The sequence below is a fragment of the Dermacentor albipictus genome, chromosome 3 (assembly GCF_038994185.2).
Source record: "Dermacentor albipictus isolate Rhodes 1998 colony chromosome 3, USDA_Dalb.pri_finalv2, whole genome shotgun sequence".
NCBI lineage: Eukaryota > Metazoa > Arthropoda > Arachnida > Ixodida > Ixodidae > Dermacentor > Dermacentor albipictus.
Window position 1 is genome coordinate 71,282,499 of NC_091823.1, and position 134,068 is coordinate 71,416,566.

General features: G+C 44.8%; 2 protein-coding genes across 3 annotated transcripts; one reads left to right on the top strand and one right to left on the bottom strand.

The window, feature by feature from the left end:
• Nucleotides 1-12,716: 12,716 nt before the first annotated feature.
• crm (cramped chromatin regulator) lies at nt 12,717-78,539 on the bottom strand. Of its 2 annotated transcripts, none has more exons than XM_065447102.2 (20): nt 78,046-78,539; nt 77,346-77,653; nt 73,045-73,142; nt 71,073-71,235; nt 68,176-68,247; nt 67,671-67,719; nt 64,597-64,679; nt 62,402-62,595; nt 59,142-59,496; nt 55,476-56,029; nt 51,511-51,663; nt 42,243-42,644; nt 36,404-36,620; nt 32,919-33,193; nt 29,048-29,171; nt 25,388-25,465; nt 22,496-22,585; nt 19,250-19,398; nt 15,782-15,931; nt 12,717-15,050 (listed from the first exon to the last, which is right to left on the bottom strand). In XM_065447102.2, exons 1-20 carry the CDS (start codon nt 78,105-78,107, stop codon nt 14,937-14,939), a joined length of 3,690 nt encoding a protein of 1,229 aa, XP_065303174.2. In that variant the 5' UTR covers nt 78,108-78,539; the 3' UTR covers nt 12,717-14,936. The 2 variants fall into 2 exon arrangements, with proteins under 2 accessions (XP_065303174.2, XP_070391679.1); XM_070535578.1 differs by lacking the exon at nt 78,046-78,539 and adding an exon at nt 77,791-77,934.
• Nucleotides 78,540-79,566: 1,027 nt separating this feature from the next.
• On the top strand, nt 79,567-111,949 carry LOC135914310 (nuclear pore complex protein Nup54-like). Its single transcript, XM_065447099.2, has 10 exons — nt 79,567-79,853; nt 80,184-80,681; nt 81,969-82,297; nt 84,660-84,847; nt 86,109-86,305; nt 87,973-88,121; nt 90,462-90,569; nt 98,654-98,773; nt 107,389-107,502; nt 111,550-111,949. The coding sequence occupies exons 1-10, from the start codon at nt 79,745-79,747 to the stop codon at nt 111,664-111,666; spliced, it is 1,929 nt and encodes a 642-aa protein (XP_065303171.1). The 5' UTR covers nt 79,567-79,744; the 3' UTR covers nt 111,667-111,949.
• Nucleotides 111,950-134,068: the final 22,119 nt, after the last annotated feature.

A 134,068-nucleotide genomic window follows, 5' to 3' on the forward strand; every position in this document is an offset into this window, starting at 1 on the left:
TTTCCCACATAGCATGGGCATCACTAAGGCTAGTAGTGGCACCAACAAACCTTCATAGTAATATTTTTGTGTGATCTGACTTACGAAAGTTTGAAACTAGAAACCAGGTACATATTTTATATATTTCAGATTTCTTTTACTCTCGGTACTTATAAAAAATGGCTGTGGCTTAGGTAAGGTTAAGCCCAGGATGCGAAGCACACTAGCCTTTATTTTAGTTGTTGAACCACTGTTTAGCCTTTGTGAACTGCTGTTGCTTGTCTATATTTGGTTCGGCTAGACGAAGAAACAACTCATGCGTTACTCTGCTTCGCCTTCAAGAGTGGAACGCGACAACGTTCCCGTCGACCCGTCAAGGGGTGTAAGACAATGGGCTACGGCGCAGCGACTACGCGCCCCGCATTGGACACGGTGAGCGTCGAGCAACGCAGCGTTCGGCGCGGCAACGAAATGTGCGCCTGAGCAAGCGACGCACGCCTGAGGCTTAGAAACAGCTCGTTTCTAAGGCAACACCGCATTCACTAGAGGCGCTTTTGTACCGCTTTGAAGCATCGTACTCGTGGCTCAGTGGTAGAGTCTCCGTCTCACACTCCGGAGACCCTGGTTCGATTCCCACCCAGCCCATCTTGCAAGAGTTGAGCCAAAGCCACCTAGAAAATCAGCCTCTGTAGCATGCCGCAACCTTCGCTTGTCTTTCCAACGAGCAGCTCTGTCTCCAGGAGGCATCTCACCTCATGAGTGTCAAGCAGAGGCAAGCGAAGCTGCTTATATACCGCCGCGACGCCGCGAGCGACGGCGCGAGTTGGAGCCCCGTTTCTCATCTGTCGTGACGTCACGGTGTCACGTGGTATTGAAGGCGACACCGCCGCGCCTGAGGAGCTGGGTTGAGCTCTCGTAATATGCTTCGCATAATAAAAATAGCAAATTATTTCAGCATTGCCATTTGTCAGGCGTGTCAGTAAACTGAAAGCATATTTAGCGTCAGCAAACAAGGACGGAAGGGAGACGACACCACAATGCGCTAACTTCAACAACTTGATTTTCAGGAAATACACCTATATAATTCACGCACAGTGGCGCCACCTCATCCAAATCTTAACCATCCAAAATAGCCGGCTCCTTATCTAACAATTCGACCAGATAGCCCGAGCCTCCATAAACTCTCGCACGTCTTTATCTTTATCTCGGGTTCTTGCAAAGCACAAAGATAAAGACGTGCGAGAGATTATGGAGGCTCAGGCTACCTGGCGGAATAGTAAACAGTAACAAGTCGACATTTCGGTCGACTTGTTAGATAAGGAGACGACTTTTTTGGATGGTTAAGATTTGGATGAGGTGGCACCACTGTGCATCGGTTATATAGGTGTATTTCCTGAAAATAAAGTTGTTGAAGTTAGCGCTATTGTTAGCGCCCTAATTCCACCCTATTGTCAGCGCATAAACAACAGCGTGGAGGAAGGAAAGAAATGGTAAAATTGAAGCCAGAAAGAGTCTGCCCAACACGTGGTTATGTCATGGCAAGTTTTAGAGTCTTGCATCGTGGCACTCAGCGCATGCTCTTCTAGGCAATGGCTGCAACAGCAACATGGGGCTGCCCCAGTGACAAAGTTGCACGAAGACGATAAATGTATATGTTGCAATAAATGACCAACAGTGAACAAGCATATTGTTACAATATGTACAGAGAGTGGTTGGCACGGCACCTTCGAACAAGTGCACATCGTCTAAAACCTACCGGAAGCCATGCACACACGGCTGGGTCCAAGTGCAGAGTCGCAGGTAGAGGCGAAATTTTGAGAGAAAAGGCGAAGAGGATGGCTTCATGGAGAGTTGACTCGCAAAGGCTGGCTCATGAAGCAAAGCTCCCTCTTAATTTATTGCTTTCTTTCATGAACCACAAGAACTTACACAGACCTTCTTGTGTCTTCTTCCCATGCAGTATTCAGCCCACAAACGGTGAAGGAGCACCAATATTGCCAACAAGTACATGCACATTAATAAATGTCGCCGACAACAAACGCGCTTCTCTTTTCAGTCACTGTTGCGTCAAATGTTACTCTTACCCACGAGCTAAAAGGTCATCTCGCCATGGCGAAATGAAACTGTAGTTAAAGCCTACAGCAAATTTAACTACTTTTGTACAGGCAGTTACCATAATTGAGTTGTTTAGCTACGCATAACCATGGCTCAGCTTAACTGCAGTCAACATAGCCATTTAACCAGGATATTCAAGATTCTCCCACTACTTCACCACTTTTACAAATCTTTGTATGAAGCATCTTGGCACAGAAAGTGACTGGCTCACTCTTTTTAATTATTGTTCAAAGAAACTAGAAAAACAGTGTTCCTTGCCAATTTCCTTCCTCCTCACACTTAATTTGGTGAAACCATCCAGATTCACTTGTGGCAGGGTGCATGAAGTGAGCCTAGCTGTTATTACAGTGAATTGAGTCATTCATCTACCAGATATTCAGCAGCAAATAAATGCAACAAACATTGATTTTAGTCTGTCATACATATAGTACCAACATACCAGTTTTTTTTTTTAACTATACGTACAGAAAATCGCCTGTGGCAGCAGATAGCATAATTCTAGTCCTTGGGCTGGATCACGTAGAGAGGTGGACATCACTTTCACAAAAATTCGAGATGCACCATGGGCCAATTAACAAATGTATGATAATTAATATTTTCATTCCTTCATGGCACATAGTGCAACTTAATAATTGTAGGTGGCTTGTAGATGTAGATGAAATGTAGATGGATAATTGTAGATGGCTAGATGGAAGAACAGTGACTTTTTAACGCAAGTTTAATGGCTCACATCTTGAAACCCACACCATCCTTGGAGTTCGGTCCAAGTGGATAGGCCTTGCGATCTCACCCGCTACAATTATTAAATTGCAATATGTGCTGTAATTAGTTTAAAATTTAATTAGCAATTTCTTTTTAGTTAGTCAATTATGCATGTTGATTTCTCTACAAATATAGTTTGCCTCTGAGTAATCCAGCTCAAAGACAAGAATTATGCTATCTGCCATAAGCAATGATTAAAGGAGTATTGACAAATTTTTTTGTGTTTATTACTTTATCAGATATCCCTCGACCCAGTAATTACAGAATCAAATTTCAATTCTCCAAGAGCACAGCAAATAATTACATTTTTTGATACAATCATTTCAATATGTGAAAAAGGTTACCTATATCATCATCGAAACCTGTTGTGGCGGTCTCGTGGTGCCACATGCCACTGGCGTACACACACACCGTGGCTGTGGTGCCTTAAGTACAGTCTATTCAGTATTCAACAGGACAATAAGGGAGAGCGTCCCCCTATGTTTCCAAGAGAAGCAAACAATCGGAGGGGCCAGTTTGTCAGCTTTTGGCGACACAGTCATTGTGTGGTCTACCACCACAACCTGCCACCTTCGATTTCGGTGACGTGACAAGTAACCTTTCCCAAGTCTAAAGCTGTGTTGTGCTTGACTGGCGATTTGGGTAGGCTGCACAAAAGGTGGTTTAATTATTAAGTTGTGGTGCTCTCGAGGAATTGAAATAGAGGCTTCGTATTGCAACTATCACAACAGCTTCCTAAAAAGAAGCAAGAAAAAGGGGACACAAGATTTTCGTGTCAGTACTCCTTTAAAAACTCTGTATAATCTAAAAACGCACCTCGTGCAGTGACAGCTATCAGAAACTATCTTACACAAGACTTTGTTTCAAAAAGCTTTTTATTGCCCTTTTGCACAAGGCAGAGCACACTTGTAACATTAACAAACTTTTTCAAGAAACTGTGATGGCTTGTTTAGCCAAACGTCTAATGAAACTTCTCATGAAAAACACTGCTAAAATATTTTGAAATTAATGTTTTTGTGACGTGAGATTAAAAATCACTTGTTGTGATAAGACTATTAAAATGGTCATCCATTTGCTACAAACAGTGCACTGTGTGATGTAGCTTTTAAGCCGTGCTGCACAGGAGGTTGTAATCATTTGGAACCTATAAAAATGTTATGTACAGCCCACATTTTAGCAACGACAATGGCATGGCTAAAAAGAGCAAGTCCACTTTGCCACTTGACCAGTATTTCCATTGCTAATTTGTATGGCACAGCTACTGTAGTGCCTAAACATTGCACGCATACGATGCTGCTCGTCCTGTTGTATGCCGTCTCACAAGGAACTAACAGTTGAAACTACTGCTTAAAAGTATGTTACAGTGCCAGATGACACACAGATGGTATACTGGCCAATGCTACTAAATTACTGCCAGCTGTCAAAATCAGCCTAAGAGCCCCAGGAAAAGAAAACTATTTTCTGCCACTTGTTATGCCAAACAGAATGGCAGTCTCAGATAATCACTTTTGGGGATACTTTCACTGCCAAACGATTTGGTTCCTATGAGCAACAGCGTTCCTTACACAACACCAAGCATGCCGTCTTGTCACAGTGCCAGCAACATCTCCACCTGTAGATGCCAATGTGTTCAGTGTCCAGAACTAGTCACGCAAAATATTGAGAAAGTGAGCGTGTCCCAGAAAGTGATCGCCCGAGAATACCACTCCTGGGCTGATTCAGTCGCGTGTGCTGCCCCACAGGAGAAAGCAAAGGGTGGTCACACAAATCATGCTTTCCAAACATAGCACCCTCTTGTTAAACTTTTGTCACACTTGTCGCCACAGAGCAGATAATGAAGGATAGTCGTGCCTTGTCTCACAGACTTGGAGCCTGTACAGCATCTCGGAGGCCATGTCGCGCTTGACCCCTCTATGTTGTTTGCTGCGCGACAGTGGGTGCAGAAGGCAATGGAAAAGCATGGCACATGACGCGGCAGTTAATGCTGGGTTCACATGATGGGACAGATTGCAAATTCAGTCTGAGGAAAAGTATGATGTAGCTCAGTGTTGTTGAACCACACTGTAGACAAGCTGCAAGCAGTACCATTTGTTGCAGCTCAGCCACATTACGCTTGCCTGAAAACTGATTCAGCGATCGGTCTCATCATATGAACCCAGTTTATATAGCAACTGACACTAACATGGAAGCATTGATTCTAGCTGTTTCATGACCAGTGATTTCCTCAGATGACTGCACTTAAAATGACAAGTGCTCTACCTGTGCGTGGATGCTTGCTAAACATTCCTACATATCCTTTTCCAACATGCATATGTACATGGCATACAGTGATTTTCGTGACAATAAATATGCAAACAATGTACAACAGAGGAGACAAAGAAAGAAGAAGGCACAAATGCTGCATAACAGAACTTGATGAACCTGCTCACTGGAAGACTTGGCATGAAATATCGAAGCACTGTTTACGCGTAGAGGCCAAATGAAACAGAACAATGAAAGCAATTTTCGCTGGCAACACCGCTAAACTATGTTACCTTTTTCTGTGTTTTCAACAATGTAGCAACAGCCACAGAAAAGCAAATAAAAAAAATATAGCACACCAGAAAACTTATTTTGAGTAAAGTAGATCAGCAATTGGTGACATACGAGTACAGAAGTGACCTGTTTATCTGTTAATGTATTGAAATCACATGCTCAGTTCATTAGGCACAGTGAAAAATTGCTCGCAATGTTCTGTAGGAAAACAAGGAGCACCTTGTGTGGTTTTTATGAAAAACACATTTACACTAAAACAGTCTTCACAATTTAAAGGGGTACTGACATGGACATAGTCAACTTGCCTTTTTTTTTGTGCATTAAATGAAGATCTGAGCCTTTTAAAACCCAGAAAAAATATTGCCATTCATCGGAGATCCCTAATTTATTATAATGCTTGTTTCCACAAACCATTTTTGTCTTTAATACTTCAGAAGTGAATGCGTCGCAACATCAGCAACCCTTGGTAGGGTCGTTGCACCTGCCACAAGCAAGTGCAGCCAGAAAAAACGCATACAGCGCGCTTGTTTATTTTAAAGCAAATGGATTTCTTTGCCCCTTTCGCCCATTTTTGTGGTCTGTGATTGGTGGTCAGACCTTCACTGGCAATAAAAAGATATGGACGCAAAGAGTGCACACGTGTGTAACCAAGTTGAGGGGGCGCGTTCATTGTCGAATGACATTGTCATGACATTGTCGAATGACAGCACACCATTGCTCTAATAAAGCAAATAGCCTTCTTGAAGCATTTGGCTATTCACTTACACTCACAATCATTGTTGATGGTTTCTGCAGAAACTTTTTTTAAGAGCAATGTCGTCATACCTAGCCCTATTGTTACAGGTCGTAAGAAAATCTTGCTCCGTCATGACATCACGATAATGTCAATGATGCCGGGTCCTGTGTCATGAAAACAACTTTATATCGAACTAAAATAACTTGCAAGTGTTTCCCAACCTTCATAATTGCTAAATATCATCATTTTATGTGCGAGGAGCATGTGGTAGAGGTTCTACAGCTTCAAAAATGTGTCAGTATTCTAAATAAAACCCCATGGCGTCTAGCATACTGAAATACATTGAACTGTCAGTGAAATTTTAGGTGCCTTTAAATACTTCGCAGTAGTCATGAAAATACTAAAAGAAAATTGACATCAGCGCAAACAAACAAGAGACACAAATAATTTAAAATATTCTGTGTCCACTTCTCATCAAAGCTATATTTCAGCCAGACAAACACTCTCAACAGACTGCATTTCTAGTATAAACAACAAGTGCAAATCTGGAAAGCACAGGTATAAAACCACTGGTCTTCACTGCATAGCCTTATTCTTCCTCTCCTTGAGTACCAATACATAAATTTAATGGCGTCACAGCATAAGGGGGTGCCTTTTGGAGTTTGCTGTTCTTTCACCCATGAACACTTAGCTTATGGTTTGTGGAAATCTGCAGAACCTGAAGAATTAGGAAAGAGTAGTTTGCTAGACATCCCAAAACTGAAAGATTGCTAATATAATACAAGGTTGCAGAAGCTTGCAGGCATCAATAATGACAGTGCTGCCACTAACATTGCCACACCATTGCCACCATCTCCAGCACATTGCTTTGGTGATGTGCTTTCAAAAGGTAGTTGATGTATAAACGTTCAAAATTTTGTGCTTTTCATTAATTTCATAAGCCATGGGGGGAGGGGGAGTTAGAGGAAGTGGGGCAGAGTTGAGGACAACAATTATGCATGCTACCTAAGTAGTTTCAAAACTGCTGCCTTTATAGAGTGAACTCTCGTTAAGATGAACTCTGTTAAGCTGAATTCTCGCACACAACAAAAAACATGGGAACGTTTGTTTGTTTTTCTATAGACTCAATGAAAAAAAAAAGTCCACTTAAGACGAACTGCCTTAGACGTGTTCTTCGGTTAAGATAAGATTCACAGTGACCACCACCGGTACCGATCCTGGAGGCTAAGGTGCCTTGACGTGCCGCGCCCGGGGGCGTGCGCATCAAGGCACCCTACTCTGCAGGCCTGCGGTGCACACTGCTGGTGGACAGAGGAAAAAACAAGAGAAGGAAACAAAAAGAGACAGTGACATTTCACTTCGTGAACGCGGATGATGTGCAAGCGTACAGGTGCTATAGCGCATACGAAGCTATTGGCTCTCGGTGCACCTAGACTGTCCGCATTGCAGATCGTATTCAAGAGAGGGCTTGCATGGCCATGCCATATGCAGCAGACGCCGAAGTAGAACACCCCCTTGTAAACTTTCACTTACTAATTAACAAGCATGGTGTCAGCCCGCACGGGCAAACATGAACACATCGCACTCGATGACTGCAGACGCTCGGGTCAAAACGCTGGCGTGAGGAGCTGCAGCAGCAGCAGCAGCAGCAAGCAAAGTGACCTTCGTGCTGTCTATCGCATGAACGCAAACTGAGCGGTGAGAACATAGCGGATGCAAAGTGACGAGCCATTAGCCCACCTAGACTGTGTGCCCACAAAGCACATCGCGTTCGAGATAAAGCCCACGCGTGGCTGAAGTACAACACCCCCTTCCCTCCCCTCCCCGGTGCCATGCGCACTACGGAAGACGGTGCACTCCCCCCCAACTTCCTCCTTTGCTCACACGAGATTGAGCCACCATCGTCGGCTCACCGTCACATGCTTTCACTTGCACGCACAGCGTAAGGCGTGCGAGGAGGACAATGTTATCCCGAGATGAACCCAGTGCATCTGTATTGCAAACGAAACCTGTAGCGACTGCCAGAGGTCAACCCAGCATGCCTCCGCCTACCTTCCTTCTCTGCGACGCTTTGCCTTGTTTCTCTTTCCCCACTTTGCTAAATGTCACCCAGACTTTGCTCTAGGTTGCATTGCTTTCACTAGCTCGGAGCCAGCACAGATGAAATGTGAGGTGGCAGATGCCTGCTTGAACTCTCTAGTGAACTTTTGCCAGCAGCATGAAGGCACAGAAGGATATTTGGGGTCATTAGGTGAGATGACATCGTTTGTGGCTGCTTGCCGATTTGCACAGAAGCTTCAAACATCCATCAAGGACTGGATGAAACCAAGCAAGAGTACCACTTGAAAACAGTTTTCTAAATAAATGTTTTTCATGTCATCTTCCCCTTGCTATAAGTTTACTTCATTTACCGTTTTGAAGCAAGATATTTGGATGCACCTGGTCACGCTGCCAATTATTCTTCTGATAAGACAAACTTTTGAAAGCAAATATTCATGGTCGTTTCGAGTTCGTGTAAAAGGGAGTCTACCGTATATATTCCCACAGAACCATTTTCACCTCTACATTTTTGTATTGTCTACCTTGCAAACATACAGTTCACACTGAATTTCCAAATTTAGGTCAATGGACAAATCATTAAAATGACAGTAACTTCAAAATCAAGCACTTAAACCGTGCAGTTTATTTATTATGCATTGTATGCTTTTTCGCACATTCTGTTCAATTATGTTTAAGTTAATATTAACTACCCCTTGAGCTAGGCGACTGAACGCATTCTGTGAGTACAGCATGGAGCTGCGAAGATCTTAGGCAAGTTCGTAGGTATAGCTGGTACACAGTGCTAACAAACAGCACATAGAGATAATTTTTCATATTTTCAAAGAGAGGGCTCCTCCCCACTATTCTTGGAACTGCCAGCTACTATGTCTGTTGGCCGAAGTCCATAGACACCGGTCATTGGGCCACTTCCAGATTTGCCAGATAACTAGGAAACAGGGAAGCAATGGCTGTTAGTGCGCTACACTTGTCCCATTGCTCAAAAATTTGTCAGAAGCCAACCACATAAAAATAAAAAAATTATGCATGGCTCTGCTATCGCAAACACCAGAGACCAGTGGAGCTGTGGGGAGGCCAGTAAAGTAGTGCCAAACTGCACACTTAGTCATGTGTAGCTCTGCTATCGCAAACACCAGAGACCAATGGAGCTGGGGAAAGTTAAGGCTTCAGAAAAATCTGTGCAGCTTCCTGTGGGGTGGTTTCGGTTGGGACGGCACGCCATTTGAGGCGCCCGCTGCAACAGAAGTGATTTGTTTAGATGCCATATGCATCGGTGTCATGTGCCAGACGCTGCACCGCTGCGCCTTAGCTCTGATGCATGCTAGCTCCAACGCCGTGTACCTGGTAGCTTCTTGAAATCCGCCGGAGCACGCGCGAGTTTTTATCGGAAAGCAGTGAGGTCACACCACCTGTGTCCCCGCCGCACCGCTCCTTCCCCGCTAAGCTCCACCCACCCTCGCTGTGTCGCTATGCTGCGCGATGCTATCTTTATACTCTGCTTTCACTCTCTCTTAGCTCTCTCTCCACCAGCTCGGCGAATTTTTGTTAGTGCGCACAATGCTATTTTTATACTCTGCGAACGTCAAGAGAAATCCAGCACGGTTCCAACAGCTCCACTGTAAAAAAAAAGAAACCTGAAGCACACAATAGCTGTGCAATATAGTTACTAGCATTGACCCCGCCGAGGAGATTGAGTTGAGGAGAAATCTAGAAAATAATTATTATGCTCTTACTTTCTTCATTTGTATTAGGTCTTTTCCAATAAATTCTTTCAGGAGCATATGGCATATTCCTTAAAAGACACTGCAGTTATTCGAACGTGTTTCTTATGTCTCGGGAAAAGGTGCTTCAGAGCCCCTTTAATGTTGGAAAGTCTATGCATTGCTTAAATGATATTGCGCAACATAAATAACGACACGGACGTGAGAGAAGACGACACACCAAGCGCAAACTTTCAACTAAGTTTATTGTGCCACTGCATCATTTTATACATGGCAGGCAACCTAGATCGCGCATGCGCTTACAAGGAAATGAAGTGCGAATTCATGTAACATGGTTATGTGTCATGTGATGCCGCGTCCAAGTAACTTAATTCTTTTTCTGTGAGAGCCAGAGACGGGAAGCTAACACACGCATCACCCAATTTTGCGATCATCTGCGCTTCAGATATCTCACGGATGAGCTGCGTACTGCCACGGGAAACAATCGTGCATTGATCCTCAAGAGGCTTGCAGCCATGATCGTGACAGTGGATCGCCAAGAAACCACCAGAGCCGTTTTTTACATTGCTGCTGTGTTCGCGGAGCTGATCAGCCGAACACAGCAACAATGTAAAAAACGGCTCTGGTGGTTTCTTGGCGATCCACTGTTGCGATCATGGCTGCAAGCCTCTTGAGGATCAATGCACGATTGTTTCCCGTGGCAGTACGCAGCTCATCCGTGAGATATCTGAAACGCAGATGATCGCAAAATTGGGTGATGCGTGTGTTAGCTTCCCGTCTCTGGCTCACACAGAAAAAGAATTAAGTTACTTGGATGCGGCATCACATGACACGTAACCATGTTACATGAATTCGCACTTCATTTCCTTGTAAGTGCATGTACGATCTACGTTGCCTGCCATGTATAAAATGACGCAGTGGCACAATAAACTCAGTTGAAAGTTTGCGCTTGGTGTGTCGTCTTCTCTCACGTCCGTCTCGTTATTTATGTCGCGCAATATCATTTAAGCAATGGATTACCAACTTGCCCGGAATGCTGCTCTCATTAAGTCTATGCACACATCATATGTCTTGCACTAAACTTACTATCGGAAAATCTGACGTTGCAATTGGTAAACCACAGTGAATCTCCCCCCAATGCAACAGTGCCTTAATGAGAATGTGGATTGCTGCTGCTTTTAATGTTCTTTGTGGCTCCTTTATTCCGAGCTACTGCTATGAATTTACACCAGCAATCATTATCATACATTATCCTTATCAATGATGATATATTTGTCATTCAATCTCATATTTCCCACTTTTAATAACTGGATGCAGTGATCATTAAACTCTCGTGCATTTCACATCTGGTGCAGCAAGACTTTGTAGTGATAATCCCATTAATAAAACACAATGAACAAGAACTATTTAAGCATGCCATTTGCTTACACTATAAAATGTAGCAAAATAAACATAAATGGGTCTTTTTTTGCTATCAGTGTTGTTCAAAAGCTTTACATAGACACAAGTTCTTGCAGTCTGCATGAGATAACTGTTGCAAACTTTGGTTCAACATTATTTGGAAGCTTCTTGCAATGCTTATGCAGCTCAAGACAATCCAGTTGTTCTAGTCACTAAATTCAATATGGCTGTCTACGAATTAGATAAAAAAGTGGAATATTATAAAAATACAGGGCTCTTCGGATTTCCACAACCTGTAGTCATATGCCAATGAGACATTATTTTGATATGAAATTGTTAGAAAGTATCCTATGTTACTAATGCTATTCTTTATATTTACTTTGATAAAATTTGATAGAAACAAGTGCGCATACTGGACTGCTTTTTGAACTCGTCATAACTGCCACGTAATATTCATGACAGCAACAACCTAGCAACAAGCCACAGCACAACTGAGCAAATTCGTTTTTCCAGTTATGTCACTAAGTCCACGGCATGAGAGGCTAACAGTTCACAAATACACTTTTTCTTGTAAAAAAACACATTAGTTACTATATGTCTGCTAGGTTTCCGCTGTCAATGCTATTAAAGAACACAGAAAATGTAATGAACATTTTTGTCATTCGCTGTGTTGAAAGTCATTGTTTGAATTATCGTTATGCTCCTCTATTTTAAACAGGCAGGACAAATGGTATGTTTCTGCATAGCATAATGAAATGTGGAGTAGTTCTGCCAACTGTCAGAAAACTATTACAACACTTTTGTTATCTGTAGCACTTTACTGTGTTGTAGCATAAGCAGCCTCGGAGCACACATAATTAGAAATATGCTGGCAGGGCGAAACACAGATAAGGTGTCATCGCACCATCTACTGTTCCTTAGAGCTCTTAAGGCTCAGATATAATACCAATGTGTTTGAAGCACTCAGCACCAGCAGTCGACATTGTGCGTGCTGCACTAAGCCAACACTACTTATATTTAATGCCTATTTTCATTCATGAAAGCCTCGCAAATAAACGCACACGACATTCAATTTTGTTAAAGTGGCCGCACAGAATGTGGCTTTACAGCAGTGCATTCTGCAGTGCTGGAAACTATTTATGAAGGCGGAATCTATGCATCTTAGATTTCTTATCTTGGGTTTCTTATAAGTTTTGGTGTGGCTTGTACATACAAAAATACAGCAACTTCTGGGTCTAGATGTCAGGCAATTTGGCTTCATCGGCCAACATGCCTGCCAGCAAGACATGCTTTACAAGAAATGAAAGTGGCAGTCATCAATCACATCCTGCATCGAATGTGCCGCACTTTCCAGATGGCATTAGGTCATCCATACAGGCTGGAAGTTATTGAGGTGCAAGACGGTGGTGTCGAATCAAATACGCAATCTCTCACTCACCAGCATTTTACCTCTCCTGCATCAGCTTTAAGGTATCAACTAGGCAATGCTGGCATGCAATGCATTATGCATGGCACCCCCTGCAGAGAGTTCTGAGATAGTGAAGATTTGCAACAGGTGTTCTGAATGCTACTGCACACATAAGTCATATCATATTGCTGTAGCGCAGAGTGCTGACTCACCGTCTACATAATGGCACGCCACATGCCAGCAAAAATTCCGATGCTACAGGTACAGTTGGCATAGCTTGTGGTACCACTGCTTAGTGACCTAAGCAGACGGGGGCGTTAAATGAGTTTTTACTTTCCAAACTGTTTGTGTGCCTGAGAGACCCACAGGATACTGATGTCACAAAATGAGCAAGCTTTCACATCCAGATTACAGAGCCCAAAGTTGAGAGGTGCATTGTAGCATCTCCCAATCACATGCTACCTTTGTGCCAACTCACGAGATAATGTTTCCAGTAAATGCAACAGAGTGAATCGAAATACACAACATAAAAGGCAGAACCCTCTTGAATGCAGTCTGTACACTTTGCCTATCAAAAGAGCTGGAGCAAAGATTTTGTACTTCACTTTACCTCTTCAACTAAATCAATGACTTCAGTTAAAACAGCAGTTAACCACCTCCATATTGCAATACTTTAGTCACAAGTGTAATCTCAAGGGTCATAGAATGCTGGCTTTGAATATGTCGAGGTCCATTTGCACTGGTGAGAAATGAACAGTGCTTAAACTCATACGCCCTGAAACCAGCTACATGAGAATTAGAACAGCAACGCCATAAGTTGAAGAAAAACAGAATTTCGAACAAAATGGGGTTGTCTAAAAATTCTGAAACATTTCAGCTTCCACATGGAAGCCTTGCTCACTAGCTGAGAGGCATAAAACATTCAGCTTAACTCCGGCTTCCGTTAATTCAAATTCACTTAATTAGATTTTTTGTTATTTCAATTCTAACGCTTGACGATGGCAATAGATGTTACCTAGGTCTAAATAAATTTCTAATCTGCAAAGGCAAACTTTGCTGGTTTCAGGCTTTTGTCATTTGCAGAACTAGAGGCATGCTACATTTTAGTTGCTAAGCTATTGGGTGTGCATTACATTTCTACTTTGTTTAGGAGCTTTAACATAGAGCTTTAACATAGTATTTATGTTATTTTCCTGCTTTGAACACATAAAAGTGGGTTCTCCTTCATATATCATTGCTCCTTCGTGTTAGAATTTGGAATATATAGCCAAATGAATCAGCAGTGTGTATCTGTGTTTTTTGTGGCTCTTGTTCAAATCAACCTGCTGGATAATTCGATCAATTTCGTAGATCCTGTCATTGTCGAATAAACGGGAGTCAACTGCAGCAGATGTAACCAATGATATTTAATGAAGTAAATCTTAAATATCTCCAATAACTGCATGTAACGAATATATATGACCTTATAATAGATGTCAGATATAATGAAAATATTTTGTTGTCGGATGCAAATGATTACAGCAACGTTTGACTATATCATCTAAGCCACGAGCTGCTGGAGAGAAAGTAACAAAGGAAGTATGTAATTGGCTTGCATTCTGCTTGGTGAGCTCCCAGAACAGCTGCATGTGCATGAAAAAAAAAAAAGCAAGTGCCCACGCAACTCCAAAAGGCAGTGGGTCACGTGGCATGCTATGCTAAAACACTCCAATTATTTTGCGCCTGGAATAGGCTGTGACTTCTGATAAACCCAGATTTGTCTCAATAAGCTTGACAGCATTGTTCAATGACTGCTGAGAATACACACGTGATAGTTTCAACACACGGGAGAGCTGGTGCCTTGCAACGCTGGACTTTTACACGCAATCGCTTCAGCATGCGCCAAACACTGAATAAGGCTGGTGACAGAACATCAACGTCCACTGCACGCTGCTACGATACTCTTTGTCATACTTTGGACACTTGCAACAAGAAAAAAAAAAGAAAAGAAAAGAAGGGGCAGAAAGACAGAGTAGCAAAACTTCCGGGCTTCCTGTAATGTACCCAAAGTGTTCGTGCCACACAGTGGCATTGCATTCCACAGTTAACAGTACAAGTCTTATGGTCCTATTTACACCCGGAGCAAAGTGAACACTACAAAGTGCAATAAATAATGGTTTCCAACAGTTCTATGGTACACAACTATGTACAATGAGTGAGCCAGAAAATGACATCCAAGTCTCTACGTGGATTTGCTCTCTGAATTGGACGAGGCAATCTGCGCAGCGAGGTCGGCAAACTTTGCGACATAGTCTACGCTGTTCTCATTCATGAGGCACTGCAGCTGGGTGTCGACCTAGAGGCAGAGAGGAAAATAATTCCATGAAAAATTTACAGGATGACCTTTTTCAACGTCCAAACTTAAAGGCCAACTGGAACAAAATTTCACTGTGGCTAAATTGGATACAAATGAACAGTACACTATTAGTAAAGCAATCTTGGCAAAGCTGTAGAGCTAGATCACGTCTAACTCTCAGAAATTACCACATGCAACATTCATATCTGTATGAGGGGGTATGTAAGTTATGGAGGTAATCATGCTATTTCACCAAATTTGTTGAAACTTCACAGGCTTGCTCAGTTTCCTATGCTGATTTTAAGTATTCATACTTACATTTTATATATGTCAAGCAATTTCTTAGATAATTAATATTGCCTTCTATTGTTTCCTAATCAACAATAATATACCTGTGTGTGAGAAAACTGTAATAACCACGTAACTAAACACATGTTACATGTTAATAAAACCGTAATACATACGGTTACTAGAATGCATTAGAAGGGCAATACTGCAAGCAAATTTTAAATAGGACTATTATTGGTCATTTTAGAGCACAATACCACATGCAACATACATATCCGCATAGCAGTGAGCTGTGCACTTAGCTGCACAGTCGTTACTTCAATGAAGCAAAAGCAGCATTGGAGCCTGCAATGAGCATGATGCTGACCTCCCAGTATACCCCCCTGCCCTCTCCCTCCCCAAATATTTTTACACCCCAAAGGTCACAGTTTGGGTCCACTCACATCAGGTGCCAGCCTTGAGATAGAGTCTAGGCTCGAGTTCTCCAAGGCTAGAACAGGGGGTTCGGGTGCCACTGACGGTGCTCCTACTTGGGTCACCTTGAGTGGCGAGTCCAGTGTGTTCAGCAGGGAACTCAGCGAAAAATTTGAGCCCTGAGACAGGAGACAATGGGGAACAGGTTAGCCAATGAAATGGTGACACAATACCACAGGCCACTATCTAACAGCCAAAAAACAAAGCCAATGATACAAAAATAAACCTATAAAAAATGGTGACTACCCAAGGTACAGATGGGACACAACTTCCAGGAGCAAAAAGGAGAAAAGGCAGAGTTGGGTGTGCTATACCTTCCCTCAATAGCAAAAACAGAAGATATGTGAAACTGGCCATAGAGGAATGAAACATGTGATTGAGGAAGTCAACTAGGTTCTTAATATTTGCATGCGACCATTCCCTACCTCGCTTTCTTCTTCTCACAGACGAAAGTAAATATCTGCTATTTAGCGATTGGTCATACTTGTCCAGGTGATCAATCAGTCATGCCTGTCCATAGTCCTGTGACTTTGCAGCAAAAGCCAATGTTCAATGGTTTTTTTTTTTTTTCTGTGATGGTGACAACAATGGAAAGTGTTCCAACGAGTGCAATGAAGCCGTCGCTGGTTTCGATGAAGTTTGGAGCGAGTTGTCAGCATTTCCAGAAGCCGCTGATGCGTCTACAGTAAACAAGTGAAGGAAGTAGCCACGCCACAACCATAGGAGAGCTTGAGAATGGGGACTTCATTGCCAACGTTGTGAATGGAGCAGTAAGGGCAACAACTCATATACTGTGCCCACCTGTGATGTGTACACTCACCTTGTACCAGGCGCTTCTGCGCAGATAATTGCACTTAACCTTCTGGTGGAGCATTTACATAGCAGTGATGATTGATGAGGTTCTGCATTTCAAAGCCACAGTTTGCTTATGAGAGATGCCATGGCGGAGCACTTCAGTTTCAATTTTGGCCACACATGCTTCTTCAATGTGTGCTGACATTTCAGTAAAAGAGTGCGTTTGCCTTCAAATGTTGTCAGAATGCGACTGCCATGATACGGAATTGAACCTGAACAACGGCCCCCTCGGTCTTTCACAGCATGCGGGCTTGCACAATTTCCACACCTTGGGTTCTCAGTCTTGGATGGGTCATAAGCTTCTCAGGCGGGTTTCCGGGTCAATTTCATGAATGACGCCTCGGCCCCCTCCATCCAGTGTTGACTTCGTGAAGGTTACTGCCCAGCACAACCTACATGATCTTGCACACAATTCTGGCAACCTCCTGATGTGGGGTACTAACAATGATTATGTTGGAACTGGGTGTCAAGAGCACGAGGAAATGCAAATGTTCTACTTTCCCTTCACAGGCGGCCGAGATGGCTTTGAAGATGTGGTTGTTGGTGAAACTTTTCACCTGCGAGCATTTCTTGGGTCGGATGGTGATTTTGAAGTCACTACGTGGCAGGGGGGGGAGTTGTCACTTCCTTTTAAATGAAGGCTTCTTTGATGCCTCGACGCTTGCAGCTCGTAGGATGCTGAAGACGATAAAGTGGTGGCGGAGGAGGGTGGTGGAAAGATTACCCTGCCTGCCAGGCGTACCTGATCTCCTCTGGCACGCTTCTGCTTGCTTTTTCGCTTGAGGTGTAAAGACCAATTGGAATAAGAACATTCCGATGGCACCCTTTGAGAAAGGTCCTTGTCCATAATGGATGAGTCAGCATGGCTGTCTTCCGAAATACATAGGAAGCCCATGGTTGTGGTTTCTTGCAACGAAAGCTTGGTGGCAGCTTGAACAACAGCACTGGAGGCACGTGCGGCTGTAGTAACAACTCCACCTCCACTCCCTCTGGTAAAAGTAGAAGCGAACAGCTGGGATGCAGTGATATACGCCATAGTGAGTGTCGAGAAATCATAGCAATCGAGCAAGCAGCGCCGCCCCAGAAAACTTCAAAGTTCAAAAGTGCAAAATAATAGGCACTCACCATCTTCAAACTTCTCATGGGGGGACCAAATGACATTACGAAGGTCTTCCAACACAGATTTTGGTCCTCTGATGTGGATTTCTTATGAGAATAATGAAAGTCGACGGAGCCCATGCGAAACATGTCTGCTCCGCTCTGCTCTTCTCCTTCCCCCAAAAACGAACGTTTCCCGCCACCCGTAGCAAATAATTTTTGAATCCTTCAAGCACAAGTGAAGTTAGATGTAGTTATTGGACTGATCTGTAGCTTTCTCTCTCCTTTCATTTTCACTAGTGTGCTGGAAGCTACACAGAGGAGACAGCAAGGGGGCGCAAGGAAGCAATGCCCTGATGGCCGCACCTAAAGGTTGAACACGAGACGGCTCATGGCAGCATACCATGGCAGCCACAATTTATCTACGCTACGCTTTTAATCTTGGATGCCACGCGCAGCAGACACAGTGAAGTGCAACTGTCGTGTTTAGACCGTCATTGCAAAGATGAAATATTTTTTCAGTCTTTTTGAGATCGTAAACATATCTATATTTTTCATTTATTTAACTTAAGTAAGCAATAAATGGTATACTGAGAATGTTCCTGGGATCACGAAATCAGCCATTAGCTGTTGTGGGTCCAGCTGCTTGAGATGATGCTGCATGATGACATTGCGGAAGCGAGACCAAGCAATTTTTCGCTGCTTTTGACAGGAGATTGTAAATTCCCTGCAGCATGCATTGCATTAATATTCTGTTCACATGTTCACAGGAGCCTCGTTAACAGATCAGCAACATTTTCTTAGTGTTTAAAATGCGTTTCAGGGCCTCTTAAGAACACTTCTCATTAGCAGCTTGGCTATAGCATCTTATTACATCTACTGTAGAAACATGCCACACAAATTTAGGACCAATTCACCAAGGCGAACACTAATAAGTTGAATAAAGTGCAGAAAGAAAGCTGCGAAGTTAATTAATGCTTATGTAGGCACTGGTTGATTAGTGACCTCTATAGAAAAAGCGAATTGCCTGTTATTTTAAAAATTTTCTAGTTGATAAATGGTCAATACAAAATTGACATTTCACACATAGTAATATACTCCATGAATTACACTATACACAACAATGACACAGTATAATAAACCTTGAGAAATAGTTGCTTTACATAGTAATATACTCCATGAATTACACTATACACAACAATGACACAGTATAATAAACCTTGAGAAATACTTGCTTTAAATGTTAATTTTTTTTCCAAGAACAACTGTTTAGCAGTATCATTTCTAACAACTAACACTGTAACGCGAGGACTCGTTGTTATTGTTCAGTCTGAACCTAAGTATATTGTTGCTTAATGCAGTAAAACATTCCTTAAGGTTGTTTTTTATTGTTTTATGAAAAGTGTATCCAGCCTCCAATGCTGCATTCATAAATCAGCAAGTTAATCAAAAAGAAGAAAGCATCGCATGAAATGCCCCACTACCTCTCCATTCAGCCAATTGGAATCCGGAGCTGAATGAACAAGCTTGAACGGACTCATGGGTGGTGTTGTCAAGCCGTCTGTCTTGTCAGTGATGGCAGTTTTCTCTACAGGAGTGACAGACGCTTCTTCGCAGGCCAGCTTGAAGGCAGCTGAAAATTGGAACATGGCTGCTTTACTTAAGCTGCGAACACACCAAATATAAAACCATGTCACTAATAGTTACTACAAAAGTAGTCGGTAACGAAAATTGATATGGCACTAGACTAAACCTCCATGAAATTACTCGTTACTGCAAATCTGAAATGTATTTACATGTGGTGCAATGTTTAAGAACTAACATACAGCACATACGCAGAGTGCATTAAAGCCACAGCCCTTGGTAGTCATTGCCATGCTGGTTATGATTATCCAATGAGACCCTCCGTTACGTATCAGACTGCAGCAGTTCGTTTTACTTAGATGTGTTATATTCACAATCGAAACAAACTTTTTTTTCCCTTAGAGCACTTGTCAAATGAATAACCTGACATTTATTCTACAAGTAGGCTTGAACTTCGTTTAACAAATTAGTACTGTAAGAAAAGCCTAGTTATTGTGCTTGATGTTTGTGATAAAGGTCGTCCGCCCGAGTGCAGCAAATACATATCTACAACTAGGCCAAAGCATTAAGTACTGCACAACTTTAATTGCTAAGTTATGAACGTTGCTATTATGAACGTTAATTCCTTCAGGCTAGGGAAGGCCAGGCTAGGTTAGGATTTATTGGAATGCATCATGTAACCACCAAAGGACAATGGACGAGGAAAGAAACACACAGGACAGGCCGCGGATGTCCGCGGCTTGTCCTGTGTGTTTCTTTCCTCGTCCGTTGTCATTTGCGTGGTTACATGATGCATTCCAATAACGACCACCAACTAGCCTACCTCTCCCTGTTAAATAGGTTAGGATTTAGAAAGCCAAGTCACTTTACGGATGCAGAGTATACAATCTTGGACTATAAGCAATTAAAGTGAGCAATACCCCCTTTAAGTATACGAACACTTAAAACATAGTACAGTCAAACCTTGTTATAACAAAGTTGCACCTGACACAAAAATAGCTTCATTTTATCGGATAATTGCTAAAAACAAATATTTCTTACATGGTTATAGCAGGAAGGCGATTTTTTTATTTACTATTCAGAAATGTGCTATACCCATGTTCGTTATATCAAGGTTTGACTGTAGTACATGTTGTTGAGCTAGTCAGTTCATACTGAACAATTTTGGACCATAAGATCTATGGCCACTTAATGCAGAATGGAAAACATAGTTGTGAAGAATCCCCCAACCCAGTCTTCATAGAGCCTAATGTATTGGCTACTGCTTAAGCCATAGTGGCTCGTCGCATGCCTACCAGTTAGTGCGTACCACGATCGCTTTTTGTCACATAGAAGCTAACTGCAGCCCTTGACTCGCTATGAGGCTAGTGCCATGTTGTGCCACAAAGGATCTTCCACCTTTTTTGGAAAGTAGAGAGACCGGTCTACCGATGATTCCAGTGTCAGTGCAGTGGTGCCTATGCAGCATTGGAAATGCACGGAGGCATGGTGGTGGCTTAACCAAAAAAAAAAAAAGCAGCAGCTAAACCTCGATATAACGAACTTCAATATAACGCAATTCTCGTTATAACAAAGTATTTAACTTTTCATGATTTCTTGTCCACAGATCAACAGGTATTTTGAACCTCAATATAACGAAGTGGGTTCATACACCATTTCAATATAATGAGATTTCACTGCCACCGCGAAGGCATACCGTGACAATAAATGGAAACTTCCATGGATGCAGACGGTCAAATGGTTCAATTACATGAGGCTGCTAGTGAGCGCACCTCTCAAATTGTGCAGTGCGACCGCTGAAACGGAGCACAGACAGCCTGTGCGCCATTTAAAGGTAACCTTGTCACATGTGCAAAGACTGATATGGCGGGACATCATGTGCTGTCTTCCCACATGTTTAGTGCAGGTGGTTGAATAATCTCGAGTTCGGAGACATGTCGAAGCACGAGGCAGACGAAGCGTCCAATACCCACTGCCAACGCTTTTCATGACAATGTTGTCCCAGTGCAGACAACACTACGAGCTTCAGGGGCAGAGTGGATGCAAAAGCATGGCTGGCTTTGCTACACATTGAAGATATTGTTGATGTAGCATGAAACTGCATCTTTCGTTGCTGACTCTCAAATTCAACAAAATGATTTTTCTCATTCAAATTTACTTTTGTCTGATTTCCTGATAATACAGAAAATTTTTCAGTGCCTTCTGTGTAAGGAAAATATATCAGCAACTGTACTTATTGTATTTTGAAAATTGGAAAAGTGCTCAAAATTAATGAAGTAATGCATGATCATTTGTACGGCACTTTTTGTGTGCTATTAAGCGTTTTTAGTTTTTTTCAGGGGTGTGAAAAATGTAGAGCAACAGAGAGATGGATCGGGAATTTTTCATGATGGCTTACAATTTTCCAATTGACAATCTTGTTCTCATTATAATAGTTGAGAAGCTAATTAATTAATTGTAACCAGTTATGCAATTAGGCAAAATACAGAAAACAGTGTGACTTGCTCCAAGCAATGGCGAACAACATTACCTTGGTTCTGTCCAGCCACGTGGCACTGGCATATTTTTCAATTTTGAACGCAAGTTACGTGGGACACTTTGTATATATACACACAAACACACTCTTGTAAGCTTTCCCGTTCCCTCTCTACCTCTACCACATGACTGGCTTCCCACAATTCACACACATACATTTTTTTCCACTTTGACACTCCTATTGCTACTAAAAATATGGCCCTCAAACAACTTAATGAGGTTCCACCATAGCAAGCTGCCTTCAGCGTGCTTGCTCTGACTCCAATGTTTTTCAGGCTGTCTTGTATCAAGAGACATGTCAATAAACATAACCTATTTACCCTCGTCATGCAGCTCACTCGATTGTGAATTGGGCTGATCTAGCCTCAGTGCATTTCCAAAGCACAGTTGTGGTCACATGTAACGCTCGATTGATCGTTTGGCTTTAACATAAGAACCAGGTAACACTTGTGCTATCAAAGACGCTGCAGTGGGGCACTTTGGATTAACTTTTACTGCCTCAGATTTTATATGTGGCCGAAATCTAAAGAATCAAACCCACAACCTCTTTCTCAGCAGAACAGTGTCACAGTCACTAAGCCATCGCATTGGGCATACAAGCTAGAACTTACAGGCAAGACTTGAGTCTGAGACAGCAGTAAAGCTTGGCAGAGGATTGCTAGCCTCAATTGCAGGACTGTCTGTGTCGAGGGCTGAGAGACCTGCAACATAATAAGACAAGGGAGATCTGCTTTTGTATGTTATGTTACTATCGGCAATATACAGCATGACAAAGCACCCACGCCCTTTAGTGATTGCAGCAGCATGCTCCAAGTGGTAGCACAGCAGAGGACATGTCTGCTGCCCCAAAGCAGCTGCACCTGCAGAGCACAACTGCCGTGCTAACAACATACTTAAACACTGACAAAAGCACTTAAGCATAGTTTGCTGTCAATAATTCACAAATAATAAATCTACCGAAAAAAATAGGGCTTCAGAGAAGCATTCTTTGCTGCATGCCAGGCAACTTTCGGCAGGTTACTGCCTCTCCATGTTTCGCGCCACTTCAATAAACATAAAGTTATCTGTGTAATGGTGGGGCCAAATTAGGGTCGCCCAGTGCAACAGTCTGATGCTCTACCAATCAGGCCACAGGCGCACACGTGCTTTTCTGGTGCCAACATCAACTAGCTCTTGGAGACTACTGGTGTATGTGCCACTTCACATACTAAAAGTTTGCTCTAGTTTCCATTAGGCCACAAACACAGCAATGGAACGTGCAAATAATATGCAACTTTGCCACCGTTTCTTGCATGCATTGTACTCTCGTGGCAGCTAGCGCTTTGAGGAGCTATGTTACACATCACTGACTTCAGGATTGGCCCACATTCCCCAATCCATTAACTGTTGCAGTCAGTATTATGTAGACACTGTGTGATATTATATCGCCTTTGGGATAGGTTTTAGGTCACAAAGAAACAGGTTGTAACATTTCTACAGAAGTACTAGAAATTCAGCATTACTGTGTCCTTGCTCTAGCATCACACACAATTGCTTACATAATTGCTTACATACTTGTCTTACACCAACATGTTAGTCGGTTTGGTAACACTCTGCAAAACTTCTAACAATGCTGGATAGCAGCTACCTGCAAACATCGCATAACGTCAATTCCCACAGTGCATGAAAATCTGCATAATTTTTTCTTTGTAACAAAAGAATCTTAAGCAGAGTAGTTGCATATGACACTCGGCAGTGGCACTAAGACAATCCCAATTTGCCTGCCCAATGTCAAGGGCACAGCTACAGATCATCATCAGCAGCAGCAGCTGTACAAAGTACAGACATAATTGCGCAACACTTGTCAGTGACAAATGTGACTACTCTGGCTATAAGATTTTTTTTCTTGGTAAAAAGATCCCATGATTTTTTTCTGTGCATTTATGCAAGAACTGCAGTTTGCTGCAGTCTACATTTTTACTTGTGTTATTTTTTAATCATCACGTACATATGCAAAGGGAACCTGCGATACAGTGGGGACCACTTATAACCTAAGACGCCAGAGCCGCAAATATCTTCACTATAAGTGAAACCGCATTATAAATAAAACAACTTTCTTCAAAGGCTACATACGTGTGAAACATACAGACCAAGCGGTCATGCATAGCTGTGTACGTACTGGTAGCAACGAAGAAAGCTCGAATGTAGATCAGAATTGTAGAGTGGACCCCTCCATTCCATTCCCGTTCAATTCCAGAGAGTGAAAATCCCCTTAATTCCACTGCTTTTAACTCCTTGAAGGTTTTCTCCCCTGTTCCTTCTTCGTTTGCTTCGCGTCTCCTCTTCCTCCTCTGCATTGCCTTTGTTGCTCTCTCCTCCCATCAGTCAGCGCACATCACTGTGAAGCATGCTTGCTACTGCACTTGTCTGCCGAATTTTCTCAAAAAATCACGCCATAACCGGTATTTTGTCTTGCACGGCTGCAGTATAAATGGCATGCGTATACATGGAGTTCTACGAGAGGGTAAACTGGAGTCGGAAAAGACTGCACTGCAACCGGTCCTGCACTATAAGCGGTTACATTACAAGTCATCTGAACTGTACTTAGTGAAAATGGTAAATAAGCCTGCATGGCTGCTAAACAATGTTTCCATGAGCCCTTCAGAAAAATATTATTCTCGTGCCCTTGATTTTCACTAAAAAGCCCACCTGCCCTCTTTCCTTCAGCTTTTTCAAATCATCACCTCTTGTGTTCGTTATAAAGGCCTGAGCAACACAATGGCCATTAACCAGATTCCTCCAAGTGTCATCACTAAAGAGTGCCTGCATAAAAGCAAAATTGCCCTAAGCAATGCTATGAGCGATGCTTTGCCAAAAAGAAAGTGTATGGCTATCATCTCAAAAAGCTGGCCACTAAATCTGGATTCAGTAACCACATTCACCATGAAATCATGTGGCAAGCTGTTTTTAATGGCACCCTCACAGTTGGTACGATTAGATTGAACGATAAGGTTTCTGTAACAACGAATTTGTCATTTGTAGCAAGGACAGGGCTTTTGTAAGCAAGAAAATGACAAAAATGAAAAATTGAAGTGGTGCCATCTATTCCAAACATATGATTTCAACAACGGCTGATTTACAGAGAGCGGCAGAGACGGAGGTCACATGGGAATCACGTCAACTCATCCTTTTTGGCGCAGGCATTTCCAATTGAGAAGCAGCAAAGGGACCTCTCATGGCAATTTTCTACACAAGAAAGTCACTTATTGGCACACAAGAAATGGTGATAGACTTCTAGATGAATATTCTATCTATCTAACTTAGCTCAGTACTTTTCCCTTAATGTCTCTTTAAGTTCAGTACAATGTGTGAATCAACCTTTATTTACATTCACTCATGCAACAACATCTCCCATCGAGGATGCAACACAGTCACTACAATAACAATCTGTGCACGTGCTTCATTACAAAGTGAGGCTGCCTTTTATCTCTGGTTCATAAAGAAGTCAGATCTCACTAACTTACCCGAGAGTGTAGCGCCCAAGTTTGGTAGAGTGGCAGCATCATCCAAGATCTGTGCAGCCGTGCCTTCTGATGGAAGACCTGTCGAACCCGGGTAAACAAGATACACATTTAAAAGTGTGTTTTCTCTCTCTTTTTCAAATGCCGTATATTTATATGTTCTATGTACACAAAAGTTGTTTGTCTTTTCCCATACTACAGCATAGACTGTTATGGTTTATTTCACGGGTGTTTTGTAAATTTGTGCAAATATTTGAATATCACCAAATTGAATAATTCAATTTGCGAATCGAATCTCTACTATGCGATTTTTTGGATATTAGATATATATTTGATGTGGAGACCCGCACAGTGCTATATGACACATTTGCCGCAAAGCCCCTCGTGCTCGATGGCGTGCAAGCGAGCTTTTCACTTCGTTTTCGGAGCAAAAGGATTGCCAAGTGTGCTGCGGACAGGCCACCCCGGCTGACACAGTGGCAGATTTTGTCACTGTTAGCACTCCTTGGTGTTGGCCCAATGCGGGGATTGCACACATTGCGTCCGAACGCTGCAGTTCGCAGAACAGCACCGTGTCGGCCGGGGCCACCATTGTTGAAACAAGTTTAGTCCAGGTTGACAGGACTGATCGAAATGATAATGCGGCATGGACAGAGAGAATGGCAATAAAAGCAGCGAGTATTTCATGAAGTTCGAAGATAGGGCTGTTTAGCTGCCAATAGACATGCAGATTGTGTTGGACAGGCAGCAATAACTTCATGACACTTCAACAGCTATCAATCTGACCCACAAGCCTGATCTCAGTACTGATCACTGATGAACCACGTGTACGGACATATTAGCGGTAAACAATCCGCGATGACTTGTGGCCCATTACAGCGGTGAATTTTTGTCACGGCAACGCTGCCAAGGCCATTAGGCCTAAAGCGCTGCTTCATTGAGCGTGGGCAACTAATGTTACTGTTTGGTGCTGAATCGACGCAGATCTATTCGCAGCAGCCGCATGACACTCAGAAAGGCAATGAACCATCTCGCAAATGAAAGTGAGTGCACAAGATGGCAACAAAGTTGTTCACGGCTGCCATCTTTGTGACACATCCTACGGCGGCCTCTCGTTTCCAACAACATTCATTAGACACATTATTTGGCTAGCTTTGTTTGGACTTACATGATGGGTGCGAAAGTGTTATACCAGGTTGCATACATTTGCGTGGAAGATGGATGAACAAGTGGGGGAGGTGCGTTGCGCAATCTTTCTGTGACCCTCCAGACTTTTTATGTTTGACAGGTGGCAAATCACGCCAAACCTGTGAGAGTGAAATGGGCCCGACAGTGCCTGTTCTTTACTGTCGGTGCTGGCTACGCACAGAGCGGTGATCGAGTGATGTGATGTGCAGTCCTTTCACCTGATGCCCAGATTGGCCTTATGATAACCCACCTGCCGTAAAGTTGGGATAGCCTTTCTGTCACCTGGAAAAAAAAACTGGAAAGCAAAGCTTTCTATGCAATAAATAAAAGATTGCCGCAAAGCACTGGTTCACTATTAAACCAAGAACTTCATTGGTATTCAGTACAACAGAATGTCACTAATTCTTTAGTTGCAGAGGAAAAAAAAAACTTGAACCTATTTAATATAAATTTATTCGTAAAAAAGAAATATTTTTACAGCTGTAATCAGTGCTGGCATACTAATTTTCTGTTCCCTTTAATAATAGTAGACTGTACTGTGCTTATACTGTGCATACTTATATGTATCTAAGTTACTGATAGCTTGCTGCATTCTTGCTATGCAATGCTAGGAGAATCCCAGGCGCATGCAGCACCGTAATTTTCTGCTCAAAATTTGTAAGCATTAAATTTTGTTAAACATCTTCTGGTATTCGATTCAACATTCGACATTCTTTTTCTTGATTCGCTTCAATGTTCGATTTGTATTTACTATATATGGCATTTGCACGCCCCTAGCGTTTTGTACATTCATTGTGCTGTGTGACAAGTTTGAGGTCAGGAGAGATGTGCAACATTTAAAAAATTAGTAGTTAGTGTGAATTTCACTGTACATAAAGTAATTCATTGCAACAGCAGTAACATGATCACTCGCCACAAGTCATGACAAGACAGCGTCGCATTCATGGCAAGCACAGGAAAACAACAATTTCCACTGCTGACACAGCAGACACTATAACATCTGCAATAATTTTTTTAAAAGTGTTAAAGTTTGTACTGAATGTGCATTAAACATTATTTCATTTATTTCTTAAGCATTGCTATCAAGGCTACACACCTTGATGCAGTGAAGAAAACTCACTGAATGCTCGCTGGCAAGTACATTCCACAGCAAGTGTCACTCAACCTTCTTGTGTGACACGCTGTGCTTGTCACTAATGGCAAAGTACACTCCCTTGATGTCTAATTTGCTCATGTGACAGTGGTACTACAGTGAAACCTCGTTACTACGAACACCACATTACCAAACTTTTCAGATTAACAAACTTTTCAGAAATCCCCTGCAGTCTTCTTATGGTTTCAATGTAAAAATATTTCAGTACTATGAACTTCATAATATCGAACTTTTCAGAATAACAATCATTATTCAGTTTTCATGTCATGTTAACAATGCCTCAGTACTACCAACTAATATTCTGAAATCTGAGGATTCTTAAATTTCCGTGCATTCTTCAGGGCAGGCGAAAGAGTAGGCTAGCAGACGACAAGGAGCGGAAAGCGGATGCCACCACACAAGGGTTCAGAAAGCCTGAAATGGCGCTCAATAAATTTTTTTTTAAATGCGGGAGATAATTTATCTATCGCGGGGGTGACAACATATCAGGCTTTGAGAGCCCAGGCAAGTTAGCCTAGAAGGGAGATGAGTATCTTTCTTCTTTCGCTCTTCATTCTGCGCATGCCTCTTTCTTGTACACTTCTCTCTGTGGTCATACTAGCTAGGCGCACGGAAACATGTAACCTCCGTACTCGGGAGGATGCCATATGGTCGCACTTTGCACTTTCCAGACAGTGTTGTTTACGTGCATTTGTACTTTGGAACAGTTAAGGTGTCAGCTTCGAGTGAGAAAGTTGTGGTTTCCATGGCAAGGAATGTGAAAACAAACAACAAGAAGCGCTATACTTTGGAGGTGACATAGAGCTTCTCTTTTTCAGTATTTTTGTCAGCATCTGCCTTGCATGGTGACAGCTTATGAACTGATGGGTTGATGGGTGGAATGGTTCATTTTGTGGCTTTCACTATAATGACCTTTCAGAATAATGAACAATTTTCGGTAGTCCCACGTGATTCGTCGTATCAACATTTGACTGTACTGCATAGGGCACGAGTAGAAATCCAATAATGTGCAAGAAATTGCAGGGAGTACATGGGATGCAAAAATAGCCTACAGTTTAATGGGAAGTAAAATATGTACAGAAAGATGTAGCTGATCTTTAAGGCTGCATAATCAAAACCAGTCTTGAATGAAAAGAATGTAAAGAAGCATGAATGTAAAAGAAACTTCAGAGCACGACTTTTACAATTTGTCGCTGCATCCTATGAAAAGAAAAGACACTTCCATTGTTAAAAGAAAAAAAAAGAAGACCTAGAACTTTGGTGTCAGCACTGTTTTAACATTAAATGTGTCAACATGAGTCAATCATACTAGACATACTCACTTTCAGGTAAGGAAATGTCAAGTAGAGATGAAATGTTTGGTGGTGAAAGGGGCTGGACTCTGACAGGTGAAGCAGCTGCAGCAGCAGTAGCAGCTGGAACGTCCAATGTATCTGCAGCAAGGGTCTAAACACAGCGAAACGGAAATTACAGGTTTCCCACGAAACTTGCAACATATGGCAGGTGTTAACCTAAATGACTGAAACATTGGCTTCAGTCAGTGTATGCAGTCAAACACCATTATAAGTTAGCAGTGTAGTGACTTGTCCAGTAACAGTACAAGATAGGAAGAGAATAAACATGTGGTAATACCACTGCGCAATTTACAATGGCTGTTAAAGGCACCATGAAAGGTGCCATCAAGGTGGTGTATCAGGGCCAAGCTGCTAAGCTGTTTTAAAGGGACACCAAAAGCAAATATTAAGTCAAGCGATAGATCAGTGCTCAAGAATGTCTAAGGCATCACTATTATTGAGAAGAGCTTTAGTAATTAAGAAATTAAGGTAAACGCAGGACTTGATAACAGAATCCCCCGGGACATTCATGCACTAGCCTGATGACGAAGGCACTCCTCATTAGAATTCTCTTACTAGTACTCAAACACTCGTAATAAAAAGACCATTGTATTCCATTATGAGAAGAAAGAAAATGCTAGTTGTCCAGTTCTATTTCATCTTTTTAAGAAAGAACTCACTGACGCTACCCTTGATAAGGATGCGTGCAGTCGAAAGGTTTCGTTTTCTCCATTCAGTGCCTTCATCGACTAGTGCCGTGCTGGTTTTTCTCACTCATAAAAACTCATACAAACTGCAAGTAGCAGAGAATTCTACATTGACATGGAAACACTACGTGGAAACACTACGTGCTAGCCGATACGTACGCAATAAGCTGGTATGGTTTATGCGGATACAAAATACATTATGTTCAATGGCTGCAGAGTGGGGGGACACTTTTAAAACGAACTACTACTACTACTAACGAATTACTACTTTTAAAACGAAACTACTGTTTAAGCAGGTACGGTTTTATGAGGTTTTACTGTAGATACAAGCGTGTCTTTACAAACTTTGTTCAATTTTATCCCACAATCTTCATTCTGGCAATTTATATCTTATTTATGACATACATCTCGTTTATAAAGCTGTCATGCATTAATCGTGCATTCATAGTGCTTTTTGTTTATGTATTAAATAAAATATTGAGTGCAGCAGTTCCTACAAAAAAAAAAAAATCTGGCGTAACCTACAAAGAACGCCTATTTTCCCTAAGGTAGAGAAAGAGTTAAGGTAAATTTTTCTGGTTCGGTCTTCTATTAGGGCTACTATAATAAAAGAAGTGAAGCACGTGGAAAAGAGAATTAATGTTCAAGGTTGAACACTACTGACTCTTTGCAGAAGTGCAGAAATGAAAGTGGCTGTTACTTTATAACATTGTCACTGAATGGATTGCTGATGAAGGTGTAGTGATTGCTTCTAAATGTGCACGCAAAAAATGGTCAAAAATGGCAATTTTCAAAAATTGCGTTTTTGAAGTCTTTAATGTCCCAACTATGCCTCTACAAAATATTATGGCTCAATTCCTACTCGAAGTATAAAAAAAACGGCAATTTAGAAACGTCGGTGAGCCGAAATTGAACGCCAAGCGCGAAGATTTGCCTCATTTTCAAGCTGCCGTAGCTCCGCGCGACGCGAACCGATCGGCGCCATCTTGGTCTCGTTTGAAAGCTGGTTTCCCGCTCTCCATTCTGGCGCCCCTCGGCACGCTGTAGACCCTCGTGCAGCGGAGCGATCGGCACCCCAAGCACCCGTTCTCAAGAGCGAAATCGTCGCGAGACAGCCGCTGATTGGGTGAAGCGGGCGCCTCCCCGAGGCGCAGCCCTCTGATTGGCCGTGACGCATGCTTCGCCTGCCGCGGCCCCGCGGCCGCGTTGTTCGACTCCTTCGCGTCGTCTGCTTTCGCCGGCGCGCACGTCATTTTTCGCATTCCTCTTGTATTTTTAGTTCTGCCTTTTTCTTTATCGTTCTTGTAGATATTTTGGCTATTGAGTCGCCTCTTTTAACCACGAATTTCTTGCTTTTGTGTGCCTGGTGTCTTTGTTCCGCGTGTCACGATGGCGCGAGACGCGCGCTTGAAAGCAAGCACGCGAAAAGCAGTCAGCAAAAAGAGGCGCGCATGGAATAAGAGCGCTACATCGTCGAGAACTACAGCTTCGGTGATGCCGCAAGCTGCTGTGGCATAGAGATATGGCTGTGGCCTTGGTGGATGCGGCTGGAGTGAGCTCGCCAACAACAGCTTCGCCGGTGGACGCGGCTGGACAGTCCCGATCGGTGTCAACTTCGGTGTTACCGCAAGTCTCTGCAGTGCTGGTGGATGCGCCTGGACTAAGCCCGTCGAAAATGCTAACTTTTGAAATGCTGCAAGTCGCTTCGGATTCCGTGTCGTCGGAAGCGGCCGAGCCGGCTGACCTAAGCCTAACGTCGACTTCGGCGTTTCCGAACGCCGCTTCGGTGCCGACGGACGCGGCTGAACCGAGCTCGCGTGCTCAACGCTTCGACGCGGTGTTTTGCGCGGAGTGCGCGGGGCGTGAAAAGTACGCAGACAGCATTAAAACTTCATTGGCGAAGAAGTCCGCGACTTCCCGCAAGTTCGAGCTAATGAACGTCGGCGCAGCAAGTAAAGACGACTTTCTGAGCTTTTTTTTTTTTGCCAAGTACCAATGCAATACAGAGGTTTTCACAATCTTTACATGAACAGATTTCTTTGAGTTTGGTGTTATTGTGTCCAGTAATGACTGGGCTGCATGCTAAAGCATTAAATTTTTCCATGTGATAGGTAAACAAAAGTGGCAGAGTAAGCAAAACTTTGAATGCAATTTTCTCAGCTTTGCTTTTTCGATCAAATGCCTTTGCCTTACAGAACTTTTCATAATGTTTGCATCAACTGATTTTATTGAATTAGGTATCATTTTTTTTCAGTAAAACCTCAACTACATCCTAAAGCTTTCCATTTTTCATTAAACCCATTAGACTAGCAATTAGGTCAGATGTAAGCTAATTACTCCCGCATTGTTTTTTTCTTCCTACTTTGTTATTCATTCATGACCTATATGATCACTTTTTAAAAATTTCTTTAGCTTTAGGATGTGCAGTGGGTCCTTGGAAATGACAGCCATTCTTTGAAACTAGTTTTTTTAATTAAGAAATTATCATAATGGCCCGTAAGAAAAGACCTATGTGGGATGAATTATTTTGCAATATCTTCATTTATAGATGAGATATATAAAATCTGAATATATATTTGGGATCAGCATTCAAAGATATATCTGCATGCCAATTTTCAGGAAGATATGTTAAGAAATAAAAAAATGTTTTCAAGACCCTCATCCCCCCTTAAACTGGGGTACACTGTCCCCATCTAAAGGATATAAAAGAGCGTCCCCAAGGGTGACACGCTCTCTGTTTATGACTCAGTGCCTCCTGGCTTGCCTGCATTTCCTGTGGATGAGCTCAGCGACTGACCATGTGTGACGAGAGCTGAGCTGACCCTTTTACTACTATCAATTACAGCGTGGCTGTCTCTCCACGTAAGTATCTAGTCCTTGTGCGCTTAGAAATATACCTTGTTTAGGTATACTCCCCTCTCCACCCCCCTTTACCCCATAAAGTTGAAAAGAGGCAAAGGTGCAGCATTGAGTCCTTGTTTGTCAAGAACAAACCAGGACATGACACAGTATTCTTGTCTGTTTACGACTACATATCCTCGTTTTGAGCACTTCTTTTTTCTTTTTTTTTCTTTTTCTTCTTTCAATTTTCAACAGAAAGCTGACTTTTCATTTCCACACACTTCCTTCACCACTGGCCCCATTCAACTCACCTGCACTGCTTCGGTGCTTTCGGCCAGAGCAAGGACAGGCGTTTCATCCACCACAATGTTTGTTGCCTGTGGTGTGCTTGGGACGACAGCCACTGTGTGAGCTTGTTGTGAGGCCACCAGCACAGTGGATGTGCTGGTGGCCTCCACGACAGCAGGGCTGCTGGTTGTGATGGAATGCCCTGACGACGAGACTGACATGGCCACGCTGCTAGCATCGATCAGTGGCACCTGCACGGGCTGCATGTCGAATGTAGCCCCTGCAATGCTTGTGGCAGCTGAAAGATGGGAAAATTCCATAATGAGTCTCAACTTGTGTGTGGCTGACTGGATCCCAAGTGTGTGAAATGAAGTTAACACTTACAGACCTTTCTGCGTAATGACAACAACCCTGTGCACAGTCTGGGTTCCTGCCACCATCGTGAAGAACAGATAAGCATGCGAGTGCAGGACACGCATAGAAAATTGGTAGCCGCAAGCCCTCTACTACAAGTCTCACTGAGTTTGCTGTGGTGTTCTGACATATACACATATAGAGTGTATTATATGCACAACATGGGCATCTGAATGCAAGCTTGGTTCCCTGCAACAGAATAGGTGGAACATCTTGACATGCTTGTGCATTTTCACCTCGAATGCATCATGGAAAACTACCACATGGACAATTATCAGAGGGAAACAAGCAGCTGCGATACTGCGCCTGCTAACCGTCACTTCTGCATTTTGCAGATACAACATCAAACTTTGATTCTCTGACACTTCATGGTAGACGTTGACTGCGGGCACTGTGGGAGATAGGACTGGGAAATGGTCATCAGCTACATCAACATGTGTTGAACGAGATTCCACGTATGCTTTTGGCAGTGTAAAAGCACCTGAATTATCAGTCTCCATTCATCAGAGCACATCTGGCAGCCACGATTCAGCAGCTGCTAAGTGCCACTTCCACATACTGCAGGTGGATTTCTTCAAATTTATTTTACTGAGACTACCGTCTTACTACTGGCTGTTACTCTGCTCTAAATTTGGGTAAGTGTTGCATTTACTGTTTCAACTTCCGATGTGACCGGGGTGGGGGTGGGGGTGGTTTCGTTCAAACTTTCAGGCAGTGTTCGACGAGTCTTTTTTTCAGGGACCTTGCTGTAGCAGACATTGCTCACTTCAAAAATTTGTCGGAGTAGCTTTGCCCAAAACATGGTCCAGACTGACAGCCCTTCACTAGCAGCAGGTGTTGGAGGGTAGTGTTACTCATCGATGAGCGGGATTCAGTCCTAGTTTTTTGCGCTGTGCTAAAAATACTCTCACACTCTGCGTAGCTATGCGGTATCACGAGTAAATCCAGCATCACCTTAGCAACTTGGTGAAACATTTTCCACCAGCGTTTTTCATTTTTCCAACCATAGAGCACTGCACATCCCACCTTTCTTGATTGAGAATGTCCTCTGGAAGACTACGCGTGTAATGTGGCAAACTCAGCTTCGAGAGCATCTAAAGCGTCTTCATTGGATTGATTGAAACCTGGGGGGGTGCAGCTGTGGAAAACTCTGAATAAAGAAACGAAGACTCGAGAGCGATGCCTGTGCAATAAATTTCAGGTTGGACACCTCTGCATTCTTCAAAGTTGCGTCCACACCCATAACGCTTTGCCTCGTTGCATTTCGGAAACATTTTCTGTAGAAGAGGCCCAACGTGGTCGCTGACACTAAGGGATAGGTTGTGTTCGACGAGGAATCCCGTAAACAGGCACTCCACACGTATGACACTATCGTCGCAGTTGTTGCGGAGAAAGTTCACTATGCTGTCCTGCTCCTCAGCGGTGCGAACATAGCTTTGATGCTTCGCCACGAAAACGTGCAGTTTCAAGTCGCCTTTGCCACCGTAAGAAACACTGATGTCGCATCCACACATTGTACAATATGCAAAATGTTCTCCTTTTGTTGATGTCAAAAAGCACGGAAATTCAGAAGTGTAAGATTGCAAGAACTTCTACAAACACCTTTTCTTGTGCTTTGATAGCGCCATGGCATCAAGCACACGAGGATTCTAACTTTACACAGTGCACTGCAAACATGGCCTAGCCAACACTAATCATACACACACGTAGCAGCAACAATGCACCATGGTGGAAGGCATGCATGAAATGCAAAAGCTACATTGGCTCGTGCTTTGGTCGGCTTACTAGGCACCGTAGTCGGCTGCTTAATCGATGATACTGATGGTGCTAGTGCAGCCGTTGTTCATGATGCTGATGATTACGATGTGGCTGTAGATTCCGCGGTGCCGGTTTCACAAAAACCATTATTGCGTGAACAGAAACCACTTTTCGGGAGATATCAGATAGTGATCGTACAATTGGAAAGTTCAGTAAAAAATCGGAACTCTCCCAGACGAATCGGGAGGGTTGGCAGGTATGATACATGAAGTAAGGTTCATAGTTTATTGGTGTCACGGGCGCTCAGGCAAAGATCACTCAGTGACCAAGAACACTCGTCGCAATGCAAGCGAACGCTTCACACTGTGCCTCGGAAACTTGAGATTACGAGACGAACACTTGACACGCAAGAACAAAACGTGCATGAAGGTACCAATGATCTCAGCTAGGCCTTTGCACTTGGCAAAGGTTGCCTCCAAGATACAGCGCATAGCCCGCATATGAACAGCCATGCACAGCTACAGCAAGGGTAGGGAAGAGGGCAGATAGGTGTGTGTCCCCTGCCCCCCTCCTTTCTCTAGTGCGTGCTTGATCATGTTACTGCGTGCTCACCCATTTCCCACCTCCCTTTCACTGAAGGAATTTTCAGCTCCTGTGTTTCTCTGAGTGCTACAAACTGCTGCGCACCATGGCCTTTGCAAGTTGTTAAGCGACATAGTGCAGTGCTGTATCTCGCATACTGTGTTCCGGCACACACGCTTCGACACTGTTTTTGGAGCTTGATCTTTAAACGTGGAAGGACGAGTTCCAGCTGCATGCTGGAACTCGTCCACAGTGCGGCCCTTGCACTGTGAAAGAAGATGCAAAGGCCCTCATTGCATTAGAATTTTGTTGGGATACTGAAGTAAGCATGCGAGCTGCTGAGCACCTAGAAGAACTGAGAAAAATAGTATCTGTGAGGACTGCTTTGAGAAAGCAGACAAGCATCCTTGATTACTTTGTGGAGGTATGTTGGTGAAAGTCGTGCATTTTGTTTTTGTCCATTCGATGATTCGGACATTAAGTTAATTAGGAAATTTTCTTCGGTCCCTAGAAATCTGAATTAACAAGCTTTAAGTGTATAAAGATTTTATTCTACGAAAGCTTCATTTGTGCAGCCATGATTATATTATAGGCCAAGCCACGTTTCAAGCTGAACTGAACCACCCATATCTTGGTATTGCCACATTGGCGCGCTGCCCATTAAAAAACTTGCACAGTCAGCAAATGCCAGGTTTATCTCCAGGTAACATTACAAGAATCTCTACAACCTTTCAAACAGCCAAAGCACGTTTACCTGCTGGGTGGATGAGCTTCACAATCCCTTTGCCTTGGGGCAGGGGATCTGATGCCAAGGGCTGCACCACAGCAGCCAGTGTGGCTTGGGTCGAGGGCAGCAGCTGGACCAGTGTGACAGGACGCCTGTCGGCACGGGGTAGCAGGGGCCGCTGGACCACCAAGGGCTTGCGCACCGCCCGCAGGCGCATGCCTCGCCTGTGTCCTGGAATCAGTCGCTGTGGGAGTACACCGCACTTTTACCTTAATTCATAGCATGGTCACCTCAGTATGCTGACATATTTCATAGTTAGCGTGAAACCACAAAGTCTCCGTTAAGTCTGTGTGCATCTTAATAGACTGGAGCACTCATGCACCAACCTGGGTGACTGGTTTCAGCTATGTTTTTTGCCTGATACACCATTTAATCACTGCACGTCCAAAGCTGGGCAAGCAGTTGTATTTAACAGAAACCACTCTACACTGCGCAGTATATCGTTTCGAGCAACAAAACATCCCATAACAGCAACCTCTGTAGAAGTGGAAAAGGGAGTTCAAGTCACCAAAGAAAAGAACAGAGCACACTGTATATCACAAATCAGTTCAGCAAAAACCTGCAAGATGGTGGAGGTTTTATGAAAGGAAAAAAAATTTCATCCATCTTGCGAACTTCCACAGAACTGATCTGCCATATTCAGTGTCCCTGTGCTTTGAGTTGTAGGTTAATTCAGCCTCGCTCTATGATCTGCCAACCTTATGGTTAGTTCAGTTGGTATAGCAACTGCTCTGGAAATGCATTGGTCCCAGGTTTCATACCCAGACCAGGACAAATTTTTCTTTAGCTGCAAAGCTCTCTCCCTGAGAAACCCACATGTGTTTCCTTTGTAACTTCGTGCTACTCTCCAGTGGATGATAATTTTTTTTCCGTTTCAGTCAATACTGTACCCAATGTGGAAGGAAGCGTCAAATGCTTCTTTACTGCATCAACTTTCATCAAATTGCTACAGCACTTCGGTTCAGCTTGCCATCATGATTTCTCTCCTTTCTCATTGCAATGGAACAGTTTAGGGCGATCATCAACATGTTTTGTCACCTTCACTGAACTCTTCTCCACTCATCATTGCCAAGATCTGTCTCACAAGGACCAAGTGCCATAATAAAATTGACTACCACCTTGCACATCACCTACTTTGTTTCCATTTCAACATTTGGTCCTCCAACGTACATTTCATTGGCAGTGCTAACAAATACATTATGCAGCAGACAAGCTCATGGCTCAGCCTATGCACAGTAAGTCTTCAAGAGAATGAAGAATTCGCAACTAAGCTTCTGAGTGAATTTCAGGGCTGTTCATTTTTTCAAAGAATACCAGTAATCCTGGATAACGCTCATTTCGCGACTCCCTTTTTAGTTGCAACAGAATATATTTTCTTCCTTGCCATCAAACTGCGCTATTTTTCTAACTTACTGTTCCTAATTTCAGTGGGTGGTACAGTTAAGCATCCATTTAACAAAGTTGTAAAAATCGGCACTCTGCTTCATTAGACTGAAAATTTATTTCACTGAAGTACTGTACTTTCTTCTGTAAGTAGCACTGTTAAACCTGGTTACATCAAAGTCCGTAAAATTGCCAATTCGCTTCGTTACATAGAAATTTGACCTTTTCCTCAAATAAGTACAGTCACCGATGGATTTTTCTTACACAGAAGGGGCTGCAAACATTTTTTTTTTATTATCGAGCAATCACAAAAAGCCAATTTGAATAAGACAACAAAGCTCATTCTGTTGAACTTGAGAGTTGACGACGAAAGATACGGTTTTGTGCGATGTCGACGATATGTTCATATCAGCAGTACAAAGAGAAGCCAGCCATGCTTTTGCATCCACTCCGCCCTCGTGGATGATCTAGAGTCGCCTGCAGTGGAACGATGCTATCGTGAAAAGCACTGGCAGCAGGGAGAGAATGTTTTGTCTGCCTCTCGCTTCAATGCGCCTCCCGAACTCGAGAATACACAACCTCCAGTACTAAACACCTGGGAAGACAGCGCACATGATGCCACCCCATCTTGGCATGCCCACACTTTGCACAAGTGGCACGTTATCTCTAAAACAGGGCACACGGGCTGCATATGCACTCAGCCATGCACAGCAATGGCCATGCTAGAAAAGAATATGGGCACCAACCGGCTGCTTCTAATTCAACTATTTGACCATCTGCATCCGCCAAAGCTTTTATTTGTTGTCTCAGTATTTCTTTGCAGTAGCAGTGAAATTTCATTATAAAATCATGTATAAACACACTTTGTTATATTGCGGTTCTAAGTACATGGTGTTCTATGAACAAGAAATTATAAAAAGTTAAATACTTCGTTATATTGAGAATTCTGTCATACTGAAGATTGTTATATTAAGGTTTAACTGTAGTAGTAGTAATTGGTTTATTTATATATAGATAGATATATAAAGAAAAAAGAAGCGAAGGAAAAGCTTTTACTGACTGCAGTAACTGTCTAGCATAATCTGCTGAAACCTAAACGGCGGTCAGCACTGGCGGAGGAAAAGGGGGAGTAAAAGAACAGTGAAAGAGGACAGAGTAAAGGAAAACCATTTACGTATGTACAATATAGTGACCATGTAAAAAAAGATTTACAGCTTGCTTATGGGGTGACCTCTTGGAGAAAGTTTGTCACTCGGTCCCCCACACCAGCATTAGGTCTCGTAGAGCAGCCGGGTGGCGAGACCCAAATGCTCAATTAGTTGCACCGTGTTTTGCGAGGTGCCTTATGTGCTGGGCCTCAGTGCTGTCGACTAGCAGCCCGTGAGTGCGGCAGCCTCTGTAAGGGCCATGCCTTTCACCTATCTAAATTCAGACCCGTTTCTTTCAGAGAAGAAATGTCAAGCAAATTATCCACGCATTGGGCACGCATCGCCCTCTTTCTACAGTAGTGACAAGATGCATAGAGGTGTAGCAGTGTCCTTCTTGACTGTTTCCAGAATTAATAATTTGTCAGGAAGCTGGCAGGTTACGTTGGCAACATCAAGAAACTCGTTTCCTGGTGCCACGTGGCTTGTACTGTCAAGCTTTACAAAGCAACGCCTGCCACTGCATGGTGTGTAAACCACACACCGATGCTTTTTGCACTCCTAGAGAATGTTTGTGCAGTAATCTCTGGTCCTCACAATGCGGCCTGTAAAGTTTGCCAGTGTTATCAACTGCAACATTCACATTCACATTTCACATAAAAACATTAGTACAGGGTGTCTACCAAGTTGACATTTCCAAATACCCTGAGTTTTCCAGGTTTTCCCTGAGCACCTTTGCAAAATTCCGTGAATGAGCCAGAACTTTGTTTTATGTCAAGGCAGGCTGACACCATGTTTCCCGATGCTGTCATTGTTTAGTAAGCACGTTGAAACAAAAAATGACTTAATCCAGTTTGAATAGTAAGGAGTAATATCTATTTTATTTAAAAAGAAAACAGAAGGAAGGTGTTAGCAAAATGCATAGCGAAAAAAATGGTAAAACCCATTCCAATTTGAGTCGAACATATTCAAATACGAATAAAAAGGAGATGCATACATAAGTAAATATTTTTCAATATGAGCTATTTCTATCGACTCATAGCAAGCTCATCGGTATGAGGCCTGAACTTTGTCACAACTAAGATTCTCTCTCAGCAGCTGGGAACTTAACCTCAACTGTCCTGACATACTCTCAGCCCGTACACAACATCTCAGTGATGGGTGTCACTGCTTTAAAGAGTTCATTCTGATTTGGATGAGGCACCTGCATCTCGACGTCAGCCAACACTTTGTTTTTTGAGCTGAAGCTCCTTCAAAGAGGCGGCGGCACGCTTCCTTTTCCGTTAATTCCTCAGTGTGTCGATCCTTTCTGTTCTCATCCTCCTTCTGCTACGCGTTCATCCCATGGATCATTTGAAGCATTCTTTTGGTCAGTTGTACAGTTAACGTCCGATTCTTCGGACTCCCTAGAGGCCGCAAAAACATCCGAAAAATCGGGCAGTCCGAAAAAAAAATGAATGCATGTCTTTAACTGCCATAAAAGGCTAAAATTGCCACAGGCACGTCCGAAAAAGCTCTTAAGGCCTGCCAGTACATTTATTGGGCGCATCGGTGCTCGTACTGTGACAGGAGACGGGGGGTGCACGAGCGTATAATTAAGGAATACATACTGTGTCTCGTGACAATTGCCCCTCCCCATGCTTGTTATGCTTCACTGCGTAGCACTGCTGTACTGAGGCGAAGCTCACTCTCGAAGACTGGAATTACGCAACGCGATGTGTTCTGCCAGCTTTGAAGCCAATTACAAAGGCGGAGTCGGTGCCATTGCTGACAGCGGCGAATTATTTCAATGAAAAACACGGCACAGCACGGCAAGAAGCTTAATAGCGAACGTAGAAGCAGCTAGGCCTAACGTTGCCGCGGTGGTGGCTACGGCTGCCAGCGGATCTGCGTTCGAGTAGTGCCGGTTCGAGGCAGCAAGATAATCAACATGGCGGTGGTGGTGGCTTTGATTAATGTCCTTTCAGACCTGCAGTCAGGAAAATATACAGTGACTATATGGAGTACGTGGTGGTGCTGCAAAGCTGTGCGAATTACCGTGCATGTTTGAAAAATCGAGCGTCTGGAAAATCGGTCGTTAACTACTCTGGCAATACCTCGTGCCGATAACACGGCGTCAAATACGATTCGTTGCGATTCCTCTGTTACTGGAATCAGCATTAACACGACTTTCATTCCCTTTCAATAAAGTTGCAGCAAAATTTCCCTGATAGAAGCACAAATTCCCTGAGTTTTCCCCGAGTATTTCCAGACTATTCAAATTCGCTGAGAATTCCTGGTGTTACCGGTTGGTAGACAACCTGTAGTAGTTTCTTTTTTCTTTCTTTTGTTTTTTTCGTCGCCCATCCTTACACACGGCACTACACCTGAGTCCACATCCAAGGATGGCTTCACCTTTCAACAGTGCAGTATCGATGCAGTGCAGACACAAATCGCCAGTTACAGAGGTAGACTGGCCATTGCCGAGTGCAGAACGTGCAAGAACAACTATACCTAATTCAACCATTCAGTCTCTCGTACCTGCCACGTGGTTTCAATTTAATGCCGTGGTCTTCCTTTGCGGCAGTGAAAAAAGCTTTTTTTACATTGAAATCACAGATTAAAACTTCATTATATTACGGTTATAAATACATGGTGCGCTACAGACATAACGTCATGAACAGTAAACAATCAGTGAAATCAAGGACGTGTCATATTTAAATTCGTTACATCAAAGTTTGAATATACTAATTCTAAAGTTATGCACCAATGCCTGAAAGAAGGTGGTTTTTTGTTGTTGTTGTTGCTTTCGTTTGCTTGACAAAAGCAATGAACCTCTTATGCACCTGAATGTAGTGGTGGCATAGAAGGGGCTAATAAAAGAAAATAATTAAGAGCAGCATGAGAAGGCAGCACATACAATGCTGCAATCTACGTGAGGAAGCAGATCAATCAGCACCATGTAGTGCTGCCTTTGCCACATGTCCCTGTCCCTGGCACTGGTATCACACTATGGCAAACCAACAAATCCAATGAAATGTATTAGAAGCACAAGAGCTGTTTAGTGGTGTCCTATGCAGAATTCACAGAACCAATCCAGCATGGCCATTTTGTGAGCTGACCCCTCAAATCCACTTAGCTATTACCAAATAATGCAATTTATTATTCCCTGTGTTTTATTAAATCACTCTTCCCAGTATTTCTTTTTTTTCCCAACGCTATTTCATTTTTGCATAGAATCAAAGTTCTGTACATGAAAGAGTTACTCAAGCTTGTAAAAATAGTCGTTGAGAACTCACATCCAGCTGCTCCTGATGCGTGATGCCTGTGGGCATGCCCGGTACCCCCGCCTGCTTGTGAGCTCGCGGGGCCATACCCATGGGGACCACAAAGACGTGCTGGTCAGTGGCAGAGGCTGTAGTGGCTGCCGACCCATCGGCTGCGTTTTCCAGCACCTGCGCCTGCTGCACCTGCTGCAATGTGGGCCGCTGGGCTGTGCGTGTCGACGGGCTACGGCCAAGGGCACGACTTGCCGCACTCTTGCCCGAGGGAGGGGTGCCTCCGGCATTGGCACGTGTTCCGCTGGACCCACCACCCCCGCCACTTTTACCCGAAGGAGGCGTGCCACTAACAGCAGTACCCCGCCCTCCTCCTGTTCCAGCGCTGCTGCCACATCTGCCCGCAGGAGGCGACAGTGGACCCTTGGGGAAAAGGACAATGTACACACCATGACCTTGGTAATCAAGCTAATGTGAATAGACTGCTGCAACACTTGGCACAGCTGTTTGGATGGGCTGTCACGAGAGCGATGGACAAAAAACAGCCTGCCTGACTACCAAGCACTCTTACTGGCAAAACACAGACCCAGCAAAGCTCAGTGTGCTGTTCTGCAATATTGTGGCAGATGCTTGTATGGCTGCAGTAGATGGTTCCCCCACAGTGACGCATGTTTCCATTTTGTCACGGTTGGGGACACACAAGAGATACGCCGTGTTTTCCTGACCCTTATGTGCATGCGTGAGTTGTAAGAGAAAAATCTGGGGACTGTGCCTAGGCACTACGGAAAGCATGCTTTGCTCCGTTCATCCCTAGTGGAGCTGAATTGCATAACCGTGGATAAATACCCTGGAATATGATCTCTTATTTGATCTTGTCATTTGTGGCATAGCAGTCAGAGTACTGCGCTCATGAATGGGAAGTAAGTAGTTCAAATCGCATGTTTGACGTTCCTCTTTCTTATATCTTAATTATTATTTTATTTTCCCCTTTGACTTTCCCTGTAGTTCTTGCTTACTTACGCCTCGTTACTAGGCCTGACATGGAGAGTTCCTCCCAAGGGGAGTGAAGCGCTGAAGTGGGAGTGGCTTAGGTAGATGTCGTTATAGTGGCAGCAGACCTATGAATGACACATTGTTACTGTGAGTTTGTTGTATATTGTGTAGTTGTTGTTTACCTATGCTTTAACACCAGGCCTGACATGGAGGGTTTCCTGCAAAGGGGAGCGAAGTGACCCTGCACGAAGCGCGGGGCTTTAGCTACCGCAGAGCTATGAATAATGACACGTTACTGCAAATTTGTTGTATGCTTCATCATTATGGACTCTGTATCGGATGTTGTGATCCCGTTTGGATGGAAGTTAAACATTCGTTCTCGCATAGTGCGCACTGCCATCGGCTAGGGATAAATAGAGCAAAGTGTGCCCTCCTTCGTAGTACCTAGGCGCAGTCCCCATATTTTTCTCTCGCAACTCACATATGCACACAAACGTCAGGCAAGGCAACACACCTCTCGTATGTCTGTACTCTTGACAAAGTGAAAACACGCACAGTGGCAGCATCCAGCAAAATATATCCATAGATGTGTCATACAGAGATACAAGTAGGAAAAGAAGAATGCACTAGAGCTTCTACGTACAGTTGTCTGCAAAATGCATGTGCCGCGCTCTTTGTATCACAAGTCAGTTTAGATTTGAACAAAGTCTCAATCATCTTACTGCAACATGGAGGCAAGATGTCTTCATTTTAGAATATGCTTTTGCAGGAGTAACATTTATTCTTGGTGCAAATGTAGTTTAAAAAGCACAGAACTTTTCTTCAAGATAAGTACCTGTGAGTTTCAATGGCGAAAAGGTCGAGTATAACCAAACAATGGCAACAACACTATTAACATGCAACATATGAGGATGGCTGTAAACAGGCCTAAAGATCAGGGACAGTGTAGGTGCATTAGGTACATAAGGGGGACAACATATGTTATCCTTTTCTATGCCAATGTTTGTTTTAGAAACCTACCAAAATTTCCTGAATCTTTCAATGGCTGATTCATTGTGCACAGCTTTCATTATTGCAACATCAGCAGTTCGTTTGTTATTTTCTGCTGTCTTCACTGTGAATTATTTTTTCGTATTCACAAATTGCAGACAGAAACAGTCACAGAAACAGTCTGTATGAAGCCGAATGTTTCTTGGAGCAGAAGTCAAGCGTGTTTTTGTTGTCCTCCATGCTATGTTTTATTGCTGGCATGGCGTGGAAAGGAAAGCGAAGAGGCGCCGGTGGCAAAGTGTTTTTTGTTGAGCCAAGTCCACACTGGAGAGGTCGCCAGAAGCTCCAAATCTTCCTATCATTAGTACAAAGTTATGAACACAACTGCCTAAAGCTTTTCAGGTCTAATCGTTTACTTGTGGTGAAGAAACATCCAAGAACACCACAATTCCAGCACTGAAAACATGGTGGTTATCGCTGTCGCTGCCTCCTCCACGCCGCCATATTTAAAACTCCAGAAAACAGGCTTTCGCTTTGCTTGTACCAACTGAGCCCTCAAAAAATTTGTCGTCTCTGAAGCTGGTGCCGTTTAATAGCATAGCATTTACATCAAAGGATGGAACGATGACCACTCGCCTATGGCACTCAGTAATTGAAACAAACTCCCTGGATGAGTGAAACTTGTCACAGGCATATTTTGGAGGAAACACCTGGAAGAGTGCGACTCGTCTTTGGCACAGAAGGGGCTAAAGTAAAGATTCCTTCATTTGTACAGTTGAATTTGGGTATAATAAACACAGATAAAACAAATCATCAATAAGGAAGTAAATCTAAAATTTGGTTGGCCATAATTTATTTCATAGAGTGCATATTCTACTGCTATATTAAAACAGAAATTGCAAGACCCGAAAAAATATTGGTTAGGACTAAGCAGATACAGTTAAACCTCGATATACCAAAGTAGGTAAAATCGGCAATTTGCTTCGTTATATAGAAATTTGGTTGTGTTGAAATTCAACCTTTTATGCAAATAAGTTGTGTAGATGCGCGACTCTCACGCGTCCCCTGACACGTTATTTTCCCGCATAGCTCCCGTCTCCTGTAATCCGGCTTCGCCGCGGGGCCTGGTGCCTGCGACGGTCAGTGTGGTTGAAGCGCAGTACGAGAGATGGTGCGAGTGTTGTGCTGCTAACACTGCCTCATGGTGGGGTTACTTGGCCACGGAAAAGGAAGGCTCTTTCTCTGTGGCTGTGGGTCGGCGAACGCCGCGGACGTCCCGCGCGTGCACCGATCCATGCTTCTGCGAGACCGTCTCGTGAAGCCTCGTGCGAACACGCCACCGTTTGCGTGACCATACGTGCAAACGACCAGGCGTTGGGATCCAGCATGGGGCGAACATATTCACTCGCTATCCGGGCGCGGTGAGTCGGACTTCCTAGATTTGTCGCGTGCCCATCGGCATGTTTTGGGGATAGCAACTCGGCTAGCAGGCATTGATCTATGAAAGGTGCAATAAATGCCCTTGTGATTGTTTGCATTACTGTGTTGTCGTTTCTTTGTCCCAAGAGCACAGATGAGAACCCCACAAAGTACAGTCGCAGCTCAATTTCCCGAATTATCGGGCAATAGAAAAAAGTAAATTTCAATGAGAAACAAGTTATTTTGATGTATTTGGGAGTCGGTGATGAATGATACGATTTCACGCCACATCAACGATATCTCCACATCAGCGGTACGAATTTAAGTGAAGCCAGCCATGCTTTCGTGTGCACTCAGGCCCCGCAGCTGATGGCATTGCCCACACTGGAATGGCACTATCATGAAAAGCACCAGCAGCAGGGAGTGAATGCTTCATCTGCCTCTCATTCCAACAAGTCACCGAAACTCGATTACGCAACCTCTAATACTAAACGTGCGGGAAGACAGCTAACAAGATGCCACACCGTCTCGGCATGCCCACTCTTTCCACACACGGCAGATTACCTCTAAAGCAGGGTGCACAGCTGCATATGCACTCAGCCATGCTTACAGCCATGTGCAGCCACAGCCGAGACGAACGCCAGAAATCACAGCACTCGTGAAGCCACCATCTTTCTTGTCTCTCCCTCCACACTTTCACTCGCACCTGAAGCACAAAGTGCACGGGCCACAATAGGATCTTATCGCACTTGGACTTTATAAAGAACATTTTGCGGCTCCACTTCGGCGGTTGCTCTTGTTGCGCCGTGCACAAATTGAGAGGTGCGTTTGCAAGCAGACGCTTGTAATTCAATCATTTGGCCATTGACGTCCGCGGAAGATTCCATCTAGTGTCTCAGCTTACTTCTGTGGTGGAAGCGAAACGTCAATTATATTGAATTTACGTACAAACACACCTTGTTATATTGAGGTTCTAAATACATGGTGTTCTGTGGACCAAGAGGTTATGAAAAGTTAAATACAGTGGAATCTCGATGATACGATCACGGCCAATACGAATTTCTGGATGATACGAATTTTTCTGTGGTCCCGGTCAAGCCCCATTACTTTCCAACGTGCTAGAGAACGGTTGTTACGAATAAATTTTCGACCCGCATCGGTTGATACGAATATTACCGAAGACACTTTGGAAATCTGAAAGTGTGCTTGGCAAAGGCCAGACGCTGCTGCCGTCTGCGCTCCGCTTCCCTGGCTTTACTGTTTGGTGAAATGGCCGGTTGCTGCTGCCGTCTGCGCTCCAATTCATTCGCTTTGGTGTTCGGCGATATCGCCTGTCACTGCTGCCGCTTGCGTTCTGCTTCCCTGCCTTTAGTACCCGGCGATCTAATCAGTCACTGTTGGTGTTTCCGTTCTGCCTCCCTTGCTTTCGAATCTGGTGACATGTTCATTCGTCGCACGCGCATTCGCTCCTTGTTCTTCTGGCGTTTGATATTGGGGGAATCCGGCGTCCGCTGCCGCTTTTAGAACCGCTTGGTGCGCAATCACTGGGTCGCTTCGGAGCTACGGGTCTCACTCGACTGCAACGAGACGTCTGACGAAGGAGCGGCGGTGCAGCTGCCACCGCCGACACCCGCGCGCTCGTTCTACCGCTACTGTGTGACGTCACAGTTGCCATGCGCAGCTGCGCCCCCGCCCGGCGCGCCGGTTGCTAAGGAGGGGAGGAGGTTGCGCCGCTGCACGGAGAAGAGGCCACAGTTGGCACCATTCCAGCGCACGGACGGACGCAACCGCGAGCCCCACCGACGGCAGTGAAAGAGAACAGCGCACAGTTACGCGATTTCTCCCTCTCTCTTTTGGTGCGGAGGCGCGGACGTGGCGCTGGACAGCGCGGAGGCCGCGACTGGGCGCGAAGAGTTTGAAGCGGTGGCACTTTTGTTGCTTTTCCTCCTTTTCCACGTGCCATCGGACGGAGTGGATGCTGTGCTTCTAGCCGTGTTCTTGTCTTTGACGTGGGCGACGGCGAAGGACCACCACCTGCGGCTGAAACGCTGCATGCGCTCGAAGTTCTGAGGCGTGCTATTTCATCACGCCGCGGATGAAATCAGCGACGACACGTGCACGCGTTTTTATGGATTTGAACAAAGTCTGCCAATTGACCTGACAACGAAAAAGAAGCAGAAGGACATCCGAGACTTTTCCTTCAAGAAATAAATGCTTTTTACGTACGGGTGCCTGAGTGAATTCACCTCTCACTCTTTAATTTAGCTAGATTTAATTGTTTGGATGATACAAATTTCGGCTAATACGAATATTTTTTGCGACCCCGTGAGATTCGTATGATCGAGATTCCACTGTACTTCGTTATATTGAGAATTTCATTATATTGAAGTTTTTTATATCGAGGTTTAACTGTATTTGTTTGCTACCGTATTTACACAATTGTAAGTCGACTCGAATGTAAGTCGACCCCCCTATATCGTGTGACCGAAAAAAAAAAAAAAAAATAAGAGAGCATACCCGAGGGCGCATTCGATAACGAAAGTTTATTAGTAGCTGACATGGTCACTGGACTACTCGTCTTCACTAGTGCTGCCATCGTCATCGTTGCTGCAGTCCCACAGCGCGTCGTGGTGCAGCGAAATTTCAAATTTGGCAAACGACCGCACCAGGACATCTTGCAGAATAGCAGCCCACGCCAAATGCACTCAACCACACGCAGCCGTCAGGGAAGCTCTTTTGACAGGTCCGGTTGGCGTAATTTCGCAGTCTTCTGCCGCCAGCCACTCGTTGTACGTACTCACGGCGGAGCAGAACCTTAAAATTAAAGCGAAGGTCCGGGCTTGTTTCACGACCACGTCGCACTTCACTGGCAGTGACCGATCACGCATTTCAGCGACGTACGCCGCAAGTTTAGCCTACAGCTCCGGAAAGCGTCCAGACTTTGGCACGTGGGAAATTTCTCACTTGTCATACCAGGTGAAAATTTCACTTCGCTGCAGTCGCCACTCTCGCACCACCCGTTTACAAACATCGAAATTGCGCCCCGCTGTGCAGTGATTTATTTCTTCGGCGTAAAGCATGGCAGCCCTTTTGAACGGTGCTGTGAAAGAGTGCCGAACGATTAGTGGGCCTGGAGCACTCATGACGACTGGGGAAGCATAGAAGTAGCACGTAGCCGGCAGTCAAGTAGAACGCGTCAAACCAATACCATGCCAATACTAATGCCTTCAAGCACAGAAAGAGAAACCAGCGAGCAGTGTCTGCTCTTCCATGAACTACCGATACTCCCCACAAGTGCCGCTGTTCTGAGGATGCCGCCGCAAATGGGAACAGCGGCGCTTCCATCAACTATCGACACCCCCCATGAGTGTTGCATGCACTGTAAAACTCTCAAAAATGTTGAAAAACCCTTCCGCAAAGCGAAATAACATGCGGGATAGCGAAAAGATACGGGTAGGGCCATATAGCAAACATAAAATTCTAACTACGTCGTAGCTCCCGTTGGTATCGCTTTTTTTTGGCGGGGCCATGTTTCGGTTTCGATTGTAAGTCGACCCCCCAACTTCAGACTTTCAAATTTAAAAAAAGGGGTCGACTTACAATCGTGTATATACGGGTACGTACATTAAAATATGCATCCTGATTGAAAGAATTGTCAACTACACAGCAAGATCGACTTCAAACAGCACAATCTGGACTCGCACACGCTTCCTCCAACACGTAGCTTTGCTGCCCCAGGGTGACCAAGTTGCCCCCCAACCTGGTGTAATCCCACAGATGCATGTTAACAACAGTCAAATGAGTGCATTTGCAATTTATTATTGTTTGCATGCCATGTATTGGCAATGGGCACAGCAAGTTGCCCAATGGCCATCATAATCGACAAGAGACCCTTTGTTGGCCTGTGGAAGGCATCATGCTTGTGTTGTTTTCACACAGGTCCAATCACAACTTCTTTTCCCTCACTGGTATCAATGCTTATATATGAATATTGGACATTACGAAAGTATTTTTTGTTGAATGCAACTTCATTATAACAAGGTCCGACTGTAATTGCATTCACAGAACTCTGCAGCCTTGTCAGATCCCTTTAGCATAAACTAGAAGGCCTGTCCTATTCTCACGCAACTGTTGCAGCTAGAACCTCAAATGGACAATGGGGAAAATACAGAACAAATCTTTTTTCAGTAATAAAAAGAAATAATTAAAACAGGAGCGATAACAAAAAATACTGGATAAAGTCGAACATACTTATAACAATATTCAAGTGCCATGAAATTCCATTGTTATAACCGAGTTTCATGAAAAAATCAAAATAGGTGGATGACAGAACTGTCGTGAGAAAACTACAATGGCAGGCAGGCCAGTGTACCTCCCCACCACCTTCCTCCATCCGGCTGCAGATTGTGTTCACTCGTGTAACTGCTTGCTGGGTGCTCCGATCGTGTGTAACAAGCCATGGCTGTCGGCATTAAAGAATGGCACTTCTATAACGGCAAAGAAGGGTCATGGGTGCCAAGCGACATGCAAGCACCTCCAAGCCATCACTTTGGTGGCCCCAAAAGGGGCCTTTTAAAAATTGCGAGAAGGCTGCCACGGCAGCCTGTCAGCTTGAGAGATCAAGAAGAAATGCTGAGGCGAGATCGCCACAAGCATCTTGCCATGTACTTCTCACTGGATTGCACGAGAAAACCCTATCCCTGTCAGCATTGCATGCTTTATGCAAAGCTTGCCAACATCCTTCTCCAAGGCATCCAGGTGCTCCACATAGTGCAGCGGAAGGTTCCTCGCAAGAACAAAACCCCCAGAAAGACTGAACCGGGCCTCCTGTGAGGACAACGTTGAGGCAGCCTGCCCTACCATGTGATCACTGCCGTTGTGGCCGCTGCTATCCGATGCAAGCATGTTCACGACAATCGCCTCATCGGTTAGAAGCACTTAGTTTCCAAATCTATAGCGGTGCGCTTTCTTTTTACCGGCAACATCGTGCATTGCCGATGATCCGTGGCCACATCAGCCATCTTCCGCTTCGGCGGCGAGTCAAACAAACTGTTGGTCAAATCAGGCTGAGAAACCACGTGACCAGGAACGATATCAATTCAGCCAACAAAGACGAACGCAAGCGATTAAGCTCTCTGCAGAACTGTGCTGAATGAGGAGCAAGCGAGCAGGCTGCGAGCAGCGCAGTTGGCGCGGTCCATTCATGTTTTGATGGGTGAGTCAGCTTAGAGCTATGGGGGCAGCCCATTCGCGTTCGGAGGGTGGAAGGGCGACGGGAAAGAGGCGCACAGAGATGGCTGGAAAATGAGTACGTTGCGACTATTAAAGCAGCAGTCCATCGTGCAACGGCTAGAATTTCTCGTTTTCTCTTTGGCTTCTTTAACGACAACCTCAAGTCAGCTGACCATCCACAATATTTTTTGCACATGCACCATATTTCAGTCCAATTTACAATGTACCCTGAGGGCAGTTTAGTCATACAATTAACACCGCTACCACAATTACGCACATGCTAGTTGTAGTTTTTCGTCCTAGCGAATATTCTCTGTACTCACTGCTTTAAGCGAATGAAGTTTTTGTAGAGTATTTAGCTATCAGTATAATGGGGAACACGTAATATGCTATATTTCTTTTTCAGGGATTTCGCATTTCACTGCCTTTCAGCACAAACACCCAGCAGCCAGACTTCATCATTATACCTAACTGATAATGCGGCATCAGGGCATTGTAGTAAGCAAGTTATTTCACCACTGAAACCGTACAAAAGTTGACGCAGCAGCAGCTTCTCATTGTTATAACCAATATATTGCTAAAACCGGTATCATTATAAATGGGTTCGACTGTGATACAGCATGCATAATGTGTATAATTCATAACATTGTCTAACCTGCTTGCTCTTCTCGGCAAACATGACAGTTGCAAGGCTGAGCAATTTTTTCAACATTGTTGTGCACTCAAGGCTGATCTTGGACTTCCTGTCGACCTTCTGCTCCACAGGACAAAAATCATAATGAAGAATTATCTTGCTCGGGCACCCCATCTGAAAGAGAAAAAGATACTAAGCTCGGTATATGGTTGCACTAAACTGCACACACCGAAGAACTTTCAAGAGTCAGAAAGGGTTGTAAAATATTTAAGGGACAGGGAGATTCTGACAGAGTTGCATGATTACATAGTTGCCAAAGAACAATTCAAATATGCTCAATTATTTGGACAGCTTCATGGCACCACCACAGGCCCCATAGACTTAATGTGCATAAGAATGACCATAACTCCGGACACTTTACAGTTCAAATTCCACCTGCACGACCTCGTGCTAATTCGAACACTGAGTCAAGCAGAAAGAATTAATGTGTTTATTTGAATATAAGGCATTTTTCCCCCCCCAGAATCTTCAGCCTCGAAGTCACCCAGCGCCATATACGCAAGTTTTGCCTTTAGGTGTGTCACCGTATAGTGTGGCTTCATGGCAGCATGCACAGATACCGTGAAGCCACACCAAAAGACAATATTTCCTTTTCTCAGGTCCTCTATCTGGCACCCTCTTATAATAGTCACCACCTTATAATCAAATAAATACATTATATTTTTGCTTTAATATGTTGCTGGCATAATGGCCCTCACATCCTCAAAACCAAAACTAGCTAAGCCTAGTCTTGGTTTCACACTAGCAAAGATTCCAGCAGTTACTGACTGCACCCAAATAACCAGACAAGCCAAACCGTGCTGCTGAGTTGTAAAGGCTGCACATAAGTTGCCTTCGCAGTTTGTAGCAAGAGTTACATGCATCCAGCATTTGTTCCTCTATGTGTCAAACCACAACAGCGTGCTGGGTGACTTCAATTATTCGTACTGTGAATTCTTCGTTGCACAGAATCGTCAAGAAGCTTCAAAAGGCACCAACTCACCCTCAATGTCTGCACCAATAAGGGTGACAATAAGAGAGGGAAGTGCCAGACGACTACTGCAAAGACACCTGCGATCATTCGGCCATAAGAGTGCAGTTGAAGTCTGTTTGAGTTATTTGAGAATGAAGGTTTGGTGCACGAATTGATTGTGTACTGTCTTTTATCTAAAAAGGCAGTATGACGATGGCTGAAACATAAGGTGACCAGGTCACAGTCAGGCGTGCGTGTGCACAGCATTGCGTTGCCAAGTTTTTCTGTATGCTTCTGGAATACAGTCTCCTACTTTCTGGAAAATATGATATTTCAGGCTACCGATTATTCAGACATTCTTAAGTTTTGGTTCTGGTTTCTTGAGGGTGTCTACCAAGATGACATAATTCAAGTTCCCTGAGTTTTCCAGGTTTTCCCTGAGTGCCTTTACAAATTTCCCTGAGTGACACAGATCTTTGTTTTATGTAAAGACAGTCTTGACACCATGTTACTTGATGCTGTCGCTCTCTAGTAAGCATGTTAAAAAATAAATAGACGTCTTAATCCAGTTTTAATAGTAAGGAGTAATGTTTATTTTATTCAAAATAGAAAACTGACGGGAGGGGTTAGTAAAATGCACAGCGAATAAAATATATCTGAAAAAAAAAAAGATGGTAAAGTCCATTGCAAACCGAGTCAAACATTTTCAAATACGAATAAATCAAGATGCATAAAGAAGTAAATATTTTCGAAAAATGAGTTGTTTCTGTCAACTGATAGCAAGCTCATTGGTATTAGGCCCGAACTTTGTCTAAAGTGAAATTCTCTCAGCAACTGGAAAGTCAACCTCAACTGTCTTGGCATACTCTCAGCCCACACACAATGCCCCAGTGTTGCGTTTCACTGCTTATAAGAGTTAACTTTGGTGTGGATGAGGGTCACCTGCATCTCGATGTCAGCCAACACTTTTCTTTTTGAGCTCAAGCTCTTTCAAAGAAGAGGCGGCACGGTTCATTTTCCGTTCATTTCTCAATACAACGGTCCTTATTATTCTCGTCCTCATTCTGCCGCACATTTGCCCCACGGACCACTTGAAGCATCTTATTGACCAGTTGTACAGTCAATGTCCGATTTTTCGGACTCCCTGGGGGCCAAAAAAAAAACAAAAGAATAAATGCATGTCTTTTACTACCCTTAGGGCTCAAATCGCCACAGGTGCATCCCAAAAAGCTCTGAAGGTCTGCCAGCACATTTCTTAGACACATCAATGCTCGTACTGTGACAGGAGACGGTGGGTGCACGCGTATATAGTTAGAGAATACGTACTGTGTCCCGTGACAATTGCCCCCTCCCACGCTTGTTAAGCTTCACCTCAATACTTCACGTATGCTTCACTGTGTAACATTGCTGTGCTGAGGCGAAGCTGCCTTTCGGGAACCGACATTATGCGACACATTGTGCTTTCTAAGCTTCGAAGTCAATCGCGAGGATTACAGAGGCGGAGTCGGTGCCATTGCTGACAGCGGCAAATTCTTTTAATGAAAAACATGGCACCTAATGGCAAGAACTTTAACAGCAAATGTCAAAGCAGCTAGGCCTCGTTGTCGTGGTGGTGGCTATGGCTGCCAGTGGATCTGCGTGCGAGAGCGCCAGTTTGAGGCGGAGAGATAATGAAAATGGCGGAAGCGGTGGCGTTGATTAATGCCATTTTGGATGCGTGATCACAGCAAGAAGTCCAGAAAATCGGACGCCAAAATTTCACCTTACGTCTGAAATTTTAGACATTCGTATACATTAACTCTCTGGGGTACATGGTGGTGCTATGAAGCCATCCAAATTATCGGGCGTCTGGAAAATCGGTCATTGACTGTACACTGGCAACTCCTCCAACTGACAGCATGGTGTATAAGACAATTCGTTATGATTTCCCTCTTTCACTTGAGCCAGGATTAGAGTGACTTTTGTTCCCTTTCAATAATATGACAGCTAATTTTCCCTGATAGAAGCACAAATTTTATTAGTTTTCACTGAGTATTTCCAGACTATTCAAAAGTGCTGAGAGTTCCCAGTTTTCCCGGTTGGTGGACATCCTGTTTCTTGGATGTCGCCCATATGCAAGAAAAAGTGAACAAATGTATATCTGCTTTCAAAAAACAGATGTGCTGTCTGCAGGCCAGCCAGCAACTTACATGAAAACCTACCAAGTTTGTATGCAGACTTACTGGAAGAAATAGCTTAAAGCTCACATGTAGGCACTAAGCTCCAAACTGAATTCATGTAGCGCAGCCTAAACTGGCAGCGCTGTGGAGTCAAGGTCAAGAGTGCAACATCTGCATTTTGTGACAACGCATGATGCCTATCATGCTGTACGGTGGATGAACACAAATGCACTCGCAGCATTGACCAACAAATTTCAAATTAAATAGTTGTTCAGTGGAGCACAACATAAAGCAACATTCCATAAATAAGTTTTTCACTGTGCTGGCAATCACAAACTTGTTTCTTCAAGCTTCCTGACAATTTGGACGTTTTTACAAGACCGTCCGAATTCAAGAACACAGTTGGTGACTGTGTGTTTACTTTTGCAACTGCTGTCGACAAAGACAAAAACAAGAAAGAACATGACACAGACATTTCAACAGCAATATGGGCCTGTCTAAACAGATCGCAAATGCACTGCAAATCTCTAACACAGATGAACTTGAGCAATTTTACTCTATCGATTAAATGACTTCCAACTGTGCTCATTACCGCTGTGATGACACTGAGTGTTGCATTACATTCCGGCCACAGGGTAATCCAATACATGCATCTTTCTGGTCTACCGTGCACTGTCACCACTGTGTGGCGATATGGCACAGCAACTTTTGACTCTGAAAACTAGTAAAGCTTCTGTGAGCTGGTGAATTCTTGTGTAGCTCGTGCTACCACCAGCCCAGTGCAAACGAGCAAACTTGCAGCCACAGACACCCACCATGAGATAGAGCTCGCCAATGGTCATTAGCCCAGCCTCCTGGGCTGTCCATCCTTTAGTGCTACGCTCACGGGCATGCTCTTCCTCTTCCTTCCTCTTGGCCTCTTCCTGCTGCTCCTGCTGGCTCCTTTTCTCCTCCTGCTCCTCTTCCTCTCGCTTCTTTCTCCTAGCCTCTCCTCCTTCGTCCTCCTCTTCCTCACCGCCTTGACGAGCCTCCTCGGCAGCCTTGCCCAGCAACTGCCCCAGCGTCAGGCCCCTTGTCACCGCACTGCCGTCTGCCAGGATGTTCTGGACACACTCAATGGCAGCTGGCATTGGGGTTGGAGTCACCGGTGGTGAAGAGGTGAGGCGTGAATTTGAAGTAGCTGAACACTGAGTCCCCGGAACAGTGCTCGCCGTTGTCACTGGTGGATCAGGCTCCAGCATGCTGCGCAGCAGGGTCAACGACTTCGCGGCCTCGTCCTCGGGATTTTCCTCCACCTGTCCCGCAGGTGGTGGTGGGGAGGACGGAACACTGCTGCCTTGTGATGCCGTCTCACCGCCACTGCTACTGCCTGTGATGACAGTGAGGTTAGGATAACTTATTGACTGTTAAAGGAGTACTAATGCATGTTTTCGAAGTTGCACAAACTCTACCACATATTTCACAGACATAAAAGGGTGACAAGATATTTCAATTTGAAATAAGAGTTCTTTTACAATGCTGGACTGGACATCATCAACATTATCATCATTAAAGCGCAGATTGAACGGGGTCAGGGCCTCAGTCAGGCGCATGATTGCGCCTTTAGTCCTGACCCTTCTGGTTTTCTGTAAGCAAACTGAAAATTTGTGAATATTATCGCGACATTGTTACACAAAGTAAAATTTAGTGATGTACAGTCAAATCTCGATATAACGAATCCCACGTTCCCTGCTGAAAATTGTTCGTTATCTAGAAATATCATAACGAAAAACTTGCGGTTATAAGAGGAACGAAAATTATGTACCTTGGCAGCAGATGCGTGTGCAAACAATCATACTCTCAAATAAAAATGTTTCACTTACTTCAAAGCTGCTTTATTTGAAGAAATCTGTGATTTTCTTCTGGCGCATGCAGCACGCACGACCGATTTGGAGTGCATCTACATCTTCCATTTTGCACAATACCTCATTGGTTACGTCACTGCACCGAGCGATGAAAGTGTGGACTTTGTTCATACTCACTAAAACATCAATGTTCGATACAATCTCATCTTATGGGTTCAGTGACCCACAGTCGTCTTCCTTCAGGTCGTCATCGTCAATGGAGACGTCACAGACACAGTTAACGATCTTTTCGGTTGTCAGGTCCACCGCCGTTAGTGCTGCGCTGCCACTCTCCATGTAGTCGTCGAAGGAAGAGACGGCGGGCAGCAGTTTCACAACCTCATACACAGGTCTCCTGGGTTGTTGTGGGTCAAGCTGCACAGGTGCTTTGACAAGCCCCGCTTTTCTCTAGCAGTTGCTAATGGTGGACGCTTTAAAGTTCCACTAAGCTCCTGTGAGCATTTCCGCTGCCTGACGAATATTGATTGCAGTCGGCTGCTTTAGGCAGAAGTTGATAATCAACCGCTGTGCAAGACGCTTCCGAAATTCTGCTTTCACACTCTTTATAATGCCCTGGTCTAGGGGTTGCAGCAGGGACGGTTTGTTTGGCAGCAGAAACTTCAAGCAAATGTGCGTCAGGCGAACATTCACAATGTCAGCAGAGCAGATGTCGACAACCAGCAGAATTCTTCGGTCATCCCTCCTCATTTGGTCGTCGAGTTTGATGAGCCACTCAAAAAGAGTTGTCTGGTCATCCAGGCTCATTTGTTGGTGCAGTAGTTGTACAATAACGACATGACGTTTTTCATGCAGCAAGGCTTCGCATACTTGCCATTGACGAGCGGTTTAATTTTCCTCGTGCCTGTAGCATTGCAGCAGAGCAGGACTATCACGCAAAGATGCGACTTCTTCCCTCCTTCGCACTGCTGCCCTTTGAAGTGCATCGTCTGGTCTGGCAGGAGCTGATAAAAACATGTGGTCTCATCCGCGTCGGAAATTTCATCTTCAGAGTATGATTCAGCCACGTCTATAAAACAATCATTGCGCCAGGAATCCATGTCTTCTCTGTCAGCAGCCTTTTCCTCGCTCGAGACTATATGCCAAGTTATTCCGTTCCTTTGGCGGAAACAAAAAAGCCAACTCGCACTGGTGTCGAACTCTGTTATTTCAAGTGCATCAGCAAATTCGTCGGCTTTTTCTTGGAACATTGGGCCAGACATGGGAACGCTTTGCAGTCTGGCATCTTTGAACCATGTGAGATCACCTTAGTCCACATTTTGAAAGTTTCCCAGTCGCAGCCGTTTCCTCGTAGGAGTGAGTTGTGATTCCCGGTGAAGCTTGACAATCTTGTCTTGGTCTTTCAAAATGGTCGCGACGGTCGATGGGGCAATGCCACGCTGTCTGCTCACGTTGATTTGCTTTTTCCCTGCATCGATTTCCTGTAATACATCCAATTTGTCCTGCAGCAAAAACTGATTTCGCTTCTTCTTGGTGCTGTCGTTAGCTGCATTCATTGTTGGATGTTGCGCAAGCATCGCCACACGTTTGTCATGAAGTTCTTGGGGAGGTCTGGTGAAGCAGTTGGCACTTGACATGGTGGTTATGATAGCTATTGCACTTTCAGCTTCTAATTCACGTGAGAGTTGCGGCACTGTTACTTTTAGACGAATTCGTCATACTGATGTTCCTCGGTTATAAAGGGGAAAATAAACTACTTGTGTTATTCTGAAATATGCGCTGTAGTGAAATTCGTAGTTCTGAAATAGTTTTATATTGAAAATATAGGCAATCTGGCAGGTATATTTAAAATATTTGTAAGTTCAAAAAATTTTTTAACGTGGGGTTTGTAGTAACGAGATTTGACTGTATAACAATAAGGCTGTAGGTACAATGGTGTTGTACATTAAAAGACCATTGTGTAGATTTCTTCAAGCTGTGTTCACATCTAGCACCTGCCGCTATCACAAGAATAAGCAAGCCAATGTATCGTGAGATCATGATGCATTCACCACTTCGCTACCGAAACTGAAACTGGTTCGTAGAAATAAGTTTCATTTAAGAGATAGAAATAGTTTCCATTTAAGCTGCTCCAGCCCTTTCCAGAATCTTTATAAGGTTTAGGTTTATTAGCCATAAACAAATACACAAGGGAAGCATTTATGCAGTGAAAATGGGATGCACACACTGTAATGACAATTAAAATATGAAACCAAAACTTATGGACATGACCTTCACACCAACTTTTCAGTGTTCCATGTTTCCCCAAAGTCAGCGTGTTCAAAATTCAGTGTAAGCTTACTATTTTTAAGCCTTTGCGCATGTGGACATTGCTGTAAATGACAGCTTGCCACTCAAACAAGGTAGCTCACATACAACTGCAGGTAGGAACGGTTGGGACAGCATAGCGCTGTGGCCACCTGATATACTTTAATAGCACCATGAAGTTGAATGTATGTATTTTAAGAAGGCCTATGCAAATAGCAATGACAAATACCCCCCCTACCAATAATTCATGAGACAGCCATGCCCATGCTCAAACATCCAGCTCAAAATAGGGTTCTTGCAGTTACTACTAAGCTGTCATCTGAGTCCACATACTGTTTTGCTGAGCAGGCTCAACAGATGCAACAGCATCTGTCGTCGAATCTTGCGCTGCATTTCCAGTTGTTGTGGAGGAAGTTGTGGTGGTTGTGGCGGCCTGGGACGCTGCCGCCTTAATGGCTCGTGACTGCTTGGTTGGCCTTGTGGGGCGTGACTTGAGCCCGTCCGCCATGGTGGCAGCCTTCTTGCGGTGGCACTGGAAGGACACATCCAAGCTTGAGGCCATGGCTGAGATGCTGACAGGCGAGATGGGGGTGCTGGGCCAGACTCGCAGCTCCTGTGCCACCTCGGGCTCCATCTGGGCCAGGGCCTTGCAGTCTGTGCCTGCCAGGCTGGCTACTGCCTGTTCCTTCTGGGGCAGCAAGCAAGCACACAAAACCTGCGTGAGTGGAGCTCAACGAGAGTACAGCTGCATGTTTTCAAAGTTGTAGAAATTCTACCATACGCTTTTCACACGTTAGAGGGCCGCACCATCAAATCACAATAATTCAAACTCAAAGGGGCCCAAAATTTAGTTGAATGAAACAGAGTTTGAATTAAAAGGACTCATTCAATAGAGGACTTCCACTCAGCGTTGCTTTAGGCAGCACGTGTGCACTGAGCTAACACATAAGTGACAAGTTCCAAAAGTACAGCTTCACGGCAGTGCGGTGTGTGCTGCCATGAAGCCACACATTTAGGTAACATTTCTGCTGCTGTGAAGCTGCACCTCAAGGCAAAATTCACATATAATCCGCACACTGACATTGCCATTAAATTTGTTGAAATTTTGGTATGGCTTATAAGCACCAAAATATGGTACTTGCAAAGGGAAACAGGAACAGCAGCCCGTGCACGCCCGAACTGCTTGGTTGGAAGTGGCACCGCGTGAGTTGATGTGCTGCTGAGGCCATGGTTGGCAGCGTGGTTTGTTCGAATATAACCATCACCAACGCTTACACGTTCGAATTATCAGGGGATTTTGCACACTGAAATACACATAATTGTGACAGGACCACAGTGTCAGTTCGAGTAAACTGGAAGTTCGAATTAGGCAGGTTCGAATTAATGAGATTTTAATGTACTTATCATGTATGAAAATTGGCAAGCATTAATAAAAAAAACTTGCAGCTTCACCGAAAGATGCCACACTTGTAGTTTCTTAGGGCCTATAAATTGCAGTAAACATACACTTACTAATCAGAAAGTATGGTGCTACAGTCACACCTGCCTACAACAATATTCAAGTGCCACAAAAATTCCAGTGTTATAACTGATAATTGTTCTAACCGGGTTGCATGGAAAAAAAATTTAAATGGGGGATGGTGAAGCTGTTCGGGGAAAACTATAATGGCGCGACGCCAGTTCTCCTCCCCACCACATTCCTCCATCCGGCTTCTGATTGTGTTGACTCGTTTAACTGTTTAACTCTGCTTCCTACGTGCTCCGATCGCATGTTGTCAACAAGCTGCAGCTGTCGGCGTTCAAGAATGGCAGTACTTTAACAACTGCAAAGAAGGATTACGGGCGACAAATGACATACGAACTCCACCGAGGCATCGCTTTGGTCGCCCCAACGGCGCCTTTTAAAAAATGCAAGAAGGTTGCTGTAGCAGCATCTCAGCTTGAGAAATCCAGAAGCGCTGGAGCGAGATCGCCAAAAGCATCTCACCCTTACTTCCCACTGGCTTGCACAAGAAAACCGCATGTCCGTCAGCCGTGCTTGCTTTACGCGAAACTTGCTGACATCCTTCTCCAAGGCATTCAGGTGCTCCACATAGTGAAGCAGAAGGTCCCTCGCGAAAACAAGCCTACGAGGGACTGAATCATCTACAGGACCTCCTGTGGGGACAATGTTGAAGCAGCTTTCACTACTACATCAGCACTGCCGTCGTGGCCGTCACTGTCGCTATCCGATGCAAGCAAGTTTGTTATGATCGCCTCATCGGTTAGAAGCACTTCATTTCCAAATCTATAGCAGTGCCTTTTTTTCATAATGGCAACGTCGTGCATTGCCGATGATCAGCGGGTGGATCAGCCATCTTCCGTTTCGGCAGCAAGTCAAGCGAGGCTGAGAAACAACGTGGCCAGGAACAACTTCGACGCAACGAACAAAGAAAAGCACGAGTGACTTAATCCGTTAGCAGAATTGCGCAGAATAAGGGCCATAGAATAAAGAACCAACTGCGAGGGCTGTGCCTGCAATCTGGGAGCAGCACCGCAGCCATAAAATAAAGAACCAACTGGCTGCAGCACTGGCAGCGTTGTCAGAGCAGTTGGCGTGGTCCATTCATGTTTCGCATTCATGTCGCATAGCTAGGGGTGCAGCCCATTCATGTTTGGAAGGGTGGAAGGGCGACGGGAGAGATGCGCGTGAGGCTGGCATACATCCCTCATGGTAAGAAGCACGCGGCGGCAGTTGGGGTGGCGGGCGATCGTGCAGCGACCCACACTTCACTTTTTCTTTTTTTTTTTCAAGGATTTAGCATTCCATTACCTTTTGGCTCGGACACCCAGCAGCGAGACTTAATCATTATAACCGATAATGCGGCATGGGGACATTGTAGTAAGCGGGTTATTTCCCCATAGAAAATATACAAAAGTTGGCGGTGCAGCAGTTTTTCATTGTTATAACAGATATATTGTTAAAACCGGAATCGCTTTAAGTAGGTTCGACTGTACATGCGCAGGCAAACATGAACAGATCTCACTCTTTGATCCCGAACACACACTGTCACAGCGATTGCACGGATGAAGAGGGCGCACAGAGGGGAGCAAACAGTTCTGCTGCTTGTCCTTTCAATGCGTCTTCAAACTTTAAATTACGCGACCTTTTGCTTAAGGTGCGCACAAGGACAGCACACATGCAGCCACCAGCCATCTCAGCTTGCCCAACCTTTGCCCCTGCCAGAGATTACCTCCAAGACAAGACGTGGGTGGCACACGGCCGGGCTAGGAGAGACACGCTAGAGGAACAACGAGCTTTTGAATGTTCAGCAAATATTCAGAGGAAAAAGGAAGTGCTATTCTGGTACAGCTGTTAGCAGCAAAAACGGTGCACTTGCATAACAAGGCACCTGCTTTTGCAGGGTGGCTTTACTGCATTATGCACTAGCAAATTTCTCTGCCATGGCACACTGAGCATAATCTCGATTTGCTAAGGCAACCTATTCCTACAGTGAAGCAGCCAACTTGGATTAAATCTGGCCAGCAAATGGACTGTTTAGAATTCTACTTTTCTTCTGCAAGTACTGCAAGAAGTGAAGCCTCATTATTACCTGTCGCAGGCGGAGTGGTTTCCACCGCGCCTGCAAATGCTCGAGTACGTTGGAGAGCCGGCGCTGTAGGCTGGTCTTTGTGCGTACCCGAGGATTCTGAGCCAGAGACTGTACCTGCACCCAAGCAGCATTGGTGCGAGGCCGGAACTCCACCCACACATCAGCTGGAAGCTTGGGTGGCTCATCCTTCGTGTCTGGAAAACACACAAGATTTAGGACCTGTGTCATTTATGTAACATATCATAAGAAGCCAATAAACAAAGACACCAATAACAACGCAGGGGAAATTACTTGTGCTTACGAATTGAAATAAAGAAATTATAAATTAATGCAACTGTAAGCGCATGAAAAAACAACTTGCCACAGGTGGGGAACGATCCCACGTCATTTTCATTATGCGTGCGATGCTTTGCCAATTAAGCTACCGTGGCGCCGTTTTCCCATCCAGTTCATGGGCTATTTATGTGTTATTACTACAACTAACCCTGGGAGAGTTAGCCAGTGCTACCACTCACAAACCTTGGCGGCAGATGTGGAACATCCTTTCTGCCGCAGGCATCACAAGTACGTGATCTTTTTAGGGTGAAGGCAACTGGTCAGTAAACCCTCACATGCTACCTGAAGGCAGAAGGAATGTTCCACATCCGCCGCCAAGGTTTGTGAGTGGTGGCACTGGCTGACACTCCCAGGGTTAGTTGTAGTAATAACACATAAATAGCCAAGAAAGTGGACAGGAAGACGGCACCGCAGTAGCTCAATTGGTAGAGCACCACAGGCGTAGTGCGAAAGATGTGGGATCTTTCCCCACCTGTGGCAAGTTGTTTTTCCGTCCACTTTCAGTTCCATTAATTTATAATTTCTTTACTTCAATTAGTAAGTTCAAACAATTTCCCCTGTGTTGTCCTTGGCATCTTTGTTTGTTGGAGTCTTGTGATATGATTAATAAAAATCGGGCTCCTCAGTTAACCCCTTTCTTTTCGTTTTATATCACATATAGACACACAAATCTGAGTCCATAATGGAGTCTAAACAACAATTCAGCTCAGCTCAAACCAACAGTGCATCACTCCAGGCTTGCGACGGTGAGTAAGAGTTATTTTCACTCCCCAGGGCATTGGAACTTACGGCATACCACAGAAACTCTCTTGAGCAGCATGCGGTCAGATTGATGTTCTCAGGCAATGTAGCCCGTATACTGTTAACAAAGAGTATGCATCCGTGTGCGTGTATACAGTATGCATGCCAGCAGCTGAAAGCGAAACGTAACCTTCCTTTCACTGCCAAGATGCCAAGTTGCCTTCCTGTTTGGCAGCTACGCTGACCCCTGCACCATTTGTGTCTCTGCAACAAGAGCTTATCCATAATGCAAAATCACTACAGTACTCTTCAATACCAGAATATGTAACTGTTGGCGGTGTGCATTGTAACAGATACTGAACTATAACACCCTGCTGTCCCAAAGCAACAGCTGCATTACAAGAGATGTCATAGTGGAGAGCTTCATATTAAATTTGATGACCCAGGTTCCTTTCGTGTGCAGCAAATAAAGCCAAATATTCACTTTACAAAAAGCTTTCGATCAAGGACAGCAATATACTTACTCGAAAGTGAAAATATATCAAGAAAAGGCCAAAGCTAAACAAGAATTCAGACATTTAGATAATCTTGGCATATACTGCAAGGAAGTGATCCTCTAAACACTATGAGATGGAAATTATTACTTTTAATTTGGCCATCTAATGCAAAGTAGCGCAATTAGAAGCAACGATATGTCAGACTCATCTCTAGTTCACTGTGTAATGTTTCACGAAGATGCATATTCGTGCCTTTTGCCATAATGAGTGTCTCATCCAATCATGCAGAAAAGGTTATACATTACACAGATGATTTCATAATGATACGTCAGCGAAATGTTATCTAACAAGTTTTGATGCTTTGCATTTTTTTTATGTCACCAATGTCAAAGAGGGTGCTGATAAGGCTTAAAAGCTCCTTCAAGGTTTCGTTCTCTCGCAGCTACTAAACAGCAACAAGAAATGTGCAAAAAATAAATAAATAAATAAATAAATAAAGGAATGAAAGGAAAACCAGTTATATTTAAACCTGAGCGAATGCAAACTGAAAAGACTGTGGCTGCTATGCGTCCAGACACACCACAGTAAAACTACCAGTGTTAATAAAAAGTTGTGCCTCACCAACATTGTTGATTTTCTTGAGAGCTCGGCACACTGGAGTCTTGATGCGAATCCGTTTGCCCCGAATTTTCACCATGGTTGAACTGCGCGATAAGATTAAGCTGGTTGGCGCTATGGGATGCCCTTCAGGACTCTTCAATGCAAAAAAGTGGTGTGTCCAAAAACAGAAAGCCAGCATACATTCGTATGTAAGATGCATCCACAAAGCAACTACACACAAATTCTCCAGACAGAAAGAGTCACAAATGAAGGAAAACCTGTGACAGTAACACGCTTATCAGCTTCTGTTCCATCACTTGCAGCAAACATTCACAACCTCCTGTGGATCTGGCCGAGAACAAGGACTACTTGAGAGATATCTTTAAGACCTGCCAAGCAACAGATCAGAGAGACAGTTATACATAGGTGTTGGCTCATCGACGATACGTTCGCCGAGGCACTACTGCAATTTCTACATGAGAAAGGCCTCCATGCTCTTTGTACACGTGGACTGTAGGACAAGCAGCTAAAAAAAAAAAAAAGATCAACCCATCCCCTACTGAAGAATGGGGGTAAGCGAAGCTTGTCCTGCGTGCACCTGACATTCATCACGGTTAATTAACCCACAGGTAACCGTGCCAGATTGCTTTGGCCTCCCGCTCCCTCCCAGCTCAAGATCTTATTCTCATTGCTGTTGGATTGCCTGTGCTCGAGTGGCTCTAACGGCTGGATCGGCGCACTGACGGCAAGCCCTTTCATGGGCGAGTTCTCACCGCTGCTTGTCAAACGCTGCCCATTCCTCCGGGGAGCGCACAATGCGTAGCCATCCCATCAGTTTGCCAAGACTGAACCAAACGGAAATGAAGCCAGCACAGCATGCACGAAACCCTTTCCTGCTTTTTCCTTCCCCAGCAGAAGCAAAACGGCTTTGATTGTTAGTGCGCGTGCCTATGCAGCTGGAATCCTTTGCTAATGACTCACATTCCGGAACCAGCGCAGCTGTCAACTCGTCAAACCGCACTTTCCCGCAGCTGCTCTGCTCTGGGAGCAACTGGGTTTTTTTGCATGACCACGACGACGACACTTGTGAGCCAATACAAGCTTCGCTTGAAAATGACAAGAAAAAGGGAAAAACGAAGAAGGAAAGAAGAAACCATCTAGGGCAGCCAGTGGCTATACTGTTATGTGGCAAAAAGCAGAGCCTCTCCAATCATTAATGCCATTATACGCATTGCTGAAACCTGCCCTGCACGTTGGTGCTGTAACAGTCAACAGTAGGGCTGCACCCCGCTTTGGACAGGCAACACAGTGGTTCGAATTTCCCCTCCTCTCTTCTGCACCCCCCCCCTTCTTGCTTAACACATAAAGATGCACAGCAGAAAAAAGAAAACAACACATTTTAAGCTCTGGTTATAACATTTCAAACGGTCAAGACGCTGAAACAAAAACATAAAATGTACTGCATTTTTGTTTTCCCGTACAGTCAACAACCAATTATTCCGACACGCTTGATTATTTGGAAAGACACGTGGCATTGCCTCTAGCCCCACAGACTTATGTACAACGATGACCGAAATTTTTCAGCCCTTACAACACATGTGATAATTCAAACTGACTGCCTGGCCATATGCCAACATAGCAGAAATAGCTACATTTTCACTTTGAGACGGCACCGGTACTCTGCAAAACAGAAACTAGTCAATCTAGTAGTCGCCAAGAATTTGTTGCACGCATTGACTATACTTTCGCCTATCTGTAGCGACGCCTTCCGTCTTTTTCTGACAGGGTGTTTACATGAACCTGACAGAATTGGATTGAGCTGGCTCATCAGGCTGGAATCGGCCTGTGGAGTTCATGTTTATGCTTGCCGGTCAGGATGAACGAGCGTTGGCTGAGTCAGCCTGGCTGCATAGAGTAGGTTGACTCAGCCTGATTCACTTGCAGCATGCATGAAAATGAAGACGAGCCAGGCCAGCCAGCGCTAAGACTTGCACGGAACCACTGTGACATCGCGATTTATGCACCGACAAGCACTGCACAGTGCAACCTTAACATAATTGTAAAGATAAGACCCAGTGAATAGATCAGTTGCAGACGGCTGCGGGAACTTGAAGTGCAGTTTGGACGCATTAATGTCTCGACTCAATGCAGCATACCGTCATTGTTCAGACTTGTCAGAAGCGAGTCCACATAAACACGGTCACATCGGGCTCAGTCAGCTCAATTCACGAATCGACTTGCTCACGTCGGGTCCATGTAAATGGAGCCTATGCCACTCTTATCATCTACTGTTCATGGCCAGCCGATCCAATTGCTAATGCGTGTGGAGCATTGCTCTGACCCATGACGAAGCACAAGAAGCGTCACAGGGGGACAGCATAAAAAGTACTGATAGAAAATCACGGCCACTGGAATGTCTAGGCCAAGAACAAGCGTATGTGTGTGCACCACAACACACACAGACAAACCTGGGTCATATTCATGAACGACCACTTTCGAAGAATGCTTTCATAGTCATGATATTTTGCGTGACTAGCACCAGACGCATCGACAGACAGCAGTGTTTATGCGCAGTGATAAGATAGAGTGCTTGACGCGATGCCAAGAATGCCGTCATTCCCAGATGCCAATGCATCTAGCGCTACAGTGATGAAAAATTGAAGCTATCTCCGAAAGTGACGATCCGAGAATACGGACAGCTTTTTTGGCCACTTGTGAAATAATGTCACTTATTTTCAGGCAAATTAAGTATTTCGAACTCCCAAATATTTGGACTGCTTGGCAGTCCCATCAAGTCCAAATTATCAGTCGGCGACATTATTTTCACCAGCTACTGTGACCTGGTTCCACTTATACCCCAACCACAGAGGCATTTTATTGCTCCACTGTGCTGATAAGTGTCAACTATTATAAGTTAACTCTGAATCTATTAACAGCCTTTCTCAAGGTGCCTTTTCACAGCCAGAATATTTCTAACACCTAGTATGTTTGTTTAGGCAGAATCAACTCTTTTACTTTTCTTCAATAAACACTCACAAGGACTAGAAACTACATTATCGCCTTCCTACAAAGAAACAGTGCTCACTTTTACTTACCCAGTCAACACTAATTCAGTGAGAAGCTGTCCACTTTTCTGATTAATACCTGCATAGAGGTAAAAGCACAGAGATACTCGATAAAGCAACACGAAAAAAAAGAAACATTTTCAAAAAAAAAAAGACATCCACGCATGTTCATATGCAAATTTGCAAAAATGACTATGCACTGCAAAATGAACAAAATTTTGCCAGTAGCCAAAATTGATGCTTTCACACCTGGTAATTAACACATTAGTAGCTCACAAAATATATATTTTTACATAAAGTGCCTCAGTTTCATATGGTGTGCCTGATACTCAAATCTATGCATTCGAAGCATTTTACTGACAGCTCAAGTATCAAAAACCCAATGAAACACAAAACATTATGTAATATCTTTAAAGAAAAAGAAAGACATTTCATTAACAGTCATGGTTCAATACACTAGCCTACAGAATGAAATGTTTTAGCTGGAAAAAGTAAAAGTTGCAACGTCAACATTTTGCTTATACACTATACATACATGCGCTGTATTTTTTCCGCAGTTCAGCATAGTTGATGAGCCCATAGAGTTCCTGTGTCTGTTTCTTCACATCTAGTAAAACAAGAAGTAAAAGAAATTACGATTTAAAGGAGAATACGATTTATAAACAGAAAGAAAGTGCAAACATTCTGCAACAAGTTCTGTTTCCATACATCAATTTCTCTCCTTGCAGCATTCAAAACATAACATTCCGTCAAGCTTTCATAGGTCATTAAATTTACATGAAAAAAATGAACTTCACAAGATGCCTAGTCAAATTTCCACCACACCTAAACAGCATTTATGTTCCAGTTACCTGATGGTCTTCGATTTGATTTACAAGACCGGTGACATTTCATTGCCTATGCACCTGACAACAATGTTTGCTTACAATATTTGTGCATGACTTGTGGAGACAGTCGACTCTCTTGTGTCCCCTGAAGTTTTCACTACACGACTCTCGCATTTGACATTCAGCTTCGTTTACATGACATGCGATGGTGAGAATTAAGGGTTGGCAGTTCTCAGCGGCAATGCGATCACCACCTGACGGCAAGATGACTAAGGCACAAGAGGAATGTGTGTTCTCCTTTACATCTGCGGGATTGGCATCTCGCACAGGCTCCCCGCATGCGCATCAGCGCGCTCCACAGAACTAACTTGCAGATGGCTCGCCTTTTGCTCCTGGACAGCACAGTCACAGGTGAACATGACTGCTCAAATGTGCATCTATTCACAAGACTGCACCCACAAATTACGGAAGCCGGTGACTGGCATGGCTGAACCATATTCGCTCTGCATCCTTGAGTGCTGGGTCAAACTTCTTCGATTTCTTAGCTTATCTCCATCAGCACATTCCATTTGTTGTACAGAAGGTGTTATAAATGCCCCTTTCTGTATGGCTGCTACAATGTGCTGTGTCCTTTATTACCAAGACCATTATAGACCTTACAGACTATGAAAATACGGTAACTAGAGGCCAATGTCATGGTCTACAGGCAGTGAGACGCTGTCATGCCTTAAATCGATGTACATGACAACGTAGTACACAGCAAAATGCTAATATGAATATACAACGCTTTGTAGGTCTGTACTTACAGACACAAGCAAAAGAAAAAAAAAAAGACTGAAGTTATACAACATGAATGCCTCACTCAAACTTTCCCTACCAGGGTGTCTACCAAGTTGACATTTCCAAATTCCCTGAGTTTTCCAGGTTTTCCCTGAACACCTTTGCGAAATTCCCTGAATCAGCCAGAACTTTGTTTTTTGTCAAGACAGGCTGACACCACGTTGCCCGATGCTGTCACTCTCTAGTAAGCATGCTGAAACAAAAAAAATTACTTAATCCAGTTTGAATAGTAAGGAGTAATATCTATTTTATTTAAAAAGAAAACAGAAGGAAGGTGTTAGTAAAATGCACAGCAAAAGAAATGGTAAAGCCCATTCCAAATTGAGTCGAGCATTTTCAAATACGAATGAAAAGGAGATGCATACATAAGTAAATATTTTTTAATATCAGCTATTTCTATCAACTGATAGCAAGCTCATCTGTATGAGGTCCTGAACTTTGTCACAACTAAGGTTCTCTCTCAGCAGCTGGGAAGTCAACATAAACTGTCCTGACATACTCTCAGCCCGTACACAACATCTCAGTGTTGGGTTTCACTGCTTAAACAACTTATTTTGGTTTGGATGAGGGACACCTGTGTCTCAGCGTCAGCCAACACTTAGTTTATTTAGCTCAAGCTCCTTCGAGAAGGCGGCGGCACCCTTCCTTTCCCGTTAATTCGTCAGTGCGTCGGTCCTTTCTGTTCTCATCCTCCTTCTACCATGCTTTCATCACATGTATCATCTGAAGCATCCTCTTGGTCAGTTGTACAGTCAACATTTGATTTTTCGAACTTCCGAGGGGCCGCAAAAAAAAATTGAAAAAAAAAGGGCAGTCTGAAAAAAATTAATGCATGTCTTTAACTGCCTTTAAGGGCTAAAATTACCACAGGCACGTCTGAAAAAGCTCTGAAGGCCTGCCAGTACGCTTATTAGGCATATCAGGGCTTGTACTGTGACAGGAGACGGGGTGCACGCATATGTAATTAGGGAATACATACTGTGTCCCGTGGCAATTGCCCCCTTCCTACGCTTGTTATGCTTCACCGCCTAACACTATTGTACTGAGGCGAAGCTAACTTTCGAAGACTGGCATTACGCAACGCACTGTGCTCTGCGAACTTCAAAGCCAATCACGAGGATTACAAAGGCGGAGTCGGTGCCATTGGTGATAGCGGCGAATGCTTTCAATGAAAAATACGGCACCGCACGGCAAGAAGCTTAATAGCGAACATAGAAGCAGCTAGGCCTAGCGTTGCCGCGGTGGTGGTTACGGCTGCCAGCGGATCTGCCTGCGACAGTGCTGGTTCGAGGCGGCGAGATAATCAAAATAGCGGCGGTGGCGGCTTTGATTAATGCAATTTCAGACCTGCAGTCAGGGCAATATACATTAACTATATGGAGTACATGGTGGTGCCGCAAAACCGTGCAAATTATCGGGCATGTCCGAAAAATCGGGCGTCTAGAAAATCGGTCGTTAACTACTCTGGCAATACATCGTGCCGATGACACGGCGTCAATGACGATTCGTTGCGATTCCTCTGTTACTGGAGGCAGCATTAACACGACTTTCGTTCCCTTTCAATAAAGTTACAGCTAATTTTCCCTGATAGAAGCACAAATTCCCTGAGTTTTCCCCGAGTTTTTCCAGACTGTTCAAATTCCCTGAGAATTCCTGGTTTTCCCGGTTTTCCCGGTTGGTAGACACCCTGCCTACCTATGTCACATACTCACAGGCATGCAAACACACATGAATGCACAAACGCATCAATATGTGAGCGAAGTACCTTCCCGGCCTTCTCCAATATCCATGACCTTCGCTATTTTGTGCCATGTCCTGTAGTAGAAGTGTCGTACTTGATCCTTGTTCTTGATGCAGTGTGCGGGCACACCTTTCTTCTTGCTCCGCTGAGCGATATATGACTGAATACTCTCAAAATCTTTCCCAAACTGTAAGAAAAAGAAAAAAGAAATGGATCTGTTTCAGAAGCAAGGGGAGGTGAACACAGAATCTCTGCTTGGTGGGTCCAGTGACAGAATTCCATTAGGCAGGTTTGACAGCAAGTTGCTTGAATATTTAAGGGGACCACTAAGAGAAGCAGTAAATCAGTTTAAACTAATAAAAGTACTCTTTCAAACTATTTTCATTAATTTTGCAGTAAAGGATGATTACCAAAAGAGAAAATAATGCTCAAAGTACCACTTTTTAATGCTGCGACAAAGTCAGTGAATTGCCAGGAACGTCAAAGTATATATGTTTTGTGTTTGGGCTGTCGTGGCTCGGTAAAAGGTTTTGAAAACTAAGTTCACTCTTTGGCTCCTTCATAAGACAAGCCTCGACATAACAAACTTCAATATAACGAAATTATCTATATAACAAAGTATTTAACTTTTCACAACCTTTTGTCCAAAGAACATCACATAATTAGAATCTCAATATAACGAAGTACGTTTGTATGCAATTTCAATATAACAAAATTTTGCTTTCGCAGCAAAAGAATGCAGAGACAATAAATGGAAACTTCCACGGACGACGCAGATGTTCAAATGATTGAATTACAAGCAGCTGCTTGCAAACAGCACCTCTCAAATCGCTTGGTCCATCAAGAGGACGCCCGAAATGGAGGAGCCCTATCATGTTCTGTATAAAGTCCACGTGCGATAAGATCCCATCACACCCTGCGCACTTTGTGCTTTTTAGGTGCTAGAGAAAGTGTGCGAGGACAAGAAAGAAGGATGGTGGCTTCACGCACAAGTGCCACCTCCCCCTGCAAGCAAAGGGAAAGAGGGGGAGGGGGCGAGCTCGTGGTAAAGCAAAGTGCGCGGGAGGGTCAGGGGTAAATGGCATGCTTTGGGATTGCTGGTGCGGGTCTGGGCAGCCGAGGCTGCTCATGAGCTCGCGTGCCCTGCTTTAGAGGTAATCTGTCGTGGGTGCAAAGAGTGCGAGTGGCATCAGGTAAGCTGTCCTCCCGAGCATTTAGCATTCAATGTTGCGTAATCTCGAGTTTCGGTGGCTCATTGGAGGGAGAGGCAGACGAAGCATTCACTCCCCACTGCGCTTTTCATGATAGCGTCGTCCCAGTGCAGGCAACGCTATCAGCTGTGGGGGCAGAGTGCACGCGAAAGCGTGGCTGGCTTCGCTTAATTCGTACGGCCTATGTGGAGATATCATCCACGTGGCATGAAACCAACTCCCAAATTCATCAATATGAATTGTTTTCTCATTCAAATTTGCTCTTTTTGATTGCCCAATAACTCCGAAAATTCTGCAGCCTCTTTTCATATAACAAAAATCTATCGGCGACTGCACTTATTAACAGAAAAGGTCGAATTTTAATACAACTAAATTTCGATATAACGATGCAAATTGGCGATTTTACCTACTTCGTTATACCAAGGTTAAAAGTATAATGCAATGAATCTTTACCAATGAAAAATTAGCTAGACTTGGGAAGACGCCTTCAACAAACATGACTACCCAATGAGCTGATGTGGTAACTTAAAAGTGGCATCGCCACACATCTTTCGTTTTTGTGTATGTTATGGCTCACCAAGCCTCCTCTCACAGGAAGAGTACCTTTGCAGAAGGGTAATTTACTAACACAGCTCAAATAATTTTTTTCTTTAGTGTCTTTTTAATTACACACTATGCAAGAACTTAGGCAGGCCCTAAAACAAATGACAAGCCCTTCAAGATGAACATCACTACACCACTGCAAACAGCTCAGTCACAATTAAAAGATAGACATGTACACATGCCTCACAAACAGCTTCAAAGAAGGCATTCTTGTCCTCGATACTCCACAGCTCCCACGGGCGGCGTGTCTTGCCAGCATCGGCCCCGCCTTGCTTTGACACTGAAAGATAGCGCAGAGAACCTTCTCTCGGAATTCTGTCAAACGTAAGCAACTCCCAAATATAGGTGCTCACCCCATCATGTCTCAAGACAGAGAAGTAGAGAAAGGGAATCTGCACACAAATGCAGGCACCCTTTAGCTTTGGATGCAGGCTGTCCGTATACGACTCAATTCAATGTTAATGTTTTCTTTAAAAAGTGCAGAATCAAACAGCACACAAGCATGATTGAACAGAACAACAATTTCATAACAAGCTGTCAAGAGCAGCAAGACCAGTAGTTTGACCAATGGCACAAAGAACCTCTTCCACTAAAGCAGCCATTCAAGACTTTCTAAACATTAAAAATAAACCTGTTCATCTGCTAGATAATAGACAATCATGAACCTCTGAGCCTATATCTATTCTTGTACTCATACTAGGAAGCTTACAGTTAGTACTCTAAAACGACCATCTGCTCATTCCTTCAACATTCCGAAACCCCCAACACTTTTCATGTACATTGCTATGCACTTTTATATACAATAACCATAAGTCAGAATTTTGTTTCATATTGTGAGTGAACAGTACCTCTGGCAAAGGCAAAAGCAAAAGTGGAGAAATCTCATCGGTGATTAATATCCCTAGAATGACTTAAGTAATGCCACATATAGTTAAATTCTGTCACCTCCTCTCCTGCGCATTTCACAGATCACTGTTATGACATGACAGCGAGCGCCATGTTCAGTGTCCAAATGTCCTTTGTACTTGTTGATAGGCGGTTAGGTCAGCCAAATGCAGCAGTTGCAAAGTGCACAATGATCGTCTCACCGAAAGCAGAATGTATCAAGTATTTGATGGGATAATAGGGATGAAAAAATGGGCACTCCACTGTCTATGAAGTGACAAATGAGGAGAAAGCTCATCCAGTGTCAAATACAAAAAAGCATAGAATGGTGGAAAGAATTGTTGTGGAGGAACATGCTCATGACAGAGAGGAGGTGATGATGCTCGCAATGGGAGCTCCCCTGTAGCAGCTCTTGATGGCACTGCTCACGGATGGAAGGTTTAACTGGTCAGCAGTCAAGATAAATACGACATGTTTACAGCACTGGCGGAAAAAAATGAGTAGGGAAGAGATCAACAGAGCCGGGGTCGTTACAGGCATAGGTAAGTGTACAATATAGAGATAGAGATTTTGATAAAGAAAGAAACGATCAAGGAGAACTAAAGTAGGATACAACTTAAAGAAACAGCACTTGGCAACCAAAGCACACAGGCCACGCAAGATTGTTACTCTGCCAACCAATCACAGAAGCAAACAAAATCATCGTCATGTGACCATTTCAAAATGGTGTCGTACTTGATACCTCCAGAGCGTCTGCACTTCTTGCAGTCTTTTCATCGGCAGAAGCGATGAGGTGTGCAAGAGACACGGACAAAGTGTATGAAGTCTGAGCTTTCACTCTTCAAAAGTCCGCAGCACAGTTAATTTCACTGCTGACCTCATTTTACTCATGGAACTTCACTGCCAACTGAAGTGAAACTTGATAATAAATAATTGCAGCAAAGCATGCATATTATTTCAGTTCAATAAAGGATTAGGCTTACACCGTTCTATTATAATAGACAGGTGAAAACATGCAAAATTATGTGCTTATAATTTTATTTTTGTGGTTACCGCCTTATTTAGGTAACAGGGAAAGTTTGAAGTTCGAGCAATTTGCAGCCTCGCTGAAGTACAGTGGCTGGCAGTTATGAGGGTGTGGGCAGGCCTTCACTGCAGACTTGAGTTCAACCTGTTCACTGCAGACCTGTTCAACACATTAGATGTCTTCTGTATTTACACTACTTTGCACTACTAACTTATTGACTTTGCGATAGTAATACTTTGTTCATCAGTGTTTTCTAGCTGGTCGTCACAATACAGAGACAATTCTTTATTCCTGCATTGAAATGAGATGCTTAAGTGAGAGCAAGCCAGAGTTTGATATCATGTGCAAGTGGTTAGCAAAAACATGGCATGTCACCATCTCCAATTTTTTTAATAATATGCTTTGCACAGTGAAGGGTTTCCAACAAAGTTGAACATTCTAAGAAACCCTTGCCGATACATTTCAGGTGGACAAATTACACTAATCATATCTGCAATACCAATTCTTTTATAGACTGCCATAAAGTGCAATCACCTTCCAAATAAAAGAATGCAAAGCAAGAAAACATGCAGATATATGGGCATCGTTCTGCACCAGATGTCCATTTAAACTGTTCTGTAACAAGCCCACAACAAGCCTACAAATTTCAGCCTATGGTTATAAACTACATGAAACTAATATTGGATGCTGTAACCTCACAAAAAACATTTGCGAAATTCAATAGGCTTTCTTTGGGCAAAAAAGTTCAGGCAATAAGCTTAGCTGACCTCTAGAGCAGGAGTCAACCTCTTGAGCTTGCACATCAAACGTGGCCTTGTAGGAAGGCGAATCAGAAAATCTTTGCCCCTACTTTTTATTAGCCAAAATAAGGTACATACAGGTAATTACAAATATACATACCATTCTACATGCCTTACACTATTTTGCCGCATAGTCCCCACACTGGTTCCGGCATTTGTCCCATCGCAGCACTAAATTTCGGATGCCGTGGTACTGTGGTAGAATTCGTCCGGCAGTGGAACCACCAGCCTATTTTCACAGCCTCTTGCGACCTCACAACACCCTCAGCTCACACTTCTCAAAGTGAGACACCTGTCCCCATACGTGGGCTGCATTTCCCTGTGGCTTTCGATGGTCGTTCATCCCTTGCACCATAGAAAACAAATCACACTTCGTTGCTCATACGCCATGGATGTGTGAAGCACAACTGCCATCTTCAACAACTGACAGCAGGGCCGTGCCACAGAGCTACCAGCAGATAAGGCCGGGCCGGTCCAAGAAAGGTCCACCGCTAGTAATGGATATGTTGATTTTGCATTTACAGCCATAACTTGGTTTTAAAAAAATAGGGGCATAGACTTTCCTATTTGCCCTCATAAACTCTTAGGTCTATTCGATTCAGCCAAGTTTCTCTGCACCTTCTGCACCTATTCATGGTGCACTGCACCTAGACCCTCGATTCCCCGAGGTGCAGCAGTGCACCCTGCACCCCAGTGCTCGATTGAACGGGGTGCAAGGCAAGGTGCCGCTGTGGTGCACTGCACCCTTGAACCTTGCAGCGAGTGGGTGCAGCCCGGCACCCCCTGCACTTTTTCGTTTGAGGTACTTTTTCTGAATCGAACATGGTTCAGGTAACATAGGGAACACAGGTATGTGACCTGTGTGGCAACTCTCCCAAGCTTTCAGCCACGTCACTCTTTGTTGCATAACGCTGACATTTGCTACTGCCCTCTACGAGCACCAGGCTGTGGGGCACACGAGACTGTTGCTATTTGGGTTGTCCCTTGGTTCTTTCTTTAAACCTTGGTGAGTGGAGCAGCATGGTAGGAGCATAATTAGGCTAACTTTGCCAACTCTCACTAAACATTTTATTTATCTCAACTTGCTAAATGAGGGCCACATATGCAACAGGAGAAATTCCTTGTAACATTAAGTGGGGATGAAATGTGTAGTGCAACTCGAAGGATGTGCAATTCATAATGTTGAGGAGTAATAACATGAGGTTCATGCTCTTCAACTATTGGCATCAACAGCAATGTGTGCACGCTGTTCACAAGATTGTTCTTACTTTTTTCTTTTAGAGAGAGGGGCAGTAAGGGAGAAACTAGTGCGGCGTCTTGTGAAAGTGTAATGACATTTCGTACACAATGATATAATCGGGGCACTCTAAGCAACAACGAGAAGAACTGGCGGCTAGCAAGACATATGATCAGAACAATGTTACGTCGTAGACAATCACAACACACACACACACACTTTTACGCTCGGCTTCAAGCACGTGTGAGTGCACTGTCAGCAAAACCAAACGTCGTTGTGGATGTCGACAGGCGCTGCTCGCATGTTCACCCTCCAGGGCAATGCTATCGGATACACAAACGACAGCAGGAAGGCTGGCACGTCCGATCGGCCAAGCTATCAATCAAACGTGAAAGACAACGACAGTAGCGCGCCCATATCGCCGGCAGCATCACGGGCACTTTGCCGCCACATAAAACACTGCTTCCGACATCACCGGACGCCGCAAGACGAAAGGCACTACCGAAACTGGGCACCGCGGGAAAAGGCACTGACCAGTGGATTTCTTGTTTGCAGCCGCATTGGTGGCGGGCGGGTTGGACGTACTGGGCGGCGGGCTGGCGTCTTTGCGCGGTCGCTTCGTAACGCGCAAGCTTGAACGCTGCACAGGCACTGCACTTTTCGCCTCTTGTTTCTCCGACACACCATCGTCACCAGCCGCTGCACTGTTCAGTCCGCTGGGCGAGCCGAGACGTGGGGCGTTCTGGGAACGAGTGCGAGCGAGCTGCTGAACAGCAGCAGGCTGGACTTCGGCGCGGTTAGGAGCCGATGCATCTCCGGCTTCCTTCCCAGCCTCCGTTGATCTGCGAAGACGCACAAACGCAAGACGAGTAAATTCCACGCGATAAATATGACTAGTAAGAGCACAATGGCAATTAAGAAGCAGCAATCTAAATTATAAATTGCAGAAAATACTGTCGGAAGTAAGATGGCTACCAACACGAAAAGGTTTTTAAACTTCGGTACCCTCCGGGACGAGGAGACCCTCTGCATTTATTTCGACAGCGATCGGGCGCGCTTTGGTTTGAACCTGGCACGCTCCTGCGCGGTTGGCATGAGCGAGACAGTGCGTGACATTTCCGTGCGCGAATCTGCACAACGATGACGGAGAAAAAACACTGGAAAAATAAGCGCAGAAAAATATGGCGACGACAAGAAATCCCGAAGTAGGCTTAACGAGGAGATCGACGCTTACGAGTCTTCGGGGCGCTTTTCTTCCTGTGCAGAGCATGATCCAGGCTTTTTCCGCTTTACCATCGGACCGGTAACGTGTTCTATAACTCCAACATCTCGGGAGCAGGAATATCCAACCGCCGATGCAGTACGGCGCGCACAAATGTCAAAGGCGTGTTTGGCTTGCGGTCGCTTGTTGCTACACGTATGAGGGTTTCTGGGAGCCGAGCAAGTCAAGTTTCTGATATACGGCCTGCTGTAGTGACATCACTTCGCCTGTTTTGTGGTCGGAAAACGCTTCTTACTTGCATGAAAAAGCCTGTGGAAAGCTGCCAGGCGCTGTAGTGATTTTAATGGGCGAAAGTTTTCGAGGTTGCGTCGAAAGTTTGACACGGGTAACAAATAGCAGGCTAGCCCGTATTCGTCCCGGCTGAATCCTTGATTGCATGCCGAATTGCGGTTAGTAAATTGCTGTGAACTTTCGCTGTTTAAATATCTAAGCCGAGTAAAAAATAAGCAAGGAGTACTCTGCTCTACACCATTTCTGTAGAATGTGGCGTGAATTACAGCGCGAAAAAGAAAGAACTGGTACTACTTGCGTTTTCTATGTGAAAGGAATTCTGTGAATAAAAAATTCTGCACACTCACCGCACAAACTTACTTTAGCTAAATAGTTTGCATAGTGTATATAGTGGCTGAAACAACTTTCTTGGCAGTATTGATTTTGTTGTGGTATTTTCAAGTGCGCAAATGCGCATAGGAAACGAGAACATCGAACGTTGAGCGCGTACAAACAGGTTTTTAGACTATTTCATGTTAATACACTTTAAAGAAAACCAGTCCACTGTGAAACATATTTTCCCTACAGCATTCTGGCTAGGCATTATTTATTAAACTACTTTCTTTTTCGTATGTAATCCACAAAAATAAATTCCTTATGCAACACGCAACGAGACCCGAGGTTTCTTCCGACCAATTTCACGCACATGGTATAGAAAAACTTCGTAATTGCAAAATATTGTATTGTTTCTAAGTCTCATGTTACAATAGTTATACATCCATGACGAAAATCTGATGACGGACGCAAGATTCTTGTGTGTTCCAGGGAAAGAAACCAGATAATTTCATTTGATTATAGAGCCGCTAAAGATGTTGTTGAATGAAACTGATGAAAAATGACTCTGAGATAGTGGAACCAGTAAATTCAACATATGTACACCCAAAGACACCTAATGATACTAGTTTTGATAGTGAACTAACATCAAGAGCGTTTTCATTCAGCTCGATGCGGATCTACCGCTGACACTTGCGACAACTACGTGCGCCTGAGAGCAGCCGACGTCGCTTAGCGCGTTCAGTTCAAAACCAGAACTTACGCTATTGGTTGGCGAAACGGCTTGCTGTTTTTGTTGGGTACTTCACAGTTCAGAACATTACCTGACGTCACTGCACGTCCTAATAAGCGCTGTCTTCAACTTACTATAAGCAGATGAAAACAATAAAAGCTGTGATTTGTACAAAAAGAAGTTTAAATAGATACGACAGGCTTCAACGTGGCCTTCACCATCGCCTGGCCACATTGAACCTTAAACACGATGGCGGCGATGCGCGCTTTTGCCGATACCTTTTAAGCAAGTTTGTAGCGACTACTGCTTCTAACACTGCTCCATCGGCTTTGTTTTTAGTTAGGTGCAACACCAAAACTTTGTAATTAGATAGGAATGTCCAGTTTCACTTTTGGTGCTCCCGCAAAACCAACGGGATTCGGCTTTACAGGATTTGGCACGACTACCACGACGACCGCACCAACGTTTGGGACCGCTACACCTGGTAAGTTTTGACAGTGCCATTCACGTGTTTTGATTTATTGCGTTGAAACCACTCGAATTGAAATACGGAATTGCATAGTATGTCCTTGTTCTGAGAAAGGCTGCGTGCCAATTATCCTGCTAAGAATTTCGATTTCGTTCTGTCAGATCGCAGGAAAATTTGGTGAGTCGTAATTCTTTGTGCTCTTGGCGTTCGTTTAATGAGCGAATTCGCTGCAACAAAGTACAACACGAAAGGATAAAAGGAGTGATAGGGCACGCGTTTCGTTTAGTCGCCGTCCCCGTGCATGTGCTCGTCACGATGGTAACCTCGACAATGCACCCTTCGCAGGTGTGGGCTTTGGTACGACGCCAGCGACGAGTGCACCCGCAGCAACTGGATTCGGCATGACGTTTGGACAGCCTGCGAACACTGGCACGGGTTTTACTTTCGGCCAGCCTGGCTCGACGTTTGGTCAGCCGGCGGCTGCCACAACAACTACCGGATTCTCGTTTGGCCAGCCAGCGGCTGCTCCCACTGCGGCTACTAGCTTTGGGTTTGGTCAGCCGGCGGCCACGACAACCACTGGATTTACGTTCGGTCAGCCAGCAGCAGCCAGTACAACTAGCGGGTTCACATTTGGCCAGCCAACTGCCGCCACGACAAACACTGGCTTTAGCTTTGGCCAGCCAGCAGCAACTGGCACTGGGTTTGGATTTGGCGCGCAAACGACCGCAACAGCTCCAACATTTAATTTCGGCGGTACCCTAGGAACCACTACGGCGGCACCAACATTCTCGTTTGGAGCTGCTTCAACAACAGCTGGTAACACTGGCTTTTCGTTTGGAGGTGAGGACAGGGCCACTTGTTAAATGCAGTGTTTTGTGCATTGTAGCTTGTGAACGCCTGCTATCAGTATGTCATTACCTCTAAATGCAGAAGTTGTGTGAGAGAGTCTTAGCTATGTCATATTGTCATAAGAAAAGCATGGTTGTATGGTAAATCAGACCATCTGGTGAAGGAGTCGGTACAAGAGAGAAAATTACCAAATTACTCTATGACTGATACAGAAACACAGCAGAGTTAAAATTGTGTGTGTTGTTAATATGTTCTCTGAAAGATACTTAAAAAAAACAATAAACAAAGACAAACATCACATGCTGTTTTACATTGGCTCGTAGAATGTTGCAACAGTTATATATTATCTCTTGCAGTGAACTCTACAAATGAGGCAATAAAACATCGGGGCAGGGACAACTAACAACTAAATTTTTATGTGACAGTAAAGGAGATGCATGCAGTGGCTAGGTTATGCACTGCAGGCAGCATGACGTTCATAGTGTATGCATGAAGAAAGCTGCATGATGCCAATCGTCGATTTTTCTGAACATGAAATCTGAACTTTCATCATACTGTATATAACAAAGGACAGGCTTGTTATATGTGTGCCAAAGTAATGCCGTCTACGGTGCAAGTACTGCATATTGCATGTAAAGGGTTTTATAAGGGTGTGCAAATAGTAATTTTTGAAACTGAATCAAATCGAATATTGAACACTTCTCGAATTATGAGTAGTCATTCTCACAATTAATACAAAGCAATGCTCGTATCTCAGCATTCTTAATGTTAGAGTTTCTGTCATTACACAGCACGTTATGAAACATTGTTTAGTAAAAGCACAAATGCAGCATTTGGAACAAACAATCAGCTTATTTACGTGCACAGGACTCTTCAGAGAGTGTGAATAATCTCACTATAGCCGGTAAAGTATGGCTCCCGAAGTGACGTAACATGTTCCACTGTGCTGTGCCTGCAGGGTTGAAATTTACTGTAATACTGCTTCAATTTTATGCTTAATTGGGCACACTGAATGCTTTTAAATATTCGCAACCTATTCTAAAGAAATACTCGTATTTTCAAATAGTGGCTATTCAATTATAACACTGAATCGAATAGGACACTGCTCGGTTTGTCATTCGGAAGTTTCAAATATTCGCACATCCTTGGGATTCTACTACAAGGGCTCCATATCATTTCACACACGTGCATGCAAGCCACTTGGCATCTTTATGCTAAAACAGGATGGTTGAGCCATCAATGTTGAGCTCACATTAAATTCCATGTCATATCTCTCAGGATTCGGTACCAACACAACCACAACACAGAGCAACCCATTTGGAGGCACTTCACTATTCTCAACCGGCTTTGGAACCAGTGCGGCCCCGTCATTTGGTGCTTCCGGCCCCACAGCGGCAAGTGCAGCGGCAGCGGCCGCGCCTTCGGCCAGCAACATCACCAACCTGGCGACGGCACTATCTCTGCCCACAGTATTCAATGATGAGAGGGACACCATTTTGTCGAAGTGGAATCAGCTGCAGGCCTTCTGGGGCACTGGCAAGGGCTACTTCTCGGCCACGGCACCTCCTGTGGTGTTCACCACTGAGAACCCCTTCTGTCGATTCAAGGTGGACCACTTCAGTTTGTTAAGCATTGAAGCACCCTCTCTTATTGCAGTCAGATTTACAGGGGAATATGCAACCTAGTGAAGTTAATTTGTTGTGCAAAAAAAGTCAGGAATCGAAATAAAAAAAATACATTATCCTTCGATGGCACATGGGATTGGAGCTATGTCATGGTAGGAAGACTTAATTCAACACACCAACCACTGAAGAACCAACCACGTGCACATTGTGACATTACTTGTGGTGTGCAGTTTATGTGATGCATATTTAGATGACTGCAATGTGTACAGATGTGCCCTAGGCAACAGCAAATACTTCATTTATGCGCGAAATTTCTTGTGTGTTTTACAATTAGAGCGTTTAATAATGAATAATAGAAAGAAGTGAATCAAAAGAGAAAAGAAGGAATGAATCACCAGTATGTGTTCAAGCGACAAATATGTAGCTGCAATACAACTGTCTAAGTGACTATGGACTGGAAGTTAGTGCCTAGGCAACAGTCAGGAGCACTGTACTTATCTAACCAGTAAGGTAGTTGGCTACTTTGCAATGTCATAATGGCTCCAGTAGACAGTGTCTTGTGATCATGATGATGGCCATGCCATCAGTGGCTATCATGCTGGACACAAATTTGCAGTTCTTGACATTTTCTCACATAACCACAGTCACACATAACATCTGTTGGTGCGAAAGCATTGTTTATTTGGAGGTATAAAGACTTCGGAGGAGCAGAATGGATAGACAGACAGCAAACACAGTTTCAGTAATATGAAGGCTGACTGCCACAAGATTTTGAATGGCATAAAGAACCTAGCTTCAGATAGTATAGATGTAGAGCAACATCTGTGCAAAATCTTATGTTTGAAATGCAAGTACAGTTGCCAACCAATAATTCGGGCTCGACGGAGACCCCCACAACCTCTGAACAGTTGCAAATCTGAAATACTGGATTCACCGGAAAATGAGTGACTTTATTCCACAAGTGGTCAAAAAAGGGGAGCTGTATTCTCGGATTGTCATTTTCAGGGATACCTTAAATTTTGCATGACTAGCACAAGACACATCGGCATCTACGACCGATGGCATTCCTGGCGCAGTGTGAAGCATGCTATCTTTCAGATGACTAGTGCAAAACGCATTGGCGTCTACGAGCGATGGCATTCTTGGCACAGTTCCAAGTACGCCATCTGTCACATGACTAACGCAAAACGCAATAATGTGTACGAGCGATGGTATTCTTGGCACAGTAGCGAGCACGCTGTCTTAACATTGTAAAAACACTCCCACCTGTTGATATGTCTAGTGCTGGTTACACAAAGTAGCTTCGAAAGTAATCATCTGAGAATATGGCCCAAGTTTGTCAAAGCATTGCTACGTACACATTTGTTTGCTTTTGACCTAGGCAGTCCGTGGCTGTGATTTTCTAGCTATGCCTTATATGCTATTCTTTTTCCAATTTGGGCTTCGTCAGTGGTCGGAGCGATGCTACACCCATGTTATCAACGAGATCACCCAGCCGCGAGCAGTGGATGATAAGAATGGAACGGGACTTGCACGACAAGTCGCAAATGGAGCCTTTAATAGATTGATTAGCCTTCACTAGTTTTGGTTTCAAGGAGGCGCCGGCAACATGTCCAATAATCTTTCCGGGCATGTGTCTAAACAAAAGTGGCCCTATTTCTGCTTGACTCGGTGGCCAAATTAGCACACAGCCTTACAGTCAGAGTCCAAATTATTGCACAATGCGCCGTAAGGTGTCCGAAATTTTGGTCATCCTTAAACATTAAGTTTATGGCGTTAGTAACGGTGCACAGGAGCTGTCTAAATAATCAAGCTTGTTCAAATTATTGGTATCTGATTTATAGGTTGGTGACTGTAGTTGCATCACAAAAAGCTGTAAAATACAGGCGCTTCTGATGCCAAAATTGAAAAAGAAACAATACCTTAACGCACACGACAAATGATGGAAAAACCCAGAACAACATAGAGAACCTGCATTTCTCCTCAGCATGACCTATGAGATTAAGCAGTGTGTTTAGTGCACTGAAAATCTCTGAAGTCATGGTCTGAAATTTGCATCATGTTCGCTAATTACCATGTGTACACATTGTCTGCTAATGTGCTATTTAAAGGCTGTTAGTGAAAAAAATTAGACCCCTGGAGCTATGTCAAGGTTGCTTTAATAGTTTAGTCAGCTCTTCTCATAGTCAGCTCTTCTCATAAGTTAGTTGCAATTTGTTTTTGAAGGTTATCGGATACTAAAGACAGATTTTTAGACTTGATTCTTCAGTGTGTCCGTTACCTTAGGTGGAAATATACGCATTCCAAATAAATCTGACGTCACAGAGTTCTCTTTTATTCATAGGCGATCGGCTATAGCCGCTTGCCACAAGCAAAGCCAGAGGACGGCCTGCTAGCACTGCTGTTTGAGAAGAAGCTGGAGGAGGTGCAACCCTTGCAGGCGCAGCTGGTTGAGGGGCTTCAGCGCGCGCTGGGCAACAAGCCAAATGTCGCTGTCTGTGTCGAAGGTCTCAAGAGCCTTGATGTCAACAGGTGCGTGGTCTCTTGTGGTCACCTTGCATTCATAACTGGGCCTGGTGTTTGGAAAACATCCACTGGAACTGTCTGTGTCAAAGACCTTATGGGGTCACTAGAGAGAAACACTGTGTCAACATATACTTGTAAAGTTACATTATTTGTGCCATTGTGGGGCAGCAAAAGTTAAGAAAACCTTGCTAAGTTCAGTCTTTGACTTCTTTAGAATACTGTGTAGTCCATCTTTGCTGGTGAAAAAATTATTAAGCCTGATTAAATGGTGTCGAAATCCATGACATGAAAGGGACGGCGTAAGGGAATTTCAAGATGGAAGTCGCCACCCATGTTTCATTTTTACGTGTTTTCTGGGTCATTGGGCCTCCCTTCATAGTAAAGTGTCTTTCTTTGTATTTTAAAATGTTATCTACTAATGCAGCTCAACTTATTTTTTTCTTTGGCGTCCCTTTAGGAGCAAGCTTGGGGTCATGGCCTGCCTATTCAAACACGCGTGATATGCAGAATGCTCTCATTAGGCAAATAAATGTTGCATTTAAAAGGAATACGTATTCACAAGTTTGGTGACTTGTGGAGCAGAGTATTTATGTCAGAGTAGACTTGTCATTGCCATGGAAAGAGCTAATGTTATTTCTAGTGCTGTGGCATTACACTGATCTTCTCCAATGAGCACAACGCTGTATGTGTACTTGGTGATGTCCGGTTCCTCTGTTTAATTATTGTCTTCGTCTCAGTGCTCTAGACGACTGAAGGCAGTTACTTCTTATTTACAAGCTCCTTAGTTGACCACACACTCAGTTGTAAACAGCATTACATCCATGTATGAACTAGTGTAAATTAGTCTTATTTTCTTTATCAAACAAACTTTAGACAAACTTTATATTTCGTTTTGTTTAGAAATAAGCAAGTATTGAGTATTTGATTTGATATTTAGAATTTGCTTTTCTCAAATATTCTTATTCAGTTCTGATGTCTTACTATTTTGATAGCATTGACTAAAACTGAACAGTTATTTAGAAAATCTGTGCATCATCTTTAAAACTTTATGGACCTCAATAAGGTGACCCTTGACATTGAAAAAAAAAATGCTGCTCTTGTCTCAGATTGGCCCAAACACTAATGAGGAGCTGGACACTAGTCACAACATCGTCACTGCAGAGTAATCAGAGGTGCTGCTGAACTTGAATGCAAGATTCTTAAAAAGAACTTCTGAGCAATTTTTTACTGCCCAGTAATGCATGGGACTTTGACATGACATTTGCAGGTGTGAGCTGGTCGTGTATGTGATGGAACGTGCTCCAACAGGGCAGACACGACGGTTTCCATCCAACGAAGTTGTGTCGTACCTGGAACAGGCAACTGTGAAGCCCCAGTTGACTAATATGGGTGTGCACTCGACCATCTCCAAGGCAGCTGCAACCAAGGACTGGCTGAAGCACTACCTTGCGAATCCACCTTGTGGTGAGTGAATGCCTCCTCCAACGGGAGGAGATTGGGCAAGTAGAAAGTGCGGTTTGTGCTTTCGATCGAACTATGAACAAGTTCAACAAGGCTTGGCTAAAAGCTTCAATTTTTTTTTTTTGTTATCGGGCAACTTCACACTATTTTTCTTCACCATTTTGTATAAAAAGACTAAGTACAGTACTAGTAAAGAAATGAAAAAGACGTGCACAAAATTTTATAGGGTACTGTGCAGAACATTTACTGTAAAGTGTGGAATAAAGGAGATACACTAGAGGGAAGAGCTCAGCCTCCTCTCGCATTTCTCCTTTTTTCCGCAAATTACTGGGAATGTTGTGTGCAGTACACTATAAAGTTCGGTATGAACCAACTAGCCTGCCAAAAAGTACTACATGTGTGAAGTCATCTTTGACTTCTCTGAAGAGACATTAATAATTTAAGAACACTACCGAAAAAGTCGAAAGAAGTTAACATGCAATGCCTCCTTCACATTGCCCCGCAACCGAAGTGTAGGACTGAAGTCATGCATGGCTATGCTTAGCCCAACAATCACACCTAGCATTGCTGTACAGTTGACGGGCCTGGTCTAATTACACTTGCATGTTTGTTTTTTAAAAACTTCCTCACTTTGCCATTTCTTATCTAATTTTTTTTTTTTTTTCAACAGCATTCGTGATCAATTTCAAGCCCTCCCCTGCTCACTTATAGACTCTTGTGTCCAGCTTTCTGAACACACACTGTCACGTGTGAATTTGCGACACTTTTCTTCAATGCATAATACAGGATTGGGCCAGGTTATCTGACCCTTGGCTTTAATACCCCTGTCCTCCTGCCGTGATGGTGGCATATTTTTTTTCCTTTCTTTCTTCTTCTCCAGTTTCTTCCTTTCTCATGCTGTGTTGACGGGGAGTGCATAATGTGCAGTGCTTACGGTACAGTTGAACCTCAATATAAGTTCTTATAATGAAGTCGCATCTGACACAAAAATAACTTCGCTATTTTCAATATCTGTATAAACATATATCTGTTACACTAATAGTGGTGAGGCTTTTTATCTACTTTATTATAGTATTCGATAGTTTGTTACATCCATGTTCATTATATCTAGGTTTGAACGTATAAGTCATCTTTGTGCACCCATGTGGTTTCTCCTCTGCTTCAACTGCCGCTATGGCTCAGTGGCCATGGCATTGTGCTGCTGAGCACAAGGTTGTGGGTTTGATTCCCAGCTGCTGTGGCTGCATCTTCATGAGAACGAAATGCAGCTTTTGTGCACTTACATTATTTTGCATGTTAAAGTACCCTAGGTAGTCAAATTTAAACCAGAGCCCTTCACTACACTGTTTTCTCATAGCCCCAGTGTTGCTTTCAGATTTCAAACTCTATAAGTGTAGTGTATCAATCGACAAATCAATTTTGTTTTCACATAAACAAAGAAATCTTTGAGAAATTATTATTCGGTTTACCATGTTTGCACATAACATGCGGTTAGTGCGTACTCAAAGATGTGCCACTGATGAATGAAAGTGAATGTGTCATCACATCAGTGGTGCCGCCTGCAAAAGCAGCTCAATGTATAGCCTGACCAATTACCAGCCCTTGTTTCAGTATTTGTTTACACTGATTTACATTGTTCTGTGTACATCTTTCTTTTCTCCCTCATACAGGGATAGATCCATTGCTGTGGGAGCAAGCTAAGCTGGACAACCCAGACCCGGAGCGACTCATCCCAGTGCCGATGATCGGATTTGCAGAGCTTCGGCGTCGTTTCAAACTTCAGGAGCATGAGATCAAGCAACACCAGTGTCGGCTAGATGTGAGTGGGCTTACGCCTCCATTGTCGGCACTTCTGTACAGAATGCTGATTTTGTTCGCAGTGTGTTCTGACCAAGATGTGCTGTAGTGGAAGCTCCCGTGGCTTCTTACTAGCAGAAATGAAGCCAGCACTTGCCCCCAATTCTCCTCTGAAATGGAACTGCATTGAGTGGAGTGTGCTCACAGCTCCGATGCGTTTGCTCTGGTAATATAAATGCTAGGCTAATCAGACAGTGAAAGCTGGTTGTTCCTGGTGAAAGCATAACCTTAAGCTGAATACTGATTACATGATGTCCAATAAAATTTACCATGGTATTCAGTTAACCTAAAACCAACAACACAAAGACACACATTGTGCAGGATTTTTAGGGAAAAAGTAGACTTGTTAAACTCGTAGGCAGTGTAAGGAAAGTGCTTCCATTTATTCTCTATAAGCTAATGTTAGTTTATGCCTTCTCCTAAGATGGCAGTGGTCTGGCTTCACTTTCGTGTCATCATCTCTATTCTAAAGGTTCATTTATAATCATCCTGGTTCTGACGAACCAGTGGCACCTCCACTGGTTAGTCCTGATGTTCTAAGCTTTCCAAATGCGATAGTATTGCTTTGACTACACCACCTCTGGTTTCTTGTATTGCTCAATTTTGGCCACTTCTGGTACTCTATATGTGTGCGTGTACATGCAGTAGAATCTCGTTAATTCGAATTTCAAGGGTTGACCGGAAAGTTATTTAATAAAACGAAGTTCGAACTAAGGAGAACCCTTTTTAATATACTAGCGCTCAATAGATTGTGCGGTACGTTACACTAAACCAAAACCGTCTCTGGGCTTGCACTTAAAAAGCTATCTTTCTTCCATGAGTGCAAGACAGGTGCCGGAAGAAACCTGCGATCCATATAAAGTCCAAGTGCATGACTGCATGTGCTTGAGCTACCGAGGGGAAGCTGGGACTTTGTCAGGTGTTGCAAAACACCTTCAGCCCAATTCTATTCCTCGGTCTGCAGTGCATACTGGGAACTGAAATAAAAAGATTGTTGTTTAAAAAAAAATAGTGCCAAAAGATTACACCTCACGCGAGGGTGAGCCGGAAAGGATGGGTGCGCTTGATGTGCATCGTACTCCCACGTACACAATGTTTGAGATGATGTGATCGAGCACATGCTTAGGGCTTCTTCCTGTTCTGTTTAAGCTGGATGGGAAAGGAGAGTATACACTTGTCTGCTTGCTCTGGTTTGATCTCTGCTTCCAGTGCGTCTTTCCATGTCATTCTTACAGCACGCAGCATTACGGTAGCTAGCAACGCATCGAACCTTCTCATTTGTCTAAGGTTTGTCTGGAAAGTGCTGCGTAGGAGTGAGAGATTTTGTTTGAAATTACCGTTGTGGGGTGTATGGAGTTCAAAGTAAGCGGGTGTTTTTCTATACAGTCGAACCAGACTATATCAAACCCGTTTACATCAAATTATTCTATAGATCGAACAATTTCTGGACACGGTATAGTTACAATGAGTATATATAGAAAAAATTATGCTTACATCGAACAAAAATAGCAATGACTCCCTATATATTGAACGTCAAGCTGCGGAAAAGTGCCCCCAGAAGTTGGCTTTCCCTTGCGGTGGTGGGGATACTCGGCGGCGTGGCTCCATCCAGCCGCTCTCCCTACCATGACTGTGCTGCTTCGGACGAGCCGTCGACACCCCCCTACAAAAAATTATCCTGGCCCGCCTACAGACTGAACTTGTGTCTATGTTTTTGTTTGTGTCAGGACTGTTGAGGTCATTTATACCATGGTATCTGAGCACCAACTCACCCAAGTTTTGCTTGAACTTCTAGTTTCAAGGATTTTTACTGAACTACAATGGAGGGAAAAAAAAACAGCACTGAAATCTGTGAAATCACGCTGACATTTGAGTGATAGGGGTTGGTGAAAAATTTTTAAAATGCAACTCAGACCTTCATTGTCTATAGTAAACCTATTGCTTTGAAATCAATGGAAGTCGAATTTTGAGCAAACACTTTAGGAAGTCTAAATGGTTAGCATTTCTCTTTACTGTCCCTTTATTGAACCAGGGAATGGCTGACACAGCACATTTGCATTTCGTGCACAGTTGCGTTGCCTTTACAAATAAAAAATTTGCAGCTGCTTTTCTGTAACAATTTTCTTTATTGTGTAATTTGTCTTTTCATGCATAATTAATTACAATAATAACAACTGTACAAGGTCACTTGTCTGTTACGTGGCATTGCTGTAGAAGGTGTGAAGGTCACCTGGAATTCTATGCACACTGATGTCCTTTATTATGTGTTTACTTTCTTTCCTTCGTGTTTTCATCCAAACAGGCAATAGCCGAGGATATCTCGAAGCTCCAAATTCACCACACGAATACCGCAGCGAAAATTGAAGAACACCAGAGAAAGCAGCAGAACTTGTACCATAGGATACTGAAGGTGAGTGGGAAGAAAGCTAGTCTTGTGTAATAGTAGTCATGGTAGCTATACTGACACGTGTACTTGTCTCTATCGGGCGACCACGTTTAGCCGCCTAACAAATGTTATCGCACAGCGCGGGACGCGCTTGCATGTATCCGAACTTTCTAGAAAGTTATCGATGCTTCTATCCGCTGTCTGTTGTCGCGGAACCTTGTGTTATCTGATTTCATCGCTTGACGCGAATGGTGTAGAACTTTGTAGAAGGCATGCGGGTCCCAACGTTTAGTCTAGAACATTCGATGACTGCTGTATAAAAGCCGACGCGCTTGACCCGCAGATCAGATTTTCGACGATCGCCGACTGTGTTCGCCGCTTTCGTTGTGCTATAAGTGTAGCCTGTTTTGTGGGCACAGGTTCGCCCAATAAAAGCTAGTTTTGTATTCCACCATACTGCTTCTTTCTTCGCCGTCACTACCACGTGACATCTGGTGGAGGTGCTTTTGGTCCATGTACCGCACGCCCCCGACAAGCCGTGATCCAAGCCCGGACCGTAAAGAGAGCACCAACGTAGTCACGGACCATCGAGTAAGCCGTCGTCTCCAACAGCTGCCCCCGGAGCACGGACTTCTGCCTGAGAAGACCAAGATTGTGGCCAAGACAACCACAATGGCTGCCCCAGTCTCACCCATCGTACTTCAACGACCCAGAGAGCCCCCTACCTTCCGTGGAGCTACGTCGGAGGATCCTGAAACCTGGCTCGAAACCTTCGAAAGGATCTCGACCTTCAATAGCTGGACCTCTGAAGATAAGCTACGACACGTGTACTTCTCCTTGGAAGATGCCGCGAGGACTTGGTTTGAGAACCGGGAGTCCACCCTAGCAACATGGGACCTGTTCCGCAGTAACTTCCTGAGGACGTTCACGAGCGTTGTCCGAAAAGAAAGGGCCGAAGTTCTGCTGGAAACCCGAGGCCAACTACCTAATGAGACCATCGCTATCTTTACAGAAGAGATGACCCGTCTTTTCCGGCACGCCGACCCGGAAATGTCCGAAGAGAAAAAAGTGCGTTTCCTGATGCGAGGCGTAAAGCAAGAACTTTTCGCCGGACTAATCCGAAACCCACCGAAGACCGTAGCCGAGTTCGTGACAGAGGCTACGACGATTGAGAAAACGTTAGAAATGCGTACTAGGCAATATAACCGCCAAGTGCTCACGCCTCAGTGCGCCGTCCAAGCGCTGGGCTCCGTTGATCTCCAAGAGACCATAAGGGCCATTGTGCGCGAAGAACTCCGCAAGGTCTTGAATTCGTCGCAGCCTCAAGTAGCCTCGATTGCTGACATCGTGAAAGATGAGGTTCAGCGATCACTGGGAGCTCCTGAGGTGCAACCTGAATTACGGCAGCCCCAGCCAGAAGCGATGACCTACGCCGCCGTCGCACGCCGTCAAGGTCCCCCGCCGCGACCGCGCCAGGGCCCTGTCACGCCGCAGTTCCGTCGTCCGCCGCCGCCGCCACCGCCAGCACGACCACCCGTCGCCCAGCGCACCTACGCGAGGAAGACGAACATTTGGCGCACCCCCGACCACCGCCCGCTCTGCTACCACTGCGGCGAAGCCGGCCACGTCTACCGACGATGCCCATACCGGGAGATGGGACTGCGAGGTTTCGCCGTGAACGCTCCGCGCCCGCAGCAAGGTGAACGCCCTCGCGATATCGCCGACTACCTCGCCGCCACTCAGTGGAACCCTCGACGACCATCCCGTTCGCCGTCACCAGGCCGCTACCTTTCACCGCAGCGCCGACCATACAGCGGCCCAGCTCGGGGCCGCTCTGCGAGCCCATACCCGGAAAACTAAAAGCAGCAACCGATGGAGGTGCGGTTGCTGTTCGTCGAACTGACGAAGATCCTCCGCCGCCGTCGAAGACGCCGAAGAAACTACCTCGACGACATAACGACACGCCGCCGTCCCGACGAAGTCTGGAAGTAAAGAATACGACGACGAAAGACAAGCTGATGACGCGACGTTCCAGCTTCGGTTTTACACGACGCAGCCGTGATCCGACGCCAAGACCCAACTGCAACGCCAGACAAAGAACCACCGACCTCGACGTGCTTCTCGACGGCCATGCAGTTACCGCCTTAGTGGACACAGGGGCCGATTACTCCGTAATGAGTGGACACATCGCCGCCCATTTGAAGAAAGTTAAAACTGCATGGGAAGGCCCTCAAATTCGGACCGCTGGAGGACACCTGATTACGCCGACTGGAATCTGCACGGCAAGAATTACCGTTCATGACCGGACTTACCCTGCCACCTTCGTTATCCTCCAACAGTGTTCACGCGACGTCATTCTCGGCATGGACTTCCTAAACCAACATGGCGCAGTCATCGACTTGAAGTCGAAGTCGATAACCCTGTCTGAAGATCAAGCGATACCGCCGGAGAGCCCTCGTAGTCACCACGCCTTGAGTGTGCTCGAAGATCAAGTGAGCATCCCGCCTCGCTCCAGCATTGTTATTTCGGTCGGCACTGAAATACCCGCTGACGTAGAAGGTGTCATCGAAGGCGACCAACGTCTACTGCTAGACCGTGAAATTTGCGTCGCAAGAGGGATCGCTCGACTCCACGGAGGGAAAACGGAAGTGATGCTAACCAACTTCAGCCAAGAGTTCAAGCACATCAGCAAGGGCATGACAATCGCGTACATCGAGGAAATTGTGGAAACGAGCAATGCCTTAATCCTCACAGATTCTGCCGCTTCTACCCCGCCGACCATTGTCCCCGAACCAGACTTCGACGTAAATCCAAGTCTCCCCATAAGCAAGCAGCAAGAGCTCAGAAATCTACTCCGACGATACAAGGACTGCTTTTCGACTTCATCAAAGATTCAACAAACACCAGTTGCAAAGCATCGCATAATAACCGAAGAGTGCGCTCAACCACTCCGCCAGAGCCCTTACCGTGTTTCGACGCGAGAACGTGAAGCTATTAGGCAACAAGTCGACGAAATGCTCCGCGACGACATCATCCAGCCTTCGAAAAGCCCGTGGGCATCCCCTGTGGTCCTGGTAAAGAAAAAGGACGGAACCCTGCGTTTCTGCGTCGATTACCGTCGTCTGAACAAGATCACGAAGAAGGACGTATACCCCCTCCCACGAATAGACGACGCATTGGATCGGCTCTGCAACGCTAAATACTTCTCGTCGATGGATCTCAAGTCTGGCTACTGGCAAATAGAAGTCGACGAAAGAGATCGCGAAAAGACCGCTTTCATCACCCCAGACGGCCTCTACGAGTTCAAGGTTATGCCATTCGGACTGTGCTCGGCGCCTGCAACGTTCCAGCGCGTCATGGACACGGTTTTAGCAGGATTGAAGTGGCAGACCTGTCTCGTTTACTTGGATGACGTCGTCGTCTTCGCCGGAAATTTTGACGATCACCTTAGGCGGCTTGCAACAGTACTAGAGGCCATCAAATCATCAGGGCTAACTCTCAAGCCAGAAAAGTGCCGCTTCGCTTACGACGAGCTTCTGTTCCTAGGCCACGTCATCAGCAAATCCGGAGTACGCCCCGACCCGCAGAAAACAGCTGCCATCGCAAAGTTCCCGCAGCCCATTGACAAGAAGGCAGTGCGTAGATTCCTTGGCATGTGTGCCTACTACAGGCGCTTTGTCAAGGACTTTTCACGCATCGCTGAGCCGCTAACGCATCTAACCAAATCTGATGTCGAGTTCAAATGGCAAACGGCGCAGGCCGACGCATTTCAAGAACTGAAACGACGCATGCAGTCACCGCCGGTACTCGCACATTTCGACGAAGACGCCGATACCGAAATCCACACTGACGCCAGTAGCCTAGGCCTCGGTGCCGTCCTAGTCCAGAAGAAAGACGGGCATGAACGGGTGATATCTTATGCTAGCCGGTCGCTGTCAAAAGCGGAAGGCAATTATTCTACGACTGAAAAGGAATGCCTCGCCATCATTTGGGCTACAGCAAAATTCCGCCCATACCTATATGGCAGGCCATTCAAAGTCGTCAGCGACCACCACGCGTTGTGTTGGCTAGCTAACTTAAAGGACCCTTCAGGACGGCTGGCGAGGTGGAGCCTCAGACTGCAAGAATATGACGTCACGGTGATCTACAAGTCCGGACGAAAACACTCCGACGCCGACTGCTTATCGCGCGCCCCCATCGATCCCCCGCCGCAAGACGACGAGGACGACGATGCCTTCCTTGGAATAATAAGCGCGGAAGATTTCGCCGAACAACAACGAGCGGACCCGGAACTTAAAGGCCTCGTCGATTATTTGGAAGGGCACACCGACGTTGTCCCCAGGGCATTTAAGCGCGGATTATCTTCCTTCACGCTTCAAGACAGTCTACTCGTGAAGAAGAACTTCTCGCCAGTCCGCGCCAGCTACCTTCTTGTTGTACCGTCAGCGCTGCGTCCAGAAATATTGCACGCCCTACACGACGATCCAACCGCTGGGCACCTCGGATTCTCCCGGACGCTGTCGAGAATACAGGAAAGGTATTACTGGCCGCGTCTGACCGCCGACGTCGCCCGTTACGTCAAGACATGCCGAGACTGCCAACGACGCAAGACACCGCCGACAAGGCCAGCAGGATTACTGCAGCCGATCGAACCTCCTCGCCGACCATTCCAGCAGATTGGGATGGATTTGTTGGGGCCGTTTCCGATATCAACATCCGGGAATAAGTGGATCGTCGTGGCGACGGACTACCTCACCCGCTTCGCTGAAACAAAAGCACTGCCGAAAGGTAGCGCAGCCGAAGTGGCGAAATTCTTTGTCGAAAACATCCTGCTGCGACATGGCGCCCCAGAAGTCCTCATCACCGACCGAGGAACGGCCTTTACAGCGGAGCTCACCCAAGCCATTCTGAAATACAGTCAGACAAGGCACAGGAGGACAACGGCTTACCACCCGCAGACGAATGGTCTTACGGAGCGGCTGAATAAGACCCTCGCCGACATGCTAGCGATGTACGTCGACGTCGAACACAAGACCTGGGATGCCGTCCTGCCGTACGTAACATTCGCTTATAACACGGCGGTGCAAGAAACAACACAGATCACGCCGTTCAAGTTGGTTTATGGCAGGAACCCGACGACGACGCTTGACGCCATGCTGCCGCACGTAACTGACGAAGAGAATGTTGACGTCGCTAGCTATCTCCAGCGCGCCGAAGAAGCCCGACAACTCGCCCGCCTACGGATCAAAAACCAGCAGCGTACGGACAGCCGACACTACAACCTCCGACGACGCTTCGTCGAGTACCAGCCCGGCGACCGTGTTTGGGTATGGACCCCGATACGCCGACGAGGACTGAGTGAGAAACTATTGCGCCGCTATTTCGGACCTTACAAGGTCATTCGACGTGTTGGCGCACTGGACTATGAGGTCGTGCCAGACGGCATCTCGCATTCACAGCGGCGCCGCGCACGACCTGAAGTGGTCCACGTGGTGCGTCTTAAACCGTTTTACGGACGCTAACGAACTTCCCTTATTTTGTTGTTTTCATTGCTACGAGTGCTTATTTGTTACTTTCGTTTGTTTGCAGCATCGGGTCGATGCTTTTTAAGAGGGGGGTAATGACACGTGTACTTGTCTCTATCGGGCGACCACGTTTAGCCGCCTAACAAATGTTATCGCACAGCGCGGGACGCGCTTGCATGTATCCGAACTTTCTAGAAAGTTATCGATGCTTCTATCCGCTGTCTGTTGTCGCGGAACCTTGTGTTATCTGATTTCATCGCTTGACGCGAATGGTGTAGAACTTTGTAGAAGGCATGCGGGTCCCAACGTTTAGTCTAGAACATTCGATGACTGCTGTATAAAAGCCGACGCGCTTGACCCGCAGATCAGATTTTCGACGATCGCCGACTGTGTTCGCCGCTTTCGTTGTGCTATAAGTGTAGCCTGTTTTGTGGGCACAGGTTCGCCCAATAAAAGCTAGTTTTGTATTCCACCATACTGCTTCTTTCTTCGCCGTCACTACCACGTGACAATACAATAGTGAGATAATCGATTGATTGATTGGTTCATGCTTATATTTGTTTATTCATTCGGTCAATCAGTAATTCAATTATAATTGATTTCCATATTGAAAGATGTAGAGTTGAAGAAGAAAAAAAAACATTTATTTGGGGCGATGCTTTGTTCACCTCGCCTGTAGAGTTGAAGCCACTTATAATGAGGAGTAATCAGTCCGTCTATGTCTGTCTATTGGGGGGGGGGAGAGCACCTTCTTTTCGGACAGATGCACGAGAGTGCAGGGCATGTGCTGCAGCTTCTGCAGTGATTATAAGGGGGTCTTGCACTTGTTTGCAACAGCTGAGAGGGTATTATGGCAATATCCGGGGAGCTCCCATTGGAAGGACCTAGACTTACACTATTGTAATGTATTTAAGTAGTCATCTGTAGACAGACAAAGCTTAGATGAGATGTTATCAGGCAGGTCATTGATGTAAATCAGGAATAGGAGGGGCCAAAGTGCTAATCTCGGTGGGACGCCGGATATAACTGGTATTAAGGTTGAAAGAACTTCATTAGAATTTATGCATTGCATTAGGACATTAGGAAGGCCTTCATCCAATTAAACATATTCAGGTCAATGTTTAATGTACTTAGTTTAGATAGCAGTAGTGTGTGGTGTACTTTGTCAAATGCGTACAGCCTATTCGAAATCGTGTGTCTAGATTGGAATGCAAATCATTAGTGAAACAAAGAAGCTGGGTGTCACAGGAGAACATCTTGCGTAAACCGTGTTGGCTGGGAGTAAAAAAGTTATCAGATTCAAGGAAACTTATAACCTGGGAGTAAATAACAAGCTCTGCGAAAACTGTGTTGGCTGGGAGTAAAGAAGTGTTTAGATTCGAGGTAACTTATAATCTGGGAGTAAATAACATGCTCCATTATTTTACAGAATCCTGATGTCAAAGAGACATGCATATAATTAGAAGGCTTACGAGTTTACCTGGATTTATTAATTAGTATTAATTTCATCTACACCGCATGAAGATTTTAATTGTGATTTATTCGTAATTGTTTCAGTGCCTTTACAATTAAATAATATGGGATCCATTCGAGAGTAGTTTTTAGGTATTTTTTCCAAAAAAGGAGTAAGATGTGAGGATGGTAAAAAGGACTGAGAAAACATGTCATTTAGCACTTCAGTGCATACTTGGTCAGCAACAGCATCTCCAGATCATGTCATTAGTGCAAGTTTTACAGTGTTAATTCCCTTAATAGTACTCCAAAATTTGTTACTGGAGTTTGAAAAGTACAACTAAACCTAATGCGCACCAAATACCAACCCAATCCTACGCTGTATCTGCATGTTTCACACAGCATTGACCGCGGTGGCACCAACCAGATCAGAAACTTCAGAATTTATAGTTGTAACGCTAGCTATATAATATAGAAAGTTCTAGCAAAAGTTTATAATCAATGGCTTCTAAAATCAGGTAGCAATGATTGTTGTGCGAGGTGCACCAACAAATCTCAGAGGCCACATAAAACTCATAAGCTCTCTCATTTTGCCTAAAGCACCAAAAAATGTAGGACAAATCTCGGACACAGTGTCCAGTTGTTACTAATACTTTGTTGTCATAGCATCATGGCACAAATCTAAAGCAAATACAGGCATGAGTTAGCCAGATGATGCAAAATGACAGCTTGATAGATCAGAAGCTTACGGTGCCTTCTTGGACGGTTACCACCATGTCACTCAACACCAGGCATTATGTGCATTAGCATTGAATGCCTAATCTCGGAAATAGCATACGCTCGCCACACCCCTGGCATCCCTTACGTACTGGGCATGTGCAGTGTAGATTGTGTAACGCTAACGCTAAATCCCTGCGTTTGCTGCCTTGCACTGTACTAAATCTTTTTACTGTTTAGGCTGCACCAAGCAATCCTGTGTAAATTTCCCACTTCACAATTTGTACCATGTCCAATGCCACTTCACTTTGAATAATGGGGCGTAAAATGTGCTCAGTGTAATTATGACAGTAAACTTTAAGTAAAGCAATTGAGAAGGGTGTACTTGTATGTTCACCACTCACCTGTTCTCAGGTCATGGTTCACCATGAGGTCAGCCGCAAGATGGGCTTTGCAATACAGCCAGAAGAGGAGCATCTGCGGACAATGCTAGAGTCCAACCTGGCTGAACTGAGTGCGCCGACACAATTCAGGGTTTGTTTTTTAATTCGCTAATTGATGCATTCTTGCCCTTTGTTTCCTTCATATTCAATATGCTCTCCGATGAGCTGGTCCGAGAGCTGTATTATCTGTATATTACATTCAGCGATGTCACTCTTAGTGCGTGCTAAATGGCGAATAGCTAAGCTGTTGGTATTGACTGTGACAAAAGTCGACAGTTTGCAAGTTTGCAGTCATTCATTCTATCTGGATTACCATCCTCTAGATGCGTTATCAAGTAGTCAGTTCTTCAAGGTCCAGAGACATGTCAGTCACCTTTCATTGTGTTTTTGTCCATTTTGGCCATTCCTGTGGGGGAAAAATTACCTAAAGTTGAGAAGTTGAATCCTTCTTGGAGGAAGAGGGGCTGGGGTGGGCCTTCAAGCATAGCGTAATCGTTGTTTATTAATTTATTTGGCACTGCACAGATGCTCTCAGAATTTAGAATGCTTCAGGTTGCTGGTGCAGGAATTTGAAAATTATATTGCCACGATTTTATCCTCCTCCCCCATTTTCTGTCTTGCTAAGCCTTTACTCACATTAAAGGGAATTAAAGAGAGCAATATGTTGAACTGTATTACTCAATTACCCTTCTTATGAGAGGAGGCTTGATAAGTCAGAAAAGATGCAAGATCAAGAAATCGAAGCTGCTTTGAAGTTACCATACCAGCTCTCTGTGATGTCATGGATTTTGAGAATGTCTGCTCGGGACTATCGTTAATCTCCTGTTGGTAAAGATCGAATATGTTGTATTCCAAGGAGTCCAAGACTGAACTTAAGTGTGTTCGAGAACTTTTAGTGTGCCACAATGGTCAAAATACAATAACATACATTTAAATTCATCATGTTGCATAGATGTACCGGCATTGGAGTTATAGGCCCAAATTCAGGAAATGGAACTTCAGCCTTCAATTCCTCTTGTAATGAAGCTTTTACTGTGAAATACCCGAAAATATGGTTCTAGAAGAATACCTTATCAGTCTAAAGTGTCTTAGTGTTTCTCTTAAAGGCTCAACCAGACGTACGCGTTCCAATGCGTCCGCACACGCCGCACTGACTCGACGTCGCGTCGCGCCCGACGGAGGAGGAGGGCGCGCACCCAAACGATGCACGAGTTGCCGCGCGTAGCCGCGCGTCTCGCCGCGGCGGCGCAGTGTTGCTAGCTTGCCATGTTCAAGGCAGTCTAGCCTTCGCTTAACGGCCATGTTAAGCATGTGTGTTACATATTGCAACAAAACACAATAAAAGCGGGGAAGGCGAAGCTAACTTCACCACAGACTTCACGACGCGCGCGTGGAGCCGGAGAGATTGCTCAAATACATCACGCTAAGCATCTCGGAGACGACGAGCGCGCCACCTGTCGCTGTCATGACAAAATGCCGCACCGCCATAAGCGGCGCAGCCCAGCCGATGCTGACACCTCCCATTCTAGCCACCCTACCCGGGCTTGCCTGAACGTCGCGCGAAGAGTCGTTCCCGAAGTGACGTTGGCTTGCCGTGGTCATGTGAGGTGCGTCATGCAACTGACGCGAGCGGCAGCTTCCGGCGCGGGCGCGAAAAACCTAGCGGTTGTAGGTCTCCGCGCCGCCGCGCGCCTACACGCGAAACAGCCTCCGCGCCTGACGCCGTACGCGCCCAGGCGTGGTGCGGCGCGTGCGGGCGCATTGGAACGCGTACGTCTGGTTGAGCCTTTAATGTGCCTTTTAAGAGGTCCGGAACCACTTTTTATTGAAGTTAAGAAATGCATTTGACATTAAAACAGGCTATTTCAGAAATACTTTGCCACAGTATGTATTTCAATGCGTTCAGCAGAAGCAGAGTTAATGGCAATGAAAGATTGCCTTTGTTCCCCTCTGCTGTGCTTCCACTCTTTCTTGATCGCCTTGCACTGTGAAGGCTACGGCAAAGTGAGGTGGTGCCCACAACACTCCACCTACTGAACTTCACTGGGAGGGTGTAGTTCAAATTTGATTTTGAAAGTTCACATGGATGCCACTATACTTCCAATTTTGACGCCTACATTGCACCAAACTCACAGACTATCCCTGAGCTTATGGCTAAGTTCACGTTGCCTCATGCCTTTGCTGTACAGTGTACTGGATAGCTACGGGCAGCTATTTTTGCACTGAGTGACATGAGTAACACATTTGGTTTTGGGCTTACCACTAAGACAATAAAACAATTTGCAAGGGTCGAACAAGCTTCTTCATGTTTGCTCATGCGAGCACATTGGCAGTACACACATCGGCTAAGCGATGGATGCTGCACTCTAGGCTCGCGTTGAAAGAATTCCTAACGTAACAAGCTTTGACCATAATGGTCACACACTTCGAGGGTGTGCAATTCGGGAAGCAGGAGACGGCCTATTCATCAGATGTTGGCACTCGGGTCTGGAGTCACGTCACCCACAGATACCAATCAGACCATGCCATTTTCCTTAGCGAGCCACAGCGAGCTCAGCATGTGGGCTCGTCGCAGCACTCCACGATGGCCGCCGTGTTTACTCTACGCTGCAAACGCAACTACATGCAACTGTAGGGGCTAAATATCTGCACGACAGGGCTGGAGTGCGCTCTTGATCTCAAGTGCTCCAGTGTGGCTGTCCTACTTAGTGTGGACCAGCTTTGTCCTGTACCAATTTGACCGACAGATACAGTGGAAGCTCGTTAAATCGTAGTTGGCCAGCGCTCAAAAAAAGTACATACTAAACGGTAGTATTGCTTAAGCAAAGTACCATGAGATCGCCCACCTACCTGTAAAAAACGGAACTCATAGAGAGTGTGATGAAAGGGCAAAAACATGCAGTATTTATTCACTTTGTGGGACAAAAGTCTTGTTTTCATTTTATGCTGCGATGGCATAGCAGCGACGACAGCAGCCTCAAACTTACTGAAGCTGTGAGCCAGCTTTTCAGCCAGCCCCCTCTCCTCGGCAAACACTCGCATTCCAGATTCCTCATTGGCGTTGCATATTCTCCGTGCACGGGCGCGGTAGCACTGCAGAAGTCGCGGGGTGCCTTTTTCATTGCAGGGTGCAGGGAAGCGAAGGTTAGTGGGTGCATTGCAAGAGTGAGCAAGGCTCCACAGAATGTAAGCCTGCGAATGCAACGGGTGTTCCATGGTCGCACGTAGGCTGGTTCTACAGGCATACTGTTCTGCAGCACCGTGCGCCGCCATCACAAAACTTTGGTTTCGTGAAGCTTCACTTACTGTGGGTAGAAGGCACCTCAGGCTGCAGTCAATGAATCTAAATGCGGAGCCAGAAATGACATTCTGCCTCCTCGCCGGCGCGCTCTTGTAGTGAAGCACGGCCACCCAAAATTTGTTCAATAAAGCACGACAATTCCTCAAGTCACAGCGAGAATATGTGTTTGTGCTCATAAACTCCCAATGGATCGCAAATGGGTCGGCGTGTCGCACGTGTCCCCTGTACATTCTTGCAGTGCAATGAGAATGTGTGCATTTCTTTCGTATCGCCAGACTTCTAGCTCGCAAGTCCGTCTGAGAGCCCCAGGAAGCCCAAGCAGAGAAAAGCAAGTAGAAGGTAGCGATAAAGGTGACCTTTTCAAAAACCCACAAGAACTGGGCAGCGGCCGGTACCTGTGGTTGATGAGAACAGTTCAGTTGGCTGGTCTTATAAAGCATGTTTATATTCATAAAAGCCGGTAAAAGCAGCCAATTCGACCTCATGGCCCGATTTGCGAAGTTCATTATGAACTTTTGAACTTACGAATTTCAACAAGACTTCAGCAACGGTAATGCACTGAGACATCGCGATTACATCCTTTGGTTTGTGGGGCATGCATGTCCAAGCAGCTCGGTTGCCCGCAGCGCGGCAAGGTTTCGCGAGAAATGTAAGCGAGAGAGGAGAACTGGCCCGACATGATGGTGGAGCAACGACAACTTCCGGCTTCACTTAGCTTCACAAAGAGTGATGTCAGGGCCCCTCCTTAGTTTTCCATCCTTCATGCGCGAGTCCTAGATTACACGATGCCACAACGCTCTGGCACGGCGCTGGCAGCAATGTTGATGTTGATGTCACTTCATGCACAAACAGGGCACTTTGAGGCCCTTGTTCTGATCTCCGAGGCTTCTTGTTCTGCCGGGCCACCCAATGGGCACGACGCACCACTGTGATGGCACAATTTAAAGTGGAAACACTACATGTTAACCCGATACGTACGCAATAAGCTGGTACGGTTTATGCAATACAAAACGCATTATGTTCGATGGCCACTGATTTGGGGATTAAACTTTACTACTTTTAAAACGAAACTACTGTTTAAGCGCGTACGGTTTAACGAGGTTTTACTGTAGTAGCCACATCCAAATTGTGCATTTTGCCCAATAGCTCAATAGGAAGCAGTCTGCCAAGGCATCTAGCGAGAAGCAGCCATGAGCAAGCACGTGTTGGCAAGCATATGTCTGGTCTGACTAAGATTTGCGTGGTTCGAGGCTAGTTGACAATTCAAAGATTATAGAAATTAGATAGACCCAATGGCTACAACTCCAGTAAGCAGTCTGGCCATAGTACAGTTTCTACGCAGGCATCCGCAGCTGAGCGTGAGCTGATGACAGTCAGCTTCTGGAAGTACATAGCTCTTATAAAAATTTTAAACCAGATTTTCGCTTACTTCAGCATGTTTATTAAACTGCGTCAATAAATACACCCAGTAACAGTAGGAAGAGCTTTTGGCCAATAGCAGCCGCTATGGAAACCTTCTATATGACGAAATATAGCAGCCCGAAAAGAGGGGGGAGGAGGCTTCTGTTGAAAAGAGAGTGTTTGAGAAAAGGGTGACTGCGCTCGCTCTGCTTGCAAACTCCACATGCCACACACAGCTGCAAAATTTGGCTGTGATGTTCACAGCAGCGTATGCTATCCACGGACTTTGTTATTTCACCAAGACCGAGGGAAGGTTCAGGACCCCTTTAAGCAGTAGGGTGTATGCTTTCTGGCACAACCACATAACACCATGAACGCTTTGTGCAACTTGCAACCTGTTATCTACTTGTGCCACCTGTGTTAGGCTGAGAAATATTAACTTGCTCTGTGTGCACCCGACCCGGAAGGCAAGCTGTAGTCGAGCCACACATCTTATTTTTATTTCATTTTATTAGGGCATTTTGACAATCCCGACAAAAGGGAATTTAATGACATGGGAACTTTCTTTCGTGTTGCACTTTGGACTGTCACAGCAATCCAATATTGTACATTGATCTAAAAATGGCAAGATGAGAGCAAAAACCACAGAAATAACTTGTCCTACTGCCATACATATAGTGGGATGCCTGTGACAGTTTAAGCTGACCTACATCATAATTGCATACATACGTTATATACCATGTTTGTAGTAAGTCTACTGCCACAGTGCACAGAGTCACAATAGTGGCAGGCACAGGTGAAAATGGCAAATGGTGGCAAATTTTGGGAAAGGATTTATTCATCCCCGCATGTAACGATTGCAAGCATCGAAGCAACCATACGTTCTTTTAGTGAAGCAACAGAGGCTCGTCTTACGTCAGAAGCTGAAGCTATATCATGTCTCACTCTGTTCCATGAAATATATACTACCACAATCAAATTCTTTGCTCTTTCTTTATCACTCCTCCTACATTGACATCATGTTGCCTCGATCATGCCCTTAACGTTTTTTTCCCCCTCTGTAAAACTATTACCTGTTCAACCTCATTTCATCCTAAATCTTGTAGAATGTAGAGAATGGAATCAGCTGCCTCATAATATTGTTAGTATCATGGATCACTGCCACTTTAAACATGCCATAACTAACCTCTTTGCACCTGAATTACATATCTAACTTATGTGTGACAATAATTTTTGTGTTACACTAGTGTTATAACTATCTCAGTTACTGTTATGTTATAGTTAGTTAAATGTGGTTTAGTGGCGCAAAAGCAGCTAATGCTATGCTGCCCCAAACATGAGGTATTTGTTATAACTATCTCAATTATGTTGTGTTATGTATCATTTGTATTATTATTGCAACTTTAAACATGTCATAACCAACCTCAGCTCCTGAATTTTCTAGACGCTTGCGTTACAGTTAATTTTTTAATTGTGTTAATACTATCTCCATTACTGTTGTATGATTTATTTGTGTTATTACTGCCACTTTAGACATACCATAATTGATATCATTGCACCTGAATTAGATAGCTAGCCTTACGTCTTTATTAGCATTTTTCTTTTTTATATATTTGTGTTATGTTTGTGTTGTTACTATCTACATTACTGTTGTGTTAAGATTTCTTTCTATTTTTATTGTTATTGTGTTCATGTAATACACAGTCGCCGACCGTTTATTCGGACCTCACGGGGACTGCAGTAATGTCCGAATAAACAGATGTCTGAAAAAGCAGATTAAGAAAAAAAAAGAAATGCTTTATTTCCACACACTTATTCGCGCTCGGCAGTAGGCTTGAAGAAGTCGTGAATGCGCCATTGCACGCTGTTCGGTTTACGCGCAATGAGATAAGCCTGAATCTCGGAGAGGGTTGTACGGTCACTATAGGCGGCTGAAAGCACAGTCACTGCTTGTACATGCTCCGCATGCGGCGGCAGCGTAGCACATGGTGCGTCATCTGACTCGGAGTCAATGTCCGGCAGTGCAGCAGAAACCTGACAAATGATCTCGCCGTCGTCGAGTTCTGCGCATGTCAGTACAGCAGTGTCAGCACCGGTGAAACTGTCAAACGAGACGGTGTCCGGAATTGCAATGCAACCACTGCGCAGGTCTTGGTAGAACATTTTTGGCATCAGTAGGGAGCACATCGGAAGGCGACAAATCCTAGGCCTCCTGACACCTGCTTGCCGACATTCCCTAGTGCAGTCTGCGTGGGCACTGTCAGCGCCACTAAACACTTGACGCGATGTTTCTCTATGCCACGTTGGATCACCCCAACCTTGACACAGCACACAAAGCAAACATCACCACGCCGTCACGCCGACACCAGTCACACGAAGGAAAAATGTGGCCTACTCGCAGCGTCGTGCACGAAGAAGAAAATCAGCTGATGGATTGTCTTGACATGGCTTACTAAGCTGAGACCGGAACTGCTGTAGCCACGAACCAGGCAGAAACGATGATGAGTGGGGATTTGCAGTGGCGTCACTTCGTGGGGCAGCAAGGAGGCTCCGTTCAAAACAAAAATGGCGTTCAGCAAGTCGAACCATGCATCGGTCAGAGTCAGTGTATGGTGCTTTCGATCGAATTGGCTCAAGGAGTGTCTGAAAAATCAGACGAGAGGTTGCAAGGTGTCCGAACTTTCGGCAGTTGTTATACATTATGGTCCATGGGGCAAATGGCGGTGCTGCGAAGCTGACCGAATAATCGAGCATGTCCGAATTTTTGTAGTCCGAAAAATCAGTCAGCGACTGTATATGCATTTATATTGTCTGGATCACGTTGTGTGGCTGACATACCTGCCCCTCTCTGTAATGCCGAAAGGCCCTGAGGGCAAAAATAAATGAAAAATTGAAAATGAAGCTGTGATGAGTGGTTTTAAACGTCAGGGCTGCAGAAGGTGAAGAAAGTCTTTTCTTCATCCTGGTCGGGGTCAAGAACAGGCTCACCTGTTTCCAAACTGGTTCTACTTCTCCATGTCAACCAGCATGAACAGCTAACGAGGGCTGAGCAAAGGAAACTGGTCTTGCACTCCTTTCACCATGCCTAAAGAGCAAGCACACTCCTTTGTTGTTGCCAAGAGAGCTTTAACTTGTAATCTTGAATGCTAGTTTACCAGAGACCTACACAAGGCCCCATTTTGTAGCATAGAGTTCAGCCAGAAAGTACACAGGGCTATTATTGCAGTCACCAACAACACCCAACTTAGATGCTGGCGTAAAGTGTTGGCAAAGCTGTAATTGTTAGCCTGCAGTTTTTCCTTATTTTCCGTGGACAAGCACACCCATGTAACACATGAACGTTTTGACTGCATTGAGGTTGGATAAAGCATCACAACACATAAGGTGTCACTGCTGTTCACTTCTCCAGTAACCCAATATGCCATGAAGGGTAATAAGTTTAGTACCAACAGCTTCAATTGTAATGGGGAGAGAAGGAAAGGTGTGCCCTTCAATTGAGTTTCATACTCATATGTGTATATACTCATAGTCAGTTGCATTCCTTTAGTAATCCTATAATCTAGTGGCATCATTCAGCCCTTTGACCAAGTAATGTTGGTAGCAAACAGTTCTGCCAGAGGGAATACTTTCTTTCTAGCGGCCCAGTAACAGTTGAACTGCAGAAAGGCTTTATGCATGAGTAAGTCTAAACATGCAGTGGTCGGCAGTTTTCCAAAAGCTTTCGCAATGGCTACGCACAGAAAAGTCCAAATGTAGTAAAGAGTATGATTCCTGTGCATTGTTATGCAAGGCAAACCGCAGGTTTGGCTTACATACAACTACTGTAGTTTTGCAAATATGTTAACTTATAAAAATTGTATGTCAATAAAACTGATCAACACGTCAAAATCCTAGACTCCCTGATGTTGTTGCGTGTGTGCTTGTGAAAGTCTGTATAAAACTCTGAAACAAAAGTAACATGAATGTGAGCAAAGCATTCTCCACTGAATGGAAATCTTTTGCAGGGGCGCCTAAACGAGCTGATGTCACAGATCAAGCTGCAGAACAACCAGATGACATTCACTGACACGGCAATACACTGCAGCCTTGACTCCAATTCCATGAGCCAGCTCAAAGAGGTAATTTTTTTTTTCTCTCTGATTGGTAATGTATGACTAATTCATAGTTCTTTTTATGTTTGGTTTGTCTTGTGTCTGCATTTCATAAAGTAGCAGCCAGCTACAGTTTAAATCACAAAGAAGCAATTTCTCTATCTGTACTGGGTGTCTTGTTGGAGTGGGCTGGGGATAAAGCGGTCAAACTTTACTGAAATAAAGTGAATGCACCAGTGTTGTAGGCTTTCTTCAAGGCACGATACACCATGTAAGAAACAATCTTCTCACTCATAAACCTAGAAATGCATAACCTGGGCCATTGATAGGGTAGACTGTTTGGTCTTTGTTCCATTAGTTTATTAATGCTTTTAGTTTCGTGGTTTTAGCTTCCTAAATGTAAATAGTTTATGTGATTGCATGGTTGGGCTACTTGATAGAGCATTTTTTTTTCTCAGAATGTTGCTCAACCAACTATCCTACCATTGCACTCTTGTACTTTAAGTAGCTTTTGTGTAGCTCCATGCTTGGTACATCTGCTGTACAATTGCAGCAAGTGCTTTTTTTTTTTTGACCCTTCATACCCTAATTTTTCATGCGGAGTTTTGTGCAGTAGCCTGTAGCCCCCTATCTTTACTGCATTTCTTTAGTTCTTTTGTTGTTATTATTATTGTTGTTGTTGTTGTTGTTATTATTATTATTATTATTATTATTATTATTATTATTATTATTATTATTATTATTATTATTATTATTATGTGACAGCTGTAATTCACAAGCTTTTGTCTATTACTTAGCATGGTTGACTGTTTTGAGTGTGTAGTTTTTGGGTGTGCATATTGCTTCTGCAAGTAATAATGGGCCAAACACCTTTGTTTTTTTCGCAGCACAACATTGCCACCTTTTATAGCTGCACACAGTTTTATAAAGTTGTCATTCCTGGAAAACCACAGCGTTCACCTACAATAGATTTGTTTATCTAATAGTAATTGTTATGCTAGCTTTCCACTAAGGCATACATAAATTAGTTTTCCAAGCTAGTAGTGGTGCAGCCAGTTGTAAAATTGGTGGGTATGTCTACAGCTGGTGCTTCTACGATATGAAAGACGTAAATGAATCATTCATAGGAAAACTGTATGCAACGGACGAGCGCTAGTGTGTGCAGCTTGTAGCTTGTGAACCAGTATTTTGGCAAATGTGCAGCATGGAAGAGGGCCCTGTAGAATTATGAAAAGGGCTCTTACAGGGTGTCCCAGCTATCTCGAGCCTCAAGATAGCGGGGACACCTCGAGCGGCCACTCGTACGGCAGCTTTTCGTGAATTTGCGGGCTTCTTTCACGATCAGAAAAACACTTTTATGCAGCGCGTAACGAGCAACAGAAAGCTGTATTGGGAGTTTTTCATGTCTCTTACAATTTTCTCATTCACACTTTTCATCTAATTATAATATTTGAGAAGTTGATCAATTAATTAGAACTAATTATCTAATTAGTCAGATAGAAAAAAAACTGAGTATCTCCAAGCGATGGTAAACAACATTACCTTTGTTCTGTCCAGCTACGTGGCATTTGCGTATTTTTAAACTCTGGCTAAAGTTAGCTGGGACACCCTGTATACATTGCGTTCCAGTGGGCTTCTTAAATTTCAAGCTGCGGATTTTTAAAATCGCTTTTGCTAGAGCTACTTTGTAGCCTCTTACTAGTTCCCCTGCATTTCTTGGCGGCCGTTGATCATGCAGTAGAATTTTCATGTTGTGAACCTTCTGGGATCAGATTGGCATAAGATAGTTAAATTTTGGCTCAAGGTGTATTTGAGTCAAGTGCCTCTTTTATCAGGAATCCAGACTCAGTCCTTAACCCTTTAAAGTGTCTGCGAAATTTTTCTTTTAATTCAGAAAATGATATTTTCTTATATTGCACCTCAGGATAGGGATATCGTTTAAGATTCGAAATATATGTAACATGTGGGTAGTAAGCTCGCAACTAGTTTCTGAAAATACCAACTAACAAAATCAAATAGTATCAATGCTATTGGCTGTGGCAATATCTGAGTTGTTGGACATATCAATTTCACTGAAAACGCTGCCATCACTGTCAAGATTTGTATGCAGGAGCAACTCCTCCGAGTTTGATTACTGTATTTACTCGACTCTAATGCGCCCTCAATTGTCACATGCACCTGCTTGCCAGGACCTGGAAAACAAGTCCTTTACAGTACCACGCACCTCATGCTTTCATGCAGAAATACAGCTTTCCCTCATTTGGAAAAACAGATTTACACCCAATGCACTAAAGTTGTGATGAATAAAGAAACGCAGAGTTCGTCTGAAAGGTGAAGCATCGATTGTGGTAGCAAATTAGTAGACAGCTATGCAAAGTAAGGATAGTAGTTTTATCAGTCGTATAAACTTGTAAACATTTGCTTGCTAAATTAACAAGCACAATGTCACACGCACGCACACAAGCAAACATGAAAGCGTCTCACTTGATGACCGCGGCAACTCGCTATCGAAACGCTGGAATGAGGAAATGAGCTAGCAGGAGCAAGCGAAATGTCCTTCATGCTGCCTCTTGGTTCAACACAAACTAAGCGGCAAGAACACAGCGCAGTGCGCTTGGATGCGCAGACTCTGTCCCCATTGCAGATCTCTTTCAGGATAGGGCTCGCGCGGCCCTACCGTACACAATAGCCGCCGAAGAAGAACATCTGACCTTGTGTTTGAGCCAGCCCTGCACACAAGTCTAGGGAACCCCGAACACCCGTTATGCAGCCGATTTCTGTCCCTCCGCAGACATGATCATGTTAATTTTAATTGTGGCATCATGATGAACTCGGCGTGTGTTGGCGGTCGGCACTGTCATGCTGATCGAGCAAATGCAGAAAACGGGAAGACAGACAATGGACTAACCTAAGCACACACACTACAGCACATAGAAGCTACGACAGCTAGATGGTAAGCGCGTACGAGAAGGCCTTTTTGAAATGCAGTTGTTATATGGCAACGCAGATTTAGGGTCGCATTCGATTCAAATGCGCACGAAGTTTCTGGACCCGTTTGATCGTTTCAGAAGTGTGCATTAGATTCGAGTAAATAGGGTGCTCTAACAGTTGAAATCAGCGCGTTCACGATGAGCTCGGCAGCACATGACTGGAAGTCACCATTTTTCCTGTTGCCAGACAGATTGATTTGCTAGGGGCTCTAGCAACCAGAGGGGATTAACCAGAATGTTAATATGGAATGGATGAGCTTGTCTAGTTACCAGCCTTAGAAAGAACACGCGAATATGTGGATGAGCCAGGCTTGTCCTTGACATCTTTTGCCAAAAAGAAAAAGAAAATTGGAACCAAATAAAACTCGAGCATGACACATAAAGAGTTACAGACGTCATTATCTTGGGCTAGTGGTTCTACCATTACTTAGATTGGCAGAAATTTCCATGACGAAACAAAAATAGATTGCAGTGACGACTCAAGCTGGGTCTTGTGAAGAATTTGGCAGACCTGAAATTCTCACCTGAATTTGTACCACCGAGGTTCTGGAGCATGCTTAGTTATTGCATAATTAAGTGCTGCAGTCAAGTGATAAAAAGCCAGTGTAACACTGGAGATCTTATTGAATTATTGACCTTTATTCTCTGTCACAAAAGTGAAGGCGCATCGAGAGAAAAAGCTCAGCAGAGTTTGACGGTGTCCCGACCCTTACATTTCTCGGCAGCAAAACAGCAGAAACATAGTAGGCGCCGAAAGAAATACTACATCAAACTCAACAAATGAAAAATAATGAAACAAAAAAGTGCAACTATACAAGCACAGAAAAAATACAGACACTGAAACTAAAATACAGTGCACATGAGTGTAGCAGCAGGGATGACTGATTTAGAAAGTTTGCTAAATCTGATCTGGTAATAAAGATATACGACCACTCCCAATCCTATGAGCAAGAACAGGCAGACAGTGGCTGAGCATCTCAAAGCCATAATTTGCATGCAGTAATGCTCCAAGTTGGCAGTGTTTGCAATGAATTATGAATGCTACGTGAGGAGGGTAATATGACTTTGTGTGTATCTGTTTCAGCACCTGAACAGCCAGCAGAAGGGCATCTTTGAGTTGGTGAAGATTATTAAGAATGACCTCGAAGAATTGAAGAATATTGAAAGCAATCTCCAAGTGGCAGGTGGCCCAAGAAGATAGCAGAGCAAGCAAATAGGGGATACCCAAGGTTCTGCTTGCGAGCTTTCTTGCCACACATAATGCCATAGGGACAATAACATCACAACCGGCATAGAAGCCGGAAACACGCAATCCTTTCTATGACATTATACTCTGTAGCGAAGCTTCATGCAGAAAAGTCTGCGAGTACAATTTTTGAATATCCCCTATTTGTGTTACGATTTGCTGCCTGAAGTTTTAAAGACAAAGCTATATTTTTAGCAGCAACAGTGTAAATTGTAAAATAATAAAGTGAGAACCAGCATGTCTTCTTGCAGTTGCTAAATTGGTTGTCATGCGTGCTTTAGCAGAAAAAAAATGTATTTTTTGCTTGCTGTCATGTGTCATGAGTCCATCTCTTAGCATCAGCACCAATAGAACAATCTGTAAGTGCTAAATTTTTATAGCTGCAAGTGATATAGCAGGCTCTGTAGACACCGTGTGGTAGACAATTCCATTAATTTACAATTTATTTATTTTTAATTAATAAGTACAAGTAATTTCCCCTGTGTTGTCCTTGGTGTCTTTGTTTCTTGGCTTCATATGACATAATTAATAAAGATCGGGCCCCTCGGTTAACCCCCTTTCTTCTCGTTTCGTACGAAACGAGGGTCTCGAATCCGGCAACATTGATGCCTTCGGGTAGCACGTGTCAGTTTATTGACCAATTGCCTTCACCCAAAAAGGTAACGTACTTGTGACGTCTGCGGCAGAAAGGATGTTCCACATCCGCCGCTAAGGTTTGTGAGTGGTGGCACTGGATAACACTCCCAGGGTTAGTTCTAGTAGCAACACACAAATACCCCAGAAAGTGGATGGGAAAACGGCGCTGTGGTAGCTCAATTGGTAGAGCATCGCATGTGTAATGCGAAGACATGGGATCGTTCCCCACCTGTGGCAAGTTGTTTTATTCCTCCACTTTCAATTCCATTAATTTATCATTTCTTTATTTTCAGTTAGTAAGTACAAGTAATTTCCCCTGTGTTGTCCTTGGTGTCTTTGTTTGTTGCCTTCTTATGATATGATTAATAAAAATCGGGCACCTTGGTTAACTTCCTTTTTTCTCGTTACATAGTGGTAGTGGACTCGCAGTCAGTTTGGCATTTGGTTGTTTACTAAAGCACCGCTGGCTCTCATCACTACCTACGTGATTTCCCATGCATGTGATTTCCCGTGCGTGCTCGTGAGCACCGTTGCATTAAAAATTGCTGGGTCACGCTTTATTGACTCAGCGAAAACCTTAAAGGAGTACTGGCCATACATTTCAGACTTCTCATATTTATGTGTTAATTGAAGGTCTTCAACCTCGAAACCCTATAGAAATACTGGAAAGCCCCACATTGCCCAAATAATGTACTGTAGTAGCTTTTCTACGAGCTAGTTTCGGTTTCGCTTCCTAGGTTTTATTTTGTCATCACGTTTTGACACAAAAGGTAATCATGTAGAAGCAGAATATTGTGACAGATTTAACACTCACTCCAGCTTGCTCGGCTATCTGCTAAGCTGCTGCGCATTGTGCAGTGGGACGTGGAAAAAACAAGGCATTTAATAACGTTCTTATTAAAGAGTGGTCAGCTCAACCAGCTGCTTAGGAACCAGGGTGAACGCTCTTGCTTTCAGGAACCTCTTTCCAAGAAGAGGGAGGGAACCATCAACTGAAGGACATGCAGTCATGTTCTGGCTTGGCCTACCACGCTGGCACCTTCCTGTGTTGAATGTGGCTTGCTCTTCCACGGGCAATGTATAGTAGAAAGAAAGGATATTTTGCTCTGGAGAACAAATGCACACACGGATGCCTATGCACACAGACACACCCATTCATGTGCAAGGCTTTCGGGGTTTTAAAGCTTCTGAAATGTCTTCATTGCCCGAGTGATATCTTGAAGCACTTCATGTCATTTTTGTACATGCGATACGTTTGTTTGTCTCGGAGTTGAGCCATGGCGCCATATGATGCTTTCAAGCTCTTAAAAGATTTTCATTTTTTTTGTAAAGCTCTTAATTAGTAACTGATGCTCTTGAAGCTTTGTGTGCACCTCAGTCGTAAGAGTTGACATTCCTTGAAAATGTCAACCCTGGCACATTCAGTTCTTTCAAAGTGTTGGGCAAACTACCTACATAATTTGTAATATATGCTTTTGATGCTCTGGAATGCTGATAAGTAATTTTCTACAAAGGCTGTAATTAAACTATAGTTTCAATCTTGATCATACAGTCGCCAACTGATAATTCAGACTCGATGGAAACCACTAAAAAGTCCGCATAGTAATCACAAATTCGAAGTATCGGATTTGCCCAAGAGTAAGTGACTTTATTCCACAAGTGACCATGAAATGCGTGCTATATGCTTGGATCATCACTTTTGAGATACCTTCAATTTCGCGTGACTAGAACAAGACGCGTCTGTGTGACGAGCGACGGCATTCTTGGTACAGTGCAGAGAGCGCTGTCTTATCACAGCATAAAAACCTGCAGCCTGTCGACGCATCCGATGGCAGTCATGTGAAATATTGTGAAAAGGAGGCATCTTCGAAAGTGATCGTCCAAGAATACGGCTCAATTTTGTCAATGTGTTGCTATGCCTATACACTTGCCTTTGGCCCAAACATTCCGTCGCCACGATTTTCTAGCAGTGTCTTTTATGCTAGTCTTTCTCACGCTTTTTGCACTTCGTCAGTAGTCAGGGTGACGCTTTGCACACGTTATCAACGAGATCAATCGGCCATGAATGGTGGATGGTAAGAGGAGCAGAGAATCGAGCGGAAGGCATTGCTATAACATAGCGACCCGCTACCTCGATCACTGTCATGCTGTTGCTACAGATAGGCGAAAGTACAGTCAGTGTCTGCAATGAATTCTCGTAGACCGCTGCTAAATCGACTAGACATCACTAGTTTCAGTTTCAAGGAGTTGCCAGCGACATGGTTGCTGATGTATCAAACTGGAAATATCACTGTTTTTCTGCTCAACTCGTTGGTCAAATCGGCACACGGTCATGCAGTCGAAGTCTTAATTATTGTACTGGTGGCACATTGTAATGTGTCCGAAATTTCGGTTGTCCTTATGCAACACACCTACAGAGCTAGTGCCACAAGGCTGTCCGCATTATCGGTCTGCGACTGTACTGTCAACAGCAAAGGTTCACAGGACGCAGCATCTGCCAAGAAGCTGAATTCTGGCAAAGCATGGTCACAAAGCCGTGATTTAAATGGTCCACCATGTAAGTAGCCTTTGTCACCTACACAGTGATTCATTAAATTAGAAGTGCCATGCCACAACTCTTTCCCTACCATGGGGAAAAATAGACGTTAATTGTATGTTATGCCGGATTTTTTTTTTTATGAAGGAGCTACTGCACTTCATATTTTATGTAGTACATAAAAAAAAAGGCAGAGTGAATGCACTTTTCACACATGAAAGTTTTATAATGAGATATATGTAATAAAATATATAAATTGCCAGAATCAAGATGGTCAGATAAAATTGAACAAAGTTTTAAAGAATGCTTGTACCCACTAAGAAAAAAACGTAACAAATTATGAGATATATAAAATGTATTGTCGTCTAAAAGTCCAACGAAACTGCAGCATCCTCAGACTCGCTGCTGCTCGATCCATTGACAAAAGCAGCCGCAGACTCGGCGGAACTGCGAGATCTGCGATCTTCCGAAGCCGGCCATTTTCGCTTTCTGCTTCGACGATCGCGAAACTTTGGAGCGCGCCCAAAAGTTACCTCCCGGCGGTAAAAAATCGAACTGCTTAGGAAACAAAAATATAGTTCTCCTCCTTCACATCCGATGACGCAGTGTCCGTGGGCTGCGTGGAAGGCGTCGAAAGCGGCGTTTCAAACCATCGATAGCGGGCTAACGATGCCCAATGCGTGCGGTAGGGAAAGAGTGCAGTAATTCACATTTGCAAACGTGTGCCTCCTTTTTTTCAAGTCTGTCTACCTATATACCTACCCATCCACCCCTACCCACCGATCTATCTATCTATCTATCTATCTATCTATCTATCTATCTATCTATCTATCTATCTATCTATCTATCTATCTATCTATCTATCTATCTATCTATCTATCTATCTATCTATCTATCTATCTTACGCCTACCAAATCATAGAGTTTCGTACAAAAATGTATGTACCAAATGGCCCAAGTTATCTGATAGTTTGGGCCACCACTAGGTATGTGTCGGTAAAGATGACGCCGTCGTGGTCATTCCAGCTTCGTCATCTGATTCGTCATGTCGTGGCCTCGCCTTTCATGTCGACCGTGTGAACCAAGTTGTCTAATAGCTTGGGCCACTGTAGGTAGTTACTCGAGTTTGTGTTTGCGTCGCGGTCGCTGCATCACCGTCATTGCAGCTTCGTCACGTGATGTCGTTGCCACGCCATCACCGTCATACAGTCAAGTGCTCGTCATATACCGTCGTCGTGATGCCGTGAGGATCACCCAGTGGTCACCCAGTACGCAACCCCGTGGTCCAAGTAGTGTACTAACTTGGGCCACTATATGCCATGTATCACAAAGCCTTAGAAACGACAATTTCAGGGATACATAAAACGAATTTCTGACGTTTTTCGACGTTTTAAGGGCGCCGACCAGTCAGAATATATCTGATGCTTCAAATTGTTTAGAAAACGTTTTCGAAAAACTGTTTGTATTCTTGTCTTCTCGAAACTATATTAGGACCATGTTCTTGGTGGGAAAACGTTTTTCTTTTTTTTCGCGGCAGAGTATGCTCTGCAGCTGTTAAAGGGTCAACAAGACAGTTGCAACGCGGGAGGCCTGGCGGCGTGCTGCCGGTAAGTTGTCCGGGTACGTGGCGAATTATTTGTTGCTAGTTATTGTTAGCACATATCTGAACTTGGAAGCAGTTGCCAGAGATGCATTTACTCGTAATTATAGCTTACCGTAAGTGATGACAGTCACGTTCATGTCCTACCAGTGCTACTTTCAGTATGTGCAGGATTGATGTTCATATATATTTTAGGCGCCTATTTAGCTGTTATATCACAAATACTTGGAGTTGTTAATATAGATAATATTGAGTTGTGCGCGAGTTTCTTTAAGTGGCGTACACGTGCACGCAGCTGTATGATCGCTGGTATGTGCCGAGTTACTTCGGTGCCTTCTGTGGGTGACGGCCGGATGACGTCCTTTGCAAGCCTATAAGGAGAACAGGTACAGTAAGGTTTGGTGCAGAGCTTCTTAGAGGAATTATCTTCTAACTGGCCATATGGTAGCCGTTATTTTCTGAGTTAAGAGTTAGAAATTCAGGTAGTGATAAATGTACCTTAGATTAATTTGTTCACATGCGCATGGTAAATGTAACTCACATTAAAAACTGGGTAAGGCCCATTTACTTTTGTCTCTTTTAAGTATGACGTGTACATGTTAGTTCGTATGCAAGTCTATCCTTCCATCTATATATATTTATAATATAAGTATTTTAGTTTCTTTGGAAAGTATAGAATTACATACCAGATGGTGTGCTAGCAACATATTTACACGTGATGCTTCCTGTTTGCCATAGAAGTCATCTGACAGTAGCACCCAGTCTGAGTTGTTATCTGTATGTAATTAGCACTAAAAAAGTTCGCGTATGCCAAACCAAAAAATCAGAAGTGCCGCTAGTATCAATGCAGTTATATGTTTGTTGATGCTGCTAAGCGTTAGGTTTTCTTCCACATTACTGTGTAAAGCAGTAAAGCTACGGCGTCTGCTGAAAGACTGTTGCATGGAGGTACTTGTTAATTCTGCCAGTAGTTTGGGTCTGCTTTTCATCATCGAACTTTTTTACACACTCTATGAATATACAGGTCTCGAACGGTCCTTTCACATTTTCCAAGGAAAGAAAGTGCGTGTGTTCCCAGAAAGATCAAGTCCAGTTCACTTGACTGTGCTTTAGGACTGTGCTACAGTGAATGTAGTTAGCTTTCCACGAGATTTGTTTTCGAGTATACTATGGCTTCAGTTTTCTATACAAGTTTTACAACTATCAAAATTGTTGTCAACATTTTTTATAACCTACATACATTTGCCTGGAATTGTGTTGCTTCTATTATACGAGACAGTAAGAAAGTCCTTCGATAGACATTTTTGTATACAATCTTTTATGTGTCAAAGGCACCGTGTGCAACAAGAAATTTACTTCAAGAAGAAGGTAAACCGAGGGGCCCGAGTTTTATTAATCATAACCATACGGAGCCAATAGATGACGATGAAAAGGAAACTATGGGGGAATTTATTTATAGTTTTAAAACTAAAGCGTAGAAACGATAAGCTAAAATGAAAGAAAAGCGGACGAAAAGACAACTTTCCGCCGTTGGGATTCTGTCTCTGTCGTCGTCCCTTCCTTATTTTTTCGCGCTGCTACATCAGTTGCAATGATACCAACTAGTAAGCAACTATTCCGGAATACATTTGTAGTAGACCGGGCTCTGCTCTGTGTTCTCTTCATCCCAGCGCTTTTTTTCATTCTGTCTCTATTGTATTCCCTTTCTTATTTTTTCGCACGGTTACATAAGTTACGTATTCCGTTTGTGCTATCTGGGCAGAAATGTGCTCGTGCTCGTTGCAACATCGGTATTCCAGCTTAATCATCCGACTCTCGCCACGCCGTCGTCGTCAGACCCACGTCGTCATCCAATTGTCCCGATACCGTTGTCATGCGATCGTCATCATGCAGTGGCCTTCATGCATTCGTTGTCATCCTTTTGTCGCGATGCCGTCGTTGTCGTTGCATCGTCATCATCATCATCATCATCCTAACTTCGTCACCCCACTTATTTCGTCTTCAAAAAAACGTCATCGTCATACCGTCTTTGCCGTTTCATCTACATCATTAGTTCCGCATTCTATCATAATCATACTGTCGTCATTAAATCGTAATTATGAACCCGTTGTCATGTGAACTGTGTGCATCAAACTGTCTGCATCAAACAGTCGTCGTCGTGTCGTTGTGGTTGTTTCATCGTCATTCCAGCTTCGTCATCCGGTTGTACATTGTACAATGTGCATTGTGCACATTGTACAAGTGTATTCGTGCTTCATCAATTTGTTAAGGTGACAACTGACGCAGTTTCGAGCAACACCTCGTTTTACTTCTTTTACATTGTGCCTATTTAATTCCCTTAATTTGTTTTCTCAGACAGTTTTGTATTTTCTATCTGAGTTTTACTTGACTAATGTATTTTGTATGTTGTTTTACTTGTGTATTTTGCTAGACATCGTACTTTTGTATATTGTGGGGTTTTTTGTAAAAATTTTGTATAAGTTTTGTGTACTTTAATTGTTTTTTTTTTTCGTAATGCGCAAAGCTCGCATTTTTTCATGTATCGGTTCCCCCTATGTAATACCCCTTCGGGGGCCTTTAGGAGTATTGTGAAATAAAAAAAAAGATTTGCATTTACCTCGATTTCTCGATTATAAAGGCTCTGTTCGCGATAATATTGATGCCTCAGAGATTCTCGAGGACTAATGTGTCACTTTAGCTTGACATAATATTTGCCTTTAGTGTCCAGTTAACATGCCCATATTAAGACGGCCTTCCTTTGCATCTGGTGACACTGAAGGACAGCACCAAATAACATTAGACAAGGTATTTTTTTTCGAGACTCCATTTTAATTTATTTTGCCTAAAGGGGATCGTTACGTGCGGAGAAATTGAAGCCCAAAGCTTGCCGCCTGGAACTTCGCGCCCAAACCGTAGCGCTTGTGCGTAAGCGCTATTGGGGAGCTTTCATGCGCACAGACGCTCAACAGAGCGTAGGCGTGCGATTGAAGGCTAAGCGTTACGGTACAGATATAGAATTGCTTTCGCTTTGTTTGGGTTGTTTTATTTTTCGCATGTTCGTGCCAATGGCGTTGCTGTTTACGTTCACACAAACATTATTTGGTTCTAGTGCAGCTAGGAAAATAGCCTTCCTCCTAGACCGACGATCCAGAACTTTCGCAGAACTGAGTGCAGGCGTCAGTGATGGCTTCGGAAGTACGGCTTAATCGTGTTAGGGATTCATGATATGATCTTTTTTTTTTGCCTTGGATCTACGCGGAACCCAATAAATGTTCGTGCATGGTTTCTTATATTCGAAAATAAAACTTAACCATGTACGGAACCCCCACTAAAGAGAAATATTAAATCAGTTTAGAGTTTTAGGCCGATAAAGTGCGCTTGCTAAAGCCACCTTTAGCTGGTTTCGATGGGACAGGTTTTACGAGAAGAGCAAATGAAGCCCAAACTTACATATACATGTATTCTTTTTTTTATATTTTGCGTGTGAGCAGGAGCGCCGGGATGTCAGTGTGACGTCACAGAGGGTGTTTTTTGTACTTGGGCCGTCGTGGCTCAGTAAAAGTTCTCTAAACTCGCTAAGTTGAGCCTTTGGCTCACTTAGGATAAAATATAGTCCATCTTCACCAATACACGCCGTCAAAATTCATGACGTCATGGTGAGCTGGTATAATGGAAGCTTCAAAATGGCGTCGCCAACCGTGTTTCGTGTTAGCGTCTTTTCTGGGTTGTCAAGAATACTCTCACACAACGAATGACTTTTCCTTTTTTATGCGAAGCATATTACGAGAGCTCAACCCAGCTCCTCAGGCGCGGCGGTGTCGCCTTGAATACCACGTGACACCGTGACGTCACGACAGAGGAGAAACGGGGCTCCAACTCGCGCCGTCGCGGCGGTATATAAGCAGCTGCGCTTGCCTCTGCTAGACACTCACGAGGTGAGATGCCTCCAGGAGTCAGAGCTGCTCGTTGGAATGAGAAGCGAAGGTTGCGGCGTGCTACAGAGACTGATTTTCTAGGTGGCTTTGGCTTAACTCTTGCAAGATGGGCTGGGTGGGAATCGAACCAGGGTCTCCGGAGTGTGAGACGGAGACGCTACCACTGAGCCACGAGTATTTTTTTTTCTTTATTACCACTGAGCCACGAGTACGATGCTTCAAAGCGGTACAAAAGCGCCTCTAGTGAATGCGGTGTTGCCTTAGAAACGAGCTGTTTCTAAGGCTCAGGCGTGCGTCGCTTGCTCAGGCGCACATTTCGTTGCCGCGCCGAACGCTGCGTTGCTCGACGCTCACCGCGTCCAATGCGGGGCGCGTAGTCGCTGCGCCGTAGCCCATTGTCTTACACCCCTTGGAGGGTCGACGGGAACGCTGTCGCGTTCCACTCTTGAAGGCGAAGCAGAGTAACGCATGAGTTGTTTCTTCGTCTAGCCGAACCAAATGTCGCCAAGCAACAGCAGTTCACCAGGCTAAACAGTGGTTCAACAACTAAAATAAAGGCTAGTATGCTTCGCATCCTGGGCTTAACCTTAGCTAAGCCACAGCCATTTTTTTGTGTTGCACGCGGAACGGTAATTTAATAACACAAAAGAAATGAATCGCCTTTTTAGTGTCCCCTTAACGGGAGTGTGTACTAGATGTAATTATTAAACTGCACCAACGTTTTAAAAAGTTGTCTGTGGCACACAACACACTTCTAAGCCTTGAGCTAAACTACCCGATGAGGCGGCCATTACTTCTGTAAGAAGAAAGAGATAATTGAATAATTAACATTATTACACTGACCAACTTATTTATTTATCTACTCTACGGCAAATATATAAACTTACGATTTGTAGCCCGATGAGTTCGCTATAGGCGTATCCATCTTGAACTAGTTTTCAGGACCATGCCATTTTCGAGATATTATATTTTTAATGTTTCCTACGAAATGCGTTGGCATTCCAGTTACTTTCGCACTTCAATGCATAAAACAGCGTTTTCTTAAATAAGTAAGTAGAACGACAGTGCATTCTTGCCTTAAGTTTGAAGGCTCACGTATCGAAACCGGAGCCATCCTCCGAATTCGTCCGAAGTCGATATGCCTTGCAATCTCACGAGCGAGAATTCTTACATTTAAATAAGTGCCGCAGTTAATTAGAAGAAATCGAAAATGTAATTCTTTCAATTATTCGATTAAAAATTTTGATTTCTCCTAGATGTAATGACCGCCTCATGGGTTAATTTAGCTCGACGGTCAGAATTTTTGTGCTTCTTGAGGACGACGGGCTTGTGTGAACGTCTGTGAATGTCTGTGACTATTAGTGCAATTGCTATTGGACCACACGCGTCAGCGAATTCACCGATACTTCCCTTCCTTTCTTCCCTCCTCTCTCTCCCTGTCATATTTGTTTTCCCCTTGCCCATTCCCCCGGTGTAGTATAATTGTGCCATCTGCCACAGGCATCATATATATATATATATATGTGTATATATATATGTGTATATATATATATATATATATATATATATATATATATATATATATATATATATATATATATATATATATATATATAGGGGGTTTCTTAAATGTTCATGCAGGACCCGACGTAACATATGCAGGAAAGAGACGAAGAACCTTTTGGCATACGTATTTATTTAAAGGGACACTAAAGTGAAAAATGATTTCTTCTGCGATACAACATTGCTGCTGCGATTTCTTACAACGATAAGACGTTTGGTAAGCCAGAAAAAGCGCAAGAACGAAATACGGGTGGCGACGCCTAGTTAAGTTCCGGCACCTGGAGGCTGTGACGTCGTGGATTTTGATGGCATCTTCTAGTGCCTACTAATTATATATAGCGGTACAGATTGACTACATTGTGTTCTAAAGGAGCCAAATATTAAACATGGCACGTTTCGGGAACCTTTATTCAGCCAACGCGGCCCAAATGCGAAAACATACTTTGGAATCCCTGACGTCACGCTGACGTACCGGCGCTAGGGGTTTCGGCGCGAAATTCAAATACTGATACTTGGACCTTCATTTTGTTATCTAATAACCAAACAATTTTTTTTTAAATGACTGCCTGCAGGGTTCTCAAACAATGGTTCATTAGTCTAAATTGATTTAGTGTTTCGCTTTAGTGTCGCTTTAATGTCTTGGGCTGTTGGAACAGCTTTCGTCACAGTACAGTCATTGTGTGTGTGTATATATATATATATATATATATATATATATATATATATATATATATATATATATATATATATACATACATACATACATAGATACAGTGAAAGCTCGTTAATTCGAACTTCAGTAATTCGAATTTATGGATAATTCGAACTACGCTCGCCTGGCATACGGCCATAGAAACGCGCCTACTGCCTACACACAAGGCTGTATTGCCTCCTAAACGGAGAGAACGGCGAGAGAAGGCAAAATCGGAAAAAAATCTAACCGACGCGGGGTCAGCCAGAAGGCAGCGGCGGCTGCCGCCTCTCTGTTCTACGTAACCTCCGAGACTTCTTGCCCGTTGCGAATCTCGGAGGCTTTGCAAATCTTGTACAGCTGCTAATGTTGTGCGGAGATGGCACGGCAAGCGCTAAAACACAGCGAATCAAGTACGTCGCAGCTGCGCTTCCAATCAAGAACCAACGAATCAGGGCCTTCGCCACCTTCATATGTTCGGCGTCTTTGTCTCGGCAGTCTTCATCGGTTGTGCACCTCTGTTTTCAGCTTAGGAGGTATCGGCCGTCGCGATTCATTGTGATGGTGTTAAGCCTCGGCTAACGTTCGTTTCGGTGGACATTGGTGGTGTGGCACAGTCGGACCCAGAGCTTCGACTTGAAGATGGCGTGTGCCGCGGGCACACGCCATCACTTTCTGACCCGCCAAATTTCTGACATTCCCTACTGCTTCCAAATCGCAGTGTACTGTTGTTCTCCTACACTTTCGTTAGTTCGAACTTTCGTTAATTCGAACTGAAGCGGCTCCCCCTTGCGGTTCGAATTAACGAGCTTTTACTGCTTGCGAGCTTTAATGTATATATATATATATATATATATATGCTTGTGTGTGTGTGTGTGCAGCAAATGCGCATATATATATATATATATATATATATATATATATATATATATATATATATATATATATATATATATATATATATATATATGCTTGTGTGTGTGTGTGTGTGTGTGTGTGTGGCAAATGCGCACCTAAAGAAAAACCCCATATACTGCCGTGCTTTCGGAGACGGGGTCAATATCGTACCGCCAATCCCAAGCTGGACACTGCGGCAAGAAGCACCCTCGTCTGATAGCTGTACACGTGGAACCCCTTCGGTTGGTGCGCCCGCTGTGGTATCCCGCGTGCGGGGGAGGCTGAGCGAATCCCGCCCGCAGCTGGCAACGCGTTCCGCTCCGACACTTACGTCACCGCAGTCGCATCGCGCGTTGTACCAGCGAGAGTTACGAACCGCGCTCCCACTTTGGCTCCCAGAGTAAACACAGACGTGCGCGCGCACACACGTGTATGTATGTATACGGCCGCGCGGTGCACGGGCGTACAGAGAACTCGAGCCCGAGCAGCGCGGGCAGGGCAAAACGCGCGGCATCAGCAGCATCGGGAAGGGAAGACGTTTTTTGGGGACTGCTCCCGAAATTACTCTTTCATTGAAGCCGTGGGTAAGGCACTAATTAGAAAGTCGTTAATCAAAAAAGGTCCTCCTCCTCCTCCTCCTCTTTCTCGAGAGCCGCGCCGAGGGCATAATACGCGCGCGCGAGGAGGCGCTCGCTTTGCCGAAGAGTTTTTGCTCGCCGCCCCGGCCGTCTCTCGGCAAGTTTGGGGCGCTCGTTTATCTCTGTCAGGGCCATTAAATCGTTGATTGATTAATTTGACTGAGCGGCGCGAGGGGAGGGGTGTTGGCGAAGACGCGCGGCCTCCAGGACTGGGATGCTGCCTGGCGCGCCACAAGGATTCCTCCATCTTTAATTAGACGGAACGCGAGAAAGGGGAGGATCGGTGCCGATGACGCTGCCGCCGCCGCCGAGCAGAATCGCGCCTCTCCTCCTCATCGGGAGCTCTTCCCTTTGCCCCGCGTAAGCACGCACGCACGCACTCACGAACGAACGGGAATAGAGAAGGAAAAAAAGTTCACGCATACGGCACGGTGCTGCTTAGGCGTATTCCATAGTGGGTCGACCTGATACGTATGCGCCGCCTAGGGCTGATCCGAAAAAAAAGAAAAGAAAAAGAAACTGCGCGCTTGACCCGGCTTTAGGCACCGTCCGTCGGCTGTTCCTGATCTTAACAGGCGCGGCCTTTTCAAAGTCTGCGTTTGCCTTTTCCTTAATTTCTCTCTCTCTCTCTTCATCGTCTGTTTGCGGACTTGAGATATGTGCATGTTCAGATGACACGATCCTCTGCACGCGACTCCTTCGTTTTGCCTTTTCCTTTTACCCTCCCGCTGGACCCTCTCTTGTCAGGCAGCTGGGGACCCGCCTTGCATATTAACTACGGCATTTTATCAGCGAAGCAAACGGTCAGTCAGGCCACGCGTGATTATGCCGATATCTGGGACCTGGCGAGTGAAAGTTTAAGGGAGCCCGTGTATAGTTGCCAAAGGACGACAACTTTCGTGCATTTGACTCTTTGGGTGTAGGTGGGCTCGTGCGCGTTTGCTCGTCCTCGTGTTGTGGTTATGTGCGGTGCTCACCAGGAACCAGGACAAGAAAGAAGAAATGCACCAGACAGAGAATAAATGCGTGCAAGAAGCACCTGTCTGGTGCATCTCTTCTTTCTTGTCCTGGTTCCTGGTGAGCACCGCACGTAACCACAACACGAAAGTATTTTCTGTTTTTGAAAGAAATTGTAAAAAGCAACGAATTGCATACCTTTATACACTTCGTATACTTAGTATACCGCACACTTTTCTATATTACCACATATGAAACGAAAATTAGCATATGTATATTTAATCACACACGTTAAATCTTGTACTCTATTGCCTAAACACTTTTTTTTGCATTTGGTAAGTGAGAGTGCGGTGGTCACCATTTATAAGATCAAAACCGCGAGCATATCTCTTCGATTCGAACTTGATATTCGCCCAAATTGTGTCTTACTTTCAAGGAAGAAAAGAAGCAAGACTAATGCCATTCAATTCCGTTTTCCAAAATTTCCATGATCCAGAATCCACAGTTCTTGTTTATCGCGAGTTAATTAATCACATTTCATCAACCCTTGTATACCTTTATTTGGGTTCACGTCAAAGAACTCCAGGTGATCGTAATTAATCGGAGCCCTCCGGCGCCCCTCATAGACCACGAGACGTTAAAATCAATCAATCAATCAATCAATCAATCAATCAATCAATCAATCAATCAATCAATCAATCAATCAATCAATCAATCAATCAATCAATCAATCAATCAATCAATCAATCAATCAATCATATTGGCGGGCGAACGAGCGGGCGACTTCCGTGGTCTCGAAAAGGTGAGTGCGCTTTAAGTTTGTGAGAAATGCTACTCTCAAATGGTCTGCTGTTGTGAACGTTAGTATAAACATTCAATGTCGGACATGGAGCTGTGGATGATTAATTATCTAGTGTGCGCAGTGCCGATTTGCATAGTTCACCGTCGAAACGAAATCAGGAGGGTGTCATGCTCGAATAAAGCGGCATATAACGACAATTCCACGCAAACATTCCTTACGGCTTTACCGAGCTTATGTATATACACCCCGAGTGCGCGAACATCGGACAAAGCGTCAAACAACGCGAGAGGCGCCTGCAAGACAGAAAGGAAGAGCCGCTGTTCATTCCTACGCACTCTTGCCGCTCAGTGCTCATGTTAGGCTGCGTCGACGTCGCTGTCAGATGCACGTCCCCTGCTGGAATCCTGTTCTCCGTTCTTGTCTCTCTTCTTCGCGCAACGCTATAGGGTTGCTTCTTGTACACAGTGCAGTGGTGTACTATAGCTTTGGCCATGGCGCGTTGCGTCGCGTTGAAGCCAGCCGGCTGCAACCATGCCGCACAACGCACGGCACACACGCATACCTGTCCAGCGTAGAAGGCTTTGACGGGAGATGTCGTCGCGAGCCTATTTGCGCGAGCGCCTAATAATAAAAGGCACCCAATGCGCGCGCGCGCCTAAGCGTGTTGTACGTGTATTCGCACTTTTTTCGGTGTGAGTATGCGTAGGCGGTGCGGAGACGAAACTTTTCACCTGCAGAGGAGGCGCGCCCGTCTCAAAAAGGTGGCATATCAGCTCATTAAAGGCTTCCGACAAGCGTCGCGCGTAGCCCCTCCTTCTGGTTCGCCTTGGCAGCGCGCTACAGCGACGATATAGAGCGACTTTCTATGCCTGCCTTTCTATGGCGACTCGGCAGGTGCGGCAGCTAGGTCTACGTAACAAGCTGAGCTGCTGCTGCTGCTGCTTATGTCGTCCGAGCCAGCGCACGATGTCCCACTCACTCGCGAGGCAGGTTGATGCCGCAGTTGCTTTCTCTTTTAACCCCTTCTCTCGGCTACCGCCGCCGTCATCTCTCTCCTTGTGCGCGCCTGCGTATAGAGCAGCTATACACTGTGGCCTACTTGCCACTCGAACGCTTGAAACGACGCCGCCTCGCAAAGTGGCACGCACACGTATACGTACGCCTCTTTTCTTTGTCTTACGCCACAACTCCCCGTCACGCCGCCGTTCGTTTATGGAAGAGGCATCCGGCACAAACGCTCGCGGCAGCCGGTCGCCAAAACTAATTACGCTGTTAGTTAATTATTTCTGCTGGTGACGACGCACGCGACGAAGTCTGCCACAGCGCGGGAGGGAAAAGAGAAACGGGGGCGCTGGCAGAACGCGGGGAAAGGAGGCAATTTTTGTTGTTGTCGTTGTTGTCTCTCGCGCAAGTGCGCCGCCTCGCTTCCGTGCTGTGGCGTCATCTTCGTCTTCTCATCGACAGCGAAGCCGCGTTCGCAACGGCAGCGAATGCTTGGCAGAGGGGCTGCGGCACGAAAACAAAGAATAAGAAAGAAGCGCCGTTTCGGCGGCGGCGAAAGGACGAATAATAGCGCTAATCATAATGGCGGCTCTCCTCGGCGCCGCGGCAACACTAAATGTATACAATCTCCTTCGTCGTGCTCTTTTCTTCTCATCGCACGCGTGCATGTGTGTGTGTGTTTGCGACAAAGAAGGGAACACACGATTTGATACCGCTACCGCGTGTGTATACCGCGTTATATATACATATATAAACGTGCCGCTGGCAAACGCTGCCGACAACGCTGCCACGGACCAGACGACAGGAAAAAGAAAGTGTATCGTCTGCGCCGATCGAGAGGCCCCGGTATTTTTAATTCCCAATTATTGAGACAAAGAACGAGAAGTGAGAATGCGCTCGCCACGCCATCTCCCTCCTCCTTCTGTGCGCGTGTTCACGGGCGCGTGGCGTTCGAGAGATTGGACGGCAGCTAGAGAAAAGAGCGCGGCGCTGCGGGGGAGGGGGGATAAGAGCCGTGTGTATATGAAGTGGCAGCGGCGCTGGTATACAGCCTGGGATGGAGTGGTGGGGTGGTGGCGCGTCACAAAAGGAAACAGACGAGTGTCCCGCGCGCGCCGAGCCCGTAAAGAAAAATCCCTTTGTTTTGCGTTGCGGCGGCGACGCTGCGCGAAACGCGAGCGACGACGCGAGCGGTGCTGCGCTGGCGAGCTGCAGCGCTCCGTGCTCGCTCGCTCTAGCTATTATAGCTGTGTGTGTGCGTGCGTGCGTGTATCGAATCATCGACGAGGTAGAAAACAATGGGCGGAAAAATTAAGAGGATCTATCCTCCCTTTGTGTCTGTCGGTGTTCTTCGGGCGCCCCCGCCGGCCGGCGGCTTCATTAAAATCTCCGGGTGTCACTTTCAGCTGCCGGCTGGTGGCGAGGGCGACAAAAGGAGCCGTTTTCGGAAGCGGTACACCCACCCTCCCTTCCGCCCGCGTGGCGTCTTCTTTTGCTTCCGCTGTTGCTGTTGCTAGACGCTCGGCGACGGGCCGCGCATTGTCGCGTTGATCGTGTTTATCGCCGGTTCCCCGGTTGTGTCCTGTTGCTCCGTGCGCCCCTGCAGGCGCGCTCGTGTTCACTGCGCCTCCTACGAGTTCCTACGCCTCCGCTTCGCAGGGTTGCGGAGAGCCTCCGTGCATGCAGGAGAAACTTAGCTTCAATGGCGTTTGGGTAGGGAGCGGCGTAGGGTGGGCTTCCCCTCGTCACTTGGAGAGCTGATTAAACGTAGTAATTAGCTGTTTGCCTTTTCTGGCATCTTGGGCACTATTTTTCGCGCGTTCTTCCTGAAAAGCACGTGCTGCGTTTTTTTTTTATTTTCCCGTTGCGGCGTCTTCCTGTGTCGAATCTCTATTCGTAGCCGTTGTTGCATAACCCTTTCGTGCACATATCACTAATAATTTTTTTTTCACTTCTCGTAGTCTCTATGACTACAAAATGTGGTAGAGTGAAAGCGACTTCGAAGTTTCACGGTCGAGACGTTCTTCAAATCTGATGACACCTAAGCGCGTCGCTCTCAGTGTAAACGCGTGTCGTCGCTCTCAGGACGCTCGGAATAGCGAAGGAAAACTTCAGAACGCTGCTATAGAGGAGATCGCTCCGCTTAAACCCCGTGTCATCAGTAGCAGGGCAACAAGCTCTGGTGAGCGGTGACATTGTCTATAATAGTGCATGGAGATGACAACAGTAGGCGTCGCTTTAGAAGCACATTCATCTCAGGTGCCAAGCCTTATGACAATAGCACCTCGCATACTTGCTGGCTCATTCTATGGTCCTTCCAAATATAAAGATACATTAAAGAGCGGCAAACTTGAGCAGAAGAGTGCTGTTGTGAACGCTACAAAATATTTGTGGTCGAATGAACATGGCAAATGTGAGCCGGAGAGGCCAACTGTCAACGCCCTGTGAAGCAGTGAGAAAAAACAACGCGATACGAAACCACGAGAAGAAAGGCTGTGGCTTGGAGGAGCTGACGAGGATGATGATGATGTATGCGTTTTAATGGTCGAGGTCTAGCTAAAGAGCGCCAAGCATGGGAACAAGAGAGAAACCCGCGTCACTGAAAACGTAGCGGCTGTTAGGAGGTGCGACAGCAGTGCAGCGAGGAACTCGGCAGAAAGCCTGCAGCTACTGGAGAATGAAGGAAGTAAGGCAATGTTAGCGAAATGGGCAGAGAGAAGGGACAGAGCGGGAGCCTGGAGTACGCAGGGAACGAGCGAGGGAAGGTTGGGGCCTCGAACGACGGCACAACGTCGATTATGGACGAGGACGGAGGAAGAACGCGAGGGGAAGCGGTGGCAAAGGAACGAGCGCTGCCGAGTGGCAGCAATGTGGCAGCAATAATAGCAGTGCGACGAACAAGAGGAGCACCAGGAGACTACCGCATCATTTGATCTTATCAGTGGGGTCATTGCGATCGTGTCATATCATTGGCTGATGCAGCTGGCGCCGAGGCTGTTGATAAAAACAAATGTAAAAGAAAGAAAATTGCATTCGTATTTGGCAAGCAAGGTAATCGCTGGTGCCAATCATATTAACGGCAGATTTGTACATGTCACAGCAGAAAAAAAGTAACCGATTACAATTTGTTTCAAAAGTGTAATTGAATACGATTGCTAATTACTGAGTCAAGAAAATAATTGCGCGATTACAAAGAAAAGTAGATTATTTTAACGTTACCTTCCTGCCTACTTTTTATTAATATTGCCCAACTACAGTGAATAGAACGTCCCGGCCTGGCTCTTACAGTGAGTCCTCTGCCTCCCTTCACATGTTATCTTCGCTAAGTATTTCTTTTTGAAAATTTATTCGGTAATGTTTTCTCGTGCTCTTGTGAACACATCTGGAAGCGACACTGAAAACTCGCTCAATGTGCGCGCTGAACAGAAGTTCTGTGTAGTAGCGTACTAAAACCTTTCTTAAAACCATTGCGCTTACTCAATGCTGCGATGCTCGAGCTCAGGTTCTTTATCAAACGCAGCGCTCCATTGTTGCTGGGGCTAGGGGAAGTTCGCATCAGGGCCAGTGAAAAACTGAAAAAAAAATTGTATTGGGTGATTCCGTAGCCATCGCTAGCGAGCCATTTAACTTTGTCGACCAATATCTTGTGGACCTCCTCTCTGCGCCTTTCAATCGTTAGCAATTTAAACTTCAACAACTAATTGTACCGGACGCCAGCAAACGCTCCCGTTCCTTGAAAAGGTGTCCAAATCTCTAATGTAATTTCATATATTGCTGCATATTATTGAGCCGTAGAAGTACTGTTCGTGTGTTATAACCACAAAAATAGGTGTTCTGAGTCACGTAATATCAAACATATAGGAACATACGAGTTTACTTGCCGAAAGCCTCTGTCTGTACCAGATAACTCGTAGACTGCACTAAGCGAAGAAGTATTTAGCAGCAGCTCTTATCACCTTGAAGGCCACCCATGAGTGCTTCCAGGAATGAGGTAGATAAATTTATTATATGGGGAAAGCTCAGAGGTCGGACCTCCAAGAGAAGTATGCAAATCTGCAAGACTCATGTTAAGGTGGTCCTGGCGTAACTGCAGGACGCTGATTGTGGCAAGGCGGTAACTCATGTACATTTTTTCATCCCTCTTGACTCTGTAGTTCCCGCTGAATCTAAGTTCTCGAAGCTGCGTCGCTTGTCAGAGCTTGTTTCGCCAAAAAGAAAACTGGTTACACATAATCGGTTACTGAAAAAATGTAATTGAATTACAGGGAGCGTTTTCGAGTAAACAACAGTTTTGGTTAAATTTCAAAATTACAAAAAATAACGTAATTTATTACAAGTAATTCAGCGTGCTTGTATTTCGTTACGTACATGTCTGATTAACGCACGTGACGTGCTGCGCTTCAGAACGCTCGCGCAGACACTTTTTCTTACTTTCGCTGGTTCGTGCGTTTTTTGACGACGACGACATATCGTAGCGAAATCGTAACTAAAGCGAACAAAAGCGTCAAATCAATCTCTCCGATTAAAGTACGCCGCGAGAGCTTCACGTCAGTGAGCCGCGCACTCAGCCACGCCTCCGTTTCCCCCGATCAGCTCTTCAACAAGCCGCACGCGGGGGGAGAGCGCGATCGCGTGTGCCGTCTCAATGCGAACGACGCCGACGCTACCGACTACTGACGACTTTCTGCCGCCGCGTCGCTGCAGTCGCTTTCCGCACGCCGACTTCATTTGGGAGGCCAATAATTCGATTCCCCGTGCCGGAGGAGTGAGCGAAAGAGGGCGAGCGGGAAGTTTCCCACGGGCAAGCGGAGGGGAGGAGGAGGAAGAGGTCGGGAGCCAGCGGCGGGAGTTCTTCGATTCCCCTAAGCCGAGCTAATTGCTGCCCTCTCCCTTCGTGCCCTGTTCGCACAGCGAGCAGAGACTGGCCGCGCGTTAATCCCATCGGCGAGTCGACTCAAAAGAGAGCCGCCGACAGACACGTCAGTCTGAATCGGGATCATCGCGCGACGAGTCTCACAATTACAACGACGACTCTGCCCAATTGGATTTCCTCGTCCGTCCCGTTTCGCTGCCGCTCCAGTTTTAATGCGGGCAGACGAGACGGCAGCCCCCGGTGCGACTCGTTGCCCCCTTCTTGCCTCCGATCATCCCCCTCTTCCTTGCTAGCGCCCGCCAGCGCGAGCATTATACATGCGAGGCAAACGATAACCGAGAGGAACGCGCGCCCGCGAGGGTTAGTTTATTCGAGTTGCGACAGAGGGCGGCAGCGAGCAATGCAATTAGCAACGAGTCGGCAAGAGGCTGGCTACCTAGCTAGCCGAGGCGCCTCCTCGGTGCGCTTGGCTTTTCCCCGCGACGAACAACAACCCGTCGGCGGCAGTGCGGCCAAAGCCTGACAGCCCCTTTGATCTCGCAGCCGTGCGCTCTAGTTTCGACGACATCGCGTTCGTTCGCCGCTGGTCTTTCTCTTAATTCTGGACCGCTATAGCTCCTCGGCTCGGCAGGGGAGGCAGAGGACGCGGCCGTTTTCTTTTTCGGGCTGCGTTTGTGTTCTTGCGAGGGCATAGCGTTGATTAAATGCGACGACGACGGCGACGACGAGGTGAAGCCGCGTGATCTTTGTTGAGAAGTTTGCCTCTCTTTCTCTCTCTCTCTCTCTCTCGTGGGTTCTCCTTAGCACTGAAGGATGCTCAGCAGCGGTTGCAGAAGGAAACTGGCAGCGTAGGCTAGTTACCTGCCACATATAACAAGCCCTCTCGTTATTGTATTTCTTTTTCAACGCCGCCTGCCGGAGGGGGCGTTCTGTTTTCGTAATGAAGTGAATTGAGGCGTAAGTCAGCACCGCCGAAATTGGCGTTAGTTCGCCAAGGCAGGCCTCTTGTCACGTACACACGATCTAGCAACTTTCGAGTTCCTAACGAGAGTTTTGACTAGGACCATCTTGCCTTTAAGATGACTTTGACTTGCCATCTTGCCTTCTCCCTTGAGGAGAAAGTTAAGGTGAACTTAAGTTTCTTCAATTTCGTTCGTTTCTCGAAAGTATCGAAATGTTTCTGTTCTTTGAATCATTCTACGCACTTAAGCAGGGCCTCGTATTGATGTGTTGTAAATCATATTTGGGAGGCCAAAGTGGCCTTAAACCATATGTAGAATAAAAAAAAGTCACAATTTCACTGGAAATGTTAAGCATTGATCGCGATATCAAGATATTAGACAACCGCAGGATGCAATGTTCGTTGCTTTATCGGCCGCATTAATTGCAGTAAACATTCGCTTACTGATTAAATTAACAAGCACGGTGTGACACGCGCACAGGCAAGCATGTTATATCTCACTCCATGACCACGAACACTCGCTGTCACAGCGCTGGCGGGATGAAGCCGCCGGCAGCGAGGAGGGAACGCTTCGCCACCTTGTCTCGGCAACTTGACATTACGCGATCTCCAACGCTAAGCACGCGGGAACACAATGCGCATGAAGTCAGCTCGAGTCGTTTTTAGTCATTGGACCCGTCGCAGATTACCTCCAAAATGCGGCGCGTGGGCCGCGTATGCGCTCAGCCGCGCGGACTGCCAAGCGCAGCCACGGCCGGGCTGGATGAAGAGACGCCTGCTCACCTCCCCTCCCCTAGCGCGCCCTTGGTCACGTGACCTCCAACTTTGGTCGCGGGCGCATCAAGCTATCACCCTTGTGGGATCACCATCGCACGCTTTCCCCTGCACCCACAGCACACGGCGCGCAGGGCTTGGTAAAATCTTAGCGCACTTAGGCTTTATACGGAACGTCATGATGGCCGCGAAAGTTCGCCTGGAGTGTCTATATGATTGGTATTGCATTGAAAAGCGCAAATCTCGGCTCACTTGACGCTTAACGAATCACGCGTTGTTCTCGGAGGCAACAGCTTTTGCTATGTTTGTGTGCTTCTAGTGTCTTACCTTATCCAAGCCAAGACTTAAAAAAAGTTTCATATGAGGTTTTATCGAGAAGAGCGTTCCGTAAGCGTAAACTGTGCATTTTGCCCATATTATAAATTTTACAATTAGTGTTAACTCAAGAAAGCCGTAGTAAAATGACAGTGTGATATGCCGCTCCGGTCCTACC

Bases quoted from the DNA above. Each gene is read 5' to 3' on its own strand.
- LOC135914310 (XM_065447099.2), top strand. From the start codon at position 79,745: ATGTCCAGTTTCACTTTTGGTGCTCCCGCAAAACCAACGGGATTCGGC. The intron at 79,854-80,183 runs GTAAGTTTTGAC...CACCCTTCGCAG, and splicing joins GTTTGGGACCGCTACACCTG to GTGTGGGCTTTGGTACGACG. The intron at 80,682-81,968 runs GTGAGGACAGGG...CATATCTCTCAG, and splicing joins CACTGGCTTTTCGTTTGGAG to GATTCGGTACCAACACAACC.
- crm (XM_065447102.2), bottom strand. From the start codon at position 78,107: ATGGTAAAGCGGAAAAAGCCTGGATCATGCTCTGCACAGGAAGAAAAG. The intron at 62,596-64,596 runs GTGAGGCACAAC...TGTGTTTTCCAG, and splicing joins CAAGAAAATCAACAATGTTG to ACACGAAGGATGAGCCACCC. The intron at 33,194-36,403 runs GTAAACGTGCTT...CCCATCTTTCAG, and splicing joins GAAGCTCATCCACCCAGCAG to CTGCCACAAGCATTGCAGGG.